General features: G+C 45.7%; 2 protein-coding genes across 2 annotated transcripts; both read left to right on the forward strand.

Annotated features, from left to right (window-relative positions):
* Positions 1–4: 4 nt before the first annotated feature.
* On the forward strand, positions 5–80,232 carry LOC311115177 (rho guanine nucleotide exchange factor TIAM1-like; the record flags this gene model as incomplete). The annotated part of the gene is made up of 18 exons (XM_084190383.1): positions 5–25; positions 963–1,067; positions 1,439–1,520; positions 2,166–2,252; positions 3,692–3,904; positions 12,377–12,477; positions 62,743–62,943; positions 66,932–67,000; positions 67,734–67,859; positions 68,689–68,797; positions 70,792–70,971; positions 74,937–75,055; positions 75,317–75,425; positions 75,798–75,856; positions 76,879–76,987; positions 78,358–78,445; positions 79,283–79,455; positions 79,628–80,232. Coding segments are annotated over 18 exons (2,556 nt in total), but the record flags the coding sequence as incomplete, so codon positions are not given.
* A 32,381-nt stretch (positions 80,233–112,613) lies between these two features.
* Positions 112,614–130,010, forward strand: LOC311115169 (uncharacterized protein; the record flags this gene model as incomplete). The annotated part of the gene is made up of 4 exons (XM_084190372.1): positions 112,614–113,350; positions 121,533–121,738; positions 128,042–128,286; positions 128,967–130,010. The coding sequence occupies 4 exons, from the start codon at positions 112,614–112,616 to the stop codon at positions 130,008–130,010; spliced, it is 2,232 nt and encodes a 743-aa protein (XP_084046498.1).
* Between the last annotated feature and the right edge of the window lie 14,169 nt (positions 130,011–144,179).

Genomic DNA, 144,179 nt, shown 5'->3' on the forward strand with positions numbered 1-144,179 from the left:
GGACGCACTGGAGATCATCTGCAAGGTAACTACCGCCTTAACCAACCTACACGTACACACGCTGGAGATCATCTGCAAGGTAACTACCACCTTAACCAACCTACACGTACACACGCTGGAGATCATCTGCAAGGTAACTACCACCTTAACCAACCTACACGTACACACGCTGGAGATCATCTGCAAGGTAACTACCACCTTAACCAACCTACACGTACACACGCTGGAGATCATCTGCAAGGTAACTACCACCTTAACCAACCTACACGTACACACGCTGGAGATCATCTGCAAGGTAACTACCGCCTTAACCAACCTACAGTACTTACAGCAAAACTGTTCTGAAATGAAATGGCCATATTTTCACTAATAGGTTGTTATTATTAAAGATGGTTTAAAATGTGTAAAGCTTCAACACAGTTTTCAGTAAGTGTTTATCAACTTGTTTGATGACAGACACACTGAAATGTGAAATACTCTCTTGATTCTTCTAATGCCCTCAGTGAGGCTGCGTCCCCATTCTGTTGATATTTCTAATGCCCTCTGTGAGGCTGCGTCCCCATTCTGTTGATATTTCTAATGCCCTCAGTGAGGCTGCGTCCCCATTCTGTTGATATATCTAATGCCCTCAGTGAGGCTGCGTCCCCATTCTGTTGATATTTCTAATGCCCTCTGTGAGGCTGCGTCCCCATTCACTTGCACACTATCAGTCATGGATCTAACAACGTTGGAAGCTCCCTCTAGCCAATGATTACACCAATCCATAAAGTGTTCAAGTGCACACTTTGTGAAAAGGTTGGAGAATTGAGATGCAGCCCGACCCTGTACCAATCCTCTTTCTGACCTCTCTTCTAAACTCCTCACTCTGAATCTTGACTAAACTGTGTTTGTGTGTGTGTGTGTGTGTGTGTGTGTGTGTGTGTGTGTGTGTGTGTGTGTGTGTCCTCTACTTAACTCCACAGGCCCACCAGCTGGATCCCACCAAACATTACATCCGCCTCAAGTTCCTCCTGGAGAACCGAGTCCAGTTCTACATCCCTAAGCCTGAAGAGCACCTGTGTGACTTGGTATGTTTCTGATTTTCTCCTCACAGATTATCTCCTGTCACAGTCTTAGCATCCCACTGAGATCACACACACACACACACACACACACACACACACACACACACACACACACACACACACACACACACACACACACACACACACACACACACACACACACACACACACACACACACACACACACCAGCGTATAAATGAATTAGACTCACTCCTCGTCGTATTCCATTCCTGCTCTTTGTGTAATAAGACATTCATGTTCCTTCCATCTCTCTCCATCTCTCCTCTTTCTCTTGATCTCTCTTTCTCTCTCCATCTCTCCTTTTCTCTCTCCTTTTCTCTCTCTCTCTCTCGCTCTCTCCATCTCTCCACAGCTTTATAAAGAGATAGAGCTGGGCTCCAAAATAACTAAAGTCATCCAGTTCGACAGGGATGAATCCTGTATGATTGGTTACGGTAAGGATGAATCCTGTATGATTGGTTAGGGTTAGGCACCCTATTCCCTATATAGTGCACTACTTTTGACCAGAGCCCTTTGGGACCTGGTTAAAAGTAGTACACTTCACTATAAAGACAATGGGGTGGCATTTGGGACGCAGACAATGTCATATATATCCACATTCACAGATCATTTGACTTGCTAAGAATGCAATTCTGAAGCCACTCCACTTTTAATTACTATCATGTTGTAGTATACAGAGTGCATATTTCCACCAGTGTGTGTTGAGAGAATACTTCCACTAGCGGTTGTGTTGTGATGTATCCTGTTATTGACTTCTAGTCACATCTCAGATTACCTGTATTTCTTAGACTGATCCCTGTCAGGGCAGAGAAAATAAATCCCAGGTGATTTAGTGATGTGCTTTCAATAATGAAATGTCTCTCTCTCTCTCTCTCTCTCTCTCTCTCTCTCTCTCTCTCTCTCTCTCTCTCTCTCTCTCTCTCTCTCTCTCTCTCTCTCTCTCTCTCTCTCTCTCCCCTCCCTCTCTCCCCTCTCTCCCCCCTCCCTCCCTCTCTCCCCTCCCTCCCCTCCCCTCCCGCCCTCCCTCCCTCCCTCTCTCCCCTCCCTCTCTCCCTCCCTCCCTCCCGCCTCTCCTCCAGGGTTCTCTATCTCAGTGGTGGAGGAGGATTCGGTGCAGCAGCTCTACATAACCGATGTGAAGGCGGGAGGATTAGCCTTCGCTAGAGGTTCATTACCACACATCCATCAAATCAGTTTCCATCTACACTCCCATCTATCTGTATCTGAGAATATAATAGACACAGAACAGAGACAAGACAGAGAGGGCAGGGAGTGGGAAGATATCATACGATTAGTTTCATCATCAGCCATCTCAATACAATCTCCACTGAAAAGTACAATCACATAATTACTGCAGTTGATGAGACATTCATAAAACTGTGTGTGTGTTAGGGGAATACTCTCTCCAGTGTTAATGTTGAGGAGGTCAATATGGGGGGTTGTGAAGGATTTATTTTTAGAAATGAAATGCATGAATGCTGCATATTAATGCCTCATTTGATAAGGGTTTAGGGGACTAAAGAAAACAGCCATCCAACTGATTAGCATAACAATCCTCAGGGCTACATGGCTGAATATGACAACACACTGATAAGTGTTTTGATGGACATGTTTATAATTTGAAGAGACAGCCTTGAAAATGTTCATCTTGTCTTAGTGTCATAAATAATCCTTGGTTCCTGCCTGTGCTTGGTAAAGATATGAGGGGGGGGGGAGGCGACATGACCTCCACCTTAGGACCATCTGGCAGAACGCCCAGAATATGTTCTATAAGTTAAGCGCGCTGATAGTAAAGAATGATTCATTTAAGATTGACTTTGAGTGTCCCTGTGTAGAATTTCCATGACCGTGTCTTTGTCCCAAACTGCACCCTATTCCCTACGTAGTGCACTACTTTTGACCTGAGCCCATAGGGCCCTATATAGGGAATAGGGTGCCATTTGGGACACAAGCACAGTCATATCTCTGTAGAATGTATCAGTGTGGCGGTGTGCCGATAAGGATCCATACGGCAGATTAGATCTTGCAGCAAGCCATAGAGGATACATACGGCAGATTAGAGTTTGCAGCAAGCCATAGAGGATCCATACGGCAGATTAGAGCTTGCAGCAAGCCATAGAGGATACATACGGCAGATTAGAGCTTGCAGCAAGCCATAGAGGATACCTACTGCAGATTAGAGCTTGCAGCAAGCCATAGAGGATACATACTGCAGATTAGAGTTTGCAGCAAGCCATAGAGGATACATACGGCAGATTAGAGCTTGCAGCAAGCCATAGAGGATACATACTGCAGATTAGAGCTTGCAGCAAGCCATAGAGGATACATACTGCAGATTAGAGTTTGCAGCAAGCCATAGAGGATACATACGGCAGATTAGAGTTTGCAGCAAGCCATAGAGGATACATACGGCAGATTAGATCTTGCAGCAAGCCATAGAGGACAGCTGTGGTTCCTCAGTGGATGACATTTCTCAGGCCACATAGAAAGAAAAGTGGGTCAGGCCTGTGGAGGGAGGGAGTTTGTTTAGTTTTGTTCAGCTCATACAATACATCTCAGATGAGCATGTATGAACTCACTCTAATATACTATGTTGGTCCTCCAGGTCTGAATGCGGGCGATGAGATCTTGCAGCTGAATGGGAAGGACTCGTGCAGTCTGAACTTCTCAGATATGAAGGAGGCGTTCTCCCAGGCCTCTCTGTCCCTGACCGTCAACACTCTGCCCTCTACGGACCGACGCCAGATCTGTTACCTGCCCCCCCGACGCTCTGACGCACAGGATGACCTCTATACTGACATGTTCTCTATGAGCCAGGGTGAGTTACAGTAGACCTCTATACTGACATGTTCTCTATGATCCAGGGTGAGTTACAGTAGACCTCTATACTGACATGTTCTCTATGAGCCAGGGTGAGTTACAGTAGACCTCTATACTGACATGTTCTCTATGAGCCAGGGTGAGTTACAGTAGACCTCTATACTGACATGTTCTCTATGAGCCAGGGTGAGTTACAGTAGACCTCTATACTGACATGTTCTCTATGAGCCAGGGTGAGTTACAGTAGACCTCTATACTGACATGTTCTCTATGAGCCAGGGTGAGTTACAGGAGACCTCTATACTGACATGTTCTCTATGAGCCAGGGTGAGTTACAGTAGACCTCTATACTGACATGTTCTCTATGAGCCAGGGTGAGTTACAGTAGACCTCTATACTGACATGTTCTCTATGAGCCAGGGTGAGTTACAGTAGACCTCTATACTGACATGTTCTCTATGAGCCAGGGTGAGTTACAGTAGACCTCTATACTGACATGTTCTCTATGAGCCAGGGTGAGTTACAGTAGACCTCTATACTGACATGTTCTCTATGAGCCAGGGTGAGTTACAGTAGACCTCTATACTGACATGTTCTCTATGAGCCAGGGTGAGTTACAGTAGACCTCTATACTGACATGTTCTCTGAGCCAGGGTGAGTTACAGTAGACCTCTATACTGACATGTTCTCTATGAGCCAGGGTGAGTTACAGTAGACCTCTATACTGACATGTTCTCTCTGAGCCAGGGTGAGTTACAGTAGACCTCTATACTGACATGTTCTCTATGAGCCAGGGTGAGTTACAGTAGACCTCTATACTGACATGTTCTCTATGAGCCAGGGTGAGTTACAGTAGACCTCTATACTGACATGTTCTCTATGAGCCAGGGTGAGTTACAGTAGACCTCTATACTGACATGTTCTCTATGAGCCAGGGTGAGTTACAGTAGACCTCTATACTGACATGTTCTCTATGAGCCAGGGTGAGTTACAGTAGACCTCTATACTGACATGTTCTCTATGAGCCAGGGTGAGTTACAGTAGACCTCTATACTGACATGTTCTCAATGAACCAGGGTGAGTTACAGAAGACCTCTATACTGACATGTTCTCTATGAGCCAGGGTGAGTTACAGTAGACCTCTATACTGACATGTTCTCTATGATCCAGGGTGAGTTACAGTAGACCTCTATACTGACATGTTCTCTATGATCCAGGGTGAGTTACAGTAGACCTCTATACTGACATGTTCTCTATGAGCCAGGGTGAGTTACAGTAGACCTCTATACTGACATGTTCTCTATGAGCCAGGGTGAGTTACAGTAGACCTCTATACTGACATGTTCTCTATGAGCCAGGGTGAGTTACAGTAGACCTCTATACTGACATGTTCTCTGAGCCAGGGTGAGTTACAGTAGACCTCTATACTGACATGTTCTCTATGAGCCAGGGTGAGTTACAGTAGACCTCTATACTGACATGTTCTCTATGAGCCAGGGTGAGTTACAGTAGACCTCTATACTGACATGTTCTCTATGAGCCAGGGTGAGTTTCAGTAGACCTCTATACTGACATGTTCTCTATGAGCCAGGGTGAGTTACAGTAGACCTCTATACTGACATGTTCTCTATGAGCCAGGGTGAGTTACAGTAGACCTCTATACTGACATGTTCTCTATGAGCCAGGGTGAGTTACAGTAGACCTCTATACTGACATGTTCTCTATGAGCCAGGGTGAGTTACAGTAGACCTCTATACTGACATGTTCTCTATGAGCCAGGGTGAGTTACAGTAGACCTCTATACTGACATGTTCTCTATGAGCCAGGGTGAGTTTCAGTAGACCTCTATACTGACATGTTCTCTATGAGCCAGGGTGAGTTACAGTAGACCTCTATACTGACATGTTCTCTATGAGCCAGGGTGAGTTACAGTAGACCTCTATACTGACATGTTCTCTATGAGCCAGGGTGAGTTACAGTAGACCTCTATACTGACATGTTCTCTATGAGCCAGGGTGAGTTACAGTAGACCTCTATACTGACATGTTCTCTATGAGCCAGGGTGAGTTACAGTAGACCTCTATACTGACATGTTCTCTATGAGCCAGGGTGAGTTACAGTAGACCTCTATACTGACATGTTCTCTATGAGCCAGGGTGAGTTACAGTAGACCTCTATACTGACATGTTCTCTATGAGCCAGGGTGAGTTACAGTAGACCTCTATACTGACATGTTCTCTGAGCCAGGGTGAGTTACAGTAGACCTCTATACTGACATGTTCTCTATGAGCCAGGGTGAGTTACAGTAGACCTCTATACTGACATGTTCTCTGAGCCAGGGTGAGTTACAGTAGACCTCTATACTGACATGTTCTCTATGATCCAGGGTGAGTTACAGTAGACCTCTATACTGACATGTTCTCTATGAGCCAGGGTGAGTTACAGTAGACCTCTATACTGACATGTTCTCTGAGCCAGGGTGAGTTACAGTAGACCTCTATACTGACATGTTCTCTGAGCCAGGGTGAGTTACAGTAGACCTCTATACTGACATGTTCTCTATGAGCCAGGGTGAGTTACAGTAGACCTCTATACTGACATGTTCTCTATGAGCCAGGGTGAGTTACAGTAGACCTCTATACTGACATGTTCTCTGAGCCAGGGTGAGTTACAGTAGACCTCTATACTGACATGTTCTCTATGAGCCAGGGTGAGTTACAGTAGACCTCTATACTGACATGTTCTCTATGAGCCAGGGTGAGTTACAGTAGACCTCTATACTGACATGTTCTCTATGAGCCAGGGTGAGTTACAGTAGACATCTATACTGACATGTTCTCTATGAGCCAGGGTGAGTTACAGTAGACCTCTATACTGACATGTTCTCTATGAGCCAGGGTGAGTTACAGTAGACCTCTATACTGACATGTTCTCTGAGCCAGGGTGAGTTACAGTAGACCTCTATACTGACATGTTCTCTATGATCCAGGGTGAGTTACAGTAGACCTCTATACTGACATGTTCTCTATGAGCCAGGGTGAGTTACAGTAGACCTCTATACTGACATGTTCTCTGAGCCAGGGTGAGTTACAGTAGACCTCTATACTGACATGTTCTCTATGAGCCAGGGTGAGTTACAGTAGACCTCTATACTGACATGTTCTCTATGAGCCAGGGTGAGTTACAGTAGACCTCTATACTGACATGTTCTCTATGAGCCAGGGTGAGTTACAGTAGACCTCTATACTGACATGTTCTCTATGAGCCAGGGTGAGTTACAGTAGACCTCTATACTGACATGTTCTCTATGAGCCAGGGTGAGTTACAGTAGACCTCTATACTGACATGTTCTCTATGAGCCAGGGTGAGTTACAGTAGACCTCTATACTGACATGTTCTCTATGAGCCAGGGTGAGTTACAGTAGACCTCTATACTGACATGTTCTCTATGAGCCAGGGTGAGTTACAGTAGACCTCTATACTGACATGTTCTCTATGAGCCAGGGTGAGTTACAGTAGACCTCTATACTGACATGTTCTCTCTGAGCCAGGGTGAGTTACAGTAGACCTCTATACTGACATGTTCTCTATGAGCCAGGGTGAGTTACAGTAGACCTCTATACTGACATGTTCTCTATGAGCCAGGGTGAGTTACAGTAGACCTCTATACTGACATGTTCTCTATGATCCAGGGTGAGTTACAGTAGACCTCTATACTGACATGTTCTCTATGAGCCAGGGTGAGTTACAGTAGACCTCTATACTGACATGTTCTCTGAGCCAGGGTGAGTTACAGTAGACCTCTATACTGACATGTTCTCTATGATCCAGGGTGAGTTACAGTAGACCTCTATACTGACATGTTCTCTATGAGCCAGGGTGAGTTACAGTAGACCTCTATACTGACATGTTCTCTATGAGCCAGGGTGAGTTACAGTAGACCTCTATACTGACATGTTCTCTATGAGCCAGGGTGAGTTACAGTAGACCTCTATACTGACATGTTCTCTATGAGCCAGGGTGAGTTACAGTAGACCTCTATACTGACATGTTCTCTATGAGCCAGGGTGAGTTACAGTAGACCTCTATACTAACATGTTCTCTATGAGCCAGGGTGAGTTACAGTAGACCTCTATACTGACATGTTCTCTATGAGCCAGGGTGAGTTACAGTAGACCTCTATACTGACATGTTCTCTATGAGCCAGGGTGAGTTACAGTAGACCTCTATACTGACATGTTCTCTATGAGCCAGGGTGAGTTACAGTAGACCTCTATACTGACATGTTCTCTATGAGCCAGGGTGAGTTACAGTAGACCTCTATACTAACATGTTCTCTATGAGCCAGGGTGAGTTACAGTAGACCTCTATACTGACATGTTCTCTATGAGCCAGGGTGAGTTACAGTAGACCTCTATACTGACATGTTCTCTATGAGCCAGGGTGAGTTACAGTAGACCTCTATACTGACATGTTCTCTATGAGCCAGGGTGAGTTACAGTAGACCTCTATACTGACATGTTCTCTATGAGCCAGGGTGAGTTACAGTAGACCTCTATACTGACATGTTCTCTGAGCCAGGGTGAGTTACAGTAGACCTCTATACTGACATGTTCTCTATGAGCCAGGGTGAGTTACAGGAGACCTCTATACTGACATGTTCTCTATGAGCCAGGGTGAGTTACAGTAGACCTCTATACTGACATGTTCTCAATGAGCCAGGATAAGTAGGGGCTAGGCCTGCGTCCCAAATGGCACCCTATTCACTATATAGTGCACTACTTTGACCAACCCAAGACCTATGGGCCCTAGTCAACAGTACTGCACTAAATAGGAAACATTTGGGAACCTGGTGATATTATTATGTTAGAAGGACAGCTGGTCACCATGGTCTGTCTGATAATAGGGTGGTTTTATTACGCTAGAAGGACAGCTGGTCACCATGGTCTGTCTGATAATAGGGTCGTTTTATTACGCTAGAAGGACAGCTGGTCACCATGGTCTGTCTGATAATAGGGTGGTTTTATTACGCTAGAAGGACAGCTGGTCACCATGGTCTGTCTGATAACAGGGTGGTTTTATTACGCTAGAAGGACAGCTGGTCACCATGGTCTGTCTGATAATAGGGTGGTTTTATTACGCTAGAAGGACAGCTGGTCACCATGGTCTGTCTAATAATAGGGTGGTTTTATTACGCTAGAAGGACAGCTGGTCACCATGGTCTGTCTGATAATAGGGTGGTTTTATTACGCTAGAAGGACAGCTGGTCACCATGGTCTGTCTGATAATAGGGTGGTTTTATTATGCTAGAAGGACAGCTGGTCACCATGGTCTGTCTGATAATAGGGTGGTTTTATTACGCTAGAAGGACAGCTGGTCACCATGGTCTGTCTGATAATAGGGTGGTTTTATTACGCTAGAAGGACAGCTGGTCACCATGGTCTGTCTGATAATAGGGTGGTTTTATTACGCTAGAAGGACAGCTGGTCACCATGGTCTGTCTGATAATAGGGTGGTTTTATTATGCTAGAAGGACAGCTGGTCACCATGGTCTGTCTGATAATAGGGTGGTTTTATTACGCTAGAAGGACAGCTGGTCACCATGGTCTGTCTGATAATAGGGTGGTTTTATTACGCTAGAAGGACAGCTGGTCACCATGGTCTGTCTGATAATAGGGTGATTTTATTACGCTAGAAGGACAGCTGGTCACCATGGTCTGTCTGATAATAGGGTGGTTTTATTACGCTAGAAGGACAGCTGGTCACCAGGGTCTGTCTGATAATAGGGTGGTTTTATTATGCTAGAAGGACAGCTGGTCACCATGGTCTGTCTAATAATAGTGTTGTTTTATTATGCTAGAAGGACAGCTGGTCACCATGGTCTGTCTGATAATAGGTTTGTTTTATTACGCTAGAAGGACAGCTGGTCACCATGGTCTGTCTGATAATAGGGTGGTTTTATTACGCTAGAAGGACAGCTGGTCACCATGGTCTGTCTGATAATAGGGTGGTTTTATTACGCTAGAAGGACAGCTGGTCACCATGGTCTGTCTGATAATAGGGTGGTTTTATTACGCTAGAAGGACAGCTGGTCACCATGGTCTGTCTGATAATAGGGTGGTTTTATTATGCTAGAAGGACAGCTGGTCACCATGGTCTGTCTGATAATAGGGTGGTTTTATTATGCTAGAAGGACAGCTGGTCACCATGGTCTGTCTAATAATAGTGTTGTTTTATTATGCTAGAAGGACAGCTGGTCACCATGGTCTGTCTGATAATAGGTTTGTTTTATTACGCTAGAAGGACAGCTGGTCACCATGGTCTGTCTGATAATAGGGTGGTTTTATTACGCTAGAAGGACAGCTGGTCACCATGGTCTGTCTGATAATAGGGTGGTTTTATTACGCTAGAAGGACAGCTGGTCACCATGGTCTGTCTGATAATAGGGTGGTTTTATTACGCTAGAAGGACAGCTGGTCACAATGGTCTGTCTGATAATAGGGTGGTTTTATTACGCTAGAAGGACAGCTGGTCACCATGGTCTGTCTGATAATAGGGTGGTTTTATTACGCTAGAAGGACAGCTGGTCACCATGGTCTGTCTGATAATAGGGTGGTTTTATTACGCTAGAAGGACAGCTGGTCACCATGGTCTGTCTGATAATAGGGTGGTTTTATTACGCTAGAAGGACAGCTGGTCACCATGGTCTGTCTGATAATAGGGTGGTTTTATTACGCTAGAAGGACAGCTGGTCACCATGGTCTGTCTGATAATAGGGTGGTTTTATTACGCTAGAAGGACAGCTGGTCACCATGGTCTGTCTGATAATAGGGTGGTTTTATTACGCTAGAAGGACAGCTGGTCACCAGGGTCTGTCTATAATAGGGTGGTTTTATTATGCTAGAAGGACAGCTGGTCACCATGGTCTGTCTAATAATAGTGTTGTTTTATTATGCTAGAAGGACAGCTGGTCACCATGGTCTGTCTGATAATAGGTTGGTTTTATTACGCTAGAAGGACAGCTGGTCACCATGTTCTGTCTGATAATAGGGTGGTTTTATTACGCTAGAAGGACAGCTGGTCACCATGGTCTGTCTGATAATAGGGTGGTTTTATTACGCTAGAAGGACAGCTGGTCACCATGGTCTGTCTGATAATAGGGTGGTTTTATTACGCTAGAAGGACAGCTGGTCACCATGGTCTGTCTGATAATAGTGTGGTTTTATTATGCTAGAAGGACAGCTGGTCACCATGGTCTGTCTAATAATAGTGTTGTTTTATTATGCTAGAAGGACAGCTGGTCACCATGGTCTGTCTGATAATAGGTTGGTTTTATTACGCTAGAAGGACAGCTGGTCACCATGTTCTGTCTGATAATAGGGTGGTTTTATTACGCTAGAAGGACAGCTGGTCACCATGGTCTGTCTGATAATAGGGTGGTTTTATTACGCTAGAAGGACAGCTGGTCACCATGGTCTGTCTGATAATAGGGTGGTTTTATTATGCTAGAAGGACAGCTGGTCACCATGGTCTGTCTGATAATAGGGTGGTTTTATTACGCTAGAAGGACAGCTGGTCACCATGGTCTGTCTGATAATAGGGTGGTTTTATTATGCTAGAAGGACAGCTGGTCACCATGGTCTGTCTGATAATAGGGTGATTTTATTACGCTAGAAGGACAGCTGGTCACCATGGTCTGTCTGATAATAGGGTGGTTTTATTATGCTAGAAGGACAGCTGGTCACCATGGTCTGTCTGATAATAGGGTGGTTTTATTACGCTAGAAGGACAGCTGGTCACAATGGTCTGTCTGATAATAGGGTGGTTTTATTACGCTAGAAGGACAGCTGGTCACCATGGTCTGTCTGATAATAGGGTCGTTTTATTACGCTAGAAGGACAGCTGGTCACCATGGTCTGTCTGATAATAGGGTGGTTTTATTATGCTAGAAGGACAGCTGGTCACAATGGTCTGTCTGATAATAGGGTGGTTTTATTACGCTAAAAGGACAGCTGGTCACCATGGTCTGTCTGATAATAGGGTGGTTTTATTACGCTAGAAGGACAGCTGGTCACCATGGTCTGTCTGATAATAGGGTGGTTTTATTACGCTAGAAGGACAGCTGGTCACCATGGTCTGTCTGATAATAGGGTGATTTTATTACGCTAGAAGGACAGCTGGTCACCATGGTCTGTCTGATAATAGGGTGGTTTTATTACGCTAGAAAGACAGCTGGTCACCATGGTCTGTCTGATAATAGGGTCGTTTTATTACGCTAGAAGGACAGCTGGTCACCATGGTCTGTCTGATAATAGGGTGGTTTTATTACGCTAGAAGGACAGCTGGTCACCATGGTCTGTCTGATAACAGGGTGGTTTTATTACGCTAGAAGGACAGCTGGTCACCATGGTCTGTCTATGTTGTTTATGTTTGTATTGTTGATGTATTGTTAATATTCTTCATGTTCCAGAGGAAATTCTGGATGACGGGGTCGGTCTGGTGCTGGACAGTTCTGGAGACAGCCTGGATGACGACTTTGAGATGTTCAGCGAGGCAGACCAATGCAGAAAGGTAAGGGTCTCATCTCATTCCTATTGAACGTTTTATTCAAGCAGGGAAGTCCCATTGAGACCAACGTCTCTATTCCATGGGAGTCCTGCATCACATGAATGCAGTAAATACAAAGTGCATAATAATGAACCGGTGATACAAGCATTTAGTTGATGTGAGTATGTTGACACTGTGGTTCACTGGACGTTGTTCTAGGAGGTCAGCACCAGTGGTTCATCTCTGTGGGTCACTGGACGTTGTTCTAGGAGGTCTCTAGCAGTGGTAAATCTCTGTGGATGTGGGTTGCTTTTTGAGTAGAGTTGATTGGACTCCTTTCATGAATGTCATCTGTAGTGTTGTCTCTTTGGGAACTCTCTCTTTGTCCCTTGCATCCTCCCTTCCATCCTCCCTTCCAGCTTTGTGATATTAAAAACAGAATAATCAGGTGATGTCCCCTCTCTGCACCATATTCTGCACCGTCTGTAATCAGGCGATGTCCCCCTGCACCATATTATGCACCGTCTGTAATCAGGCAATGTCCCCTCTCTGCACCATATTCTGCACCGTCTGTAATCAGGCGATATCCCCTCTCTCTGCACCATATTCTGCACCGTCTGTAATCAAGCGACGTCCCCTCTCTGCACCATATTCGGAATTGTCTGTAATCAGACGACGTCCCCTCTCTTCACCATATTCTGCACCGTCTGTAATCAGACGACGTCCCCTCTCTTCACCATATTCTGCACTGTCTGTAATCAGGCGATGTCCCCTCTCTGCACCATATTCTGCACCATCTGTAATCAGGCGACGTCCCCTCTCTGCACCATATTCTGCACCGTCTGTAATCAAGCGACGTCCCCTCTCTGCACCATATTCGGAATTGTCTGTAATCAGACGACGTCCCCTCTCTTCACCATATTCTGAACTGTCTGTAATCAGGCGATGTCCCCTCTCTGCACCATATTCTGAACTGTCTGTAATCAGGCAACGTCCCCTCTCTGCACCATATTCTGAACTGTCTGTAATCAGGCAACGTCCCCTCTCTGCACCATATTCTGAACTGTCTGTAATCAGGCGATGTCCCCTCTCTGCACCATATTCTGCACCGTCTGTAATCAGGTGATGTCACCTCTCTGCACCATATTCTGAACAGTCTGTAATCAGGCGACGTCCACTCTCTACACCATATTCTGCACCGTCTGTAATCAGGCGACGTCCCCTTCTGCACCATATTCTGCACCGTCTGTAATCAGGCGACGTCCCCTCTCTGTACCATATTCTGCACCGTCTGTAATCAGGCGACGTCCCCTTTCTGCACCAAATTCTGCACCGTCTGTAATCAGGCGACGTCCCCTTTCTGCACCAAATTCTGCACCGTCTGTAATCAGGCGACGTTCCCTTTCTGCACCATATTCTGCACCGTCTGTTATCAGGCGACGTCCCCTTTCTGCACCAAATTCTGCACCATCTGTAATCAGGCGACGTCCCCTTTCTGCACCAAATTCTGCACCGTCTGTAATCAGGCGACGTTCCCTTTCTGCACCATATTCTGCACCGTCTGTTATCAGGCGACGTCCCCTTTCTGCACCAAATTCTGCACCGTCTGTAATCAGGCGACGTCCCCTTTCTGCACCAAATTCTGCACCGTCTGTAATCAGGCGACGTCCCATCTCTGTACCTTATTCTGCACCATCTGTAATCAGGCGACGTCCCCTTTCTGCACCAAATTCTGCACCGTCTGTAATCAGGCGACATCCCCTCTCCACCAAATTCTGAACTGTCTGTAATCAGGCGACGTCTACTCTCTACACCATATTCTGCACCGTCTGTAATCAGGCGACGTCCCCTCTCTGCACCATATTCTGCACCGTCTGTAATCAGACGACGTCCCCTCTCTGTACCATATTCTGCACCGTCTGTAATCAGGCGACGTCCCCTTTCTGCACCAAATTCTGCACCGTCTGTAATCAGGCGACGTCCCCTTTCTGCACCAAATTCTGCACCATCTGTAATCAGGCGACGTCCCCTTTCTGCACCAAATTCTGCACCGTCTGTAATCAGGCGACGTTCCCTTTCTGCACCATATTCTGCACCGTCTGTTATCAGGCGACGTCCCCTTTCTGCACCAAATTCTGCACCGTCTGTAATCAGGCGAAGTCCCCTTTCTGCACCAAATTCTGCACCGTCTGTAATCAGGCGACGTCCCATCTCTGTACCTTATTCTGCACCATCTGTAATCAGGCGACGTCCCCTTTCTGCACCAAATTCTGCACCGTCTGTAATCAGGCGACATCCCCTCTCCACCATATTCTGAACTGTCTGTAATCAGGCGACGTCTACTCTCTACACCATATTCTGCACCGTCTGTAATCAGGCGACGTCCCCTCTCTGCACCATATTCTGCACCGTCTGTAATCAGGCGACGTCCCCTCTCTGTACCATATTCTGCATCGTCTGTAATCAGGCGACGTCCCCTTTCTGCACCAAATTCTGCACCGTCTGTAATCAGGCGACGTCCCCTTTCTGCACCAAATTCTGCACCGTCTGTAATCAGGCGACGTTCCCTTTCTGCACCATATTCTGCACCGTCTGTTATCAGGCGACGTCACCTCTCTGCACCATATTCTGCACCGTCTGTAATCAGGCAACGTCCCCTCTCTGCACCATATTCTGCACCATCTGTAATCAGGCGACGTCCCCTTTCTGCACCAAATTCTGCACCGTCTGTAATCAGGCCACGTCCCCTTTCTGCACCAAATTCTGCACCGCCTGTAATCAGGAGACGTTCGACGTCCCCTTTCTGCACCAAATTCTGCACCGTCTGTAATCAGGCGACGTCCCCTCTCTGCACCATATTCTGCACCGTCTGTAATCAGGCGATGTCCCCTTTCTGCACCATATTCTGCACCGTCTGTAATCAGGCGACGTCCCCTCTCTGCACCATATTCTGCACCGTCTAATCAGGCGACGTCCCCTCTCTGTACCTTATTCTGCACCATCTGTAATCAGGCGACGTCCCCTTTCTGCACCAAATTCTGCACCATCTGTAATCAGGCGACGTCCCCTTTCTGCACCAAATTCTGCACCGTCTGTAATCAGGCGACGTTCCCTTTCTGCACCATATTCTGCACCGTCTGTTATCAGGCGACGTCCCCTTTCTGCACCAAATTCTGCACCGTCTGTAATCAGGCGACGTCCCCTTTCTGCACCAAATTCTGCACCGTCTGTAATCAGGCGACGTCCCATCTCTGTACCTTATTCTGCACCATCTGTAATCAGGCGAAGTCCCCTTTCTGCACCAAATTCTGCACCATCTGTAATCAGGCGACGTCCCCTTTCTGCACCAAATTCTGCACCGTCTGTAATCAGGCGACGTCCCCTCTCTGCACCATATTCTGCACCGTCTGTAATCAGGCGACGTCCCCTTTCTGCACCATATTCTGCACCGTCTGTAATCAGGCGACGTCCCCTCTCTGCACCATATTCTGCACTGTCTGTAATCAGGCGACGTCCCCTCTCTGTACCTTATTCTGCACCATCTGTAATCAGGCGACGTCCCCTTTCTGCACCAAATTCTGCACCGTCTGTAATCAGGCGACGTCCCCTCTCTGCACCATATTCTGCACCGTCTGTAATCAGGCGACTTCCCCTCTCTGTACCTTATTCTGCACCATCTGTAATCAGGCGACGTCCCCTTTCTGCACCAAATTCTGCACCGTCTGTAATCAGGCGACGTCCCCTTTCTGCACCAAATTCTGCACCGTCTGTAATCAGGTGACGTTCCCTTTCTGCACCATATTCTGCACCGTCTGTTATCAGGCGACGTCCCCTTTCTGCACCAAATTCTGCACCGTCTGTAATCAGGCGACGTCCCCTTTCTGCACCAAATTCTGCACCGTCTGTAATCAGGCGACGTCCCCTCTCTGTACCTTATTCTGCACCATCTGTAATCAGGCGACGTCCCCTTTCTGCACCAAATTCTGCACCGTCTGTAATCAGGCGACGTCCCCTTTCTGCACCAAATTCTGCACCGTCTGTAATCAGGCGACGTTCCCTTTCTGCACCATATTCTGCACCGTCTGTTATCAGGCGACGTTCCCTTTCTGCACCAAATTCTGCACCGTCTGTAATCAGGCGACGTCCCCTCTCTGCACCATGTTCTGCATCGTCTGCCACCAGCTCATTGACTCTTGGCTGGAGAATAGAGTAATACAGACATACAGTTTCTTCTTGCCACTCCTAAATAAATGTGCATGATTCAGACTCTCGTTCGTGACCCAATTTTTCCTTTATCTGCGATTGCCAGTTTTACATATGATGCAGAAAGTCCTTACAGAGAATTGGAGCCATTTCAAAGCTTTGAAAATAAATACATCTCCATCATCACATCTAGTTACTTTAGCTGCTCAACACCTTTGTTAATATGTCAGCTTTGGCTACATAGTTGGATGAATCCTCTGTGGACCAGGCATGCTACAGCCAAGGGAATGGAGGAATGGGATGGAGGAATGGGATGGAGGGGAGGAATGGGATGGAGGGGAGGGATGGAGGAATGGGATGGAGGAATGGGATGGAGGGGAGGGATGGAGGAATGGGATGGAGGAATGGGCTTCTGTTTGAAGGGAAGGGCAGAGCAGAGGGAGAGAAATTGGTGACCCTTTGATTAGGCCTGTCTGTATTCTAATTGCTTGATTATAATTATGAATGGTGATTAAGATCGTTTAATGGAGGCGGTGTTCGTTATACTTGTTATAAACTCAGGAGAATAACTCCCTCATAAATTAACAGACTGAATAAACTCATCAGGGTGAACTAACCAAGCCTGCATGCCATAGAATAGCAGGGCTGTGTCCCAAATATCACCCGATTCCCTACATAGTGTACTGGGCTCAGGTCAAAAGTACTGCGCCATATAGGGAATAGGGTGCCATTTGGGACTTTACCCAGGAGTAGCTGCATAGCATAAAATGGCAGGGGCAGTTTACACAGAAACATATGGATACAGGCTAGGCTAGATCATTAGAATGCAGAAGAAGTGGTATGTAGCTACATTTAGGTTCCACCTGAAAGTCTAGTGTCTAACTGACACCTGCTGTAGTTCATACTTCCTCTCATTGGTCAGTATTTTCACTGCATCTCTCTGTCTCTGTGTCTCTGTGTCTCTGTCTCTGTCTGTCTCTCTCTCTCTCTCTCTCTCTCTCTCTCTCTCAAATCTAATTTTATTGGTCACATACACGTGTTTAGCAGATGTAGTGAAATGCTTGTGTTTCTAGCTCCAACAGTGCAGTATATCTAACAAGTAATATCTAAGAATTTCACAACATATACCCAATGACCCAGTGATTTCTAATCTAAGTATATAGGCAGCAGCCTCTAATGTGTTAGTGAAGGCTATTTAACAGTCTGATGGCCTTGAGATAGAAGCTGTTTTTCAGTCTCTCGGTCCCAGCTTTGAAGCACCCGTACTGACCTCGCCTTCTGGATGATAGCGGGGTGAACAGGCAGTGGCTCGGGTGGTTGATGTCCTGGAGGGCTGGTAGTTTGTCCCCGGTGATGCGTTGGGCAGATCGCACCACCCTCTGGAGAGCCCTGCGGTTGCGGGCGGTGCAGTTGCCGTACCAGGCGGTTATACAGCCCGACAAGATGCTCTCAATTGTGCATCTGTGAAAGTTTGTGAGGGTTTTAGGTGCCAAGCCAAATGTCTTCAGCCTCCTGAGGTTGAAGAGGCGCTGTTGCGCCTTCTTCACCACATTGTCTGTGGGTGGACCATTTTAGTTTGTCAGTGATGTGTACGCCGAGGAACTTGAAGCTTTCCACCTTCTCCACTGCGGTCCCGTCGATGTGGATAGGGGCATGCTCCCTCTGCTGTTTCCTGAAGTCCACGATCAGCTCCTTCGTTTTGTAGACGTTGAGTGAGAGGTTATTTCCCTGGCACTACACTCCCAGAGCCCTCACCTGCTCCCTGAATCTGTTTCGTCATTGTTGGTAATCAAGCCTACTACCGTTGTGTCGTCTGCAAACTTGATGATTTAGTTGGAGGGGTGCTTGGCCACGCAGTGAACAAGGGAGTACAGGAGGGGGCTGAGCACGCACCCTTGTGGGGCCCCAGTGTTGAGGATCAGCGAAGTAGAGGTGTTGTTTCCTACCTTCACCACCTGGGGGCAGCCCATCAGGAAGTCCAGGACCCAGTTTCACAGGGCGGGGTTCAGACCCAGGGCCTCGAGTTTAATGATGAGCTTGGCGGATACTATGGTGTTGAATGCTGAGCTATAGTCAATGAACAGCATTCTTACATAGGGCAGTGTGCAGTACTGTGGAATGCAGAGTTTGGTTTTCGCCAGGCATTACTGGAACCATGTCGTCCAAAAAGTTATACTTTTGAATCATCTGTCCATAGAACATTCTTCCAAGAGTCTTGATGATCATCCAGGTGTTTTTTGGCAAACTTGAGTCAAATTTTTGGACGAGATGGGTCCCATTATGCCTGGCGAAAACCAAACACTGCATTTCACAGTAAGAACATCATACCAAAGGTCAAGCATGGTGGTGGTGGTGTGATGGTTTGGGGATGCTTTGCTGCCTCAGGACCTGGACGACTTGCATTAATAGAAGGAACCATGAATTCTGCTCTGTATCAGAGAATTCTACAGGAGAATGTCAGACCATCCGTCTGTGAGCTGAAGCTGAAGCGCAGCTGGGTCATGCAGCAAGACAATGATCCAAAACACACAATCAAGTCTACATGAAAATTGCAAAAAAAGCAACAAATTGTAAGTTTTGGAATGGCCTAGTCAAAGTCCAGACCTAATCCCAATTGAGATGTTCTGGCAGGACTTGAAACGAGCAGTTCATGCTTGAAAATCCACACGTCACTGAGTTAAAGCAGTTCTGCATGGAAGAGTGGGCCAAAATTCCTCCACAGCGACGTGAGAGACTGATCAACAACTACAGGAAGCATTTGGTTGGAGTCATTGCAGCTAAAGGTGGCACAACCAGTTATTGAGCGTAAGGGGGCAATTACTTTTTCACACAGGGGAATTGGGTGTTTCATAACTTTGTTTATGAAATAAATATGTAATTGTTGTGTTATTTGTTCACTTATGTTCCCTTTATCTAATATTAGGTTTTGGTTGAAGATCTGATAACATTCATTGTCACAAATATGCAAAAGTAGAGAAAATTAGAAAGGGGGCAAATACTTTTTCATAGCACTGTACATACAGAATAATACGAAATGCTATGAGATCAGGTTGCAGCAGTGTGCAGTCAAAAGAAAACGAAATGCTTGCTAAATTGGTTAACTACTTGATTAAATGAGTCTGTTTTCAACAAATCAACTGGTTTTTAGACTATTTTAACCAAGCAAGAGAAATAAACTTGCAATCACTACTGAGTGAATGAACAAAATTGAAAGGAACGCTTCCAGACATTTAAAATCATCAGTTGAAGTCAAGGCGTTAAGAACATGATTCATAGTGTAAGTGTTGGAGTTCCCACCTGTGGATCAGAACATTGCCAGAACATTGCCAGAACATTGCCCCCAAGCCATAAGACTCCTGAACAGCTAATCATGGCTACCCGGACTATTTGCACTGCCCCCCCACCCCACCTTTTTACGCTGCTGCTACTCTGTTAATTATTTATGCATAGTCACTTTAACTCTACCCACATGTACATATTACCTCAACTACCTCAACTAGCCGGTGCCCCCGCACATTGACTATGCAACGGTACCCCCCTGTATATATAGCCTCCCTACTGTCACTTTATTTTACTTCTGCTCTTTATTTCTCAACACTTTTTTTGTTGTTGTTTTATTTTACTTTTTTATAAAAAAATGTATGCACTGTTGGTTAAGGGCTGTAAGTAAGCATTTCACTGTAATGTCTGCACCTGTTGTATTCGGCGCATGTGGCCAATAACGTTTGATTCTTTATTATTATTTGATTATTATTTGATTTGATTGCGGGTTCACCTCCTGGAGGAGATATTTTGACCATTGTTTCGTTTGATCGTTTTGTCCCTCCCTCCACACACACATACTTATTGTAATGTATTAGTTGGCTCTTAAAAGAGCCTTTGGGTTCATGGAGTGGCAGCCAAGTGACACTGAGTGTTGACAGTTTGAGGTACCGCGAAGGAAAGATAGTCATGACGTGCGTTGACATGTTGCAATTGATGGTGGAATAACCAATCACGATGAGGCATCGCCAGCTGTGAACTCTTCAGACGACCAACAGTGAATCAAATGTTGCAAAGGTAAAACGTTTGATATCATTTTCGCCTGGCACAATCAATTTGACTACATTACATTTTTGTCTAATATGTTGGCATCCGTAACCTTCTCTTTTTATTTACCAATGTAGTAATGTGATATAGGCGTTTTGCACTGAATCATACATTATTGTGGTCCTCTGTAGCTCAGCTGGTAGAGCACGGCGCTTGTAACGCCAGGGTAGTGGGTTCGATCCCCGGGACCACCCATACACAAAAAATGTATGCACACATGACTGTAAGTCGCTTTGGATAAAAGCGTCTGCTAAATGGCATATTATTATATTATATTATAATGGATTCATATAATATTACTGTTTATATCCACACAGTCATCACTTCCGTTAAACAGCTCTAAATCGCTTTGGCACAGTAGGCATCAAGTTACTTGCCGATAATGTTGCATAAAACGTTTGAAAAGTCTATTATTTTTTCCGTTGCCCACTTATAGGCATGACCAGTTTAGGCATCTTTTTTAACAACGTGATATTCTGCTTGAAATAACATGAGGTAGGTTAATGAAATAATCGGAAGAGAAACATGTGATTATTTATTAGCCTAGTGATTATAAGTATTTAGGCATATATATCATGTGAACTAGGCCTTGTGAAATCATTGTCAAAAGCGCAAGAGGCACTGTTGTGTGTAGGTCTAGATTATTTATGGGTGGATCATATAGAAATATCAAAACATTCTTTCAACTCCAAAGCAGTTGCCTGTCTATGGTGCAGGAACCACTGACTCACTGCCTTTTTCTATTATCAACACACCTGCTGGTAACTCTTAACTGGGTAGGACAGCTCATGAGGTGTCCTAAATATCTGTCTACCGGGTGGGACTATTGTGGCTAAAGAGGCGTCATGCGTAGCTTTTATTTTTACCCAAAAGAGTAGGAGTAAAATGTCTATTCTCAGCACTTACGACCAATTGTCTACCAATCCAGGCTCTGTCGTAGCCGGCCGTGACCGGGAGACCCATGGGGCGGCGCACAATTGGCCCAGCGTCGTCCAGGGTAGGGGAGGGAATGGCAGGCAGGGATGTTGGTAGAGCATGGCGTTTGCAACGCCAGGGTTGTGGGTTCGATTCCCGCAGGGGGCCAGTATGAAAAAAATATATATATATATGTATGCACTCACTAACTGTAAGTCGCTCTGGATAAGAGCGTCTGCTAAATTACTAAAATGTAAATGTAATGGAACTCTGAGACGCTTTGTGGATACGGGCCAAGCGCTCAGACTCTCAAGGAAGAGGTCGTTGCCCTCATCCGTGAGATGCACGACATCCCTACGGTACTGCCCAGGGACACAGTGCTTTATGGCAGAGTGGTGGATTGTGGGCATGCGCCTGTCACGGAGAAATTCAAACACCAGCTGCTTGACAGAACGCCGGGCCATCTCTATGGGCTTTCTGATGTCCTCCTCCCACTGGGCCATCTCTATGGGCTTGTTGATGTCCTCGTCCCACTGGGCCATCTCTATGGGCTTGTTGATGTCCTCGTCCCACTGGGCCATCTCTATGGGCTTGTTGATGTCCTCGTCCCACTGGGCCATCTCTATGGGCTTGTTGATGTCCTCGTCCCACTGGGCCATCTCTATGGGCTTGTTGATGTCCTCGTCCCACTGGGCCATCTCTATGGGCTTGTTGATGTCCTCGTCCCACTGGGCCATCTCTATGGGCTTGTTGATGTCCTCGTCCCACTGGGCCATCTCAATGGGCTTGTTGATGTCCTCGTCCCACTGGGCCATCTCTATGGGCTTGTTGATGTCCTCATCCCACTGGGCCATCTCTATGGGCTTGTTGATGTCCTCGTCCCACTGGGCCATCTCTATGGGCCTGTTGATGTCCTCGTCCCACTGGGCCATCTCTATGGGCTTGTTGATGTCCTCGTCCCACTGGGCCATCTCTATGGGCTTGTTGATGTCCTCATCCCACTGGAACGTCCAACTCCTCCACTGTGTGATGTCAGAGTAGGCCACCGTTGTCCCGGGGAACATTCTGATGACAACCTCCAAATCAGCTCTCATGTGACGCACCAGGGCTGTCCCCAAGTCGTTTCCACCGAGGTGGATGACTATGATATATTCACGATCACACCTCACCTTGGCGAGAGATAATATTTCAGAACCCTTCCATTGAGAACAGCTCACACTCCTGTAGTCATCCAGCCAGCTACATTGTGTAATCTCACCTGTAGTCATCTAGCCAGCTACGTTGTGTAATCTCTCCTGTAGTCATCTAGCCAGCTACGTTGTGTAATCTCTCCTGTAGTCATCTAGCCAGCTACGTTGTGTAATCTCTCCTGTAGTCATCTAGCCAGCTACGTTGTGTAATCTCTCCTGTAGTCATCTAGCCAGCTACATTGTGTAATCTCTCCTGTAGTCATCTAGCCAGCTACATTGTGTAATCTCTCCTGTAGTCATCTAGCCAGCTACATTGTGTAATCTCACCTGTAGTCATCTAGCCAGCTACATTGTGTAATCTCTCCTGTAGTCATCTAGCCAGCTACGTTGTGTAATCTCTCCTGTAGTCATCTAGCCAGCTACGTTGTGTAATCTCTCCTGTAGTCATCTAGCCAGCTACGTTGTGTAATCTCTCCTGTAGTCATCTAGCCAGCTACGTTGTGTAATCTCTCCTGTAGTCATCTAGCCAGCTACGTTGTGTAATCTCTCCTGTAGTCATCTAGCCAGCTACGTTGTGTAATCTCTCCTGTAGTCATCTAGCCAGCTACGTTGTGTAATCTCTCCTGTAGTCATCTAGCCAGCTACATTGTGTAAACACTCCTGTAGTCATCTAGCCAGCTACATTGTGTAAACACTCCTGTAGTCATCTAGCCAGCTACATTGTGTAATCTCTCCTGTAGTCATCTAGCCAGCTACGTTGTGTAATCTCTCCTGTAGTCATCTAGCCAGCTACGTTGTGTAATCTCTCCTGTAGCCAGCTACATTGTGTAATCTCTCCTGTAGTCATCTAGCCAGCTACATTGTGTAAACACTCCTGTAGTCATCTAGCCAGCTACATTGTGTAAACACTCCTTTAGTCATCTAGCCAGCTACATTGTGTAATCTCTCCTGTAGTCATCTAGCCAGCTACGTTGTGTAATCTCTCCTGTAGTCATCTAGCCAGCTACATTGTGTAATCTATCCTGTAGTCATCTAGCCAGCTACATTGTGTAGTCTCTCCTGTAGTCATCTAGCCAGCTACATTGTGTAATCTCTCCTGTAGTCATCTAGCCAGCTACATTGTGTAATCTCTCCTGTAGTCATCTAGCCAGCTACGTTGTGTAATCTCTCCTGTAGTCATCTAGCCAGCTACGTTGTGTAATCTCTCCTGTAGTCATCTAGCCAGCTACGTTGTGTAATCTCTCCTGTAGTCATCTAGCCAGCTACGTTGTGTAATCTCTCCTGTAGTCATCTAGCCAGCTACGTTGTGTAATCTCTCCTGTAGTCATCTAGCCAGCTACGTTGTGTAATCTCTCCTGTAGTCATCTAGCCAGCTACATTGTGTAAACACTCCTGTAGTCATCTAGCCAGCTACATTGTGTAAACACTCCTGTAGTCATCTAGCCAGCTACATTGTGTAATCTCTCCTGTAGTCATCTAGCCAGCTACGTTGTGTAATCTCTCCTGTAGTCATCTAGCCAGCTACGTTGTGTAATCTCTCCTGTAGTCATCTAGCCATATACATTGTGTAGTCTCTCCCGTAGTCAGTTCTTGTGCTGACGTTGCTTCCAGAGGCAGTTTGGAACTCGGTAGTGAGTGTTGCAACCGAGGACAGACAGTTTTTGACGTGCCGACTTGTTGGAAAGGTGGCATCCTATGACGGTGCCACGTTGAAAGTCACTGAGCACTTCATTAATGTCACGATCGTCAAAAGGAGCGGACCAATGCGCAGCGTTGCGAGTGAACATGATGACTTTATTTAATAAAGTGCAACACGAGAAAACAAAACAAAAGACGATACGTGAAGTCCAAAAGTTACAAATACTGAATACGGAACATGGAACAAAAACCCACAAACACAAGGTGAAAACACACAGATTAAATATGGCTCCCAATCAGAGATAACGAGCCGACAGCTGACACTCGTTACCTCCGATTGGGAGTCACACGACCAAATAAGGAAAACACATGACTAACAAGAACAACCAAAACCAAACACACCCAAACCCAACATAACCAAACCAAACCCAACAAAACAAATACACCCTGGCTCAACTACAAGTCCCGGAGCCAGAGTGTGACAGTACCCCCCCCTAAAGGCGCGGACTGCGACCGCGCCTCAACTAGGGCTAACCAAGGGAGGGCTGGGTGGGCATACCTCTTCGGCGGTGGTTCAGGCTCTGGTCGTGATCCCCACCCCACCATAGTCACTACCCGCTTTCGTAGCCTCCTCCAACTGACCACCCTCCAAATTAACCCCACCGGATTAAGGGGCAGCACCGGACTAAGAGGCAGCACCGGACTAAGGGGCAGCACCGGACTAAGGGGCAGCACCTGACTGACTGGCGGATCCTGGCTGGCTGGCGGATCCTGGCTGGCTGGCGGATCCTGGCTGGACGGCTCTGGCGGATCCCGGCTGGCTGGCGGATCCCGGCTGGACGGCTCTGGCGGATCCCGGCTGGACGGCTCTGGCGGATCCCGGCTGGACGGCTCTGGCGGATCCCGGCTGGACGGCTCTGGCGGATCCCGGCTGGACGGCTCTGGCGGATCCCGGCTGGACGGCTCTGGCGGATCCCGGCTGGACGGCTCATGGCTGGCTGACGGATCTGGCTGCTCATGGCTGGCTGACGGATCTGGCTGCTCATGGCTGGCTGACGGATCTGGCTGCTCATGGCTGGCTGACGGATCTGGCTGCTCATGGCTGGCTGACGGATCTGGCTGCTCATGGCTGGCTGACGGATCTGGCTGCTCATAGCTGGCTGACGGATCTGGCTGCTCATGGCTGGCTGACGGATCTGGCTGCTCCTGGCTGGCTGACGGATCTGGCTGCTCATGGCTGGCTGACGGATCTGGCTGCTCATGGCTGGCTGACGGATCTGGCTGATCCTGTCTGGCGGAAGGCTCTGGCTGATCCTGTCTGGCGGAAGGCTCTGGCTGATCCTGTCTGGCGGAAGGCTCTGGCTGATCCTGTCTGGCGGAAGGCTCTGGCTGATCCCGTCTGGCGGAAGGCTCTGGCTGCTCCCGTCTGGCGGAAGGCTCTGGCTGATCCGGTCTGGCGGAAGGCTCTGGCTGCTCCTGTCTGGCGGAAGGCTCTGGCTGATCCTGTCTGGCGGAAGGCTCTGGCTGATCCTGTCTGGCGGAAGGCTCTGGCTGATCCTGTCTGGCGGAAGGCTCTGACTGATCCTGTCTGGCGGAAGGCTCTGGCTGATCCTGTCTGGCGGAGAGCTCTAGCGGCTCCGGTCTGGCGGACGGCTCTGAAGGCTCATGGCAGACGGGCGGCTTTGCAGGCTCAGTACAGACGGGCAGTTCAGACGGCGTTGGGCAGACGGACAGTTCAGACGGCGTTGGGCAGACGGGCAGTTCAGACGGCGTTGGGCAGACGGGCAGTTCAGGCGCCGTTGGGCAGACGGGCAGTTCAGACGGCGTTGGGCAGACGGGCAGTTCAGGCGCCGTTGGGCAGACGGGCAGTTCAGGCGCCGTTGGGCAGACGGGCAGTTCAGACGGCGTTGGGCAGACGGGCAGTTCAGACGGCGTTGGGCAGACGGACAGTTCAGGCCCCGTTGGGCAGACGGCAGACTCTGGCCGTCTGAGGCGCACCGTAGGCCTGGTGCGTGGTGCCGGAACTGGAGGTACCGGGCTGAGGACACGCATCTCAGGGCTAGTGCGGGGAGAAGCAACAGGGCATGCTTGGCCCTGGGGACGCACCGTAGGCCTGATGCGTGGTGCCGGAACTGGAGGTACCGGGCTGAGGACACGCATCTCAGGGCTAGTGCGGGAAGCAGCAACAGGGCATGCTGGACCCTGGGGACGCACCGTAGGCCTGATGCGTGGTGCCGGAACTGGAGGTACCGGGCTGAGGACACGCATCTCAGGGCTAGTGCGGAGAGAAGCAACAGGGCATGCTGGACCCTGGGGACGCACCGTAGGCCTGATGCGTGGTGCCGGAACTGGAGGTACCGGGCTGAAGACACGCATCTCAGGGCTAGTGCGGGGAGCAGCAACAGGCCGGGCTGGGCTGGCGACGCACACCGTAGGCTTCGTACGTGGCGCAGGAACAGGCCGGGCTGGGCTGGCGACGCACACCGTAGGGTTAGTGCGTGAAGCAGGAACAGGCCGGGCTGGGCTGGCGACGCACACCGTAGGTTCTGTGCGTGGAGCAGGAACAGGCCGGGCTGGGCTGGCAACGCACACGGTAGGTTCTGTGCGTGGAGCAGGAACAGGCCGGGCTGGGCTGGCGACGCACACCGTAGGTTCTGTGCGTGGAGCAGGAACAGGCCGGGCTGGTCTGGCGACGCACCCCGTAGGTTCTGTGCGTGGAGCAGGAACAGGCCGGGCTGGGCTGGCGACGCACACCGTGGGCTTGATGCGTGGAGTAGGAACAGGCCGGTCCGTACTGGGAACACACACCACTGGCCTTAACTGGGGATCAGGAACGGGCCGGACCGGACTGGTAACACACATCAGTCTCTCACGCCGTGCCGCAACAACTTCCCTTCCCCTACTCGCCAATGGCTCCCGTAATCCGATAGCCTTCTCTCCACGTCTCCCTGTGGCCGCCTCCTGCTGCCCAGCTGCCCAAGCCATGTGCCCCCCCCAAAAAATTTATTGGGGTTGCCTCTCGTCCACGGGCTTCCAGCCTCGCCTCCGTGCTGCCTCCTCATACCACCTCCTCTCGGCTTTGGCTGCCTCCAGCTCTTCACGAGGGCGGCGATATTCTCCCGGTTGTGCCCAAGGACCCTTTCCATCCAATATCTCCTCCCATGTCCATGAATCCTTGACAGGTGGATACTGTTGCCGCTTGACACGCCGCTTGGTCCTTTGATGGTGGGTTTTTCTGTCACGATCGTCAAAAGGAGCGGACCAATGCGCAGCGTTGCGAGTGAACATGATGACTTTATTTAATAAAGTGCAACACGAGAAAACAAAACAAAAGACGATACGTGAAGTCCAAAAGTTACAAATACTGAATACGGAACATGGAACAAAAACCCACAAACACAAGGTGAAAACACACAGATTAAATATGGCTCCCAATCAGAGATAACGAGCCGACAGCTGACACTCGTTACCTCCGATTGGGAGTCACACGACCAAATAAGGAAAACACATGACTAACAAGAACAACCAAAACCAAACACACCCAAACCCAACATAACCAAACCAAACCCAACAAAACAAATACACCCTGGCTCAACTACAAGTCCCGGAGCCAGAGTGTGACAATTAAGGCTATTCTACTGCCAATGTTTGTCTATGGAGATTGCATAGCTGTGTGCTCGATTTTATACACCTCTCTGCAACGGGTGTGGCTGAAATAGCCGAATCCACTAATTTGAAGGGCTGTCCACATACTTTCGTATTTATAGTGTAGTTTGAATTACAACAGCAACATAGCTACCGTAGTAGGTCAAAGCTGTGTGCTGGAAAACCTTGCTAGAGCATGGGTGGAGGAGGCGTTGTGGTGCTCATGTGAATTTCCTTTATTTTTCCGCTTTAGACCAACGCCTATTCTCACTTAAAACATCGTTTTTTTGTTTTTAATGTACCTTCCTGTTTGGTTGCCTAGTCTGCTATCACAGTTGGATCCCACGGGTGCCGTTTGGGACGGGCCTTACATGTTTGGGACGGGCCTTACCTGATTGAGACGGGCCTTACGTGTTTGAGACGGGCCTTACATGTTTGGGACGGGCCTTACCTGTTTGGGACGGGCCTTACATGACATACAGCCATTGAGAATCATAATTTCACATACAGGTATTTTACGTGTCAGTACTTCACCTCTCTTGGACCATCATTTCACATACAGGTATTTTACGTGTCGGTCCTTCACCTCATGGGAAAATCAAAAGAAATCAGCCAAGACCTCCGATAATTTTTTTTGGGGACCTCCACAATTCTGGTTCATCTTTGGGAGCAATTTCCAAATGCCTGAAGGTACCACGTTCATCTGTACGCAAGTATAAACACCATGGGACCACGCAGCCGTCATACCGCTCAGGAAGGAGACGTGTTCTGTCTCCTAGAGATGAACGTACTTTGTTGCGAAAAGTGCAAATCAATCCCAGACAATGTTAACATATGTTTCCCATGCCAATAAAGCCCTTCAATTGAAATTGAAATTGAATTGAGAGAGCAACAATGTAGGAGAGAGGGAGAGAGAGAGAGAGACACAGAGTTGGAGAGAGAGAGAGCCACAGAGTTGGGGAGAGAGAGAGAGAGAGAGAGAGAGAGAGAGAGAGAGAGAGAGAGAGAGAGAGAGAGAGAGAGAGAGAGAGAGAGAGAGAGAGAGAGAGAGAGACAGAGAGAGAGAGAGAGAGAGACATTGTAGGGGAGGGAGAGAGAGAGAGAGAGAGAGACATTGTAGGGGAGAGAGAGAGAGAGAGAGAGAGAGAGAGAGAGAGAGAGAGAGAGAGAGACATTGTAGGGGAGGGAGAGAGAGAGAGAGAGAGAGACATTGTAGGAGAGAGAGAGAGAGAGAGAGAGAGAGAGAGAGAGAGAGAGAGAGAGAGAGAGAGAGAGAGAGAGAGTGTTAGAGAGCCACACACAGCGTTGGAGAGATAGAGAGGGACTGCTCTGCTCTGCTTAATGTTGGACTCTTCTCTTCTTCCGCTGACTGAGGCTTTGACTGACTGACGGTCCTCTCCTACGCTTTGGAATCTTTGGCTGTCCGTCCGTCCGTCTGACTGTGCTCTCTGCCTCTCCTTCTGTCTGTCCGTCTGTCTGTCCGCCTGCCTTCCCATGTCTGCCCTGAAGAGGAGCAAGCGCTCCTCAGAGTCCATCTATGACATGCTGCATCTGGTGAGCTGCTCTCTAAAATAACTACTACTCTTTACTCTTTGGTTTTCTTCACTGTGGTTTGTCATCTCTGTCATTTTGTTAGTTCATACCGTCAACTGTCATTTTCTTGTTGGTTGCGCTATGCCATGTACTACGCTGTGAGAGACTGTTGTGGCTTGCTAACGTAGAATAACTGAAGGCTACCTGGTGTGGTGAGGGTGTGTGTGTTTCCTGATGCTTTTAATCACTGCATCCCAAATGGCACCCTATCCCCTGGATAGTGCACTATGGGCCCTGGTCTAAAGTAGTGCACGTTTGGGACGCACGCCTTCTCTAGGCTGCTAGGAAACATTACAGGAAGCTGTGAGTCAGCGCTGTCAGCTAGCAACGCTCTCCAATCTGTCACCACAGTCCCTAAGCGCTGCCAGCTAGCAACGCTCTCCAATCTGTCATACTGTCCTTCTATAAGCTGAAGCTGTGACTCTCCTCAGCGCTGTCAGCTACCAAAGCTCTCCAATCTGTCATACAGTCCTTCTGTGAAGTTTTTAGTTATACAGTTTGAAGTCGGAAGTTTACGTACACTTAGGTTGGAGTCATTAAAACTAGTTTTTCAACCACTCCACAAATTTCTTGTTAACAAACTATAGTTTTGGCAAGTCGGTAATTTTTCCAACAATTGTTTACAGACAGATTATTTCACTTATAATTCACTGTATCACAATTCCAGTGGGTCAGAAGTTTACATACACTAAGTTGACTGTGCCTTTAAACAGCTTGGAAAATTCCAGAAAATTATGTCATGACTTTAGAAGCTTCTGATAGGCTAATTGACATAATTTGAGTCAATAGGAGGTGTACCTGTGAATGTATTTCAAGGCCTACCTTCAAACTCGGTGCCTCTTTGCTTGACATCATGGGAAAATCAAAAGAAATCAGCCAAGACCTCTGAAAAAAAATGTGTAGACCTCCACAAGTCTGGTTCATCCTTGGGAGCAATTTCCAAACGCCTGAAGGTACCGCGTTAATCTGTACAAACAATAGTATGCAAGTATAAACACCATGGGACCACGCAGCCGCCATACCGCTCAGGAAGGAGACGTGTTCTGTCTCCTAGAGATGAACGTACTTTGGTGCGAGAAGTGCAAATCAATCCCATAACAACAGCAAAGGACCTTGTGAAGATGCTGGAAGAAACAGGTACAAAGTATCTATATCCACATTAAAACGAGTCCTATATCGACATAACCTGAAAGGCCGCTCAGCAAGGAAGAAGCCACTGCTCCAAAACCGCCATAAAAAAAGACAGATTACGGTTTGCAACTGCACATGGGGACAAAGATCGTACTTTTTGGAGAAATGTCCTCTGGTCTGATTAAACAAAAATAGAACTGTTTGGCCATAATGACCATCGTTATGTTTGGAGGAAAAAGGGGAGACTTGCAAGCCGAAGAACATCATCCCAAGGCCTGACAAACAGCGCCGGAAGAAGATGGCTGCCGTTTTACAGCCCTCTAACCAATTGTACTATTATGTGTGTTTTTCCGCGTTATTTGTAATTTATTTTGTACATAATGTTTCTGCCATCGTCTCTTATAACCAAAGAGAGCTTCTGGATATCAGGACAGCGATTACTCACCTCGCATTGGACGAATATTTTTTCTTCAACGAGGCGTTCGCGAAGGATATCATACAGACACCCGACAAGGCCCAGATCCCCGTCATTCGCGTGAGGAAGAGACGGAGATATCGCGGACGCAGATCCGGGTGCCTCGTAAGGATCCGACGGCGAGCGAGTAAACTGCCTCTCCCATCAATCCTATTAGCCAACGTTCAATCTTTTGAGAATAAAATTGACGATTTAAGATTACGGTTATCCTACCAACGGGACATTAAAAACTGTAATATCTTATGTTTCACGGAGTCGTGGCTGAACGACAACAATGATAACATTCAGCTAGCGGGCTATACGCTACATCGACAGGACAGAACTGCAGACTCTGGTAAGACAAGGGGTGGCGGTCTCTGTATATTTGTAAACAACAGCTGGTGCACAAAATCAAATACCAAGGAAGTCTCGAGGTTTTGCTCGCCTGAGGTAGAGTATCTTATGATAAGCTGTAGACCACACTATTTACCAAGAGAGTTTTCATCTATATTTTTCATAGCTGTCTATTTACCACCACAAACCAATGCTGGCATTAAGATTGCACTGAATGAGTTGTACAAGGCCATTAATCAACAGGAAAACGCTCATCCAGATGCAGCGCTCCTAGTAGCCGGGGACTTTAATGCAGGGAAACTTAAATCCGTTCTACCTAATTTCTACCAGCATGTTAAATGTGCAACCAGAGGGAAAAAAACTCTAGACCACCTTTACTCCACACACAGAGACGCATACAAAGCTCTCCCTCGCCCTCCATTTGGCAAATCTGACCATAACTCTATCCTCCTGATTCCTGCTTATAAGCAAAAACTGAAGCAGGAAGCACCAGTGATTCGGTTAATAAAAAAGTGGTCAGATGACGCAGATGCTAAGCTACAGGACTGTTTTGCTAGCACAGACTGGAACATGTTCCGGGATTCTTCAGACAGCATTGAGGAGTACACCACATCAGTCACTGGCTTCATCAATAAGTGCATCGATGATGTCGTCCCCACAGTGACCGTACGTACATACCCCAACCAGAAGCCATGGATTACAGGAAACATCCGCACTGAGCTAAAGGGTAGAGCTGCCGCTTTCAAGGAACGGGACTCTAACCCGGACGCTTATAAGAAATCCCGCTATGACCTCCGACGAACCATCAAACAGGCAAAGAGTCAATACAGGTCTAAGATTGAATCATACTACACTGGCTCTGACGCTCGTCGGATGTGGCAGGGCTTGAAAACTATTACAGACTACAAAGGGAAGCACAGCCGCGAGCTGCCCAGTGACACAAGCCTACCAGACGAGCTAAACCACTTCTATGCTCGCTTCGAGGCAAGCAACACTGAAGCATGCATGAGAGCACCAGCTGTTCCGGACGACTATGTGATCACGCTCTCCGTAGCCGATGTGAGTAAGACTTTTAAGCAGGTCAACATTCACAAGGCCGCAGGGCCAGACGGATTACCAGGACGTGTACTCCGAGCATGTGCTGACCAACTGGCAAGTGTCTTCACTGACATTTTCAACATGTCCCTGACTGAGTCTGTAATACCAACATGTTTCAAGCAGACCACCATAGTCCCCGTGCCCAAGAACTCTAAGATAACCTGCCTAAATGACTACCGACCCGTAGCACTGACGTCTGTAGCCATGAAGTGCTTTGAAAGACTGGTCATGGCTCACATCAACAGCATAATCCCAGAAACCCTAGACCCACTCCAATTTGCATACCGCCCCAACAGATCCACAGATGATGCAATCTCTATCGCACTCCACACTGCCCTTTCCCACCTGGACAAGAGGAACACCTACGTGAGAATGCTATTCATTGACTACAGCTCAGCATTCAACACCATAGTGCCCTCTAAGCTCATCACTAAGCTAAGGATCCTGGGACTAAACACCTCCCTCTGCAACTGGATCCTGGACTTCCTGACGGGCCGCCCCCAGGTGGTAAGGGTAGGTAACAACACATCTGCCACACTGATCCTCAACACGGGGGCCCCTCAGGGGTGCGTGCTCAGTCCCCTCCTGTACTCTCTGTTCACCCATGACTGCATGGCCAGGCACGACTCCAACACCATCATTAAGTTTGCCGACGACACAACAGTGGTAGGCCTGATCACCGACAACGATGAGACAGCCTATAGGGAGGAGGTCAGAGATCTGGCCGTGTGGTGCCAGGACAACAACCTCTCCCTCAACGTGACCAAGACAAAGGAGATGATTGTGGACTACAGGAAAAAAAAGAGGACTGAGCACGCCCCCATTCTCATCGACGGGGCTGTAGTGGAACAGGTTGAGAGCTTCAAGTTCCTTGGTGTCCACATCACCAACGAACTATCATGGTCCAAACACACCAAGACAGTCGTGAAGAGGGCACGACAAAGCCTATTCCCCCTCAGGAGACTAAAAAGATTTGGCATGGGTCCTCAGATCCTCAAAAAATTCTACAGCTGCACCATCGAGAGCATCCTGACTGGTTGCATCACCGCCTGGTATGGCAACTGCTTGGCCTCTGACCGCAAGGCACTACAGAGGGTAGTGCGTACGGCCCAGTACATCACTGGGGCAAAGCTCCCTGCCATCCAGGACCTCTATACCAGGCGGTGTCAGAGGAAGGCCCTCAAAATTGTCAAAGACTCCAGCCACCCTAGTCATAGACTGTTCTCTCTGCTACCGCACGGCAAGCGGTACCGGAGTGCCAAGTCTAGGTCCAAAAGACTTCTCAACAGCTTCTACCCCCAAGCCATAAGACTCCTGAACAGCTAATCATGGCTACCCGGACTATTTGCACTGCCCCCCCACCCCATCCTTTTTACGCTGCTGCTACTCTGTTAAGTATTTATGCATAGTCACTTTAACTCTACCCACATGTACATATTACCTCAACTACCTCAACTAGCCGGTGCCCCCGCACATTGACTCTGCAACGGTACCCCCCTGTATATATAGCCTCCCTACTGTCACTTTATTTTACTGTATATATAGCCTCCTTACTGTCACTTTATTTTACTTCTGCTCTTTTTTTCTCAACACTTTTTTGTTGTTGTTGTTTTATTCTTACTTTTTTTGTTTAAAATAAATGCACTGTTGGTTAAGGGCTGTAAGTAAGCATTTCACTGCAATGTCTGCACCTGTTGTATTCGGCGCATGTGACCAATAAAATTTGATTTGATTTGATTTGATCCCAACCGTGAAGCACGGGGGTGGCAGCATAATGCTGTGGGGGTGCTTTGCTGCAGGAGGGACTGATGCACTTCACAAAATAGATGGCATCATGAGGAAGGACAATTATGTGGATATATTGAAGCAACATCTCAAGACATCAGTCAGGAAGTTAAAGCTTGTTCGCAAATGGGTCTTCCAAATGGACAATGACCCCAAGCATACTTCCAAAGTTGTGGCAAAAAGGCTTAAGGACAACAAAGTCAAGGTATTGGAGTGGCCATCACAAAGCCCTGACCTCAATCTTATAGAACATTTGTGGGCAGAACTAAAAAAGCGTGTGTGAGCAAGGAGGCCTTCAAACCTGACCCAATTACACCAGGAATGGGCCAAAATTCATCCAACTTATTGTGGGAAGCTTGTGGAAGGCTACCTGAAACGTTTGACCCATGTTAAACAATTTAAAGGCAATGCTACCAAATACTAATTGAGTGTATGTAAACTTCTGACCCACATGGAATGTGATGAAAGAAATAAAAGCTGAAATAAATCATTCTCTCTACTATTTTTCTGAAATTTCACATTCTTAAAATAAAGTGGTGATCCTAACTGACCTAAGACAGGGAATTTACTAGGATTAAATGTCAGGAATTGTGAAAAACTGAGTTTAAATGGATTTGGCTAAGGCGTATGTAAACTTCCGACTTCAACTGTACACTTCTTTTTTGCTAAGATTTTATTTGACCTTTTATCAACAATACAAAACATCCACATACAAACGACAACATCACACAAACATCCACATCGCCCCTGCCCAGGCCCGCTAGCACACACCCCCATCTACATCTCCAGCGCCAGCATCACTTTACGCCACATGGCCTCAAACTGCACCATTTTGTTTCTCTCCGTAGTCCATGCACTTTACATTTTTAGATAATGAAGAATTTGACCTTTCCATTGCGTTAATGATGGAGGATTGGTTGATTTCCAGTTTTTAAGTACACGTATTTTGAAGATGATTGATAGAAAAGTATCTTCCAAATCATCGGGTGTCTCACTGCACCCTCATATGATGTGTCTTGAAATATGCAGACAGACGGATTAAAAGTACATTTACATAGTAATACTTCTGACAGCGAGTCTTTCTAACTACGCCCATAACGTTTGGACTTTATAACATTCCCAGAAGGCATGAATTATTGAGTCATTAGTAGTTTTACACTTCAGACATGACTCTGCCATTGTGCTGTAGAATTTGTGAATGTCGTCTCTTGTTTAATACATTCTGTACATTGGTTTATGCTGTATTAAGCGTACATTTTAGTTAACTGTAATTTAGTTAGGTATGTTCCAACACTCCCTCCATCTTGTGCCAATATCAGTTATTTTTAAGTCTTTGTTTAATAGTTTATATATTTTTTCTAAGAGATTGTCAGTTGGATCAGCTCTCTGCAAGGTTTTCTATATCTCACCTATCATATGAATATCTTTTTCTGACTCAAATAGGATTCCCTCAAGATTGCGCTGATGTCCAAAAGATTTCAAATAATAATTCAGTAATATAAAACTTTTTAAGTAGGATGTATTATTGAAAGTATCTACGTTGGTCAATTTATCGATGAATTCTGAAAAGCTATCTTAGGATTGTCCCATAAGGTAGTGTTTTTAGGGAGTGATATTGGTTCTTGTAGAATGTTTCATTGTCTTCCATATTGTTATAGTGTTCTTAACTAGGAAGTTATTAATGTTGTTAGCTTTATCTTTTGAAAATAAACACATACAAATATTCTGGGGATGAGCATATTATTTACTTCTGTACCCTGCACCAGGACAAGGCTAGGACAGACTGTAGGTTAAGTTTCCAAAAAGCTTTTGACTGACTGTGTCGGCCAGTGATTGGCACTATCCTTGGTGATCTAACATTGGTGCTGTGCTAGCCTATGGTGTAGGGGAGGTCTTTGGCTTGGCACTGAAATCTCCGTCCTGTACTGTTCCTGGATCTGTTTGTGCTGTCCTGCCAACTTGTCACTCATAATGTCACTCACAAAGAACTCTGCTTCTAGTCTGATCCTGGATCTGTTTGTGCTGTCCTGCCAACTCCTTATCACTCATTGTCACAAGGAGTTGGCAGGACAGTACAAACCGGAGCCACATATTTCTAAATACATGGCTCTGGTACAAACCATAGAAATATAATGAATAGAACGTCCTTGGAATCTCTAACCCTGACAATTTGACTGGTATGCTCATGGGTACGCTCGCAATGGCTGCCTGGGATTTTGATGCAATAATTTCCATGGTAATGTAGAATGTTCATTCAAATGATGACCAAAGGTATGTGGATACCCCTTCAAATTAGAGAATTTGGCTATTTCTGACACACCCGTTGATGACAGGTGTATAAAATCGAGCACACAGCCATGCAATCTCCATAGCCAAACATTGGCAGTAGAATGGCCCAAACTGAAGAGCTCAGTGACTATCAACGTGGCACCGTCATAGGATGCCACCTTTCCAACAAGTCAGTTTGTCAAATTTCTGCCCTGCTAGAACTGCCCCGGTACTGTTAAGTCGTGCTTTGCGCTTATGGGTACACTCGCAATTGCCGCCAGTCCACCCATTATTCCATAATTGACTTGAATGGGGATGGCTGTTCTCTTCATTCTATTTCTATGGTACAAACAGATCTGGGATCAAGCTAGTAGTAGTGGCGGTATTGACTAGTAGTGGTGGAGGTATTGACTAGTAGTGGTGGAGGTATTGACTAGTAGTGGTGGAGGTCTTGGCTAGTGGTGGTGGAGGTCTTGGCTAGTGGTGGTGGAGGTATTGACTAGTAGTGGTGGAGGTATTGACTAGTAGTGGTGGAGATATTGGCTAGTAGTGGTGGAGGTATTGGCTAGTAGTGGTGGAGGTATTGGCTAGTAGTGGTGGAGGTATTGACTAGTAGTGGTGGAGGTCTTGGCTAGTAGTGGTAGAGGTATTGGCTAGTAGTGGTGGAGGTATTGACTAGTAGTGGTGGAGGTATTGACTAGTAGTGGTGGAGGTATTGGCTAGTAGTGGTGGAGGTATTGACTAGTAGTGGTGGAGGTATTGACTAGTAGTGGTGGAGGTATTGACTAGTAGTGGTGGAGGTATTGGCTAGTAGTGGTGGAGGTATTGGTTAGTAGTGGTGGAGGTCCTTACACAATGAAGTTGGGAGGACATACATGGGAGGACATTCATTTTAATAACCAAACTCTCCCATGAAGGGTAGCCTAACATAAAGTGGGGACCATCTACTCAAATCTGTATTTTTTCCCAATATTACATTGGAATTCTCCTTAATCATAAGATGAAAACTGGGTCGAATCTGAATGCCAGGTATGTAAATCCCTTATTTTCTAGTGTGAGCAATCAAACAGGCAAAGCATCAATACAGGACTAAGATCAAATGCTACTACGCCGGCTCTGACGCTCGTCGGATGTGGCAGGGCTTGCAAACTATCACACATTACAAAGGGATACCCAGCCGTGAGCTGCCCAATGACACAAGCCTACCAGATGAGCTAAATGCCTTCTATGCTCACTTCGAGGCAAGCAACACTGAACCATGCATGAGAGCACCAGCAGTTCCGGACGACTGTGTGATCTCGCTCTCCGTAATCGATGTGAGTAAGACCTTTAAACAGGTTAACATTCACAAGGCCGTGGGGACAGACGGATTACCAGGACGCGTACTCAAAGCATACGCTGGCAGGTGGTTTGACTCTGGCAGGTGGATTTTCTACCTCTCCCTGACCCAGTATGTAATACCTACATGTTTCAAGCAGACCACCATAGTCCCTGTGCCCAAGGACTCTAAGGTAACCTGTTAAATGACTACCGACCGGTAGCACTCACATCTGTAGCCATGAAATGCTTTGAAAGGCTGGTCATGGTTCACATCAACACCATCATCCCAGACACTCTGGACCCACTTGAAGCACTTGTTACTTACAGTGAGGGAAAAAAGTATTTGATCCCCTGCTGATTTTGTACTTTTGCCCACTGACAAAGACATGATCAGTCTATAATTTTAATGGTAGGTTTATTTGAACAGTGAGAGACAGAATAACAACAACAAAAATCAGAAAAACGCATGTCAAAAATGTTATAAATTGATTTGCATTTTAATGAGGGAAATAAGTATTTGACCCTTCTGCAAAACATGACTTAGTACTTGGTGGCAAAACCCTTGTTGGCAATCACAGAGGTCAGACGTTTCTTGTAGTTGGTCACCAGGTTTTCTCACATCTCAGGAGGGATTCTTCTCCAAGTCATTAAGGTTTCGAGGCTGACGTTTGGCAACTCGAACCTTCAGCTCCCTCCACAGATTATCTATGGGATTAAGGTCTGGAGACTGGCTAGGCCACTCCAGGACCTTAATGTGCTTCTTCTTGAGCCACTCCTTTGTTGCCTTGGCCGTGTGTTTTGGGTCATTGTCATGCTGAAATACCCATCCACGACCCATTTTCAATGCCCTGGCTGAGGGAAGGAGGTTCTCACCCAAGATTTGACGGTACATGGCCCCGTCCATCGTCCCTTTGATGCGGTGAAGTTGTCCTGTCCCCTTAGCAGAAAAACACTCCAAAGCATAATGTTTCCACCAACATGTTTGACGGTGGGGATGGTGTTCTTGGGGTCATAGGCAGCATTCCTCCTCCTCCAAACACGACGAGTTGAGTTGATGCCAAAGAGCTCGATTTTGGTCTCATCTGACCACAACACTTTCACCCAGTTCTCCTCTGAATCATTCAGATGTTAATTGGCAAACTTCAGACGGGCCTGTATATGTGCTTTCTTGAGCAGGGGGACCTTGCGGGCGCTGCAGGATTTCAGTCCTTCACGGCGTAGTGTGTTACCAATTGTTTTCTTGGTGACTATGGTCCCAGCTGCCTTGAGATCATTGACAAGATCCTCCCGTGTAGTTCTGGGCTGATTCCTCACCGTTCTCATGATCATTGCAACTCCACGAGGTGAGATCTTGCATGGAGCCCCAGGCCGAGGGAGATTGACAGTTATTTTGTGTTTCTTCCATTTGCGAATAATCGCACCAACTGTTGTCACCTTCTCACCAAGCTGCTTGGCGATGGTCTTGTAGCCCATTCCAGCCTTGTGTAGGTCTACAATCTTGTCCCTGACATCCTTGGAGAGCTCTTTGGTCTTGGCCATGGTGGAGAGTTTGGAATCTGATTGATTGATTGATTGCTTCTGTGGACAGGTGTCTTTTATACAGGTAACAAACTGAGATTAGGAGCACTCCCTTTAAGAGTGTGCTCCTAATCTCAGCTCGTTACCTGTATAAAAGACACCTGGGAGCCAGAAATCTTTCTGATTGAGACGGGGTCAAATACTTATTTCCCCTCATTAAAATGCCAATCAATTTATAACATTTTTGACATGCGTTTGTCTGGATTCTTTTTTTGTTATTCTGTATCTCACTGTTCAAATAACCCTACCATTAAAATTATAGACTGATCATTTCTTTGTCAGTGGGCAAACGTACAAAATCAGCAGGGGATCAAATATTTTTTCCCTCACTGTATAGTACTGCTGTGCACAATAATAAACCACATTCAAGAGTTTGACCAGTCTAGGTAAATAATCAGACCAGGACAAGTAGAGTGTAGAGTGTAAAAGATAATGCCGGGTTGTATTAAAATAGGAATAAGGTAATATGATCACTTAATATACAACGCGCGCAAGTTAGTACAGTTACCATAGAAAAACTGTTGCTACAGTTACCATAGAAAAACTGTTGCTACAGTTACCATAGAAAAACTGTTGTTACAGTTACCATAGAAAAACTGTTAGTACAGTTACCATAGGAAAAACTGTTGCTACAGTTACCATAGAAAAACTGTTGCTACAGTTACCATAGAAAAACTGTTAGTACAGTTACCATAGGAAAAACTGTTGCTCCAGTTACCATAGAAAGACTGTTGTTCCAGTTACCATAGAAAAACTGTTGCTACAGTTACCATAGAAAGACTGTTGCTCCAGTTACCATAGAAAAACTGTTGCTCCAGTTACCATAGAAAAACTGTTGCTCCAGTTACCATAGAAAGACTGTTGTTCCAGTTACCATAGAAAAACTGTTGCTACAGTTACCATAGAAAGACTGTTGTTCCAGTTACCATAGGAAAAACTGTTGCTCCAGTTACCATAGAAAGACTGTTGCTCCAGTTACCATATAAAAACTGTTGCTCCAGTTACCATAGAAAAACTGTTGCTCCAGTTACCATAGAAAAACTGTTGCTCCAGTTACCATAGGAAAAACTGTTGCTCCAGTTACCATAGAAAGACTGTTGCTCCAGTTACCATAGAAAGACTGTTGCTCCAGTTACCATAGAAAGACTGTTGTTCCAGTTACCATAGGAAAAACTGTTGCTCCAGTTACCATAGAAAGACTGTTGCTCCAGTTACCATAGAAAAACTGTTGCTCCAGTTACCATAGAAAGACTGTTGCTCCAGTTACCATAGGAAAAACTGTTGCTCCAGTTACCATAGAAAAACTGTTGCTCCAGTTACCATAGAAAGACTGTTGCTCCAGTTACCATAGAAAAACTGTTGCTCCAGTTACCATAGAAAGACTGTTGTTCCAGTTACCATAGAAAAACTGTTGCTACAGTTACCATAGAAAGACTGTTGTTCCAGTTACCATAGGAAAAACTGTTGCTACAGTTACCATAGAAAGACTGTTGCTCCAGTTACCATAGAAAAACTGTTGCTCCAGTTACCATAGAAAGACTGTTGCTCCAGTTACCATAGAAAGACTGTTGCTCCAGTTACCATAGAAAAACTGTTGCTCCAGTTACCATAGAAAAACTGTTGCTCCAGTTACCATAGAAAGACTGTTGCTCCAGTTACCATAGAAAGACTGTTAGTACAGTTACCATAGAAAAAACTGTTGCTCCAGTTACCATAGAAAGACTGTTGCTCCAGTTACCATAGAAAGACTGTTGCTCCAGTTACCATAGAAAAACTGTTAGTACAGTTACCATAGGAAAAACTGTTGCTCCAGTTACCATAGAAAGACTGTTGCTCCAGTTACCATAGAAAAACTGTTAGTACAGTTACCATAGGAAAAACTGTTGCTCCAGTTACCATAGAAAGACTGTTGCTCCAGTTACCATAGAAAAACTGTTAGTACAGTTACCATAGGAAAAACTGTTGCTCCAGTTACCATAGAAAGACTGTTGTTCCAGTTACCATAGAAAAACTGTTGCTACAGTTACCATAGAAAAACTGTTGCTCCAGTTACCATAGAAAAACTGTTGCTACAGTTACCATAGAAAAACTGTTAGTACAGTTACCATAGGAAAAACTGTTGCTCCAGTTACCATAGAAAGACTGTTAGTACAGTTACCATAGAAAAACTGTTGCTCCAGTTACCATAGAAAAACTGTTGCTCCAGTTACCATATAAAAACTGTTGCTCCAGTTACCATAGAAAAACTGTAATAACCATATAATCACAATGGATAAGTAACAACCTGATAGTAATCTGGTTATGTACAAGAACCTTTAGGCAGTCAATAGTATTTGTAGGTAATTATCATCTAACTGGGTAATTATCATCTAACTGGGTAATTATCATCTAACTGGGTAATTATCATCTAACTGGGTAATTATCATCACCCTTTAAATCTAAACCTGATAGAAATACAATGTACTAATACACTTTGAGTATATAAAATCAGTTTCAGAAATGTATCAAAAAATCTATAGTTCAATACAATCAATTCACCCATTCAATAATACAATAATCCCACAACATCAATAAATAACCCACAGTGTAACCAAAGTGAGTGCAATAGAAATGTCCAGCCTATACTGAAAGGAGCAGAGCAGTGAGTGTGAATTGTGAAAAGTTTCCTCCTACTACACCGGTGCAGCAAATGAAGGGCTCAATGTCCTTCCAAGGAAAAAACGGTTGAGGTCCGTTTTCTCGGGCGGCTTGCCATCCTTGGTTGGAACAGAGAATCTAATCCTCACAAAAAAACCTGACCTGTTGCGCAAACAAGGCCAAAAGAATACACTGAGCAACAAGAGTTCAAGTATAATGAGTAACATTCATTCAATTCACTTTGGTACAAAATAAACATTATTTTAACATTAAGTCAAATAAATCAAATGGCTTTTCTAACCATTTTTTCAATGCTACGTGTACTCCAAGACCTTCATGGGGTCACAGCTAGGAGAATAAAAAAATATCCAACAACGTGGCATAAACAGACTTCTTCACCGAGTGCATTAACTAAGGGCTAAAAGAGCAGTAAAACAAACAAATGCATCTAGTGCAACTTAAATAAATCCTCAAAACATGAGGGGGAAAATAATACAGTTCACATTCAAGAGCTATTTTACAGTTCAAATAATTAGAAATTGCAATTAGCTTTAATGGATAGCAAGTAGTAATGCTCAATGTTAAGTGAATGGAGCGGTTAGCATTCTAACTAGCTTAGCTGATAACAGAGCTAGCACATTTAGTTAGCCAAAGTCTAGGGCTCACAAACTCACCGAAATCTTGCTCAAAACTATCTCTCAAACTGGAAAGGCAGCTTCAGATGAAGTAGCAAGTTGTAGTGGTTCAGTTTATCCCAAATATTCAACATTATAACTATTTTCAAGCACTTTTCTCTGGTGGAATCTTCATTCATCAGCGGCCTAGAATCTTCTGGTCGTCAGCGGGGAGATTCAAGCGGGCAAATTGGGGGGCGGAACCAAAAGTGTGCTACTTGGCGACTGATTGGCTAGAAGTCATGTGTCACTAATGCAGCGCCAAACACTTGATTTGTACACTGATTCTCACAGGGCATTGTCTATAGCAGTGCTGCATTCAAAACCAACGTTTCACAATCTTCTTTTTGAAATTACAGTGAGTCTTCTAGCTCTAGTGACCCACTTTCACCTGGACTCCCTGGACCCACTCCAGTTCACATGCCGCCACAACAGATCCACAGATGACGCATTCTCTATTGCACGCTACACTGCCCTTTCCCACCTGGACAATAGGAACACCTATGTGAGAATGCTGTTCATTGACTACAGCTCAGCGTTAAACACCATAGTCCCCTCCAAGTTAATCACTAAGCACAGGACCCTGGAACTGAACTCCTCCCTCTGCAACTGGATCCTGGACTTCCTGACGGGCCTTCCCCAGGTGGTAAGGGTAGGTAACAACACATCTGTCACGCTGATCCTCAACACGGGGGCCCCTCAGGGGTGCATGCTCAGTCCCCTCCTGTACTCCCTGTTCACCCACGACTGCGTGGCCGCTCACGACTCCAACACCATCGTTACGTTTGCTGACGACACGACGGTGGTATGCCTGATTAGCGACAACGATGAGACCGCCTATTGAGAGGAGGTCAGTGACCTGGCAGTATGGTGCCAGGATAACAACCTCTCCCACAACAACAGCAGGACAAAATAACCTATCTTGGACTACAGGAAACGGAGGGCCGAGCATGCCCCCATCCACATCGACAGGGCTGTAGTGCAGCGGGAAGAGAGCTTCAAGTTCCTCTGTCCACATCACTAAGGAATTAACAGGGTCCACACACACCAACACAGTCGTGAAGAAGGCACGACAACGCCTCTTCGGCATGGGCCCTCAGATCCTCAAAAGATTCTACAGCTGCACCATTGAGAGCATCTTGACTGGCTGCTTCACCGCTTGGTATGGCAACTGCTTGGCATCTGACTGCAAGGCGCTACAGAGGGTAGTGCGTACGGCCCAGTACTTCACTGGGGCCAAGCTTCCTGCCATCCAGGACCTCTATACCAGGCGGTGTTAGAGGAAGGCCCTAAAAATTGTCAAAGACTCCAGACACCCTAGTCATAGACTGTTCTCTCTGCTACCGCACGGCAAGCGGTAGCGGTGCACCAAGTGTGGAACCAACAGGACCCTGAACACCTTCTACCCCCAAGCCATAAGACTGCTAAATAGTTAACCAAATAACTACCCGGACTATCTGCATTGACCCGTTCTTTACAAACAGTTTTGACTCATCACATACGCTGCTGCTACTGTTTATTATCTATCCTGTTACCTAGTCACTTTATCCCTACCTATATGTACATATCTACCTCAACTACCTCGTACCCCCTGCACGTCGACTCAGTACTGGTACCGTGTGTATACAGCCAAGTAATCGTTACTCATTGTGGATTTATTTCTTGTGTTATTATTTTTCTATATTTTCCTCTCTGCATTGTTGGGATGTGCCTGTAAGTAAGTAAGTAAGTAAGCATTTCACTCTTAGTCTACAAGTTTCAAGTTTTAATGTCACATGCACAAGTACAGCGAAATGCCTTTCTTGCAAGCTCTAAACCCAACAATGCAGTAATCAATAACGGTGTAATACGGTGTAATTGTCTCCTGAGTGGCGCAGTGGTCTAAGGCACCGCATCGCAGTACTAACTGTGCCACTAGAGATCCTGGTTCGAATCCAGGCTCTGTCGCAGCCGGCCGCGACCGGGAGACTCATGGGCGGCGCACAATTGGCCCAGCGTCGTCCAGGGTAGGGGAGGGAATGGCCGGCAGGGATGTAGCTCAGTTGATAGAGCATGGCGTTTGCAACGCCAGGGTTGTGGGTTCGATTCCCACGGGGGGCCAGTATAAAAAATACAAAAAATAAAAATTGTATTCACTAACTGTAAGTCGCTCTGGATAAGAGCGTCTGCTAAATGACTAAAATGTAATGTAAATGTAATACTAGAAATAGAAAAAGGAACAAAAACACAGGAGAAATAATAAGAAGAAGAAGAACAGGGTAAAATACAGGAGAAATAACAAGAAGAAGAAGAACAGGGTGAAATACAGGAGAAATAAGAAGAAGAAGAACAGGGTGAAATACAGGAGAAATAATAATAATAAGAAGAACAGGGTGAAATACAGGAGAAATAATAAGAAGAAGAAGAACAGGGTGAAATACAGGAGAAATAATAATAAGAAGAAGAACAGGGGTCAAATACACCTGTTGTTTACGAAGCAACAAATACTATTTGATTTGATAGTTAAAGATGGTAATGTGACTTGTTTAGAGGCAGTAAGATTTTTTTGAATGTAATGTCAGTAATCTATAAGATGTTAGATTGTGACCTGGATCTCTTGATCGCACTACTCTGCAGAAGAGGAGTTGATTGAGTTCAGTGGATAGATTAGCATGGCGTCATTATGTTTATCTACATCAGAGGGCTCTTTCCCAGTCTCTCTCTTCTTCGCTGGTAAATTAGGCCCTGTGTTAGACTAGCGTCCTGTCCAGGAGGTGTCCTTACACATCAAAGCTGCCTCACACTACAGAAACAGGAGATAGGCTCCTGCCCTATGGGCTGTTCTGGCTCGGACAATGCTTTCTTTACAGCGCCTTCAGAAAGTATTCATACCCGTTGACTTATTCCACATATTGTTGTGTTACAGCCTGAATTCAAAATGTCTTACCCATTTACACACAATACCCCATAATGACAATGTGAAAACATGTTTTTAGAAATTGTTGCAAATGTATTGAAAAGGAAATACAGAAACATTTCATTTACATAAGTATTCACACCCCTGAGTCAATTCATGTTAGAATCACCTTTGGCAGTGATTACAGCAGTGAATCTTTCTCTAAGACCTTTGCACACCTGGATTGTACAATATACTTTTTAAAATTCTTCAAGCGTTGTCAAGTTGGTTGTTGATCATTGCTAGACAGCCATTTTCAAGTCTTGCCATAGATTTTCAAGCCAATTTAAGTCAAAACTGTAACTAGGCCACTCAGGAACATTCCATGTCATCTTGGTAAGCAACTCCAGTGTATATTTGGACTTGTGTTTTAGGTTATTGTCCTGCTGAAAAGGTGAATGAGTCTGCCAGTGTTTGGTAGAAAACAGACTGAACCAGGTTTTCCTCTAGGATTTTGCCTGTGCTTAGCTCCATTACGTTTATTTTTTATCCTGAAAAACTCACCAGTCCTTGCCGATGACAAGCATACCCATAACATGATGCAGCCACCACCATGCTTGAAAATATGAAGAGTGGTACTCAGTGATGTGTTGGATTTGCCCCAAACATGACGCTTTGTATTCAGGACATAAAGTTAATTTCTTTGCCACATTTCTAGCAGTTTTACTTATTGCGAACACGATGCATGTTTTGGAATATTTGTATTCTGTACAGGCTTCCTTCTTTTCACTCTGTCATTTAGGTTAGCATTGTGGAGTAACTAGAATGTTGTTGATCCATCCTCAGTTTTCTCCTGTTATAGCCATTAAAAGCTGTAACTGTTTTAAAGTCACTATTGGCCTCATGGTGAAATCCCTGAGCGGTTTCCTTCCTCTCCGGCAACTGACATCCAAAGTGTAATTAATAACTTCACCATTGCAAAGGGATATTCAATGTCTGCTTTTTTTTATTTTTACCAATCTACCAATAGGTGCCGTTCTTTACGAGGTATTGGAAAACCTCCCTGGTCTTTGTGGTTGAATCTGTGTTTGAAATTCACTGCTCGACAGAGGGACCTTAAAAGATAATTGTGTGTGTGGGTTACAGAGATGAAGTAGTCACTCAAAAATCATGTTAAACACTTATTGCACACAGAGTCCATGCAACTTATTAAGCACATTTTTACTCCTGAATTTATTTAGGGTTGCCATAACAAAGGGGTTGAATTCTTATTGACTCAAGACATTTCAGCTTTTCATTTTTTATTAATTTGTAAAAATCTGTAAACATAATTCCACTTTGACATTTTAGGATATTGTGTGTAGGCCAGTGACACAAAATCTAAATGTAATCCATTTTAAATTCGGGCTGTAACACAACAAACTGTGGAAAAGGTCAAGGGGTGTGAATACTTCCTGAAGGCACTGTGTTACGTTTGTTTACATCAGAGGGCTCTCCCATGTCTCTTCACTGGCAAATTAAAAATGTCAGCTTTTCTGTTCTTTTCTAAGAGTCCTACTCCGCCAGCACCTCGCCTACTCAGGATTGTGTTTTCCATTCTCCAAATGAGGCATTTCATCCATATCTGAACACAGACACAGCTACAGGTAGTAGGAAAGAAACCATTGATAGAAGACATGTATTGTGGTTCTACTTCTTTCTCTATGTGTAGGATGGGCAGAGTTGGTCTTTGGATCTTTCAAGCAGCTCTTCAATACAAGACAGTGAGTCTCACTCTGAATAGGGCTTAAGGAAACTGTTGCTTAGCCAAATGGCACCCTATTCTCTATTAAGTACACTACTTTTAACCTGAGCCCTATGGGATACCCCTGTACGGAAAAGGGAGCCATTTGGGATGCAGCCTCAGTGTGTTGTATGTCACTGCTGCAGGAGAACATCATGTTAGTGGTCCTCTGTAGCTCAGCTGGTAGAGCACGGCGCTTGTAACGCCAAGGTAGTGGGTTCGATCCCCGGGACCACCCATACACAAAAATGTATGCACGCATGACTGTATGTCGCTTTGGATAAAAGCGTCTGCTAAATGGCATATTATTATTATTTATTACTTTTTTTAAATAAAACACGAAAGCATTAGGTGAGATGTGAGAGGTGGCACTGGGGATTATCCGTCTCTTCAGCTTTGGAGAAAAGAGAGGTGCCACTGGGGATTATCCATCTCCTCTTCAGCGTTAGAGGAGAGCGGTGCCACTGGGTATTATCAAATCAGATTGTATTGGTCACATACACATATTTAGCAGATGTTATTGTGGGTGTAGCGAAATGCTTGTGTTCCTAGCTCCAACAGTGCAGTAGTATCTAACAATTCACAACAATACACACAAATCTAAAAGTAAAATAATGGAATTAAGAAATATATAAATATTAGGACGAGCTATGTTGGAGTGGCATTGACTAAAATACAGTAGAATAGAATACAGTATATACATATGAAATGAGTAAAGCAGTATGTAAACATTATTAAAGTGACTAGTGTTTCATTATTAAAGTGACCAGTGATTCCATGTCTATGTATATAGGGCAGCAGCCTCTAAGGTGCAAGGTTGAGTAACTGGGTGGTAGCCGGTTCCTCCCTGTAGGCTGTCTCGTCATTGTTGTTAATCAGGCCTACTACTGTTGTGTCGTCTGAAAACTTGGTTCAGTTGGAGGCGTGCGTGGCCACACAGTAATGGGTGAACAGGGATTACAGGAGGGGGCTGAGCTGTTGGAGGATCAGCGAAGTGGAGCTGTTGTTTCTTACCTTCACCACCTGGGGTGGCCCGTCAGGAAGTCCAGGACCCAGGAAGGGAGGAGCAAAATGGAGTCGTGATTTGATTTGCCGAAGGGAGGGCGGTGGAGGGCCTTGTAGGCATCACAATCACACCATGAGTAGTTAATCATGAAACATACACCACCACCTTTCTTCTTCCTGGAGAGTTCTTTGTTGTACTGAGAACCCAGCTGGATGAATGGCCGGGGACAGTATATCCGGAGAGAGCCATGATTCCGGGAAACAGAGTATGTTACAGTCCCTGATGTCTCTCTGGAAGGAGATCCTCGCCCTGAGCTCGTGGTCAAAACATGTTTTGACCATGACAGTTTACAATACAGGGTTACTCTAAGCAGGTTAGTCACCTCAAATTGCTCAATTTCCACATTATTCATTACAAGATTTAGTTGAAGTCCAGGGTTTAGTGAATGATTTGTCCCAAATACAATGCTTTTAGTTTTTGAAATATTTAGGACTAACTTATTCCTTGCCACCCATTCTGAAACTAACTGCAGCTCTTTAAGTGTTAGTGTTACAGTGAATTCACTCGCTGTAGTAGCTGACGTGTATAGTGTTGAGTCATCCGCATACTTAAACACACTGGTTTTACTCAAAGCAAGTGGCATGTCGTTAGTAAAGATTGAAAAATGTAAGGGGCCCTGGGGAATTCCTGATTCTACCTGGATTACTGAATGTTGGAGAGGCTTCCATTAAAGAACACCCTCTGTGTTCTGTTAGACAGGAAACTCTTTATCCACAATATAGCAGGGGGTGTAAAGCCATAACACATACATTTTTCTAGTAGTAGACCATGATCGATAATGTCAAAAGCCGCTCTGAAGTCTAACAAAACAGCTCCCACAATCTTTTTATCATCAATTTCTCTCAGCCAATCATCAGTCATTTTTGTGTAAGTGCTGTGCTTGTTGAATGTCCTTCCCTATAAGCTTGCTGAAAGTCTTTTGTCAATTTGTTTACTGTAAAATAGCATTGTATCTGGTCAAATACAATTTTTTCCAAATGTTTACTAAGGGTTGGTAACAGGCTGATTGGTTGGCTATTTGAGCCAGTAAAGGGGGCTTTCCTATTCTCAGGTAGCTGAATGACCCTCCAGACCTGAGGGAACACACTTTCTAGTAGGCTTAAATTGAAGATATGGCAAATAGGAGTGGCAATATCGTCCGCTATTATCCTCAGTATCCTCAGTAATTTTCCATCCAAGTTGTCAGACCCCGGTGGCTTGTCATTGTTGATAGACAACAATATTTTTTTCACGTCTTCCACACTCACTTGACGGAATTCAGAATAAAATAGTTTGTCTTTCATAATTTGAGCAGTTATATTTGGATGTGTAGTGTCGCCGTTTGTTGCTGGCATGTCATGCCTAAGTTTGCTAATCTTGCCAGTGGGTTTTGTGATGATTTGATGAATAATGGAGCTGAGTTTGCCTTTTATCCCTACATTTAATTGAAGGTGCTCCAAAGCTTTTTACTATCATTCTTTATATCATTTATCTTTGTTTCATAGTGTAGTTTCTTCTTTTTATTCATTTTAGTCACATGTGTTCTCCTAGATATGGATACTGCTTTAAAGCAAATTTCTGCAGCATTAATAATGATGTGATCAATACATGTTGATGGTTTCATTCCTGTGCTGTTTATAATTACCATGGTAGGTTGACTGAATAACTGAACCAGGTTGCAGGTACTGGTTACAGTTTGAAGCTTTTTCTTGAGTGGGCAGCTTGATGAAAGCAAGTCAATATTAAAATCACCCAGAAAATACACCTTTCTGTTGATACATTACCAAGCATTTCACCCATATTATCCAGATACTGACTGTTAGCGCTTGGTGGTCTATAGCAGCTTCCCACAAGAATGGGCTTTAGGTGAGGCAGATGAACCTGTAGCCATATTACTAACATGAGATCCTCTCTAAGCTTTACATTAATTTGGTTCTGAATATAAACATCAACACCTCCACCATTGGCATTTCTGTCTTTTCTGTAGATGTTATAACCCTGTATTGCTACCACTGTATCATCAAAGGTATTGTTTAAGTGAGTTTCAGAGATAGTCAGATTATGAATGTCATCTGTTATTAGCAAGTTATTAATTTCATGACCTTGTTTCTTAAACTACATACTGTATGTTAATGCGGGCTATTTCTAGCACTTTTCTGGGATGCTTGTTTGTTTTCATTGCTTTACTGGGTAAGCTTAGCAGAAGTAGACATGCTCATCTTATTTATGTTTGAGTTGATAGTGCAGGGTGAGCTGCACACGGTGGACTTCCTTCTCCTACCGCCTCAGTGCTAACAGTATAACTCTGGTTCATAGGCACATGATTACTGCATAGAATAGCTGTAGGATCAACAGAGGAATTCAGGGCAGCAAGAGGGACATAAATTAAGGTTCTTTATGTGCTCTCTGATACAAAAAATTAATAAAATAAAAATTGGTCATTTAGCAGACGCTCTTATCCAGAGCGACTTACAGGAGCAAATTAGGGTTAAGTGCCTTGCTCAAGGGCACATCGACAGATTTTTCACCTAGTCGGCTCGGGGATTAGAACTAGCGACCTTTCGGTTACTGGCACAACGCTCTTAACCACTAAGCTACAACAGCTCTCCCAACTGCGTCCCAAATGGCACCCTATTCCCTACATAGTGCACTACTTTTTACTATGTCCAATAGGGAATAGGATGCTATTTGTGACACAGCCATGGTCTACAACAGCTATTCTGTCATGGGTTTGTCAGCACGCTGAGTCATGGACAAATTAAGGATAGGCATTTAAAATTATTTCAGTATTCGAATAATAATATGATTTTCGGTTATCCGGGTAGTTGAAATACATGTGTTTTAAATAACCTTTTTTTTTGGGGGGGGGGAACTTCGTGCAACTCGAGACAGCCGGTGCGCTGCGCTCTGACAGTCTGTTTGTGGCACGTCGGGAGAGAGAGAGAGAGGGAGAGAAGGTAGCCAAACTGACTCGCGCTAGTTAGAGAAACTTGTTGCTGTTATCGATCATACCATCTGGTAATGCCTGTATTGTCTGCATCAAGTTGTTGTAAAGAGGCTAGCTAGCTACATCAGCCAGCTAAGTTAGCCAGCTAGCTAGCTAAAGTAGCAAGGCTAATTGAGGCTGTTTTGCTGCGCTCCCTGTCCAACGTCTACAACAACTCCATTCATATGAAACAACTGCCAACCTGTTGGTTGATCATTGTAGCCTACTCCTTCTCATTTAGCCAACTTAATTCCGACATTTTTATTTCACTTCATTTGCTACAGCGTTGCTGTGATTAACTGACAATAACAACAAGCTACACCTGTGAAACTGCTGTTTTTATTCAAATGTAAAATGTAATGTCCTTGTAGCCTATGTAGCAATGTCACATAGATCATTTAATGACATTTTAGCCTATTTTCTTCCTCAAACATGAATGTCAATTTGGATATTCAAATAACCGTGCTCATCCCTGAGAGAAATTATAAAACCTGATCCTTTGTGGTAGCTATGAGATGTGAATAGGCCCTTAAGAATTACAAGTATAACTGCTAATATCTCCCCTAACAGTTTAGCAAAATAGTTTTGCAGACAGAAAGACAATTTAAATCTCTAATTCTTCTTAGATTGTTTGGCATATGGATTTAATTTGATTTGTGCTACCTCAGCTGTGTTGGCTTCAAATAAAATCTAATCAAATTGTATTTGTCACATGCGCCGAATACAACAGGTGTAGACCTTACAGTGAAATGCTTACTTACAAGCACTTAACCAACAATGCAGTTTTAAGACGAATAAGTGTTAAGTAAAAAATAGATAAGTAAAAAATATAAATAAAATAATGAAAGAGCAGCAGTAAAATAACAGTAGCGAGGCTATATACAGGGGGTACCGGTACAGAGTCAATGTGTGGGGGTACAGGTTAGTTGTGGTAATTGAGGTAATATGTACATGTAGGTAGAGTTAAAGTGACTATGCATAGATCAAAAACAGAGAGTGGCAGCAGCGTAAAAGGAGGGGGGGGGGACAACGCAAATAGTCCGGGTAGCCATTTGATTAGATGTTCAGGAGTCTTATGGCTTGGGGGTAGAAGCTGTTAAGAAGCCTTTTCTTAACCTAGACTTGGCGCTCCGGTACCGCTTGCCGTGCTGTAGCAGAGAGAACAGTCTATGACTAGGGTGGCTGGAGTCTTTGACAATTTTTAGGGCCTACCTCTGACACCGCCTGGTATAGAGGTCCTGGATGGCAGGAAGCTTAGCCCCAGTGATGTACTGGGCCATACGCACTACCCTCTGTAGTGCCTTTGTAACCGGTGTGAAATGGCTAGCTAGTTAGCGGTGCGCACAAGTAACATTTCAATCGGTGACGTCACTCGCTCTGAGACCTTGAAGTAGTTGTTTCCCTTGCTCTGCAAGGGCCGCGGCTTCTGTGGAGCGACAGGTAACGGTGCTTCGAGGGTGACTGTTGTCGATGTGTGCAGAGGGTCCCTGGTTCAAGCCCAGGTAGGAGCGAGGAGAGGGACGGAAGCAACACTGTTACACCTTGCGGTTGGAGGCCGAGCAGTTGCCATACCAGGCAGTAATGCAACCAGTCAGGATGCTCTCGATGGTGCAACTGTATAACTTTTTGAGGATCTGAGGACCCATGCCAAATCTTTTCAGTCTCCTGAGGGGGAATGGGCTTTGTCGTGCCCTCTTCATTACTGTCTTGGTGTGTTTGGACCATGATAGTTTGTTGGTGATGTGGACACCAAGGAACTTGAAGATCTCAACCTGCTCCACTACAGCCCCGTCGATAAGAATGGGGGCGTGCTCAGTCCTCTTTTTCCTGTAGTCCACAATCATCTCCTTTGTCTTGATCACGTTGAGGGAGAGGTTGTTATCCTGGCACCACATGGCCAGGTCTCTGACCTCCTCCCTATAGGCTGTCTCATCGTTGTCGGTAATCAGGCCTACCACTGTTGTGTCGTCGGCAAACTTAATGATGGTGTTGGAGTCGTGCTTGGCCAGGCAGTCATGGAGGGGACTGAGCACGCACCCCTGAGGTGTCCCTCAGCGTGGCAGATGTGTTGTTACCTACCCTTACCACCTGGGGGCGGCCCGTCAAGAAGTCCAGGATCCAGTTGCAGAGGGAGGTGTTTAGTCCCAGGGTCCTTAGCTTAGTGATGAGCTTTGAGGGCACTATGGTGTTGAACGCTGAGCTGTAGTCAATGAACATCATTCTCACGTAGGTGTTCCTTTTGTCCAGGTGGGAAAGGGCAGTGTGGAGTGCAATAGAGATTGTATCATCTGTGGATCTGTTGGGGCGGTATGCAAATTGGAGTGGGTCTAGGGTTTCTGGGATAATGGTGTTGATGTGAGCCATGACCAGCCTTTCAAAGCACTTCATGGCTACAGATGTGAGTGCTACGGGTCGGTAGTCATTTAGGCAGGTTACCTTAGTGTCCTTGGGCACTTAGCAGACGCTTTTATCCAAAGCGACTTACAGTCATGCGTGCATACATTTTTTTTGTGTATGAAACAACTTGACCACTATGGTGGTCTGCTTGAAACATGTTGGTATTACAGACTCAGTCAGGGACAGGTTGAAAATGTCAGTGAAGACACTTTCAAGTTGCTCAGCGCATGCTTGGCTTGACATTAATTCCATGCCATATCAATCGTACCACATGAGTATAATTATTTAAGTCTGTTCCTGTAACAACAGTGCAATATCTCCAATGCTTTTCTCTCTTTCACACCAGTCTATAGACCGGTTAGCTGACAACAGCACGCTTCAATGGGGCAGAAGCCCAGCTAACAACAAACATTCCCACTACTTTGGAGAGCCTTTCCTTAAGTCTCATTAGGTCATTAACTCATGTTTTCATAGGACTGTTCCCGTGATGTGCAAGGAATGTTTCCAAGAGACCATTCCCTTATTGTCAAATAGTACTTACCCAGAACATGGTTACCATGTTCTCAGAATTTAAAGATTTTAATGTACTAGACACGTTTCATGGGAACGTTGCAAAAACATTGTGTCCAGTTTTCTGTGGGTCAGGAGAATATTCCATCAACATCCCACCAAACATAAACAGAACATGGTTGCAATGTTCTCAGAACATAAGATAGTAATGTTTCTAGACAGGTTTCATGGGAACGTTGCAAAATGATACTCCTGATGAATCACTATGCTCAATTTTATTGATAGTTGTATAGTTGTCTAATGTTGGTGGGGCATATTCACCTTTTTTTAATGGTACTCCTGAATCACTATTTTCAATAAAGTTGTTTCAGATCTTCACAAGTGCCTAGGGAGGAGGGTTTCTTCTGGACAGGGCCTAACTATACTGACCCAATAAGCACATACCCTAGAGATATCCCTTATTGGGACAGTGGTTAGGGTGTTCGTCATTGGTGCTGGTGGCCTGGGTTCGAGACCCGCTAGGGGAGTCACCCAACTGTCACATTCTTAGCAATATTTGTTAATGTCATTTTTTGACAACAGTTACAACACACTTATCTGATATAATTAAAATGAGTTTCAGATTTGGAATCTGTAGGATGGTAAACAACTACTTCAAGGTCTCAGAGCGAGTGACGTCACCGATTTGAAATGCTACTAGTGCGCACCGCTAACTAGCTAGCCATTTCACACCGGTTACAAAGGCACTACAGAGGGTAGTGCGTACGGGCCCAGTACTTCACTGGGGCCAAGCTTCCTGCCATCCAGGACCTCTATACCAGGCGGTGTCAGGGGTAGGCCCTAAAAATTGTCAAAGACTCCAGCCACCCTAGTCATAGACTGTTCTCTCTGCTACCGCACGGCAAGCGGTACCGGAGCGCCTTGAGTACAAATTATGATCACATTTCCACTACCTCTCATAAATTATTAGTATTTATTAATTATATATAGCTGAACATCTCGCCATGGTCTTTTTGAAATCCAAATCACATACTATGTATATAATTAATTTAAACGTTCCAAAATGGATGTAGTAGCTGAAGATTGCCCTTTAACATATTGCAATTTCTGTGATTTGTCCCAAGTGATTCTGTTGCAATTTGTCTGTTTTCTTTTTTTTGGAGTTGGAACTCTGTGTTTTGGTGTAATTGGCATCACCATTTTACATTTTAGTCATTTAGCAGACGCTCTTATCCAGAGCGACTTACAGGAGCAATTAGGGTTAAGTGCCTTGCTCAAGGGCACATCGACAGATTTTTCACCTAGTCGGCTCGGGGATTAGAACCAGCGACCTTTCGGTTACTGGCACAACGCTCTTACCCACTAAGCTACCTGCCGTTGCTTAAATGTCAAATGTGAGAAAGTACAGACATGCTACTCTAAATATACAGATTTTCTGAGAATTTGGCCGCCATGTTCTGAGTACGTTTTCCATCAGAAGCAGCACTACCACCTGGGCCATGTTTCAGAAACAACTTAGGAATGTTCCGGAGAGAAATGCAATGACGAGAGCTGATGTTACTCCTAATCAGAGACACGTTCTACGTGTTCTACGTGTTCTATGTGGATTTCAAAAAGATGATAGCTGAGCATCTCAAAGAGAACTCTCTATCTATCTATCTATCTATCTATCTATCTATCTATCTATCTATCTATCTATCTATCTATCTATCTATCTATCTATCTATCTATCTATCTATCTATCTATCTATCTATCTATCTATCTATCTATCTATCTATCTATCTATCTATCCATCTATATATATATATATATATATATATACATAGTTAGGACCTGTCCAGAAGAAACCCTAACCCTTTCTCCCTAGGCACTTGTGTAGATCTGAAACAACTTGATAGGTATAAGCAACAGGATGAATGCACTTTGAAGTTAATCTTGAAGTTAATCTAGTGATTCAGTAGTATGATTAAAACAGGTTAACATGCCCCACCAACAGTATCATTTAAAACAGGTTGACATGGTCCATCAACATTAGAAAACTATACAGAAAGACATCAATGATGAGAGAATAGTTAAATTAACTGAAACTGACACAGACATGGTGGCGTATCAGGAATATCTGAATGCCGTTAATCACGAGGTTGTGAGTTCAAATCCCAGGTGAGGACATGTTGATTAATAATTACTGTAAAAATGAACATGCACAATGTAATAATGTATGTCAAAGTGTGTCAAATATGTCAGTAGAAAACACTATGTTAAAAGCTCTGTGTATGAGTGAGTATCCCTAACATTGCCAAAAGACAAAGAGCTGTGACTGGATCAGGGGTTCACCAATCAGGGCCTTGATGGGCTTGGCAACAGTAACAAGGCGTGATGTGGATCAGTGGGTCACCAATCATGGCCTTGATGGGCTTGGCAACAGTAACAAGGCGTGATGTGGATCAGTGGTTCACCAATCAGGGCCTTGATGGGCTTGGCAACAGTAACAAGGCGTGATGTGGATCAGTGGTTCACCAATCAGGGCCTTGATGGGCTTGGCAACAGTAACAAGGCGTGATGTGGATCAGTGGTTCACCAATCAGGGCCTTGATGGGCTTGGTAACTGTAACATGGCGTGATATGTAATATGTTATTTTTTTGGTGGGGGGGTTAGCTAGCAACGATGACAATAAGCTGCCATGTGGGGATTTGTAGATGGCTCGTTTCAGCTGGTTTTATCTGGTTCTTGATACCATGTCTTGTTTTGAGGTGTTTTGACTGATGTCACGACTTTGTCTAAAATTCGATAGCTATCTTACCAACTGTAATGATGTATTTGAGAGACAACAAGTGGTCATTGTGCAAATGAATTTATATTTTCTATAAACATCGGAGACAAAATATAGTTGACATGTTGTCAACAATCTAAGCCAGCCCCGTCTGTTTTGTTGCTTAACAAACAACCCGTCTATTTCTGCCCTAGAGAGTATCAATACATCAGCCATCAGTAGGAGGGAAACACAAGGGGAAGAGAGAGAGAGAGATCAATACATCAGCCGTCAGTAGGAGGGAAACACAAGGGGAGAGAGAGGATCAATACATCAGCCATCAGAAGGAGGGAAACACAGGGGGAGAGAGAGATCAATACATCAGCCATCAGTAGGAGGGAAACACAAGGGGAGAGAGAGATCAATACACCAGCCATCAGTAGGAGGGAAACACAAGGGGAGAGAGAGGATCAATACATCAGCCATCAGTAGGAAGGAAACACAAGGGGAGAGAGAGAGAGAGATCAATACATCAGCCATCAGTAGGAGGGAAACACAAGGGGAGAGAGAGAGAGAGAGATCAATACATCAGCCGTCAGTAGGAGGGAAACACAAGGGGAGAGAGAGGATCAATACATCAGCCATCAGAAGGAGGGAAACACAAGGGGAAGAGAGAGAGAGAGATCAATACATCAGCCATCAGTAGGAGGGAAACACAAGGGGAGAGAGAGAGAGAGAGATCAATACATCAGCCGTCAGTAGGAGGGAAACACAAGGGGAAGAGAGAGAGAGAGATCAATACATCAGCCGTCAGTAGGAGGGAAACACAAGGGGAGAGAGAGGATCAATACATCAGCCATCAGAAGGAGGGAAACACAAGGGGAAGAGAGAGAGAGAGATCAATACATCAGCCATCAGTAGGAGGGAAACACAAGGGGAGAGAGAGAGAGAGAGATCAATACATCAGCCGTCAGTAGGAGGGAAACACAAGGGGAAGAGAGAGAGAGAGATCAATACATCAGCCGTCAGTAGGAGGAAAATACAAGGGGAAGAGAGAGGATCAATACATCAGCCATCAGTAGGAGGGAAACACAAGGGGAAGAGAGAGGATCAATACATCAGCCATCAGTATTGGAAAACACAAGGGGAAGAGAGAGAGAGAGATCAATACATCAGCCATCAGTAGGAGGGAAACACAAGGGGAAGAGAGAGGATCAATACATCAGCCATCAGTAGGAGGAAAACACAAGGGGAAGAGAGAGAGAGGATCAATACATCAGCCATCAGTAGGAGGAAAACACAAGGGGAAGAGAGAGAGAGGATCAATACATCAGCCATCAGTAGGAGGGAAACACAAGGGGAAGAGAGAGAGAGGATCAATACATCAGCCATCAGTAGGAGGGAAACACAAGGGGAAGAGAGAGGATCAATACATCAGCCATCAGTAGGAGGGAAACACAAGAGGAAGAGAGAGAGAGAGAGATCAATACATCAGCCATCAGTAGGAGGAAAACACAAGGGGAGGGAGAGGATCAATACATCAGCCATCAGTAGGAGGGAAACACAAGGGGAAGAGAGAGGATCAATACATCAGCCATCAGTAGGAGGGAAACACAAGAGGAAGAGAGAGAGAGAGATCAATACATCAGATATCAGTAGGAGGGAAACACAAGGGGAGAGAGAGAGAGAGAGATCAATACATCAGCCGTCAGTAGGAGGAAAACACAAGGGGAAGAGAGAGAGAGAGATCAATACATCAGCCATCAGTAGGAGGAAAACACAAGGGGAAGAGAGAGAGAGAGATCAATACATCAGCCATCAGTAGGAGGAAAACACAAGGGGAAGAGAGAGAGAGAGATCAATACATCAGCCATCAGTAGGAGGAAAACACAAGGGAAGAGAGAGAGAGAGAGATCAATACATCAGCCATCAGTAGGAGTGAAACACAAGGGGAAGAGAGAGAGAGAGAGATCAATACATCAGCCATCAGTAGGAGGAAAACACAAGGGGAAGAGAGAGAGAGAGATCAATACATCAGCCATCAGTAGGAGTGAAACACAAGGGGAAGAGAGAGAGAGAGATCAATACATCAGTAGGAGGGAAGCACAAGGGGAAAAGAGAGAGAGAGATCAATCAGCCATCAGTAGGAGGGAAGCACAAGGGGGAGAGAGAGATCAATACATCAGCCATCAGTAAGAGGAAAACACAAGGGGAAGAGAGAGAGAGAGAGAGAGAGAGATCAAGAGAGACGTAGATGGAGAGTGACTGTTATGACCAAAATAGACAGAATGAGTTCAATGATTTTTTTAGCGCTCCCTCTCCTCTTCTCCATCCTCTCCCTCTCCTCTCCCCTCTCCTCCTCTCCTCTCCTCTCCTCTCCTCTCCTCTCCTCTCCTCTCCTCTCCTCTCCTCTCCTCTCCTCTCCTCTCCTCTCCTCTCCTCTCCTCTCCTCCTCCTCTCCTCTCCTCTCCTCTCCTCCATCCTGCCTCTCCTCTCCCCTCCCCTCCCCTCCCCTCCCCCCCCTCCCCTCCCCCCTCCCCTCCTATCCTCTCCTCTCCTTCCTCCCCTCCTCTCTGCGTAGTTACTAATTGCCAGTGGAACTGAAGGAAAGTGACACCCGTACCTACGTTCCTTCCTCCTGCCTGCCTTGGAGAGACTGATCAGGGGGTAGAGACAGACAGAGGAGGGTAAGGGAGAGAGAGAGAGAGAGAGTGTGGTGAACAGAAACAGAGAGAGAGGGGGAGAGACAGATCAAGCAGGAGGTGGCGGCTGATGTAAACAGATTCTTCTGTCCTCTTTATCTGTTCTTCTGATTACACCTCCATCCCTCCCTCCATCGCCTGCCTGCAGGACTGAGGTACAAGCAGACTTACTCTGTTTTTTCTCTCGCTCTCTCTCTCTCTCTCTCTCTGTCTCTGTCTCTGTCTCTGTCTCTGTCTCTGTCTCTGTCTCTGTCTCTCTCTCTCTCTCTCTCTCTCTCTCTCTGTTTCGGTCTCTCTCTCTCTCTCTCTCTCTCTCTCTCTCTCTCTCTCTCTCTCTCTCTCTCTCAATTCTCAATTAAATTTAAGGGGCTTTATTGTCATGGGAAACATATATTTACATTGCCAAAGCAAGTGAAATAAACAATAAACAAAAGTGAGAAGAAACCAATTTAGAACTAACTATTAGAAATTGACAGGAAACATTGCACTCAAAAAGGTTGAAAAAGGTAGACATTTCAAGTGTTATATTATCAGCTATGTACAGTGTTTTAGCAATGTGCAAACAGTTGTAGTACGAATAGTGGGGAATATAAATGAACAGATAAATATTGGTGGAATTTACAATGTTGTTTGTGCTCCAGTGGTTGCCCTTTTCTCATGGCAACTGGCCACAAATCTTGCTGCTGTGATTGCGTATTGTGGTATTTCGCCTAACAGATATGGGAGTTTATCGATGTTGGATTTGTTTTGAAATTCTTTGTGATCTGTGGGAAATATTTTTGGGTTGGTTCTTTCCATTTTGTCAAATAGTTATCTTTTTGCTTTCCCATAGTTTGGTTGGGTGTGATTGTGTTGCTGTCCTGGGGTCTGTGGGGTCTGTTTTGTGTTTGTGAACAGAGCCCCAGGACCAGCTGGCTGAGGGGACTATTCTCTAGGTTCATCTCTCTAAGGGCTTTATGGTGGAATGTGTGGGCATCACTTCCTTTTAGGTGGTTGTAGAATGTAAGTTATTTTCTGGATTTTGATAACTAGCGGGAATAGTCCTAATTCTGCTCTGCATGCATTGTTTGGGGTTTTCCGTTGTACACAAAGGATATTTTTGCAGAATTCTGCATGCAGACTCTCACTTGGGTGTTTGTCCCTTTTGTGTATTATTGGTTGATGGGTGGACCCCAGACCTCACAACCATAGAGGGCAATGGGTTCGATAACTGATTGAAGTATTTTTTACTAGATCCTAATTGGGATGTTGAGTTTTATGTTCCTTTTGATGGCATAGAAGGCTCTTCTTGCCTTGACTCTTAGATCGTTCACAGCCTTTTGGAAGTTACATGTGGTGTTGATGTTTAGGCCGAGGTAGGTATATTATTTGTGTGATCTAAGGCAACAGTGTTTAGATATAATTTGTTTTTGTCCTGGCAACTAGATCTTTTTTGGAACGCCATTATTTTTGTCTTACTAAGATTTACTATCAGGGCCCAGGTCTGACAGAATCTGTGCAGAAGATCTAGGTGCTGCTGTAGGCCCTCCTTGGTTGGGGACAGAAGCATCAGCAAATCATCAGCAAACATTTCCGAGTCTAGTAGGGTGAGGCCGGGTTCTGCAGCCTGTTCTAGTGCCCTCGCCCTACTAGACTGATGAAGAGTTGAAATGTTGAAGAGGGTGGGCCTTAAGCTGCATCCCTGTCTCACCCCATGGCCCTGAGGAAAGAAATATGTGTGTGTGTTGCCAATTTTAAATTATCTCTCCCTCTCTCTCTCTCCCCCCTCCCCTTTCTCTCTCCTCTCACCTCCCTCTCTCCTCTCGATCCCTCTCTCTATCTACCTTTCTCCGCCATCCCTCTCTCACCCCTCTCTCTCTCCCTCTGTCCTCTCCATCCCTCCCTCTCTCTCTCTCTCTCCCTCTCTCCTCTCCATACCTCTCTCTCTCTCTCTCTCTCTCTCTCTCTCTCTCTCTCTCTCTCTCTCTCTACCTCTTCTCTCCATCCCTCCCTCTCTCTCTCTCTCTTTCTCTCTCATATCTCTCCCTCTTTCTTCTTTCTTCTCTCTCTCTCTCTCTCTCTCTCTCTCTCTCTCTCTCTCTCTCTCTCTCTCTCTCTCTCTCTCTCTCTCTCTCTCTCTCTCTCTCTCTCTCTCCCTCTCTCTCGCTCTCTCTCTCTCTCCCCTTCTCTCTCGCTCTCTCTCTCTCTCTCCCCCTTCTCTTCGCTCTCTCTCTCTCCCACCCTCTATCTCTCTCCATCTCTCTCCTCTCATCTGTCTCTCGGTCTCTCGTCCCCTCTCCCTCTCTCCCCCTCTGTCTCTCACCCTCTCTCCCTCCTTTTCTCGCTCCTCTCATCCCTCTCTCGCTCCTCTCATCCCTCTCTCTCCTCTCCTCTCTCCATCCACCATCCATCCATCCATCCATCTCTCTCGCTCTCTCTCTACCTCTCTCTACCTCTCTCTCCCTTTCACCTCGCCATCATCCATCCATCCCCCTCTCTCTCATACCTCTCCCTCTCTCTCCCTCCTCCTCTCCCTCTCTCCCCCCTCTGTCTCCACCCCTCTCTGTGTCTCTCTCTACCCCACTCTCTCTCTCTACCTCTCCCTCTTTCTCCCTCTCTCCTCTCCTTTCCATCCCTCTCTCTCTCGCTCTCTCTCTCTTCCTTCCTCTCTCTCGCTCTCTATCTGTAGAGTACAGAGCAGGTCGCAGCATTCTGCCGCAGTCTCCATGACATGAATCCGTCTGAGTGTGCCACAACCTCCTCGTCCCCCAGCTTGGACTCGCCCTTCCGTCCCCCTGCCACCGGCACCGCCAGCCGCCAGCTCTCCGACGCCGACAAGCTACGCAAAGTAATCTGTGAGCTGGTGGAGACGGAACGCACCTATGTCAAAGTCAGTACTACCGTAGTATAATATAATGTATAATATAATACTATCTCTGCTGTGGGTGTGTGTGGTGTTTGTTGGGGGGGGGGGGGGGGGTTTGTGGGAGGTGTCATAACTGGGTTATAGAATATAGAAAAGCAATACATATTATTGTATTATAACTGGGTTACAAAGAAGCTCTGAGATATCAAATACATAATTTAACCTCAATACATATGTAATCTGATCTAACTAGAAACAGAGATCTCAATACATACAGTACCAGTCAAAAGTTTGGACACACCTACTCATTCCAGGGTTTTTCTTTATTTTTACATTGTAGAATAATAGTGAAGACATTAAAACTATGAAATAACACATATGGAATCATGTAGTAACCAAAAGAGTGTTAAACAAATCAAAATATAGTTTTTAGATTCTTCAAAGTAGCCACCCTTTGCCTTGATGACAGCTTTGCACACTCTTGGCATTCTCTCAACCAGCTTCACCTGGAATGTAATCTGACCTAATTAGAAACAGAGATCTCAATACATATGTATTCTGACCTAATTAGAAACAGAGATCTCGATACATACAGTGCGTTTGGAAAGTATTCAGATCCCTTCCCTTTTTCCACATTTTGTTACGTTACAGCCTTATTCTAAAATTGATTAATTGATTTTTTCCCTCATCAATCTACACACAATACCCCATAATGACTAAAGGAAGACAGGTTTTTAGAAATGTTTGCTAATTTAGTAAAAACAAAAAACAGATACTTATTTATATAAGTATTCAGACCCTTTGCTATGAGACTCTAAGGAATTGTCCGTAGAGCTCCAATACAGGATTGTGTCGAGGCACAGATCTGGGGAAGGGTACCAAAACATTTCTGCAGCATTGAATGTCCCCAAGAACATTCTTAAATGGAAGAATTTTGGAACCACCAAGACTCTTCTTAGAGCTGACCGCCCGGCCAAACTGAGCAATTGGGGGGAGAAGGGGCCTTGGTCAGGGAGGTGACTAAGTGTCATGAATCCCGCTTCCTGAGTCGGTTTCTGCCTGAGTTGCCTGTTTTCTGTCCTGGAGTCTTTTTTCCTGAGTTTCCTGAACGCACCCTGTCTGGTTGCCGGGCGACGAAGCAAGGCGGGGAGATCTCTCCATTAGCCGCACCTGCATCTCATCAGCTATCTGCACACCTGGTTCTGATCATCACCTCTCCACTTCATAAGCTCTGACCTGACATCCATTCCCTGCCGGATCGTTAGCCATGAACATTACTCTCCCGGAATATTCACTCCACCTCTGCCTGATCGTCTGTTGCTTCAGAAACATCCTTGGATCTGCCCATTCACTCCCATCAACTCACCTCCACTGCCAGCTCCGTCACCTGGATTGTCCTGCTTCCCACATTTAAGTCTTTAAATAAATACTCACCTTCATTCAACTCACCTTGTCCTGGTCTGCTTCTGGGTTCCGCTTTACAGAATCGTGACACTAAGAACCCGATGGTCACTCTGACAGAGCTCCAGAGTTCCTCTGTGGAGATGGGAGAAACCTTCCAGAACGACAACCATCTCTGCAGCACTCCACCAATCAGGCCTTTATGGTAGAGTGGCCAGACGGAAGCCACTCCTCATTAAAAGGCACATGACAGCCCGCTTGGAATTTGCCAAAAGGCACCTAAAGGACTCTCAGACCATGAGAAACAAGATTCGCTGGTCTGATGAAACCAAGACAGAACACTTTGGCCTGAATACCAAGCGTGGTGGTGGCAGTATCATGCTGTGGGGATGTTTTTCAGCGGCAGGGACTGGTAGACTAGTCAGGATTGAGGGAAAGATGAACGGAGCAATGTACAGAGAGATCCTTGATGAAAACCTGCTCCAGAGCGCTCAGGACCTCAGACTGGGATGAAGGTTCACCTTCCCACAGGACAACGACCCTAAGCACACAGCCAAGACAATGCAGGAGTGGCTTCGGGACAAGTCTCTGAATGTCCTTGAGTGGCCCAGCCAGAGCCCGGACTTGAACCCGATCGAACATCTCTGGAGAGACCTGAAAATAGCTGTGCAGCGACGCTCCCCATCCAACCTGACAGCGCTTGAGAGGAAATACAAGTATGCCAAGCTTGTAGCGTCATACCCAAGAAGACTCGAGGCTGTAATCACTGCCAAAGGTGCTTCAACAAAGTACTGAGTAAAGGGTCTGAATACTTATGTAAATGTGATATTTCAGTAATTTTTTAAAAATAAATTTGCAAACATTTCTAAAAACCAGTTTTTGCTTTGTCATTATGGGGTATTGTGTGTAGATTGATGAAGGGGAAAAAACGATTTAACGAATTTAATTTAATTCGTAACAAAATGTGGAAAATGTCAAGGGGTTTGAATACTTTCCGAATGCACTGTATGTAATCTGATCAAACTAGAAACAGAGATATCAATACATATGTAATCTGATCTAACTAGAAACAGTGATCTCAATACATACACTATATATACAAAAGTATGTGTACACCCCTTCAAATTTGTGGATTCGCCTTTCATCCGCACAGCCATGCAATCTCCATAGACAAACATTGGCAGTAGAATGGCCTTACTGAAGAGCTCAGTGACATTCAACGTGGCAACGTCAGAGGATGCCACCTTTCCAACAAGTCAGTTCATCAAATTTCTGCTCTGCTAGAGCTGCCCTGGTCAACTGTAAGTGCTGTTATTGTGAAGTTGAAACATCTAGGAGCAACAAAGTCTCAGCCGCAAAGTGGTAGGCCACACAAGCGCACAGAACGGGACCGCTGAAGCGTGTAGCGCATAAAAATCGTCTGTCCTCGGTTGCAACACTCACTACCGAGTTCCAAACTGCCTCTGGAAGCAACCTCAGCATGAAATGAGTTTCCATGGCCGAGCAGCCGCACACAAGCCTAAGATCACCATGTGCAATGCCAAGCGTCGGCTGGAGTGGTGTAAAGATTGCCGCCATTGGACTCTGGAGCAGTTGAAACGCGTTCTCTGGAGTGATGAATCACGCTTCACCATCTGGCAGTCCGACGGACAAATCTGGGTTTGGCGGATGCCAGGAGAACGCTACCTGCTCCATTGCATAGTGCTAACTGTAAAGTTTGGTGGAGGAGGAATAATGGTCTGGGGCTGTTTTTCATGGTTCGGGCTAGGCCGCTTAGTTCCAGTGAAAGGAAATCTTAACACTACAGCATACAATGACATTCTAGACGATTCTGTGCTTTCGACTTTGTGGCAACAGTTTGGGGAAGGCCCCTTTACTGTTTCAGCATGACAATGCCCCCGTGCACAAAGCGAGGTCCATACAGAAATGGTTTGTTGAGATCGGTGTGGAAGAACTTGACTGGCCTACACAGAGCCCTGACCTCAACCCCATCTAACAACTTTGGGATGAATTGGAACGCTTGACTGCGAGCCAGGCCTAATCGCCCAACATCAGTGCCCGACCTCACTAATGCTCTTGTGGCTGAATGGAAGCAAGTCCCCCGCAGCAATGTTCCAACATCTAGTGGAAAGCCTTCCCAGAAGAGTGGAGGCTGTTATAGCAGCAAAGGGGGGACCAACTCTGTATTAATGCCCATGATTTTGGAATGAGATGTTGGACGAGCAGGTGTCCACATACATTTGGTCATGGAGTGTATGTAATCTGATCTAACTAGAAACAGAGACACTTTAACAAACCCAGTCAGTGTGAGACCTACACAATAAAGGACCTATATATTTACATGTGATTAGGAACTGTATTATTTGCCAGTTGATGTGTAGTACAGCTTGATGACTTTAATGACTTGTGACCTGAGATGTGGCCAGAGTCTTTTCTATTCTCCCTCTCCATGTGTGTACATATCCATGAGGTGACATCCAGTGGTCGGTGTGTGTGCGACCGTATGTGTGTTTTTGTGCGTGCATGTGTCTCCACCCCATCCCCAATCAATGGGTGTTTGAGCGTGCGTCCAGCACCCTAATCAAGCCTAAAATCACTCTTTGTCTTGCAGGATCTTAATTGTCTCATTGGGAGGTACTTGACCCCCCTGCAGAAGGAGACCTGCCTCACTCAGGACGAGGTATGACACACACAGTGGGAGAGATACTGGAGCTGCCTTGTAAATGTCTCTGGTGCTAACACTTTTTTTTTTGTAGAATGGCTGTTGCGTAACCATGTACAGGCTGTGCTGTGTGTAGGAGGAAGAGAGAGAGAGGAAGAGAGAGAGGAAGAGAGAGAGAGAGAGAGAGAGGAAGAGAGAGAGAGGAAGAGAGAGAGGGAGAGAGAGAGGAAGAGAGAGAGAGGAAGAGAGAGAGAGGGAGAGAGAGAGGGAGAGAGAGAGGAAGAGAGAGAGAGGAAGAGAGAGAGAGGGAGAGAGAGAGAGGGAGAGAGAGAGGAAGAGAGAGAGAGAGAGAGAGAGACAGAGAGAGACAGAGAGAGAGAGAGAGAGAGAGAGAGAGAGAGGGAGAGAGAGAGGAAGAGAGAGAGAGAGAGAGAGAGAGAGAGAGAGATAGGAGGAGGAGGTTTAAAGAGGGAACAGAAAGGGATAAATATAAGGCTGAGACTGTGATGTTGATGGAACAGATGGTTCTATTGCTTTAATAGGATCGCCTCACTTCAACACCCTCACTGCTGCTTCCCAAATGGCACCCTATCTCCTATCAAGTGCACTACATTTGACCAGGGCTCATAAGGCTCTCATCAAAAGTAGTGCACTATATAGAATGTAGAATATGTAATAGGGCACTTGAGTTGTAATTTGTTGATATATTGTGAAATAATATATTTCCCTCCTTCCTTTTGTGTGGCTCCAGCTGGACATTCTGATTGGGAACCTGCCGGAGATGGTGCAGTTCCAGGTGGAATTCCTGAAGACTCTAGAAGACGGGACCAGATTGGTTCCAGACCTGGAGAAGCTGGAGAGAGTGGACCAATTCAAGGTACAAAATAACACCCAGCCTGGTACCAAATAACAGCCTGCCTGGAACCAATGAACACCCAACCTGGTACCAAATAACACCCAGCCTGGTACCAAATAACACCCAGCCTAGTACCAAATAACACCTAGCCTGGTACCAAATAACACCCAGCCTGGAACCAAATAACACCCAGCCTGGTACCAAATAACACCCAGCCTGGTACCAAATAACAGCCTGCCTGGAACCAATTAACACCCAACCTGGTACCAAATAACACCCAGCCTGGTACCAAATAACACCCAGCCTGGAACCAAATAACACCCAGCCTGGAACCAAATAACACCCAGCCTGGAACCAAATAACACCTAGCCTGGTACCAAATAACACCCAGCCTAGTACCAAATAACACCTAGCCTGGTACCAAATAACACCCAGCCTGGTACCAAATAACACCCAGCCTGGTACCAAATAACACCCAGCCTGGAACCAAATAACACCCAGCCTGGAACCAAATAACACCCAGCCTGGTACCAAATAACACCTAGCCTGGTCCCAAATAACACCCAGCCTGGAACCAAATAACACCCAGCCTGGAACCAAATAACACCCAGCCTGGAACCAAATAACACCCAGCCTGGTACCAAATAACACCCAGCCTGGTACCAAATAACACCCAGCCTGGAACCAAATAACACCCAGCCTGGAACCAAATAACACCCAGCCTGGAACCAAATAACACCCAGCCTGGAACGAGGACTTCAATTGACTGTCGAACCTACATCTGACATTTTAACTGGCCGCCGCAACCAAAACACATTGTGTAACCACGACTCTCTCCTCTCCTTCTCAGAAAATCCTCTTCTCTCTAGGAGGTTCCTTCCTGTACTATGCAGACCGTTTTAAGATCTACAGTGCGTTCTGCGCCAGTCACACTAAAGTCCCCAAGGTGCTCGTAAAGGGTGAGTTAAACACAGTTAGTGTGTGTGTGCTTGTGTGTGTGCTTGTGTGTGTGTGTGTGTGTGTGTGTGTGTGTGTGTGTGTGCTTGTGTGTGTGTGTGTGTGTGCTTGTGTGTGTGTGCTTGTGTGCTTGTGTGTGTGTGCTTGTGTGTGTGTGTGTGTGTGCTTGTGTGTGTCCAAGCTGCTCATAAAGGGTGTGTATATCACAGTTAAAACCTGAAGCATTCCTCCCTGGCACCTCTGGTGTTTCCACTGACCCGACCTGCTCCACCCTGCACTACAGAGATGGGCTGCCCCACATGATACAGAAATATCTCATTTACATAGGTATTCACAGCCCTGAGTCAAAACATGTTAAAATCACCTTTGGCAGCGATTACAGCTGTGTCTTTCTGGGTAAGTCTCTAAGAGCTTTCCACACCTGGATTGTACAATATAAGCCCATTATTATTTAAAAAATTCTTCAAGCTCTGTCAAATTGGTTGTTGATCATTGCTAGACAACCATTTTCAAGTCTTGCCATAGATTTTCAAGCAGATTTAATTAAGTCCAAACTGTAAGTCGGCCACTCAGGAACATTCACTATTTTCTTGGTAAGCAACGCCAGTATAGATTTGGCCTTGTGTTTTAGGTTATTGTCCTGCTGAAAGGTGAATTCATCTCCCAGTGTCTGTTGTAAAGCGTACTGAACCAGGTTTTCCTCTAGGATTTTGCCTGTGCTTAGCTCCATTCTGTTAATTTTTTATCCTGGAAAACTCCCCAGTTCTTAACGATTACAAGCATACCCATAACATGATGCAGCCACCACTATGCTTGAAAATATGGAGAGTGGTACTTAGTAATGTGTTGTATTGGATTTGCCCCAAAACATAACACCTTGTATTCCTGACAAAAAGTTAATTACTTTGCCACATTTTTTGCTGTGTTACTTTAATACCTTGTTGCAAACAGGATACATGTTTTGGAGTATTTTTATTCTGTACAGGCTTCCTTCTTTTCACTCTGTCAATTAGGTTAGTATTGTGGAGTAACTACAATGTTGTTGATCCATCCTCAGTTTTCTCCTATCACAGCCATTCAACTCTTAACTGTTTTAAAGTCACCATTTGCCTCATGGTGAAATCCATGAGCGGTTTCCTCCCTCTCAGTGTTGAATGACCTCTTCGTAGCTACAACGGAATGTGTTTCTTAGGACAGTGTTGAATGACCTCTTCATAGCTACAACGGAATGTGTTTCTTAGGACAGTGTTGAATGACCTCTTCATAGCTACAACGGAATGTGTTTCTTAGGACAGTGTTGAATGACCTCTTCGTAGCTACAACAGAATGTGTTTCTTAGGACAGTGTTGAATGACCTCTTCGTAGCTACAACGGAATGTGTTTCTTAGGACAGTGTTGAATGACCTCTTCATAGCTACAACGGAATGTGTTTCTTAGGACAGTGTTAAATGACCTCTTCGTAGCTACAACAGAATGTGTTTCTTAGAACAGTGTTGAATGACCTCTTCATAGCTACAACAGAATGTGTTTCTTAGGACAGTGTTGCTCAACTCTGGTCCTTGACTACCCCCAAACTCTACCTCACACATTATTATTGGAACCCCGGACATACACACCTTATTTAACTATTCAAGGGCCAGATGATTTTCTAAAGATCACTTATTAGGAGCCGCAAACATACTTTGGGTCCAGTTCCTGTGCATAGGAGGAAGAGGAATTGATTGTAAATCCATTAAAAAATAGAGTGATGTTTCGGTCGTAGACCTTTATCAGACAAAGGTTTGGCTGTATATGACACTCCCCTTTACTCTGCTTCCAGCTAAGACAGAAGACAAAGGGTTGTTCTTTAATTACCTTTTATTAACAGATCACATGGTAGCAGCAGACGGTCGAGGGGCTTCTTTATGTTGGATCTTATTTAATAGTCCAGCTCTTCTGAAACGTTTTGGAGGTTATGTGTGTAAAACCTTCTCTCCTCCCATCTCATTGCGTCTAGCTAAGACCGATGCAGACTTCAAGGCGTTTCTGGAAGAGAGGAACCCTAAACAGCAACACTCCTCAACCCTGGAGTCCTACCTGATCAAACCCATCCAGAGAGTCCTGAAGTACCCACTTCTACTGAGGGAGCTGTACTCACTGACTGACCCTGAGAGTGAAGAGCACTATCACCTGAATGGTAAGGAGGGAGGGGGGAGGAGGGAGGAGGGAGGAGGGAGGGGGGAGGGGGGAGGAGGGAGGAGGGAGGGGGGAGGGGGGAGGAGGGAGGAGGGAGGGGGGAGGGAGCTGTACTCACTGACTGATCCTGACAGTGAAGAACACTATCACCTGAATGGTAAGGAGGGAGGGGGGAGGGGGGAGGAGGGAGGAGGGAGGGGGGAGGAGGGAGGAGGGAGGGGGGAGGGGGGAGGAGGGAGGGGGGAGGGAGCTGTACTCACTGACTGATCCTGACAGTGAAGAACACTATCACCTGAATGGGGAGGAGGGAGGGGGGAGGGGGGAGGAGGGAGGGGTATGTATATGTATGTGTATGTGTATATACAGTGGGGAGAACAAGTATTTGATACAGTGCCGATTTTGCAGGTTTTCCTACTTACAAAGCATGTAGAGGTCTGTAATTTTTTATCATAGGTACACTTCAACTGTGAGAGACGGAATCTAAAACAAAAATCCAGAAAATCACATTGTATGATTTTTAAGTAATTAATTTGCATTTTATTGCATGACATAAGTATTTGATCACCTACCAACCAGTAAGAATTCCGGCTCTCACAGACCTGTTAGTTTTTCTTTAAGAAGCCCTCCTGTTCTCCACTCATTACCTGTATTAACTGCACCTGTTTGAACTCATTACCTGTATAAAAGACACCTGTCCACACACTCAATCAAACAGACTCCAACCTCTCCACAATGGCCAAGACCAGAGAGCTGTGTAAGGACATCAGGGATAAAATTGTAGACCTGCACAAGGCTGGGATGGGCTACAGGACAATCGGCAAGCAGCTTGGTGAGAAGGCAACAACTGTTGGTGCAATTATTAGAAAATGGAAGAAGTTCAAGATGACGGTCAATCAACCTCGGTCTGGGGCTCCATGCAAGATCTCACCTCGTGGGGCATCAATGATCATGAGGAAGGTGAGGGATCAGCCCAGAACTACACGGCAGGACCTGGTCAATGACCTGAAGAGAGCAGGGACCACAGTCTCAAAGAAAACCATTAGTAACACACTACGGCGTCATGGATTAAAATCCTGCAGCGCATGCAAGGTACCCCTGCTCAAGCCAGCGCATGTCCAGGCCCGTCTGAAGTTTGCCAATGACCATCTGGATGATCCAGAGGAGGAATGGGAGAAGGTCATGTGGTCTGATGAGACAAAAATAGAGCTTTTTGGTCTAAACTCCACTCGCCGTGTTTGGAGGAAGAAGAAGGATGAGTACAACCCCAAGAACACCATCCCAACCGTGAAGCATGGAGGTGGAAACATCATTCTTTGGGGATGCTTTTCTGCAAAGGGGACAGGACGACTGCACCATATTGAGGGGAGGATGGATGGGGCCATGTATCGCGAGATCTTGGCCAACAACCTCCTTCCCTCAGTAAGAGCATTGAAGATGGGTCGTGGCTAGGTCTTCCAGCATGACAACGACCCGAAACACACAGCCAGGGCAACTAAGGAGTGGCTCCGTAAGAAGCATCTCAAGGTCCTGGAGTGGCCTAGCCAGTCTCCAGACCTGAACCCAATAGAAAATCTTTGGAGAGAGCTGAAAGTCCGTATTGCCCAGCGACAGCCCCGAAACCTGAAGGATCTGGAGAAGGTCTGTATGGAGGAGTGGGCCAAAATCCCTGCTCCAGTGTGTGCAAACCTGGTCAAGACCTACAGGAAACGTATGATCTCTGTAATTGCAAACAAAGGTTTCTGTACCAAATATTAAGTTCTGCTTTTCTGATGTATCAAATACTTATGTCATGCAATAAAATGTAAATTAATTACTTAAAAATCATACAATGTGATTTTCTGGATTTTTGTTTTAGATTCCATCTCTCACAGTTGAAGTGTACCTATGATAAAAATTACAGACCTCTACATGCTTTGTAAGTAGGAAAACCTGAAAAATCGGCAGTGTGTCAAATACTTGTTCTCCCCACTGTATGTGTGTATGTATGTGTATGTATGTGTATGTGTATATACAGTGGGGAGAACAAGATTTGATCACATTGTATGATTTTTAAGTAATTCATTTGCATTTTATTGCATGACATAATTATTTGATACATCAGAAAAGCAGAACTTAATATTTGGTACAGAAACCTTTGTTTGCAATTACAGAGATCATACGTTTCCTGTAGGTCTTGACCAGGTTTGCACACACTGCAGCAGGGATTTTGGCCCACTCCTCCATACAGACCTTCTCCAGATCCCTCAGGTTTCGGGGCTGTCGCTGGGCAAGTGTCCAAACACGGCGAGTGGAGTTTAGATCAAAAAGCTCTATATTTGTCTAATCAGACCACATGACCTTCTCCCATTCCTCCTCTGGATCATCCAGATGGTCATTGGCAAACTTCAGACGGGCCTGGACATGCGCTGGCTTGAGCAGGGTGACCTTGCGTGCGCTGCAGGATTTTAATCCATGACGGCATAGTGTGTTACTAATGGTTTTCTTTGAGACTGTGGTCCCAGCTCTCTTCAGGTCATTGACCAGGTCCTGCCATGTAGTTCTGGGCTGATCCCTCACCTTCCTCATGATCATTGATGCCCCACGAGGTGAGATCTTGCATGGAGCCCCAGACCGAGGGTGATTGACCGTCATCTTGAACTTCTTCCATTTTCTAATAATTGCGCCAACAGTTGTTGCCTTCTCACCAAGCTGCTTGCCTATTGTCCTGTAGCCCATCCTAGCCTTGTGCAGGTCTACAATTGTATCCCTGATGTCCGTACACAGCTCTCTGGTCTTGGCCATTGTGGAGAGGTTGGAGTCTGTTTGATTGAGTGTGTGGATGTCTTTTATACAGGTAACGAGTTCAAACAGGTGCAGTTAATACAGGTAATGAGTGGAGAACAGGAGGGCTTCTTAAAGAAAAACTAACAGGTCTGTGAGAGCCGGAATTCTTACTGGTTCGTAGGTGATCAAATACTTATGTCATGCAATAAAATGCAAATTAATTACTTAAAAATCATACAATGTGATTTTCTGGATTTTTGATTTTGATTCCGTCTCTCACAGTTGAAGTGTACCTATGATAAAAATTACAGACCTCTACATGCTTTGTAAGTAGGAAAACCTGCAAAATCGGCAGTGTATCAAATACTTGTTCTCCCCACTGTATATATATATATATATATATATATATATATATATATATATATATATATATATATATATATATATATGAAAAACATAGGGGATTGGAAGTGATGCAGACAATTACATTGATGGAAGTTACAATCTATCTGCAATATTAAGCTGATCTACCCCCCCCCCCCCCCTAAAAAAAAAACAAAAAAATGGAGGGAGGGAGGGAGGGGGTGGGGTATATGTGACAATAAAACATATATTTTGTGTGAATGGGATTAGGGTTATTAGGGTTATTAGGGTTATTAGGGTTGTTAGGGTTATTAGGGTTGTTAGGGTTATTAGGGTTGTTAGGGTTATTAGGGTTGTTAGGGTTATTAGGGTTATTAGGGTTGTTAGGGTTATTAGGGTTATTAGGGTTGTTAGGGTTGTTAGGGTTGTTAGGGTTATTAGGGTTATTAGGGTTATTAGGGTTGTTAGGGTTGTTAGGGTTGTTAGGGTCATTAGGGTTATTAGGGTTGTTAGGGTTATTAGGGTTGTTAGGGTTGTTAGGGTTGTTAGGGTTATTAGGGTTATTAGGGTTATTAGGGTTGTTAGGGTTGTTAGGGTTGTTAGGGTTATTAGGGTTATTAGGGTTGTTAGGGTTATTAGGGTTATTAGGGTTGTTAGGGTTATTAGGGTTGTTAGGGTTGTTAGGGTTGTTAGGGTTATTAGGGTTATTAGGGTTGTTAGGGTTATTAGGGTTATTAGGGTTGTTAGGGTTATTAGGGTTGTTAGGGTTGTTAGGGTTGTTAGGGTTGTTAGGGTTAGTATAATAATGATCCTCTTCTCTTCTCTCTGCATCCTGTCCAGTTGCTATGAAGGCCATGAACAAGGTGGCCAGTCACATCAATGAGATGCAGAAGATCCACGAGGAGTTTGGGTTGGTGTTTGACCAGCTCATAGCGGAACAGAGTGGAGACAAGAAAGAGGTGCGGTTGTTGTTGGAAGTCTCCTCATGTTCTCCAGGTGTGTCTGTGGTGTCCAGTGGCTGTGTGGCTCAAATTACACCCCAACACCCAACACACTGTACTTCTTTAGAAAATTGCCATGGCTCTGGTCTAAGGAAGTGCACTATATAAGGGAATAAGGGGTGTCGTTTGAGAATTTCTCAGAGTATGTTGAGGGATTGCATTGCTGTAACATTAGTGTGTTGTAACATGGGTGTAACATGGTTGTGTTGTGTGTTCTAGGTTGCTGATCTGTCGATGGGTGACTTGCTGCTACACACCAGCGTAGCCTGGATCAACCCTCCCTCCTCCCTGGGCAAATGGAAGAAAGACCCCCAACTGGCTGCATTCAGTACGTTAAGGACAAGACGTAGTGTGCATCCGATATGGCCTTCTCAGAACCATGCAGATAATGTGGTTCTAGTTGTCTAGAACAGGACAAAGCTACTTAGAACCTTCTCTAGATCCCTCTTAAACTGGCTGTCTGTTACATAAGGATACATGTACCACTCTGTCTAATGACAGACGTAGTGTCCCAAATGGCACCCTTATTCCATATATAGTGCACTACTTTTGACCACAGCCCATTTGGGACTGAGCGCAAGCCTGCTCACTCAATTAACATAATACTATATTATGGTAGCTTATTCATGTATTTGAGAAAGTATTACTCAAACACTGAAATCTTTCTGCTAACCCTTTCATCACCCTCTTCATGGTTCAGTCTTCAGAACAGCCGTGGTGTTTGTGTGTAAGGATGGCTCCAAGCAGAAGAAGAAAATGGTGAGTTCCATCTCTTAATACAACCCACGTTCAACCATGGTTTCTGTAAATCCTACCAGTCTTAATACAACCCACGTTCAACCATGGTTTCTGTGAATCCTACCAGTCTTAATACAACCCACGTTCAACCATGGTTTCTGTGAATCCTACCAGTCTTAATACAACCCACGTTCAACCATGATTTCTGTGAATCCTACCAGTCTTAATACAACCCACGTTCAACCATGGTTTCTGTGAATCCTACCAGTGATATTCCATTCCCATCAAGTGGTTCTAATATATTTGGTTTTGTTGAAGCACCACTTCCATGACTAGTCCAGTGGGTCAGTGGTACCTTCCATGACTAGTCCGGTGGGACAGTGGTACCTTCCATAACTAGTCCAGTGGGACAGTGGTACCTTCCATAACTAGTCCAGTGGGACAGTGGTACCTTCCATAACTAGTCCAGTGGGACAGTGGTACCTTCCATGACTAGTCCAGTGGGTCAGTGGTACCTTCCATAACTAGTCCAGTGGGACAGTGGTACCTTCCATAACTAGTCCTGCGGGTCAGTGGTACCTTCCATAACTAGTCCAGTGGGACAGTGGTACCTTCCATAACTAGTCCAGTGGGACAGTGGTACCTTCCATAACTAGTCCAGTGGGACAGTGGTACCTTCCATAACTAGTCCAGTGGGACAGTGGTACCTTCCATAACTAGTCCAGTGGGACAGTGGTACCTTCCATAACTAGTCCAGTGGGACAGTGGTACCTTCCATAACTAGTCCTGCGGGTCAGTGGTACCAGCTGATGTATTTTAAAACGCATATCACACAGCCATCTAAACCAACCTGCAGCTCACATGACACAAATGTACTAAAATTGTCACACCCCTGTAACTTATAAACTTAGAAAGGCTTTATAGAGCATTCATAAAGTCTTCATAAGCACTACATAGATGCTTTGGCAATCATTTATGCGTCTGTTTGGGTGCGTAGCTGTCTGTTTGGGTTCGTATCTAAGGTCTATCTGTGTGTCTCTCAGGGTGGCTCCCATCGAGTGTCGTCAGTCTCGTCTGAAGACAAGGACCCATTCCGCTTCCGTCACATGATCTCCACAGACACCCTCCAAGTCCGAGCCCTCAATAACCAAGGTACAGTTCAATATAGAGCCCTCAATAACCAAGGCACAGTTCAATATAGAGCCCTCAATAACCAAGGTACAGTTCAATATAGAGCCCTCAATAACCAAGGTACAGTTCAATATAGAGCCCTCAATAACCAAGGTACAGTTCAATATAGAGCCCTCAATAACCAAGGTACAGTTTAATATAGAGCCCTCAATAACCAAGGTACAGTTCAATATAGAGCCCTCAATAACCAAGGTACAGTTCAATATAGAGCCCTCAATAACCAAGGTACAATTTAATATAGAGCCCTCAATAACCAAGGTAGAGTTCAATATTGAGTCCTCAATAACCAAGGTACAGTTCAATATAGAGCCCTCAATAACCAAGGTACAGTTCAATATAGAGCCTTCAATAACCAAGGTACAGTTCAATATAGAGCCCTCAACAACCAAGGTACAGTACAGTTCAATATAGAGCCCTCAATAACCAAGGTACAGTTTAATATAGAGCCCTCAATAACCAAGGTACAGTTCAATATAGAGCCCTCAATAACCAAGGTACAGTACAGTTCAATATAGAGCCCTCAATAACCAAGGTACAGTTTAATATAGAGCCCTCAATAACCAAGGTAGAGTTCAATATAGAGCCCTCAATAACCAAGGTACAATTCAGTGTAATATAGAGCCCTCAATAACCAAGGCACAGTTCAATATAGAGCCCTCAATAACCAAGGTAGAGTTCAATATAGAGCCCTCAATAACCAAGGTACAATTCAGTGTAATATAGAGCCCTCAATAACCAAGACACAGTTCAATATAGAGCCCTCAATAACCAAGGTACAGTTCAATATAGAGCCCTCAATAACCAAGGTACAGTTCAATATAGAGCCCTCAATAACCAAGGTACAGTTTAATATAGAGCCCTCAATAACCAAGGTACAGTTCAATATAGAGCCCTCAATAACCAAGGTACAGTACAGTTCAATATAGAGCCCTCAATAACCAATGCACAGTTTAATATAGAGCCCTCAATAACCAAGGTACAGTTCAATATAGAGCCCTCAATAACCAAGGTACAGTTCAATATAGAGCCCTCAATAACCAAGGTACAGTACACTCAACCATGCTGATGAATCCTGTTACAGTTTATTAATGCATTATTTGAGTCATTTGGCACACACTTAAGACTCAACCATTCCTGTATTGACTTTGTAATGTTATTCTCTGTCTGAATAGACATTATGTTCTTTGTAATGTTATTCTCTTTCTGAATAGACATGATGTTCTTTGTAATGTTCTTCTCTGACACGATGGAGTGAGATAAAGATAGTCAGTGACTACAAATGACTTGTTCTGTTCTGTACGTGAGGTCATAACTCTGTGTGTTCCATGCAGACGGAGAGGGCTCTGCCGTGTGTGAGATCGTCCACGTCAAGTCCGAGTCAGAAGGACGGCCGGAGAGGACATTCCACCTGTGCTGCAGGTGAGCCTCCTCATCCAACTGATGGCATGTCCGTCAGTCCTGACCGAAGGCAACAATGACGTTAAGTCACTGATTTATTTTGGAAACACCCTCAATAGCTTTTAATCGTTTTCATTTTAAATATATTTTCTTCATATTTAATTTATTAATATAGCTCCTTTCCAGATGCCGAAAGCGCTATTAGAAGGGAAACTCCTTGATGCTGATTAATGCTGTGGCTGTAGGCCTATATATGTCTTAACGATCTGAGAATGTTTTAATTATCCTACCAATTAAATAAATCAAATAAAATCAAATGTTATTTGTCACATGCGCAGATAAGAGCGTCTGCTAAATGACAAAAAATACAAAAAATAAAAAAATATGTGCGGGGGTACAGGTTAGTTAAGGTAATTTGTACATGTAGGTGGGGGGGGGGGGGGGGGTCAATGTAAATAGTCTGGGTGGCCATTTGCGTAATTGTTCAGCTGTCTTATGGCTTGGGGGTAGAAGCTGTTAAGAAGCCTTTTGGACCTAGACTTGGCGCTCCGGTACCGTTTGCCGTGCGGTAGCAGAGAGAACAGTCTATGACTTGGGTGACTGGAGTCTTTGACAATTCTTTGGGCCTTCATCTGACACCGCCTGGTATATAGGTCCTGGATGGCAGGAAGCTTGGCCCCAGTGATGTACTGGGCCATACGCACTACCCTCTGTAGTGCCTTACGGTCAGATGCCGAGCAGTTGCCATACCAGGCGGTGATGCAACCGGTCAAGATGCTCTCGATGGTGCAGCTGTAGAACTTTTTGAGGATCTCGGGACCCATGCCAAATCTTTTTTCAAATCTCTCTCTCGTCCAGTTCTGTGGACAGTAAGAAGGACTTCCTGAAGGCAGTCCACTCCATCCTAAGAGATAAGCAACGACGTCAACTGATGAAGACAGAGTCTCTACCTCCCAACCAGCAGTATGTCCCCTTCGGAGGCAAACGCCTCTGTGCCCTGAAGGGAGCCAGACCTGCCATGAACAGAACAGGTGGGGTGAGATGGGGGGCGTGTGTGTGCTTGTGTGATTAAAGCAGGTAAACGCTAACAACTAGCTTACGCTGTGTATATGTTATATCTCATCTATTGTTGTTGAAGCAAGGTTGTTATCTAATCAATTCATCCCACTGGAACCATGATGTCTGTTTCTCTTCCCTCTGCAGTGTCAGACCCGGCGCGGACCCTGGGCCGGAGGAAGCTGGTGCGGAACCGTTTCACCATCGACACAGACATTGTCTTCGACGGCGAGCCAGACCAGGAGTCCCCACTGTCCCCTGAAGAGCCTGAGGGACAGGGACAAAGGGAAGGACAGGGAAAGGAACAGGGGGAGGTGCAGGCTACAGACTTGGGGGAGGTGCAGGCAGGGGATACAGACCGCTGGGTGGAGGAGCAGTTTGACCTGGAATGCTACGAGGAGGAGCAGGCGGCGCAGAAGGAGACGCAGGTGGAAGGAGGAGGTGACGTTAAAGAAACAGACATCCTTAGTGATGATGATGATTTCTGCCAGTCTGTCAGAGGACGCTCCAACACAGACCTAGAGGGGCCTGTAGGGGGCCTGTCCCTGGGAGAGGAAGGCCAAGAGGGGGGCCATAAACACCACCAGCCCCAGGGAGCCACGGGGACCACCACCCCAGGGATGAGACTTTCCCACCTGGGGAAGCAGTGTGTCCTGGCTGGGATGAGCGTGGATGACCAGCGGGCTGAGGACATCTGGGTACGCAGGGAGAACTGTCCCCTGGACGTTGATGCTGTGACACAACAGAGCTAGACTAGAAGACCAGCAGACAGTTACATACAGTGTGTCTCACCACTCAGACAGAGAGCTTTACATGAGTTACAAATGGCACCCTTTTCCCTATTTAGTGCACTTCTTTTGACCAGGGCCCATAGGGAGCATACCATAGCGGAGCGCCAAGTAGTGCACTATATAGGGAATAGGGTGCCAATTGGGACGCAAACATGAGCTTCAAGACGAGACGATCAGTGAACTTTCAATCAATCAATCCACACCCATCAAGAACACATGTGCATAGACATGCATGGCACAGCTACTTCAAGCTACTACATCGCCTCCTTGTCAGTGTGCTTGAATGCATTGTTTTGTACAGTGTACAGATAGACTGGTGAACCTCAAACCGAAGCCCTCTAATGGGAGCAATACTGGAATACAGGGAGAGGAGGGATCTTATCCAATAAACCAATCATACGGCGACATGGAGGGGGTCTAATCCAATCATATGGTGACGTGGAGGCCAAGCTGTGAAAGACTGACTGAGTGGCTGGTTGACTGGCTGGCTCACTGTCTGATGGTACAATCATGGACCCTAATCAATACTGTTGCTTGGCATGGTTTGATTCCTGGGGTACTATAGGTTCCTGATTATTGTTGCCAAATGTGGGTATTTGTTGTGAACACATGAAACGCAACATTATCACTATAACTACTACCTGAAGGAGGGAAACGAGGTACAACATACTTCGGTTGAAGGATCTACAATCGCGCCTGACAAGGCCAATGAAATCCTTGCCTTGCTGGAAGCTGCGCCTTCCACAGGTGATAAGCGTGAGGCTCGGATTCATTCCTTCAATTTAATACCGCTCTTCACCGAGGCCAGGAACGGGCGGTGCGGGCCAAACAGGTGTTGTACCTCGTTTCCCTCCTTCAGGGAACAGTAGTTATAGTCATAACGTTATGTTCCCTTTCAGTCAATCAACTTCGGTACAACATACTATGGGGAAATATAATCCCGCCCCAAACCGACCCTAACTGATACTAAATGACCAGACCACCCAGACCTGACCCCGCCAGGTGCAGCAGACCACCCAGACCTGACCCCGCCAGGTGCAGCAGACCACCCAGAACTGACCCCGCCAGGTGCAGCAGACCACCCAGAACTGACCCCAGTCTGGGTACTGCGCACACGGCGCGCTGCCTAGTGACTTTCCCCCGTCCCAGCTGTAAGCACACTGTGTGATATCCAATCGATAAAACCTCACTAAAGTGTGTGGTGATGCCCAACTCATCGCAGCACAAATATCTCCTACAGTCAATCCTTTAAACAACTCCCAAGACACTGCCAGACCCCTGGTGGAGTGGGCGCGTACACCGCTAGGTAGCCCTTGCCCCTTGCTGCTATACGCCAGGGAGATGGACTCCACAATCCAGTGGGAGAGACGCTGCTTAGATTAGCAAAACAGACAAAAAGCTGGTCACATAACCGGATATTCCAGGCCCGTTCAATATACGTGCGTAAAGTTCGTACCGGACACAGGGCATGTAACCTCCATTGCTCTTCAGAAGCAAAGGGAGGAGGTGAAAAGGGAAATAGCTCAAAAGCTAACGACATGTAGGACATAGCCATGACTTTTGGGGCAAAGGGTGCATTTGGATGCAACATCACCTTAGAGTCGCCCGGGGTGAACTGAGTACAGGAAGGAAAACGCGCAGAGATCCCCAACACGTTTCAGCCGAGGCCAAAGCCATGAGCAGGGAGGTTTTTGTAGGAGAGGATCTTTTCAGATCCACCGACTCCAGAGGCTCAAAGGGGGCTACACACAGCGCCTCCAAAACCAGCGCCAAATCCCATGTGGTCGCAATAGATTTAGAGACCGGTCTGAGACGTCGTACAACCTACCAGGAACCGCACCACCAGAAGGTGAGTCCCGGTGAGGCTTCGTCAATCCCCACATGGCTGAGATAGCAGACTTTTAAAGTAGAGAATGCTCCTGTAGGAATATAAGGATGTCCCTCACAGAGCACTGAAAAGGAACAAGTCCTTTATCTTGCCACCAGCGCTCAAACGCTTGGCACTTATACGCATACAGCCCTCTCGTGGACGGAGAAGCCCTTACAGACTGAATGGTAGCAATAACATTTGATGGAAAACTCCTAGCCATCAGATTGGCCCCGTCGGGAGCCAGGCCCATAGGAACCAAATATCCTGCCAAATGATAGTTTCTACAGGTCCCCGCCTAAAAGGCGAATGATTTCCACGAACCAAGGCTGCCTGGGCCAACAGGGAGCCACAATAATTAATGGTAAGCTCTCCTTGTGCACCTTCTCCAGTGTGGGCTGAATCAGAACCACTGGCGGAAATGCGGAAAGGAGGGTCCGAGGCCACCGGTGTGACAGAGCGTCCGTTCCCAACAGACAAACTCTGGTCCCTCATCGAGAAAAATAGACGACACTGCGCATTTTCTCGCTATGCGTAAAGCTGTACGGTCGGCCCTGCTGAACCTCTTCCATATCTGGGCAACAACCTAGGGGAGTAGTCTCCACTCCTGAGGAAGAGGGCTCCCCTGGATAGCAGATCCGCACCCGAGTTGAGGCAACCAGGAACATGCACTGCCCGAAGTGAGAGAAAATGCGCATTGCTCCACAGCAACAGTGAGTGAGCCAAGGTGAGGAGGGGGAAGGGACCGAGTCACCCCGTCTGTTGATGTATGCGCCTGAGTACACTGTCAGAAGTTCCAGGAAAGCCTCTTTGAAAAGATGCTAGGTGAGAGGGACAAGCCGAACGGGTGTACCAAAAACTCATAGGCTATTTCCTCGTAATGTAATCTCAGGAACTTTCTGTGACTCGGGTACATGGGCACATGAAAGTACGCATCCTTAAGATCGATGGTGGTGAACCAATGGCCGGGACACACGGACTGTAACAGCCGCTGGTTTGTGAGCATGTTGAATTTGTGAACTAGACACACATGTCTAGAATGGGGCGTAAACCCCCGTCCCTTTTTGGAACCGGGAAATACCGTCTGTACCAGCCGTCCTGGGCTTTGGACAGAGGAACCCCTCGTATTGCCTGTTTCTGGAGCAGGGAGGATATTTAATCCCTTAATACTTAATACTGGTGCTGAAGCCGGGGGAACAGTCGAAGTGATGATGCTGCAAAAACGTGGGGGGGGGGGGAGAAATCGGTGCATCGAAGTACATCTGTCTGTCCCTCTCCAGCAACCAAAGATGACACTGTGCCACCACAGTCGCTGCCATGCTTTTCCCGAGCGCCAGCCAGAACGGTACACCGGGACATGCGTAGAATGAAGTCGGCTGTAACACAGATCTCATCCAGGAGCTCTGCGTGGGGCTGTCCTGCGGTTAAAGCCATGCCCAGCTCCACCAGCAACTCGGTCTGGTAGACCTGCAGCATAGTGACAGATAACAGGGATCAGCCGCCCCCACTGGAAGCCGAAAAGCACCAGTATTTGTTCAGTATTCACGCCCTTGTTTGCCAATGGGGCTAGGTAGCCAGCTAACTTGCCATCCCCACCCCCTCTATCCCTTCCAGATCCATGAAGGGGGCACAGCCATGCAGCATCTTTTTTTTATTTTTATGTACCCTTATTTTACCAGGTCAGTTGACTGAGAACACATTCTAATTTACAGCAACGACCTGGGGAATAGTTACAGGGGAGAGGAGGGGGACGAAAGAGCCAATTGGAAGCTGGGGATGATTAGGTGCCCATGATGGTATGAGGGCCAGACTGGGCATTTAGCCAGGACACTGGCTTAGCTGATTGTGGGTTGGACCAGGTTGTTGTCAATTCTTCTATGAAATCCAGAAACAGGGGGTAGGTAGGCGCTTGACTGTGACAGCCACAGGGGTCAGGTACTTCCCACCGAACCTTGATGACTTCTGCCGCTGGGGTTGAACACGGCCACTTTACCTCCAAATGCATAGCCGCCTTGCGGCACAGTTCTATTAACGATGCGTTGGATACTAGGTTTTCCGCTGCTGCTCCCGTAGCGTGAGGAGGTGGCTGTCCCAGGAACAAAGTCCTCTTCGTCACCCAAGATACCCCCGGAGCAGTCAAGAGACACCAAGTCGTCATCTGAACCTGGGCCCTGTATGTAAACAGCCGTCTCACTATGCCCCTGTTATTATACTAGTTCCACACCCAGTCTCGCTCCGCTTCCTGCACCTCAGTCTCAGGTGATATATCGGCATCCGGGAAAGGAAAGTCGCCATTGGTAACGCCAAGCTTCCTCAAGAATGCTACATGTCTTTCCAGGGAGTTCGCCCGCAGTACGTGGCAATGCGCACACTGATTGGTTCGCGCGAGGGCCACCTGGGCATGTTCCAAGCCGAGACAAACTACGCAGAAATTATCTTTCAGAGAAATACTTTAACCGTATGACTGAGGGTATGATCTTCACCCCGAACCTGGCATAGCCATCGTCGTTTCAGTGGCTTTCTTAGCCATTTTACTCATTGTGCTAGCAAATTGAAGAAAGCTCATTGTTCGTGAATAGGAAGCTTTTGTGAAAAACATTCAAACTTCAGCACACAACGTCCAGGGGGTCTACCACTAAGGGACAGTTTAGCTGGCGCAACTTAAGAAAGTCTCGTTTTCCAATTGTTTGTTTTAGTAGCGTGAATCGTTCCTGTTCACACCGAGGTGAAGAGAGGAATAACTGAAGGAATGAATCCGAGCCTCTAAGCTTATCACCTGTGGAAGGCGGAGCTTCCAGTGAGGCGCGGATTGTGTTGGCCTTGTCAGGCGTGATTGTAGATCCTTCAACTGAAGTCGCGAGAGTGCGACTCCCCATAGTATGTTGAACTGAAGTTGACTGACTGAAAGGGAACCTTGCCTTTGTTATCATAGTATATTATTTGAATCCTTCAAGAGATCAAGGTTTGAGGACTAGTCAAGTCTTCATTTTTATTCTATCAACACAGATACTTTCTGGAGCAGTTTACTTTCTTGGTTTTGTATATCATTTTGTTACCTCCTGTTTTGCAAACCGAAACCAGGCTAGCTTTTTAGTCGTCTTACAACTATTTTGTTTGTTCTCTGATGACATATAATAGCAGAATGATGTTTTATTACCACTGTTTTCACTGAGGCTAAGGGATTTCAATGGTCTTTTAAGTTAACAAAATCCTATTTTACTTGAATTGTCATATTATTCTTTTCGAATGTTTTTTGTTGTTGTTGTTGTTTTTTGTCAACCATGTTCCTTTACTGCTCTTCTGTCCACCAGTTCTGATTACTGCTCTTCTGTCCACCAGTTCTGATTACTGCTCTTCTGTCCACCAGTTCTGATTACTGCTCTTCTGTCCACCAGTTCTGATTACTGCTCTTCTGTCCACCAGTTCTGATTACTGCTCTTCTGTCCACCAGTTCTGATTACTTCCCTTCTGTCCACCAGTTCTGATTACTGCTCTTCTGTCCACCAGTTCTGATTACTGCTCTTCTGTCCACCAGTTCTGATTACTGCTCTTCTGTCCACCAGTTCTGATTACTGCTCTTCTGTCCACCAGTTCTGATTACTGCTCTTCTGTCCACCAGTTCTGATTACTGCTCTTCTGTCCACCAGTTCTGATTACTGCTCTTCTGTCCACCAGTTCTGATTACTTCCCTTCTGTCCACCAGTTCTGATTACTGCTCTTCTGTCCACCAGTTCTGATTACTGCTCTTCTGTCCACCAGTTCTGATTACTGCTCTTCTGTCCACCAGTTCTGATTACTTCCCTTCTGTCCACCAGTTCTGATTACTGCTCTTCTGTCCACCAGTTCTGATTACTGCTCTTCTGTCCACCAGTTCTGATTACTTCCCTTCTGTCCACCAGTTCTGATTACTTCCCTTCTGTCCACCAGTTCTGATTACGGCTCTTCTGTCCACCAGTTCTGATTACTGCTCTTCTGTCCACCAGTTCTGATTACTTCCCTTCTGTCCACCAGTTCTGATTACTGCTCTTCTGTCCACCAGTTCTGATTACTGCTCTTCTGTCCACCAGTTCTGATTACTTCCCTTCTGTCCACCAGTTCTGATTACTTCCCTTCTGTCCACCAGTTCTGATTACGGCTCTTCTGTCCACCAGTTCTGATTACTTCCCTTCTGTCCACCAGTTCTGATTACTGCTCTTCTGTCCACCAGTTCTGATTACTGCTCTTCTGTCCACCAGTTCTGATTACTTCCCTTCTGTCCACCAGTTCTGATTACTGCTCTTCTGTCCACCAGTTCTGATTACTGCTCTTCTGTCCACCAGTTCTGATTACTGCTCTTCTGTCCACCAGTTCTGATTACTTCCCTTCTGTCCACCAGTTCTGATTACTGCTCTTCTGTCCACCAGTTCTGATTACTGCTCTTCTGTCCACCAGTTCTGATTACTGCTCTTCTGTCCACCAGTTCTGATTACTTCCCTTCTGTCCACCAGTTCTGATTACTTCCCTTCTGTCCACCAGTTCTGATTACTGCTCTTCTGTCCACCAGTTCTGATTACTGCTCTTCTGTCCACCAGTTCTGATTACTTCCCTTCTGTCCACCAGTTCTGATTACTGCTCTTCTGTCCACCAGTTCTGATTACTGCTCTTCTGTCCACCAGTTCTGATTACTGCTCTTCTGTCCACCAGTTCTGATTACTTCCCTTCTGTCCACCAGTTCTGATTACGGCTCTTCTGTCCACCAGTTCTGATTACTTCCCTTCTGTCCACCAGTTCTGATTACTGCTCTTCTGTCCACCAGTTCTGATTACTGCTCTTCTGTCCACCAGTTCTGATTACTTCCCTTCTGTCCACCAGTTCTGATTACTTCCCTTCTGTCCACCAGTTCTGATTACTGCTTTTCTGTCCACCAGTTCTGATTACTGCTCTTCTGTCCACCAGTTCTGATTACTGCTCTTCTGTCCACCAGTTCTGATTACTGCTCTTCTGTCCACCAGTTCTGATTACGGCTCTTCTGTCCACCAGTTCTGATTACTTCCCTTCTGTCCACCAGTTCTGATTACTGCTCTTCTGTCCACCAGTTCTGATTACTGCTCTTCTGTCCACCAGTTCTGATTACGGCTCTTCTGTCCACCAGTTCTGATTACTTCCCTTCTGTCCACCAGTTCTGATTACTTCCCTTCTGTCCACCAGTTCTGATTACTGCTCTTCTGTCCACCAGTTCTGATTACTGCTCTTCTGTCCACCAGTTCTGATTACTGCATTCTCTGTCACCTTTATTATTACTAACACTTCATGCACATTCTTGCTGTGGAGAACTTGCACATGCATTCAACAGTCTTTTTCTGTTAAGAAATGAAATCTTGTTGTTCACTGTTGTTCACCACCAATAATGCATTTTCAAAGCCATGATTTTATTTATTCGTTTAGTGAATTGGTGTTCATGATGATATTTGCCACCACAACCGACACAAAAAAATTACTTTCTCAAATAAATTCCAAACTTGCTGGATGCAATCAAGATGGCAAATATGTCTAAACTAGTGGAACATTTAAAAAGAAATCCTATAATAATAATAATAGTACTTGTGAAACAACCCATTGTGCTACTAAGACTGCATTTGTATTACTCTGTATGTAAATATGACAATGTATTGATATATCAAATAAATTGGTTTCCTACTTATCATCTACAGTTGTTTTCAGTCATGTTTTGGTTCAACCTCAGCCTCTAGTGGTGTCTTTGGACTGTGAAAGTTTGTAGAGAACCGTTTTGTCGAGAGACAGAGAAAAATTGAAAATTTCTGGCCAATATGCCCAGACATGTCTGGGGAAAATTGCTAATTCTGAGAAAATTCAGAGATAATTTTTCCTCTAGGTGATCAGGAAAGAGAGAGAAGACCGTTTCAGAACAGCAGGTGAAAAGCAGAACAGGTGAAAACTCTGACTTTCAAGACCTCAGAGCAGCCTGAAGTCAGACAAGCACAGTCAACGAGGGATGAGAAGAGAGATCGATGGGAGCCAGAGAAAGAGGTGAGAGGAGGTCTGCTGCAAAGGGCCATTCTGAACAAGAGGCCAACCTGTCTCATTGAGAAGCTTCCAAACTGTAGCAGCATGACTGTCCTGCTTACAGCCAGGAGGATAAAGAAAGAACAGATCTCTGGAGGGGAAAGACTGAGGGGAGGAAAGAAGGAAAAGGGTTGAGAGGAGGAGAGGGACAGAGAGGAGGAGAGGGACAGAGAGGGGGACAGGAACAGAGAGGGGGACAGGGACAGAGAGGAGGAGAGGAGGAGGAGAGGGACAGAGAGGAGGAGAGGGACAGAGAGGAGGAGAGGGACAGAGGGACAGAGAGGAGGAGAGGGAAAGAGGAGGAGAGGGACAGAGGAGGAGAGGGACAGAGAGGAGGAGAGGGACAGAGGAGGAGAGGGAAAGAGGAGGAGAGGGACAGAGGAGGAGAGGGACAGAGAGGAGGAGAGGGACAGAAGAGGAGAGGGACAGAGAGGAAGATAGGGACAGAGAGGAGGATAGGGACAGAGAGGAGGATAGGGACAGAGAGGAGGAGAGGGACAGAGAGGGGGAGAGGAACAGAGAGGGGGAGAGGGACAGAGCGGAGGACAGGGACAGAGAGAAGGAGAGGGACAGAGCGGAGGACAGGGACAGAGAGGAGGAGGACAAGGACAGAGAGAAGGAGAGGGACAGAGAGGAGGAGGAGAGGGACAGAGGAGGAGAGGGACAGAGAGGAGGAGGAGAGGAGGAGAGGGACAGAGAGGAGGAGAGGGACAGAGAGGAGGACAGGGACAGAGAGGAGGTGAGGAGGACAGGAATAGAGAGGAGGGGGAGAGGGACAGAGAGGAGGAGGAGAGGAGGAGAGGGACAGAGAGGAGGAGTGGGACAGAGAGGTGGACAGGGACAGAGAGGAGGAGAGGAGGAGGAGAGGGACAGAGAGGAGGGAGGTGTACTGCAGTGTATTTGCTTGGCACTTGTCATGAAAACAAGGAGCAGTCGTGGTTTCCCCTCCCGACCCCATCCCTCCCCGACCCCATCCCATCCCTCCCCGACCCCATCCCTCCCCGATCCCATCCCTCCCCGACCCCATCCCTCCCCGACCCCATCCCTCCCCGACCCCATCCCTCCCCGATCCCATCCCTCCCCGACCCCATCCCTCCCCGATCCCATCCCTCCCTGTCAGTCTGCTCTGGTCTGTAATGACTAATGGGACAGATCAGGCTATGTCCTGCAAGAGATGAATGTACTGGTGTTTTCCTTGGACAAAAACATCTGCCATTAAACCCAACCTATACCTGTCCTATGAAGTGCACTTAATAGGGAATAGGGTGCCAATTGGGACACAGCCCTTATGTTGGCTGAAGATGTCTCTGACAGTCACCCTGGCTGGCTTGCATTAGCACCCTGTCACACTCTCTCACACACACACACACACACACACACACACACACACACTTGGGCAGGCGCTCACACAATCACACCCTGTCACTCACCTAACTAACATGGCTTAGTGGAGTCTGGAACCATCTCTCGCTCTGATCTCTGGAACAGTGGTGATTGACAGTGACAGGGTGTGTGTGCGTGTGTGTCCACTCCACACAGCCAGTATGTCCACACTGAGTGCAGTGGAATAGATGAGAGAGTAGAGGGGGGGGAAACAGGGCTCCTGCAGTGCTACAAATCTCCAAACGGGCATTATAGAGTGTTGTTGAAGCCTGTTACGGGTCAGTCCCTCCTGCTGATGGAATCCATCAGAGGCTGAGTGAAGAAACGCTTAATGAGACGTGACTGGAGGAGAGGAGAGACAATCTGATTTCTGCGAGACTATAATTTATATAGTTTCCGTCCCAAATGGCACCCTTTTTTCTCTATTAAGGACACTAGATTTGTCCAGGTCCCAGAGTACTGCATTGTGTAGTAGTGTACTATGTTTAGGGTATAGAGGGAATGGGAGGATGTGAAGGGATTCATTTATCTTATTAAAGTCCTCCTGTAGCTCAGTTGGTAGAGCATGGCGCTTGCAACGCCAGGGTTGTGGGTTCGATTCCCACGGGGGGCCAGTATGAAAAATATATGCACTCATTTAACTGTAAGTCGCTCTGGATAAGAGCGTCTGCTAAATGACTAAAATGTTACAGACAGGAGACTAGTTTTAAGGCTACTTTTAAAGGGGGCTACTATAAAAGATTAGGGGGAAACTGGGTTTCACTGAAAACAATTATTGATGAAAATAGTTATTTTATAGTTATTTTTATTATTGTTAACTTAATCTTGGGAATAATCTCGGAGACAAAGGGCATGTTTATAGGGTGTGTATAACGTTTGGTTCCACAACTTGTAATATCATTCACAAACAGAAGGTGGTGCTCAGTGTCCAGTTTCAGGTGTCTGTCAAACGTCTTTCCACCTGAAACCTCTGTACAGTATTTGATCTTAGACCTGTCTTTCCACCTGAAACCTCTGCACAGTATTTGATCTTAGACCTGTCTTTCCACCTGAAACCTCTGCACAGTATTTGATCTTAGACCTGTCTTTCCACCTGAAACCTCTGCACAGTATTTGATCTTAGACCTGTCTTTCCACCTGAAACCTCTGCACAGTATTTGATCTTAGACCTGTCTTTCCACCTGAAACCTCTGCACAGTATTTGATCTTAGACCTGTCTTTCCACCTGAAACCTCTGCACAGTATTTGATCTTAGACCTGTCTTTCCACCTGAAACCTCTGCACAGTATTTGATCTTAGACCTGTCTTTCCACCTGAAACCTCTGCACAGTATTTGATCTTAGACCTGTCTTTCCACCTGAAACCTCTGCACAGTATTTGATCTTAGACCTGTCTTTCCACCTGAAACCTCTGTACAGTATTTGATCTTAGACCTGTCTTTCCACCTGAAACCTCTGCACAGTATTTGATCTTAGACCTGTCTTTCCACCTGAAACCTCTGTACAGTATTTGATCTTAGACCTGTCTTTCCACCTGAAACCTCTGTACAGTATTTGATCTTAGACCTGTCTTTCCACCTGAAACCTCTGTACAGTATTTGATCTTAGACCTGTCTTTCCACCTGAAACCTCTGCACAGTATTTGATCTTAGACCTGTCTTTCCACCTGAAACCTCTGCACAGTATTTGATCTTAGACCTGTCTTTCCACCTGAAACCTCTGCACAGTATTTGATTTTAGACCTTATCCAAAGTACCTAACTAATTTCTGCTCTGATATAATCCTTGTTTAGACCTCGTAGCTGTCTATTTACCGCCACAAACCAATGCTGGCTCTAAGACCGCACTCAACAAGCTGAATAGGGCCATCAGCAAACAGGAAAACGCTCATGCAGAGGCAGCGCTCCTAGTGGCCGGGGACTTTAATGCAGGGAAACTTAAATCCGTTCTGCCTAATTTCTACCAGCATGTTAAATGTGCAACCAGAGGGAAAAAAACACTCTAGACCACCTCTACTCCACACACAGAGACGCGTACAAAGCTCTCCCTCGCCCTCCATTTGGCAAATCTGACCATAATTATATCCTCCTGATTCCTGCTTAGAAGCAAAAACTAAAGCAGGAAGTACCAGTGACTCGCTCAATACAGAAGTGGTCAGATGACGCAGATGCTAAGCTACAGGACTGTTTTGCTAGCACAGACTGGAATATGTTCCGGGATTCTTCCGATAGCATTGAGGAGTACACCACATCAGTCACTGGCTTCATCAATAAGTGCATCGATGATATCGTCCCCACAGTGACTGTACGTACATACCCCAACCAGAAGCCATGAACTAAAGGGTAGAGCTGCTGCTTTCAAGGAGCGGGACTCTAACCCGGACGCTTATAAGAAATCCTGCTATGCCCTCTGACGAACCATCAAACAGGCAAAGCGTCAATACAGGACTAAGATTGAATCATACTACCCCGGCTACGATGCTTGTCGGATGTGGCAGGGCTTGCAAACTGTTAAGGACTACAAAGAGAAGCACAGCCGCGAGCTGCCCAGTGACACAAGCCTACCAGACGAGCTAAACCACTTCTATGCTCGCTTTGAGGCAAGCAACACTGAAGCATGCATGAGAGCACCAGCTGTTCCGGATGACTATGTGATCACGCTCTCCGTAGCTGATGTGAGTAAGACCTTTAAACAGGTCAACATTCACAAGGCCGCAGGTCCAGACGGATTACCAGGACGTGTACTCCGAGCATGCGCTGAGCAACTTGCAAGTGTCTTCACTGACATTTTCAACCTGTCCCTGACTGAGTATGTAATACCAACATGTTTCAAGCAGACCACCATAGTCTCTGTGCCCAAGAACACTAAAGTAACCTGCCTAAATGACTACCAACCCGTAGCACTCACGTCTGTAGCCATGAAGTGCTTTGAAAGGCTGGTAATGGCTCACATCAACACCATTATCCCAGAAACCCTAGACCCACTCCAATTTACAGATCCACAGATGATGCAATCTCTATTGCGCTCCACACTGCCCTTTCCCACCTGGACAAAAGGAACACCTATGTGAGAATGCTATTTATTGACTACAGTTCAGCGTTCAACAACATAGTGCCCTCAAATCTCATCACTAAGCTAAGGACCCTGGGACTAAACACCTCCCTCTGCAACTGGATCCTGGACTTCCTGACGGGCCGCCCCCAGGTGGTAAGGGTAGGTAACAACACATCTGCCACGCTGATCCTCAACACAGGGGCCCCTCAGGGGTGCGTGCTCAGTCCCCTCCTGTACTCCCTGTTCACCCATGACAGCATGGCCAAGCCCGCCCCCATTCTCATCGACAGGGTTGTAGTGGAGCAGGTTGAGAGCTTCAAGTTCCTTGGTGTCCACATCACCAATAAGCTGTCATGGTCCAAACACACCAAGACAGTCGTGAAGAGGGCACTACAAAGCCTATTCTCCCTCAGGAGACTGAAAATATTTGGCATGGGTCCTCAGATCCTCAAAAGGTTCTACAGCTGCACCATCCTGACTGGTTGCATCACCGCCTGGTATGGCAACTGCTCGGCCTCCGACCGCGAGGCACTACAGAGGGTAGTGCGCACTGTAAGGTCTACCCCTGTTGTATTAGGCGCATGTGACAAATAACATTTGATTTGATTTGATCCAAAGCACCTAACTCATTTCTGCTCTGGTATAATCCTGGTTTAGACCTCATCCTGTCTAAAGCTCCACCCACGATGACACATACGCCTCTCAAGATATTTCAAACCTTAGAAAGGTCACATCCTTTCAAAGTTTTCGTTGTAAGATGCTGGTAGATTTTCAGATCAGTTTCCATTAAGTGTTGAAAGTTGACAGAAGTAAATAAATACCTGTTTTTTTTTACACTATCTCCAGAAAGGTTCCTTTCTAGAACGTCGGTCAATGAAAGAGATGGTGAAATATGATAATCTTATTGTGTCCTAAAAGATCCCATTGTGTTGTCAAAAGAACAACAAGCTGGACAGTATTCCTTTGTATACAGTGGGGGAAAAAAGTATTTAGTCAGCCACCAATTGTGCAAGTTCTCCCACTTAAAAAGATGAGAGAGGCCTGTAATTTTCATCATAGGTACACGTCAACTATGACAGACAAAATGAGATTTTTTTTCTCCAGAAAATCACATTGTAGGATTTTTAATGAATTTATTTGCAAATTATGGTGGAAAATAAGTATTTGGTCAATAACAAAAGTTTCTCAATACTTTGTTATATACCCTTTGTTGGCAATGACACAGGTCAAATGTTTTCTGTAAGTCTTCAAAAGGTTTTCACACACTGTTGCTGGCATCTCCTGAGTGGCGCAGTGGTCGAAGGCCACTAGAGATCCTGGTTCGAATCCAGGCTCTGTCGCAGCCGGCCGCGACCGGGAGACTCATGGGCGGTGCACAATTGGCCCAGCGTCGTCCAGGGTAGGGGAGGGAATGGCCGGCAGGGATGTAGCTCAGTTGATAGAGCATGGCGTTTGCAACGCCAGGGTTGTGGGTTCGATTCCCACGGGGGGCCAGTATAAAAAAAAATGTATTCACTAACTGTAAGTCGCTCTGGATAAGAGCGTCTGCTAAATGACTAAAATGTAAATGTAATGTAAAATGTATTTTGGCCCATTCCTCCATGCAGATCTCCTCTAGAGCAGTGATGTTTTGGGGCTGTCGCTGGGCAACACGGACTTTCAACTCCCTCCAAAGATTTTCTATGGGGTTGAGATCTGGAGACTGGCTAGGCCACTCCAGGACCTTGAAATGCTTCTTACGAAGCCACTCCTTCGTTGCCAGGGCGGTGTTTTTGGGATCATTGTCATGCTGAAAGACCCAGCCACGTTTCATCTTCAATGCCCTTGCTGATGGAAGGAGGTTTTCACTCAAAATCTCACGACACATGGCCCCATTCATTCTTTCCTTTACACGGATCAGTCGTCCTGGTCCCTTTGCAGAAAAACAGCCCCAAAGCATGATGTTTCCACCCCCATGCTTCACAGTAGGTATGGTGTTCTTTGGATGCAACTCAGCATTCTTTGTCCTCCAAACACGACGAGTTGAGTTTTTACCAAAAAGTTCTATTTTGGTTTCATCTGACCATATGACATTCTCCCAATCCTCTTCTGGATCATCCAAATGCACTCTAGCAAACTTCAGACGGGCCTGGACATGTACTGGCTTAAGCAGTGGGACACGTCTGGCACTGCAGGATTTGAGTCCCTGGCGGCGTAGTGTGTTACTGATGGTAGGCTTTGTTACTTTGGTCCCAGCTCTCTGCAGGTCATTCACTAGGTCCCCCCAGATCGAGGGAGATTATCAGTGGTCTTGTATGTCTTCCATTTCCTAATAATTGCTCCCACAGTTGATTTCTTCAAACCAAGCTGCTTACCTATTGCAGATTCAGTCTTCCCAGCCTGGTGCAGGTCTACAATTTTGTTTCTGGTGTCCTTTGACAGCTCTTTGGGTCTTGGCCATAGTGGAGTTTGGAGTGTGACTGTTTGAGGTTGTGGACAGGTGTCTTTTATACTGATAACAAGTTCAAACAGGTGCCATTAATACAGGTAACGAGTGGAGGACAGAGGAGCCTCTTAAAGAAGAAGTTACAGGTCTGTGAGAGCCAGAAATCTTGCTTGTTTGTAGGTGACCAAATACTTATTTTCCACCATAATTTGCAAATAAATTCATTAAAAATCCTACAATGTGATTTTCTGGATTTTTTTCTTCTCAATTTGTCTGTCATAGTTGACGTGTACCTATGATGAAAATTACAGGCCTCTCTCATCTTTTTAAGTGGGAGAACTTGCACAATTGGTGGCTGACTAAATACTTTTTTTCCCCACTGTAGTTAGTTATACACAATAGCGTTTATGATACCATTAATGTGTGTAGCGCTCATGTTTAATTTAGTTGTTCTGGCAGTTTCAGTCAGCCAGGCTATTCTCTCAGGAAGAGAGTGGGGTGTGATCCCCTCTGGTCATGGCAGTTTGAGTCAGCCAGGCTGTTCTCTCAGGAAGAGAGTGGGGTGTGATCACCTCTGGTCATGGCAGTTTGAGTCAGCCAGGCTGTTCTCTCAGGAAGAGAGTGGGGTGTGATCACCTCTGGTCATGGCAGTTTGAGTCAGCCAGGCTGTTCTCTCAGGAAGAGAGTGGGGTGTGATCACCTCTGGTCATGGCAGTTTGAGTCAGCCAGGCTGTTCTCTCAGGAAGAGAGTGGGGTGTGATCACCTCTGGTCATGGCAGTTTGAGTCAGCCAGGCTGTTCTCTCAGGAAGAGAGTGGGGTGTGATCACCTCTGGTCATGGCAGGAAGAGAGTGGGGTGTGATCACCTTTGAAAGCCAGGCTGTTCTCTCAGGAAGAGAGTGGGGTGTGATTACCTTTGAAAGCCAGGTGAGGGTGTCAGACCGACCCAACTGGTCCTACTGGTTTTCAGTTTCTGTTCCTGTTTTCTCTCCCACTCCTCCCCCCCTCTCCGCCCTCAGCTCCTCCCCCCTCTCCGCCCTCAGCTCCTCCCCCCTCCCCGCCCCCAGCTCCTCCCCCCTCCCCGCTCCCAGCCCTATGTGGCTGGCTCAGTTGGTAGAGTATGGCGCTTGCAACGCTAGGGTTGTGGGTTCAATTCCCGGGGGGGGGGGGGGGCAAGTACGAAAATGTATGCACTCACTAGTGTAAGTCGCTCTGGATAAGAGCGTCTGCTAAATGAGGAGGAAGAGAGTTTGTGAATCCCTCTGGCTTTCCTCAACACTCTAAGCACTACAGTTTAATCAGCTGATATAAAACAATGTCTAAATAGGCCTATATTTTCTGAATTTGTCAGATTACAGTTTGATTTAAAAATCTATCTTCATTAAGTGGTCATAATATACGGTCAAATGTCTATCTGTAGTCTATGTCCATCGTTAGAGATCTGAAGTGGGCAGCTAGCTGGGTCATTCCTACAATGTAGTGCCTTTTCTGTCACTTCTTATTTAGTGTAAAATCTGGATTACAAAAGGCTTTAAATAAGGTCAGGTGTCCTTTACCTTAACACAAAAATATGGACACTTCTTTTTCAGTGCTCTTTTTGCCATGTCCCCGGGTGTTATTCATCAACTTCCACGAGAAACATGTCATTATTTTATAGTCCTAGTTAAATTCCCTATCATCAATAACGTTTTTTTTTCATGATTATTGTATCCGTGTGTCCCTGATATCACTGTCCACCCTGTTAGTTTATTGTAATTCTCCTTTAAGAAAACAACCCCTTTATAAACACTATTTTTCCAAGTTTCATTTACTTAGTCTGTATGTCCCACTCATACATTTCCACCCTGTTAGGCAAAATTATAGAGAAAATTTCCAAATATTAAAATATAAGTTAGAATCCTGTTCAAGTGTTAACCATTATGCTAGCTCAATCTTGCTCACTCACAGAGCTATGGCTAATTTAGGCCGTGAATGTCAACCCTGTTAGGTTCCACCCTGTTAGGATTATGCACCTAACAGGCTGGAAAATGCACCTAGAAAGATGTAGTGCCTGAGCTTAACCAAAATGTTTTTCTGAATGTCAAATGTCCTTTTTCCTGATAGAATACTTTATTTGATTTTTTTTAATATACACTTTTTTTCCCCCAAAACGTTATGAGGTCCAAAAGGAACCGCATTGTAGGAATGACCCAGCTATTAGGCTGGCAGCAGCAGCAGTGCTGAGTACTGTTAACCTGCCTGGTCTTAGAGGGATCCGTTTCAATGTAACACCAGCTCTAAGGTATAGCCACACCTACAGTGCATTCGGGAAATTGGATGGATGGGGAGCGTCGCTGTACAGCTATTTTCAAGTCTCCAGAGATGTTCAATCAGGTTCAAGTCCGGGCTCTGGCTGTGCCACTCAAGGACATTCAGAGACTTGTCCCGAAGCCACTCCTGCGTTGTCTTGGCTGTGTGCTTAGGGTTGTTGTCCTGTTGGAAGGTGAACCTTCACCCCAGTGTGAGGTCCTGAGCGATCTGTAGCAGATTTTCATGAAGGATCTCTCTGTACTTTGCTCTGTTCATCTTTCCCTTGATTCTGACTAGTCTCCCAGTCCCTGCCGCTGAAAAACATTCCTACAGCATGATGCTGCCACCACCATGCTTCACCGTAGGGATGGTGCCAGTTTTCCTCCAGACGTGACGCTTGGCATTCAGGCCAAAGAGTTCAATCTTGATTTCATCAGATCAGAGAATTGTCTTTCTCATGGTCTGAGAGTATTCTGGACATAGCTCATCCTATATAACTACTGCTGTACATACTGTATTCTGGACATAGCTCATATGGCTTTTCCTTTGCAACTCTGCCTAGAAGGTCAGCATCCCGGAGTCGCCTCTTCACTGTTGACGTTGAGACTGGTGTTTTGCGGGTACTATTTAATGAAGCTGCCAGTTGAGGACCTGTGAGGCGTCTGTTTCTCAAACTAGACACTCTAATGTATTTGTCCTCTTGCTCAGTTGTGCACCGGGGCCTCCCACTCCTCTTTCTATTCTGGTTAGAGCCAGTTTGCGCTGTTCTGTGAAGGGAGTAGTACACAGCGTTCCTGAGCATTTGGGAAGATTATTTTTATTGTAAACTTTTACTTTAATCTTCTAGTTAGAATAACTAGATTTAATCATTGTTTGTTTTGTTCTTTGAGTCATACTATTAGGTTTCTGCTTCATTACGGTAGCAATCTGCTTGATCACTCTTGATACATTCACTGAATAATACACTAACTCATTCCTTAAACTCTCAAACCACTGAGTCATTGTACGTGTGAAATCTGTTTTTAATGGCTTTCAAATCACTTGTCCTTCATTTATCTGATGTCATAAAGCACCTGAAGCAGAAGGGTTTTATTGAATCGTTAGCATTCTTTCTGGGGTGTATAACCTCGTCATCTGGCTCCTCCTCCTCTCATTTAGTTCAGTTCAGAGGTGAGAGAGAGGAGAGCTCGGACACACGCCAGTCCTCGGTTGGTTCTCTAACCAACAGCCATGCAGCATGGACCGGTCCTACATGGGCCACTGCCACTGCTTACAGTGTCTACGGGAAGCCACCTCAGTCCTATGTGGACCCGGCCTACAGTGCCTTGCAAAAGTATTCATGCCCCTTGGCGTTTTTCCTATTTTGTTGCATTACAACTTGTAATTTAAATTGATTTTTATTTGGATTTCATGTAATGGACATACACAAAATAGTCCAAATTGGTGAAGTGAAATGGAAAAAATTACTGTATTCACCCCCTTTGCTATGAAGCCCCTAAATAAGATCTGGTGCAACCAATTACCTTCAGAAGTCACATAATTAGTTAATTAAAGTCCACCTGTGTCACGTTCGTTCAAGGACGGGTCAGACCAAGGCACAGCGTGATATGCGTACATGTTTATTAACTTATCAACACAACGACAAAACAACAAACGAAACGTGAAGTCCAAGGTAGAACACACAACATACCTTACACGGAACAAGATCCCACAACTACACAGTGCCAATAGACTGCCTAAGTATGACAACGGGCGACAGCTGCCTCTGATTGGGAACCACACCGGCCAACATAGATCCACACATACTAGATTTACAACATAGAATAAACACAACACAGAATATACACACCCTGACTCAACATATACGAGTCCCCTGAGTCAGGGCGTGACAGTACCCCCCCCAAAGGTACGAACTCCGACCGCACAACCTTCACTTAACAGGGTAGGGGCCGGGTGGGCATTCCGCCTCAGAGGCGGATCCGGCTCCGGGCGAGACGACCTCTTTCTCTCCGCCTCCCTGTTGCGCCCCTGGTCCAGTCTGGACCTCGGCGCACTGCTTCCCCTCTCCTTCCTCCCACGATACGCCAGGCCCTGTCTGGACCCTGGTGTGGGAGACCCCGAACCTGGAGAGGAGCTGACGTTATGGTCTGGACTGGAGCCGCTGACCGGAGCTGGACTGGGCACCGGTGGAGCGGACTGCTCTGGCTCCGGAGTGGAGCCGCTGACCGGAGCTGGACTGGACCCCGGTGGAGCGGACTCCTCTGGCTCCGGAGTGGAGCCGCTGACCGGAGCTGGACTGGACCCGGTGGAGCGGACTGCTCTGGCTCCGGAGTGGAGCAGCTGACCGGAGCTGGATCAGGCACCGGTGGAGCGGACTGCTCTGGCTCCGGAGTGGAGCCGCTGACCGGAGCTGGATTGGACCCCGGTGGAGCGGACTCCTCTGGCTCCGGAGTGGAGCCGCTGACCGGAGCTGGACTGGACCCCGGTGGAGCGGACTGCTCTGGCTCCGGAGTGGAGCCGCTGACCGGAGCTGGACTGGACCCCGGTGGAGCGGACTCCTCTGGCTCCGGAGTGGAGCCGCTGACCGGAGCTGGACTAGACCCCGGTGGAGCGGACTGCTCTGGCTCCGGAGTGGAGCAGCTGACCAGAGCTGGATCAGGCACCGGTGGAGCGGACTGCTCTGGCTCCGGAGTGGAGCCGCTGACCGGAGCTGGACTGGACCCCGGTGGAGCGGACTGCTCTGGCTCCGGAGTGGAGCCGCTGACCGGTGCCGGACCAGGCACCGGTGGAACGGGCAGGGCCGTGCCGGACTGGACACAGGCCGGGCTGACTTGCGACGCGCACCACTGGTTTGGTGCGAGGAGCAGGCCGGGCCAGACTGGCGACGCGCACCACTGGCTTGGTGCGAGGAGCAGGAACAGGCCGGGCCGGACTGGCGACGCGCACCACTGGCTTGGTGCGAGGAGCAGGAACAGGCCATACCGGACTGGGAACACGCACCACTAGCTTGGTGCGAGGAGCAGGAACGGGCCGGGCCGGACTGGGAACACGCACCACTGGCTTGGTGCGAGCAGCAGGAACGGGCTGGACCGGACTGGTGACACGCACCACTGACTTGGTGCGAGGAGTAGGACTGTGTCCCTTTATTAACCCCCCCTCCTTCTGCTGCCTAACCAGCTCCTCTCTCCGTGCCTCCACTATTTCCTTCTCCCTTTGAGCCTCCTGTAGCGCCTCCCTATGACCGGATAACTCCTGCTCCCGCCTCCTCTCCTAACCTGCAGATCTGCCCTTCCACGGACTCCTGCTGCCTCGTCGTCCACCCCGTGTGCCCCCCCCAAACATTTTCTTGGGGTTGCCTCTCGGGTCTCCGTCGTCGGCACTGTTTGTGCCGTTTCTCCTCTCCTACCTGGGCATCTACCTTCATCGCCTCCCAATAACGGACGGCCTCCTCCTCTGTAATTCTGTCACGTTCGGTCAAGGACGGGTCAGACCAAGGCGCAGCGTGATATGCGTACATGTTTATTAACTTATCAACACAACGACAAAACAACAAACGAAACGTGAAGTCCAAGGTAGAACACACAACATACCTTACACGGAACAAGATCCCACAACTACACAGTGCCAATAGACTGCCTAAGTATGACAACGAGCGACAGCTGCCTCTGATTGGGAACCACACCGGCCAACATAGATCCACACATACTAGATGGACAACATAGAATAAACACAACACAGAATATACACACCCTGACTCAACATATACGAGTCCCCTGAGTCAGGGCGTGACAACCTGTGTGAAATCTAAGTGTCACATGATCTGTCACATGATCTCAGTATATATACACCTGTTCTGAAAGACCCCAGAGTCTGCAACACCACTAAGCAAGGGGCACGACCAAGCACCACCATGAAGACCAAGGAGCTCTCCAAACAGGTCAGGGACAAAGTTGTGGAGAAGTACAGATCAGGGTTGGGTTATAATAAATATCTGAAACTTTGAACATCCCACGGAGCACCATTAAATCCATTATAAAAAAATTGAAAGAATATGGCACCACAACAAACCTGCCAAGAGAGGGCCGCCCACCAAAACTCACAGACCAGGCAAGGAAGGCATTAATCAGAGAGGCAACAAAGAGACCAAAGATAACCCTGAAGGAGCTGCAAAGCTCCACAGCGGAGAATGGAGTATCTGTCCATAGGACCACTTTAAGCCATACACTCCACAGAGCTGGGCTTTACTGAAGAGTGGCAAGAAAAAAGCCATTGCTTAAAGAAAAAAATAAGCAAACACATTTGGTGTTCGCCAAAAGGAATGTGGGAGACTCCCCAAACATATGGAAGGAGGTACTCTGGTCAGATGAGATGAAAATTTAGCTTTTTGGCCATCAAGGAAAACGCTATGTCTGGCACAAACTCAACACCTCTCATCACCCCGAGAACACCATCCCCACAGTGAAGCATGGTGGTGGCAGCATCATGCTGTGGGGATGATTTTCATCGGCAGGGACTGGGAAACTGGTCAGAAATAAAGGAATGATGGATGGCGCTAAATACAGGGAAATTCTTGAGGGAAACCTGTTTCAGTCTTCCAGAGATTTGAGACTGGGACAGAGGTTCACCTTCCAGCAGGACAATGACCCTAAGCATACTGCTAAAGCAACACTTGAGTGGTTTAAGGGGAAACATTTAAATTTCTTGGAATGGCCTAGTCAAAGCCCAGACTTCAATCCAATTGAGAATCTGTGGTATGACTTAAAGATTGCTGTACACCAGCGGAACCCATCCAACTTGAAGGAGCTGGAGTAGTTTTGCCTTGAAGAATGGGCAAAAATCCCAGTGGCTAGATGTGCCAAGCTTATAGAGACATACCCCAAGAGACTTGCAGCTGTAATTGCTGCAAAAGGTGGCTCTACAAAGTATTGACTTTGGGGGGGGGGGGTGAATTGTTATGCACGCTCAAGTTTTCTTCTTTTTTTTTCTTGTTTGTTTCACAAGAAAAAATATTTTGCATCTTCAAAGTGGTAAGCATGTTGTGTAAATCAAATGATACAAACCCCTAAATTTTTTTATTTTAATTCCAGGTTGTAAGGCAACAAAATAGGAAAAATGCCAAGGGGGGTGAATACTTTCGCAAGCCACTGTATGATGAGAAAGCAGCCAAGTCGTACATGGGCTCGCCCACACAACGCCATACACATGGTCTGCGGTTGTGAAGCCAGTTGGACGTACTGCCAAATTCTCTAAAATGACATTGGCTTATGGTAGAGAAATTAACATTCAATTATCTGGCAACAGCTCTGGTGGACATTCCTGAAGTCAACATGCCAATTGCACGCTCCCTCAAAACTTGAGACATCCGTGGTATTGTGTTGTGGGACAAAGCTGCACATTTTAGAGTGGCCTTTTATTGTCCCTAGCACAAGGTGCACCTGTGTAATGATCATAATGTTTAATCAGCTTCTTGATATGCCACACCTGTCATGTGGATGGATTATCTTGGCAAAGGAGAAATGCTCACTAACAGTGATGTGAACATATTTGTGCACAAAATTTTAGATAGATACGCTTTTTGTGCATATGAAAAATTTCTGGGATCTTTCAGCTCATGAAACATGGGACCAACACTTTACATGTTGCATTTATATTTTTGTTCAGTGTAAATCTTTTGAAGATTTGAAAATGAGGAGGAAATACTTGTTACCATTACTACAGGTTTATCTCTGATCATCCTGACTAAGAACCAGTCATTACTACAGGTTTATCTCTGATCATCATGATGTCAGAGAATGGTTTATTCTCAACCAGTTCCTGTCCTCTCTCGTGGAGTATTGGTTTTAGAATAATGGGTTTAGAATTTTGTGTTTAGAAGGTTGGGTATCTTTTGTTTTCAGTGGAAATGTACCTGAACGCAACAGGCCAAACCAGTCTGGTCCTGACTAACTCACACACACACACACACACACACACACACACACACACACACACACACACACACACACCATGATGCAAATCTATCTAGCCAGATAGTATCATGTCAGGGAAGACAGAAAGGAATGACTACAGAGCTCACAACTCCTGAGGCAACAGATGCAGACAGAACACACTGCTGCTACTCTGTTAAGTATTTATGCATAGTCACTTTAACTCTACCCACATGTACATATTACTTCAACTACCTCAACTAGCCGGTGCCCCCGCACGTTGACTCTGCACCGGTAACCCCCTGTATATATAGCCTCCCTACTGTTATTTTATTTTACTTCTGCTCTTTTTTTCTCAACACTATTTTTGTTGTTGTTTTATTTTACCTTTTTATTAAAAAAATAAATGCACTGTTGGTTAAGGGCTGTAAGTAAGCATTTGCACCTGTTGTATTCGGCGCATGTGGCCAATAACGTTTGATTTGATTTGATTTGATACCCACAACCAGAGTACAGAGGTAGGAGTAGAGGAAGAGGAAGCTGGGGTAATAGATGTGTAATTCAGGAAGTTAATTGAAACTTAATTCATGAATTGTATTCAAATACAAACTGTGTAGTTGTAAACTTTTCAAATCTGAGGTGCTGAAGTGTTTTGTTTTGGGTCAGCAGACTCCTCCCCTAAAACTCTATCAGTCAATAAGATCAGTCGTTTTCCCAGAATCCCTTGTAAAACAGGATCCAGTCAGGAGATTAAACTGAGCCCTGTGAATAGACGGTGTGTGTCAGCCAGCCAGCTATACACACACACACAGACATACACACACGCACATACACACAATCACAGACATACACACACGCACATACACACACACACACACATATACACACACACCTCAAGATGGCTCCGTACTGGATGGCCTCCATTTCAATCTCTGACCCAACTTTGCTATTTTATTATTATTTTTGTTGTTTATTTTTACTTTATTGTCACAAAATATATCCGCTATTATTTCTTACAACCGACAAGAACTCTTGAACATCAGATCGGCAGTTACTCAGTTACCCAATTCCGGCTTCTACTTCGACTCATCTGTCCTTGTCACGGTTTCGATTACTACCGGAGATTTATCCGGGGTTTTGGACAGGTGGCAGCTCCCATAACGTCTCTTCTGAAGGGGGGTCCGGCGCGCTTGCAGTGGTCTGCTGAGGCGGACAGGGTGCTGGCGCATCCGGACCCCGCTTTACCATTTCAGGTAGAGGTGGACGCGTCAGAGGCCGGTATTGAGGCCGTACTATCGCAACGGTCCGGCACGCCACCTAAACTCCGCCCCTGTGCTTTTTACTCCAAGAAGCTCAGCCCAGCGGAGCGAAATTATGACGTAGGGGACAGGGAGCTGTTAGCCATGGTACAGGCCCTAAAGGTGTGGAGGCATTGGCTTGAGGGGGCTCAACACCCTTTTCTCATTTTGATTGACCACCGTAACCTGGAGTACATCCGGGCAGCTAGGAGATTGAACCCTCGTCAGGCTCGGTGGAACATGTTTCTAGCCCGGTTCGTATTTAAAATCACGTACATCCCTGGGTCCCAGAACGGTAAGGCAGACGCTCTGTCCCGGCGGTATGACACAGAGGAGAGGTCCATTGAGCCTGAGTCATGTCTGGTGGGACCGGTAGTGTGGGAGGTCAATACGGAAATCGAGCGGGCGTTGCGTACCGACCCTAGTCCTCCACAGTGTCCTGTGGGTCGGACGTACGTTCCGCTCGAGGTTCGGGATCGACTGATTTATTGGGCTCACACGTCCCCCTCCTCTGGACATCCAGGTATTGGCCGGACAGTGCACTGCCTTAGCGCTAGGTACTGGTGGCCAACGTTAGCCAGGGATGTGAGGGTTTATGTCTCCTCCTGCTCAGTGTGCGCCCAGTGTAAGGCGCCTAGACACCTGCCCAGGGGGAAGTTACAACCCCTGCCCGTTCCACAACGACCCTGGTCTCACCTCTCGGTGGATTTCGTTACAGACCTTCCCCCTCTCAGGGGAATACCACTATACTGGTCGTTGTGGATCGGTTCTCTAAGGCCTGTCGTCTCCTCCCAATGCCGGGTCTCCCTACTGCCCTACAGACCGCTGAGGCACTATTCACCCACGTCTTTCGGCACTACGGGGTACCTGAGGATATAGTGTCTGATCGAGGTCCCCAGTTCACCTCCAGAGTCTGGAGGGCGTTCATGGAGCGCTTGGGGGTCTCGGTGAGCCTTACCTCGGGGTACCACCCGGAGAGCAATGGGCAGGTAGAACGAGTGAACCAGGATGTGGGTAGGTTTCTGAGATCGTATTGCCAGGGCCGGCCGGAGGAGTGGGCGAGGTATATCCCCTGGGCAGAGATGGCACAGAACTCTCTCCGCCACTCCTCCACCAACCTAACCCCTTTCCAATGTGTGTTAGGGTACCAGCCGGTTCTGGCACCATGGCATCAGAGCCAGATCGAGGCCCCTGCGGTGGATGAGTGGGTGCGCCGCTCGGAGGAGACGTGGAACGCTGCACACGTCCATCTGCAGCGGGCCATCCGTCGACAAAAGGCGAGCGCCGATCTCCACCGCAGTGAGGGTCCGGTGTACGCACCTGGAGATCGAGTCTGGCTCTCGACCAGAAACCTGCCCCTCCGCCTGCCCTGCCGGAAGCTGGGTCGGCGGTTTGTGGGGCCTTTTAAAGTCCTGAGGAGACTGAACGAGGTGTGTTACAGGTTACAACTGCCTATTGATTATCACGTTAACCCCTCATTCCATGTGTCTCTTCTCAGGCCGGTGGTAGCTGGTCCACTCCAGGACTGTGAGATTGGAGAGACTCCTCCGCCCCCACTGGACATCGAGGGGGCTCCGGCGTACACAGTTCGGTCCATCTTGGATTCGAGACGTCGGATGGGGGGTCTCCAATATCTCGTGGAGTGGGAGGGGTACGGCCCGGAGGAACGGTGCTGGGTGCCGAGGAGGGACATCTTAGACCCGTCTCTCCTGACTGAGTTCCACCGTGGTCATCCCACGCGCCCTGCTCCGCGTCCTCCTGGTCGTCCCCGAGGCCGGGGTCGGCGCACGGCTGGAGCCGCGCGTCAAGGGGGGGGTACTGTCACGGTTTCGGCCGAGGCTGCTCCTCCTCCTTGCTCGGGCAGGCTTCGGCGGTCGTCGTCCCCGGAGTACTAGCTGCCACCGTTGTATGTTATCGATGTTTGTTTGGTTTTGTCTTCTTTGTACAGTGGGGAGAACAAGTATTTGATACACTGCCAATTTTGCAGGTTTTCCTACTTACAAAGCATGTAGAGGTCTGTAATTTTTATCATAGGTACACTTGAACTGTGAGAGACGGAATCTAAAACAAAAATTCAGAAAATCACATTGTATGATTTTTAAGTAATTCATTTGCATTTTATTGCATGACATAAGTATTTGATACATCAGAAAAGCAGAACTTAATATTTGGTACAGAAACCTTTGTTTGCAATTACAGAGATCATACGTTTCCTGTAGGTCTTGACCAGGTTTGCACACACTGCAGCAAGGATTTTGGCCCACTCCTCCATACAGACCTTCTCTAGATCCTTCAGGTTTCGAGGCTGTCACTGAGCAATACAGACTTTCAGCTCCCTCCAAAGATTTTCTATTGGGTTCAGGTCTGGAGACTGGATAGGCCACTCCAGGACCTTGAGATGCTTCTTACGGAGCCACTCCTTAGTTGCCCTGGATGTGTGTTTCGGGTCGTTGTCATGCTGGAAGACCCAGCCACGACCCATCTTCAATGCTCTTACTGAGGGAAGTAGGTTGTTGGCCAAGATCTCGCGATACATGGCCCCATCCATCCTCCCCTCAATACGGTGCAGTCGTCCTGTCCCCTTTGCAGAAAAGCATCCCCAAAGAATGATGTTTCCACCTCCATGCTTCACGGTTGGGATGGTGTTCTTGGGGTTGTACTCATCCTTCTTCTTCCTCCAAACATGGCGAGTGGAGTTTAGACCAAAAAGCTCTATTTTTGTCTCATCAGACCATATGACCTTCTCCCATTCCTCCTCTGGATCATCCAGATGGTCATTGGAAAACTTCAGACGGGCCTGGACATGCGCTGGCTTGAGCAGGGGGACCTTGCGTGCGCTGCAGGATTTTAATCCATGACGGTGTGGTGCGTTACTAATGGTTTTCTTTGAGACTGTGGTCCCAGCTCTCTTCAGGTCATTGACCAGGTCCTGCCGTGTAGTTCTGGGCTGATCCCTCACCTTCGTCATGATCATTGATGCCCCACGAGGTGAGATCTTGCATGGAGCCCCAAACCGAGGGTGATTGACCGTCATCTTGAACTTCTTCCATTTTCTAATAATTGCGCCAACAGTTGTTGCCTTCTCACCAAGCTGCTTGCCTATTGTCCTGTAGCCCATCCCAGCCTTGTGCAGGTCTACAATTTTATCCCTGATGTCCTTACACAGCTCTCTGGTTTTGGCCATTGTGGAGAGGTTGGAGTCTGTTTGATTGAGTGTGTGGACAGGTGTCTTTTATACAGGTAACGAGTTCAAACAGGTGCAGTTAATACAGGTAATGAGTGGAGAACAGGAGGGCTTCTTAAAGAAAAACTAACAGGTCTGTGAGAGCCGGAATTCTTACTGGTTGGTAGGTGATCAAATACTTATGTCATGCAATAAAATGCAAATGTATTACTTAAAAATCATACAATGTGATTTTCTGGATTTTTGTTTTAGATTCCGTCTCTCACAGTTGAAGTGTACCTATGATAAAAATTACAGACCTCTACATGCTTTGTAAGTAGGAAAACCTGCAAAATCGGCAGTGTATCAAATACTTGTTCTCCCCACTGTACACCTGTTTCCTTTTAGTGTTAATTATGTCTCCTATAAGTTTCTCGTTTTGTTAGTTGTGTGTTGTGTGTAATTGTTCCGCCTGTCTTTTGGTGCTGCTCGTTTTTGCTATTTGTATGTTCAGGACAGTCGCACTGTATTTCGTGCGCTATAGTATTTAGGTGTTTTACGCACTGCTGCGTAATCATTCGCCTCCTGATTAGTTGAGGCCCAGTGTTATTATTTTTTCGTTTAGTAAAGTCTGTGTCCTGCGTTTGACTCCTACACCACATCCACATCAGCCGTTCTGACAGTCCTGGGCTCTCTATAATTCTAACCCAATGTTCCGGCTACCCAAGAGGATAAGCCGGTGTTACAGAGGCAAGAGAAGGGGGATCCTGGTGAAATTAAGGCGAAGGGAAAACCGGCCACCTCTTCCCTCCATTCTCCTGGCTAATGTACTGTCACTTGATAATAAGATGGATGACCTCTGATCGCGGATTTGCTACCAAAGGGACTCTCGGAACTGCAATATTGTCTTTGCTTTTCAGAAACATGGCTCTCGGACAAGATACCCCCCCACGGCTATCCAACTCGATGGATTCTCCATTCACCGGGCGGACAGGACAGTGGAGTCGGGGAAACCGAGGGGGGGAGGGGTTTGCCTCTTCACCAACTCCAACTGGTGTGCTAATTCCAGCGCGGTGGAAGTGTCTACCCACTGCTCACCCGTCTTGGAATACCTGATGGTCAAATGCAGACCCTTCTACCTCCCGAGGGAGTTTTCAGCTGTTATCGTGACTGCTGTAGACATTCCACCACAAGACAATAAATAGAACAAGCTGGTACTTAACGAACTGTACGAGGCTATAAACAAGCAGGAAAACTTAACGAACTGTACGAGGCTATAAACAAGCAGGAAACCTTAACGAACTGTACGAGGCTATAAACAAGCAGGAAACCTTAACGAACTGTACGAGGCTATAAACATCCAGAGGCTGCTTTTTTGGTTGCCTGTGATTTTAATTCTGCGTCATTAAGTCACGTGACGCCCAACTTCCATCAACACGTCTCCAATCAATCTTCTACCCACAAGCCCCTCCCTCAAAGCAGATCATGACTCCGTACTGTAACAGGAAGTACCCGTGACTCTCTCCGTTGAGAAATGGTCACCAATGGACTGCTTTGCTAGCGCTGATGGGAATATGTTTCGAGACTCCGCTGATAACACCGACGAGCTAACCACCTCCGTCACCGGCTTCGTTAGGAAAAGCATCGGCGACGTTGTCCCCACGGTGATGGTTTGCTGCTTCCCCAATAAAAAGCCCTGGGTTAACACCGAAGTTGGCGCTAAACTAAAGAGCAGAGCTACCACACAGAGAGCTATCGTAGACAACCCTGATGCTACGGCCGAAGACAGGATCAAGTACAAGAAGTCCCGCTATGACCTCTGCAGAGTCATCAAATGGGCAAAAGGACAATATAGGAATCAGGTGGAATCATATTACACAGGCTCCAACGCCCGCCGGGGGCTACAGTCCATTACGAAGTCGCAAAGAAGGTGCGACAGTGCCTCTTCTCCCGCTCAGGAGGTCTGAAAAAGTTTGGCATGGGCCCTCAAATCCTCAAAAAGTTCTACAGCTGTACCACTGAGAGCATATTGACCGGCTGCATCACTGCTTGGTATGGCAACAGCACCGCCCTCTATCGCATGGCGCTACAGAGGGTGGTGCGGACAGACCAGAACCTCACTGGGGCCGAGCTCCATGTCATCCAGGACCTCTGTATCAGGCGGTGTGAAATGAAGGCCTGGAGAATCGTCAAAGACTCCAACCACCCAAGCCATGGACTATTTTCTCTGCTGCCGCACGGCAGGCGGTACCGGTGCATCACGTCTGACACCAACAGGCTCTAGAACAGCTTCTACCCCCAAGACATAAGACTGATAAATAGACAAAATAATAAACAAAATAGCTACACAGACGATCTGAGTTATACCTTGTATCTTCGTATTGGTGGGGGTGTATAAGGACACACTCACAAGGCCCTACACACTCACACACACTGTCACTCCAACACACACTCACTCACACATAATATACACACCCGCGCACCCACTCACATACAAGCTGATGCTACTCTGTTTATCGTATATATATTCTGTTGCCTAGTAACCTTACCCCTATACATATCTACCTCCATCACTCCAGTATCCCTGTCCCCTTACCCCTATACATATCTACCTCCATCACTCCAGTATCCCTGTCTCCTTACCCCTATACATATCTACCTCCATCACTCCAGTATCCCTGTCCCCTTACCCCTATACATATCTACCTCCATCACTCCAGTATCCCTGTCCCCTTACCCCTATACATATCTACCTCCATCACTCCAGTATCCCTGTTCCCTTACCCCTATACATATCTACCTCCATCACTCCAGTATCCCTGTCCCCTTACCCCTATACATATCTACCTCCATCACTCCAGTATCCCTGTCCCCTTACCCCTATACATATCTACCTCCATCACTCCAGTATCCCTGTCCCCTTACCCCTATACATATCTACCTCCATCACTCCACTATCCCTGTCCCCTTACCCCTATACATATCTACCTCCATCACTCCAGTATCCCTGTCTCCTTACCCCTATACATATCTACCTCCATCACTCCAGTATCCCTGTCTCCTTACCCCTATACATATCTACCTCCATCACTCCAGTATCCCTGTCTCCTTAGCCCTATACATATCTACCTCCATCACTCCAGTATCCCTGTCCCCTTACCCCTATACATATCTACCTCCATCACTCCAGTATCCCTGTCCCCTTACCCCTATACATATCTACCTCCATCACTCCAGTATCCCTGTCCCCTTACCCCTATACATATCTACCTCCATCACTCCAGTATCCCTGTCCCCTTACCCCTATACATATCTACCTCCATCACTCCAGTATCCCTGTCTCCTTACCCCTATACATATCTACCTCCATCACTCCAGTATCCCTGTCTCCTTACCCCTATACATATCTACCTCCATCACTCCAGTATCCCTGTCTCCTTACCCCTATACATATCTACCTCCATCACTCCAGTATCCCTGTCCCCTTACCCCTATACATATCTACCTCCATCACTCCAGTATCCCTGTCCCCTTACCCCTATACATATCTACCTCCATCACTCCAGTATCCCTGTCTCCTTAACCTATACATATCTACCTCCATCACTCCAGTATCCCTGTCCCCTTACCCCTATACATATCTACCTCCATCACTCCAGTATCCCTGTCTCCTTACCCCTATACATATCTACCTCCATCACTCCAGTATCCCTGTCTCCTTACCCCTATACATATCTACCTCCATCACTCCAGTATCCCTGTCTCCTTACCCCTATACATATCTACCTCCATCACTCCAGTATCCCTGTCCCCTTACCCCTATACATATCTACCTCCATCACTCCAGTATCCCTGCACATGTTACTATGGCATTGGATCTGACTTTTTAAATATTTCCTGTAAATAGTATACTAACTTACTTTGTATATTTCATATTCTTGTTTCTGGTGTGTTTTTTTTCTAGTAATACGTTGTTATTGATTATTGCATTGTTGAGTTTTGAGTTTGCAAGAAAGGCATTTCACTGTACTTGTGCATGTGACATTAAAACTTGAAACGCGCACACACACACACACACACACACACACACACACACACACACACACACACACACACACACACACACACCTCTTTCTCCTCCTATAGCTTCCAGACCTGCTGTTACAATAAAACAACACCTCCTGTAACCAGGGATTCTGTCTCCTAGCAACAGACCAAGTCCCCTCCCATTCACCTGTCCTGACCAGGGGAAGAGAGAGAGGGAGGAGGCTTTACCGGGGGCCTACCTCTCACCAGTACGCCTTTCACCTATCAGCTCCTCTCATCTTCCAAAGGGATGCAAAACCTCTCCGGAGAGGAAGGAGGGAAGCAGCTGCTCACTGTAGTCAGATCCTACTGCGACTTCCCTCAGCCTGTGGACTAGGTGGGTTAGTTAGATCCTACTGCGACTTCCCTCAGCCTGTGGACTAGGTGGGTTAGTTAGATCCTACTGCGACTCCCCTCAGCCTGTGGACTAGGTGGGTTAGTTAGATCCTACTGCGACTCCCCTTAGCCTGTGGACTAGGTGGGTTAGTTAGATCCTACTGCGACTTCCCTCAGCCTGTGGACTAGGTGGGTTAGTTAGATCCTACTGCGACTTCCCTCAGCCTGTGGACTAGGTGGGTTAGTTAGATCCTACTGCGACTCCCCTCAGCCTGTGGACTAGGTGGGTTAGTTAGATCCTACTGCGACTTCCCTCAGCCTGTGGACTAGGTGGGTTAGTTAGATCCTACTGCGACTCCCCTCAGCCTGTGGACTAGGTGGGTTAGTTAGATCCTACTGCTACTCCCCTGTGGACTATTAGGTCTAGGTGGGTTGGGAAGGACAGGGTGAGACTATGGCCAACTCAGCTCTGGAGATCGTTGGCTTGTTGCTGTCTCTCATCGGTCTGATCGGGACTGCTGCCAGCACGGGGATGCCCATGTGGCGCGTGACGGCCTTCATCGGAGAGAACATCATCGTCTTCGAGACGCGCTACGAGGGTCTGTGGATGAACTGCTTCAGACAGGCCAACATCAGGATGCAGTGTAAGGTGTACGACTCCCTCCTGGCTCTGCCTCCAGACCTGCAGGCGGCCAGGGGTCTGATGTGCTGTGCCTTGGCCCTGGGAGGGGTAGGGCTGCTCATCTCTCTCCTGGGGTTACAGTGCACCGCCTGCATCCAGGACAACGACCGGGCCAAACGCACGGTGCTCATCATCGCCGGCAGCATGATCCTCGGGGCCTGCGTCTGCGTCATCATCCCAGTCTCCTGGACGGGTCACGCCATCATCCGTGACTTCTACAACCCCCTGCTGATCGATGCCCAGCGCAGGGAGCTGGGAGAGGCTCTCTACATCGGATGGGTCTCCTCTGCCTTCCTCTTCGCCGGCGGCTGCATGTTCTGCTGCTGTAACATCAAAGAGGATAGAAGGCCAGACAGGTATATGTACTCCAGGAACAGCCCTAGTCAATACACGTCTTACCCCCCTCAGCCACCGTACCAGCCACAGCCTCAACAACTACTGCAGCCCCAGTCTCTAGAGAGGCAGCCGTCCAATCACAGCTACCCCGGCTCCAACCACTACCCCTCCAGGTACCCCTCGGTACGCAGCGCTGAGGCTTACCTCTGAACGTTGAGACTAAGGGAGGGAAAGGGACTGGGTGTGAGGAACTGCAACGGACCTGACTGAGATGTGTTCTTATGGGTTTGAAAGAAGCATTTCATTTGTTTAAAAAAAATTACATTTCAGCTTGAGTAAGATACTAAATGACTTAACTGTGACAAAGAGAGAATTTGGAGGAACACTTAATCGTAAAAAATTATCAAGATGCATTTCAGTTGAGAAAAAAACGTGTCTATTGGATTTGTTTGTAAGAAAGCTGTTTAAATATATTAAATACACTTATAGTCGATGAACTGTGAACTCAGGAGAGGACTTTGAGTGACCCTTAATCCAAATAATTATCCTTTGTTTCAAGTTTTTATATGCTCATATTGTACTTTGTATTGGTGGGGTGCATAAGGACACGTTTTTATAATGACGTCCCTTAAGATGATTTGTGTTAATATATAAATATAATATAAATATTACACACCTTGGTGTTGATGTTGTGGTGTGCGCTGTGCAGTGAATTTAGGTAATTACACATAATAGCATAATATACACATGTAGCTTTTATCATTTTACGTCCCAAATGGCACCCTATTCCCTATATAGTACACTACTTTTGATCAGGGCCCATAGGATTCTGGTCAAAAGTATTGCACTATATTGGGAATAGGGTGCCATTGCTTTTTAAAATGATAAAAGCTACATGTTATGTAACACCTACTGTAACTAAGGGGATATTACAGTGAGGGAAAATAGTATTTGATCCCCTGCTGATTTTGTACGTTTGCCCACTGAAAAAGACATGATCAGTCTATAATTTTAATGTAGGTTTATTTGAACAGTGAGAGACAGAATAACAACAACAAAATCCAGAAAAACGCATGTCAAAAATGTTATAAATTGATTTGCATTTTAATGAGGGAAATAAGTATTTGACCCCTCTGCAAAACATGACTTAGTACTTGGTGGCAAAACCCTTGTTGGCAATCACAGAGGACAGACGTTTCTTGTAGTTGGCCACCAGGTTTGCACACATCTCAGGAGGGATTTTGTCCCACTCCTCTTTGCAGATCTTCTCCAAGTCATTAAGGTTTCGAGGCTGACGTTTGGTAACTCGAACCTTCAGCTCCCTCCACATATTTTCTATGGGATTAAGGTCTGGAGACTGGCTAGGCCACTCCAGGACCTTAATGTGCTTCTTCTTGAGCCTCTCCTTTGTTGCCTTGGTCGTGTGTTTTGGGTCATTGTCATGCTGGAATACCCTCCACGACCCATTTTCAATGCACTGGCTGAGGGAAGGAGGTTCTCACCCAAGATTTGACAGTACATGGCCCCGTCCATCGTCCCTTTGATGCTGTGAAGTTGTCCTGTCCCCTTAGCAGAAAAACACCCCCAAAGCATAATGTTTCCACCTCCATGTTTGACGGTGGGGATGGTGTTCTTGGGGTCATAGGCAGCATTTCTCCTCCTCCAAACACGGCGAGTTGAGTTGATGCCAAAGAGCTCGATCATTGCAACTCCACAAGGTGAGATCTTGCATGGAGCCCCAGGCCGAGGGAGATTGACAAGTCTTTTGTGTTTCATCCATTTGTGAATAATCGCACCAACTGTTGTCACCTTCTCACCAAGCTGCTTGGCGATGGTCTTGTAGCCCATTCAAGCCTTGTGTAGGTCTACAATATTGTCCCTGACATCCTTGGAGAGCTTTTTGGTCTTGGCCATGGTGGAGAGTTTGGAATCTGTTTGATTGATTGCTTCTGTGGACAGGTGTCTTTTATACAGGTAACAAGCTGAGATTAGGAGCACTCCCTTTAAGAGTGTGCTCCTAATCTCAGCTTGTTACCTGTACAAAAGACGTCTGGGAGCCAGAAATCTTTCTGATTGAGAGGGGGTCAAATACTTATTTCCCTCATTAAAATGCAAATCAATTTATAAAAATTTTTGTCATCCGTTTTTCTTGATTTTTTTGTTGTTATTCTGTCTCTCACTGTTCAAATAAACCTACATTAAAATTATAGACTGATCATTTCTTTGTCAGTGGGCAAACGTACAAAATCAGCAGGGGATCAAATACTTTTTTCCCCTCACTGTATATGTAATAACCTAAATTCACTGCACAGAGCACACAACAACATCAACACCAATATATATATTCACACAAATAATCTTAAGGGACGTGATAGAATAATTATTCATGACTAATTATTACACCCTGAAATTGTGTGAAATGTGTTAGAATGTGTGAGTGTAGGACCAGTAAAGATGATGACATTGTGTTACTATTTAGCAATGTGAGTAAGAGTTAGGCCAGACAACAAAGGACAAGGAGAACTGTCTCCAGGCAACTGAGAAACCAAGGTAACTGAGGAATTTAGGGAGGAGAGAAACTGTTAGGCTTGGAAAAGAGTATGAAATATGGTGCAGGATATTATGAGGACGGCGATAACTAAGGAATGCAGCCTATGATAAGAACGTGTGTGTGTGTGTGTGTGTGTATGTGTGTGTGTGTGTGTGTGTGTGTGTGACCTGATGTTCAGGAGGAGAGCAGAGGAAAACATGAGCTAAACCCAGGTACAGTGGAAAAATACAGCCGCCTACAGAGGGGTGGGATTATTGTATGACGTGTGTGTATAAAAGATGGACTCTGAAATTGTGATAACAGAATTCTCAATGAATAAAGATCCCTGACTATTGCAACTGGGAGCTCTGTCCGTTTCTTGATCCAAAAGCCTTACAACCTTTTGGGAGACGCACAGAGACACTGAAATAGTTAGTTAATAAATTATCTTAACAGGACGTCATTATAAAAACGTGTCCTTATGCACCCCACCAATACAAAGTACAATATGAGCATATAGAAACTTGAAACAAAGGATAGTTATTTGGATTAAGGGTCACTCAAAGTCCTCTCCTGAGTTCACTGTAACTAAGGGGATATTATGTGTAATTACCTGAATTCACTGCAAAAAAAAATCTTATTTTCACCCCTAAAGTATCTGTTTGGACAAAAGCATCTCCCGTTGTAAGATATGTAGCTGACTGTGTGCTGTAAATAGACATATGCTGTTGTGTTTTGAAGAGGAGCAGCACAGAGCTGGTTTTGTTCCATTGGCCACCATCATTACACTATTCTCTGGGGCCTTTGTTGACATTCTAACTCCATTGGCCACCATCATTCGACTACTCCCTGGGTCCTGTGTACCTTGGGAGGTACCTGAAACACCACTAGGGTGGAACAGAGCACGTGACTTCAAAACAAAACAGAGCAGAACAGAAACAACTAGAATGGGGTCAGGATTTGCAAGTCACTTTGGATAAAGTAAACAAAGTAATCTTAAGTCAAAAGTTGTTTAATTTCAATTAAAATTGAGATTAGTCTTTCAGCTTCTGGAATATAAACAGGCTTTTGCTGAATTATTATTATTGATGTTTCATCATGTATATAAAAGGGAATACCCTTCTGAAGCAATTTAAGACTTTTGTTTGATTTACACATTGCCGATTTAAATGAGACAATGATAACCTCATGTAGTCCTCCTGTCTTATTATTACAATAGAGAGACTGGTGGAACATAAGAACAGATGTGTTGTGTTGAAACCTTTCTTCGCAGCTTTCTGTTTCACTGTGAAGTGAAAACTACAGAGTGGTGGTGAGATAAATAGCCTGTAGTCTCCCTAACAACGTTCCAGCCTGTAGTCTCCCTAACAACGTTCCAGCCTGTAGTCTCCCTAACAACGTTCCAGCCTGTAGTCTCCCTAACAACGTTCCAGCCTGTAGTCTCCCTAACAACATTCCAGCCTGTAGTCTCCCTAACAACGTTCCAGCCTGTAGTCTCCCTAACAACGTTCCAGCCTGTAGTCTCCCTAACAACGTTCCAGCCTGTAGTCTCCCTAACAACGTTCCAGCCTGTAGTCTCCCTAACAACGTTCCAGCCTGTAGTCTCCCTAACAACGTTCCAGCCTGTAGTCTCCCTAACAACGTTCCAGCCTGTAGTCTCCCTAACAACGTTCCAGCCTGTAGTCTCCCTAACAACGTTCCAGCCTGTAGTCTCCCTAACAACGTTCCAGCATAGCTACAGGAAACTGTTCAGCTGCCACAGATAAAGGGGAAGGGGGTTAGTTAACAGTATATTTGGCTCTGCTAAAGCTCTGCAAATATGGTTGAATGCCCCCCAAAAAAAAACGGTTGTGCAAACATTTTTGTGCAGACAAACTCTGCACAAAACCGCATCTGTCGAATCACAGCTGTTGTGTGAAATGTTTTGTGTGAACTGAAGCCATTTTGTCCTTGTGGTCTCATAATACCATCGGTATGTCTGCAGTACAAGTGACGGCAGGCGCAATATGTTGAAATCGCTCTGCCAATACCTGGCACCTCCACTTCTAATCAGCCTCGTATGCTGCTTTTGTAACCAAGTGGGAGGTGAAATTGACCAGTTATGAAGTCGTAAATACCAGTTGGATGCTTTCACGTTGTTTGAACTCGTTGAGAAACGCTGAATGGCTAATGGGCAAAAGACTGTGTAAACTACAAGTACAGCTATCAGGCTTGTAAACGAACTATAGTGTTCAAAAACACGTATTAATAGATTGCTTTTTATAATGAATTTTTCTGTCGCATTTAACTGCCGAAAAATCTGTTATCGAGGTCATTTCCTTAGGAAGTGATGTCAGAGGTCACCATGTGGGAGAAGTGGGTGCTCAGGAGGATAGAGGAGTTTCCTACTAGTAATTACCAGTTGGAGGGCCGTTCAAGTGGGTTTTTCCCAATCCTATGTGGTAAATTCCCATTTCCCACTCAGCATTAAAAGGCTATCTGGAATGCACCAAGAAATAGGGGTAGATAGAGGGTCCCCTTCTTCACATCTCAACCATAATGGCTTCTACAGCATGGGCAGCACCATAATGGCTTCTACAGCATGGGCAGCACCATAATGGCTTCTACAGCATGGGCAGCACCATAATGGCTTCTACAGCATGGGCAGCACCATTGAGGGCTTCTACAGCATGGGCAGCACCATAATGGCTTCTACAGCATGGGCAGCACCATAATGGCTTCTACAGCATGGGCAGCACCATTGAGGGCTTCTACAGCATGGGCAGCACCATAATGGCTTCTACAGCATGGGCAGCACCATTGAGGGCTGTCTTCATTTGAAAGTTTTCTTCTACTGCTGAGTCATTGGCCTCCCGAGTGGCGCAGTGGTCTAAGGCGCTGCATCGCAGTGCTAGCTGTGCCACTAGAGATCCTGGTTCGAATCCAGGCTCTGTCGTAGCCGGCCGTGACCGGGAGACCCATGGGGCGGCGCATAATTGGCCCTGCGTCGTCCAGGGTAGGGGAGGGAATGGCCGGCAGGGATGTAGCTCAGTTGGTAGAGCATGATAGAGTTGTGGGTTCAATTCCCACGGGGGACCAGTATGAAAAATAAAATTATGTATGCACTCACTAACTGTAAGTCGCTCTGGATAAGAGCGTCTGCTAGATGACTAAAATGTAAACAAACAAGGGCTGTTGATGGTTAACTGTGTCTGTTAGCTCCCGAAATAAATGTTACCCATCATCGGTTATAGGTTAATTTGCATAAAGAAATGGAATTAAATAGTCAAATATGTATTTCTGTTAGTTCGCTATGTGTCTCCACAGTGTTATCTGTCACCCAGCATACACGGCCTAGTTAGAGCGGAATGTCGCGCAGCGAGAGCTCGCGGAGTGAAACATGTGTTCTTATACTGTAAACCCAGTCATTGTGAAAACAGAGTTTTGATGGCCGCTATTAAAAAGAGGAGGATCCTAGCTTTCCCACTGCTCCTATCTTTATTTCTCAAATCCTAATATTAAGCAAACTGCACCGCCTTACAAACTGGAGTAGCCTAGCTGACGTGGCTAAATAAAGAACCAAGTCCTTCATTCGCCATTCAAGTGCCTACAGTAGGCTACCAGACAGACAGAAGAGAAGGTCTGTTGTAACGTTGTTACTCGAATGGCGAATGAAGGACGTGGTTCAATACAGTAGTTACAGCCGTTAGAATCTTTAAGGAGATTTTAGAACATCATCATGTCGCCATGCCTCCCGAGTGGCGCAGTGGTCTAAGGCACTGCATTGCGGTGCTAGCTGTGCCACTAGAGATCCTGGTTCCGTCGTAGCCGGCCGTGACCGGGAGACCCATGGGGCGGCGCACAATTGGCCCAGCGTCGTCCAGGGTAGGGGAGGGAATGGCCGGCAGCGAGGTAGCTCAGGATGGAGCTCAGTTGGTAGAGCATGGCGTTTACAACGCCAGGGTTGTGGGTTCGATTCCCACGGGGGGCCAGTATGAAAAATATAATTAATGTATGCACTCACTAACTGTAAGTCGTCTGCTAAATGACTAAAATGTAAATGTAAGGCCTATTGTAACGTTGTCGCACGAATGGCGAATGAAGGACGTGGTTCAATACAGTAGTTACCTGCTCAACAATATAAAGTAGATGCTTTTTCCATTTGGAACCGGTAGGTTCGCTTGACCTTATTCATGGTTTCCGTGTAAAGGTGGTGGAATTATGTCAAGGTCAGAATACAGTGTATCTGTAGACACACCTCCGCCACACCTTCATTTATTCAATCTCCACCCAAAAGGAATAACAGCAGGTGAATAGCATGCTTAAGTTGAGGGTCAGAATACGTGTAGAGAGAAAAGTGCATAAAAATGGAATTACGTTGCATTTATGCAGCTTAACTCAGGTCTGAATTGGGGCCTAAAAGTCTAAGTTAGGGGGTTCTACTAATCTACATATGGAATTGTTTTAAGATGATCATACCAAAGATAATTTAGATATTTGATTTAGAATTTTAGGAACCATTTAGGAATAAAAAATATATATTTCATGAAACATTGAATTTGGCCTTACTGCTATTAGCCCATAGAAACGCATTGAATAACAGATGCATACAGGGGAAAAACAGATAGTGAAAAATCAAAATCAAAAGGAAGTTTGTTGTGAAGTGCCTGTCCTATATCTGAGAGATACTGTATAAGAAAGATCAGGATAAAAATGTTTTTACCCATATTTAACCCCTTTTTATAAGCACTAAACTACCTCCATATACACTTCCATAAAACATGTTTCAACTATAGTACCGGGCTACCTTCAGACAGGTCTTGTGAGGCTTGTGGCTGTCCTAGAGCAAAACAACCGACATGTTCGTGAGAGTCTCACCTTTCCACAGAGGGGTCATATTAGTATGTAACCCAAACTGTTCGGACGCTACAGACAGAAATTGGCAGATCGGCGGTATCGACTTCAGACGAGTCCCGTGACGCTTGTGGGGGTCGTAGAGCAAAACGGAGAACACCATCGTGTTCGTGAGAGTCTCATCTTTCCATAGCAGTTTGTAGGCCAAGCCGTTCAGACGCTACGTACGTTTTCATGAGAATACCATATTTCAGGATGTCTCCTGGTCTGACAAATATCGCTCTGCCACCTTCCACCGCAGATGCAGAAGGCTGACATCGGCAGATGCGATGGACTGAGACCAATGAAGTATATAAACCCTGTATTGCTGATGCTGTGTATTGGCCATTGAGAGGCTTTGAAGCCACCGGTCGGCCATATTGGCATTCCCCAGAAGGAGCAGTCCTCCATATGAATGAATGGAATTCTACAGTATTTCAATAATATGTGTTAAGGACAAAATTACATGGATTTAAGTATTTTGTTGTTGTTGTAGTGGGGACAGTAACATTAGTACTCTCTAGAAAATATACTTTAACTCAAATATTTTGATATTTTTTCATTTTTTATTTAGCTCACATAATACAATTTTAAAAGCATGCATTAAGGTGCCTGTAATAGAATAAACGTGTCAAAAACGAATGTAGATATTAATAAATGCATTTACATGCATTTTACATTTGAGGAGTGCCAAGATGGCTGCGCGGTGGCTTCAATACAGCGCCCCATGTCAGTCATCCAGGGTTTATCTTCAATACAGCGCCCCCTGTCAGTCATTCAGGGTTTATCTTCAATACAGCGCCCCCTGTCAGTCATTCAGGGTTTATACACACCATTGATTGAGACACATCCCATGCAACAAAAAAAAACACATCGCTAGCTTAAACAGACAGATTTTTATGGGAATTTTGGTATTATGCCGTGCTCTCTGGATCCGAGCGCTGTCCCTTCAGCTGTTGTGGTCTGCACGCAGCTGGCGTCTCAGCAGACCTCTTCTCAGATGAGTTCTGTGGCTCTGGGCTCGCAATCAGCTTCGAGACACGGCAGAGGCCGGATCATTCCGGCTATTGTGATGGGGAGTTCGATGGGGAGGCATGTATCTGTACCTGGGGCAAAGACTTTGTGTCTTCCTGGGCTCAAAAGTTCAGGATATCACCAGGTTGCTTCCCGAGGCTGATACTGTCATGGTTCATGTGGGGTCAAATGACATTATATGAAGGGAAGCTCAGAACAGCTGAAGATGGATTTTAAAGAACTGATTGGGTCACTACTACTCCGCCCTCCCTAAATCATGGCATTGAACGGTTCAGCAGACTTTTAGTCCTCCACAACTGGCTGTGAGACTATTGCAGCTCTGTGGGTGTAACATTTATTTAACATTTTGATACCTTCTGGAAACAAAGCTCGTATTATAATGAGGATGGGATCCACCCAAATCATTTGTGTTCCTGGATCCTTTCACAGGATTATAAGGCTGTGTTGAGACAATAACTTATCGATGACCCAAGACCAACTAATTTAACCCCTACCATTGTGTCGCTGAGTTGTCATAATGCTTCAGCAAATGTACATTATCCTAGGGGCGTTGGAAGACACAATGTAAGTAACCTAATTGATGTTCCTCTTACTGCCCTGAATTCCTCTGCTGATCCTACAGCTATTGTATGCAGTAATCATATGCCTATGAACCAGAGTAATACTGTTAGCACTGAGGTGGTGTGCCCTAGTAGGAGGTCCACTGTGTGCAGCTCACCCTGCACTAACATAAACAACTCGATCATGTCTACCTCTGCTAAGCTTCCCAGTAAAGCAAGAAAAACAATCAAGCATCCCAGAAAAGTGTTAAAAAATAGCTCACGTTAACATATGTAGCTTAAGAAACAAGGTTCATGAAATCAATAATTTGCTAGTAACAGATGAATTTCATATTCTAACAATCTCTGAAACTCACTTAGATAATAACTTTGATGATACAGTGGTAGCAATACAAGGTTATAACATCTACAGAAAAGACACAAATGCCAATGGTGGAGGTGTTGCTGTTTATATTCAGAACCACATTCCTGTAAAGCTTAGAGAGGATCTCATGTTAAATACTGTTGAAGTAATATGGTTACAGGTTCATCTGCCTCACCTAAAGCCCATTCTGGTGGGAAGCTGCTATAGACCACCAAGTGCTAACAGTCAGTATCTGGATAACATGTGTGAAATGCTTGATATGTGAGATCAATAGAGAGGTATATTTTCTGGGTGATTTAAATATTGACTGGCTTTCATCAGGCTGCCCACTGAAGAGAAAGATTCAAGCTGTAACTAGTGCCTGCAACCTGGTTCAGGTTATTAATCAATCTACCAGGGTAGTTACAAACAGCACAGGAATGAAATCATCATGTATTGATCACATCTTTACTAATGCTGCAGAAATTTGAAAGCAGCATCCAAATCCATTGGATGTAGTGATCACAACATAGTAGCCATATCTAGGAAAACCAAAGTTCCAAAGGCTGGGCCTAATATTGTGTATAAGAGGTCATACAATAAGTTTAGTAGCGATTCCTATGTTGTTGATGTAAAGAATATTTGTTGGTCCGTGGTGTGTAATGAGGAGCAAACAGACACTGCACTTGACACATTTCTGAAATTGCTTATCCCAGGTACTAATAAGCTTGCACCTATTAAGAAAATGACTGTAAAAAATGTTAAATCCCTGTGGATTGATGAGGAATTGACAAACTGTATGGTTGCGAGGGATGAGGCAAAATAAATGGCAAATAGGACTTTCAGCACGCTTTAGGGAAGGACATTCAACAAGCACAGCACTTACACAAATGACTGATGATTGGCTGAGAGAAATTGATGATAAAAAGACTGTGGAGGCTGTTTTGTTAGACTTCAGTGTGGCTTTTGACATTATCAATCATAGTCTGTTGCTGGAAAAACGTATGTGTTATGGCTTTACACCCCCTGCTATATTGTGGATAAAGAGTTACCTGTCTAACAGAATACAGAGGGTGTTCTTTAATGGAAGCCTCTCCAACAGAATCCAGGTAGAATCAGGAATTCCCCAGGGCAGCTGTCTAGGCCCTTTACTTTTTTCAATCTTTACTAACGACATGCCACTGGCTTTGAGTAAAGCCAGTGTGTCTGTGTATGCGGATGACTCAACACTATACACGTCAGCTACCACAGCGACTGAAATGACAGCAACACTTAACAAAGAGCTGCAGTTAGTTTCAGAATGGGTGGCAAGGAATGTTAGTCCTAAATATTTCAAAAACTAAAAGCATTGTATTTGGGACAAATCATTCACTAAACCCAAACCTCAACTAAATCTTGTAATGAATAATGTGGAAATTGAGCAAGTTGAGGTGACTAAACTGCTTGGAGTAACCCTGTATTGTAAACTGTCATGGTTAAAACATATTGAAACAACAGTAGCTAAGATGGGGAGAAGTCTGTCCATAATAAAGCGCATCTCTACCTTCTTAACAGCACTATCAACAAGGCAGGTCCTACAGGCTCTAGTTTTGTCGCTCCTGGATTACTGCTCAGTTGTGTGGTCAGGTGCCACAAAGAGGGACTTAAGAAAATTGCAATTGGCTCAGAACAGGGCAGCACGGCTGGCCCTTGGATGTACACAGAGAGCTAACATTAACAATATGCATGTCAATCTCTCCTGGCTCAAAGAGGAGGAGAGATTGACTTCATCACTACTTGTATTTGTGAGAGGTACTGACAAGCTGAATGCACCGAGCAGTCTGTTTAAACTACTAGCACACAGCTCGGACACCCATGCATACCCCACAAGACATGCCACCAGAGGTCTCTTCACAGTCCCCAAGTCCAGAACAGATTATGGGAGGCGCACAGTACCTCATAGAGCCATGACTACATGGAACTCTATTCCACAACAAGTAACTCATGCAAGCAGTAAAATTAGATTTAGAAAACAGATAAAAAATACACCTTATGGAACAGCGGGGACTGTGAAGCAACACAAACATAGACACAGACACATGCATACAAACACACGATAACATACGCACTATACACACACGTACACATGGATTTTGTGTTGTAGATATGTGGTAGTGGAGTAGGGGCCTGAGGGCACACACTTAATATGTTGTGAAATCTGTTGTGAATGTATTGTAATGTTTTAAAGATTGTATAAACTGCCTTAATTTTGCTGGACCCCGGGAAGAGTAGCTGCTGCCTTGGCAGGAACTAATGGGGATCCATAATAAACCCCAGGAAGAGTAGCTGCTGCCATGGCAGGAACTATAATAATAAATAATAAATAATATGCCATTTAGCAGACGCTTTTATCCAAAGCGACTTACAGTCATGCGTGCATACATTTTTGTGTATGGGTGGTCCCGGGGATCGAACCCACTACCTTGGCGTTGCAAGCGCCGTGCTCTACCAGCTGAGCTACAGAGGACCAACTAATGGGGATCCATAATAAACCCCAGGAAGAGTAGCTGCTGCCTTGGCGGGAAGTAATGGGGATCCATAATAAACCCCAGGAAGAGTAGCTGCTGCCTTGGCAGGAACTAATGGGGATCCATAATAAACCCCAGGAAGAGTAGCTGCTGCCTTGGCAGGAACTGATGGGGATCCATAATAAACCCCAGGAAGAGTAGCTGCTGCCTTGGCTGGAACTAACGGGGATCCATAATAAACCCCAGGAAGAGTAGCTGCTGCCTTGGCAGGAACTAATGGGGATCCATAATAAACCCCAGGAAGAGTAGCTGCTGCCTTGGCAGGAACTAATGGGGATCCATAATAAACCCCAGGAAGAGTAGCTGCTGCCTTGGCAGGAACTAATGGGGATCCATAATAAACCCCAGGAAGAGTAGCTGCTGCCTTGGCAGGAACTAATGGGGATCCATAATAAACCCCAGGAAGAGTAGCTGCTGCCTTGGCAGGAACTAATGGGGATCCATAATAAACCCCAGGAAGAGTAGCTGCTGCCTTGGCAGGAACTAACGGGGATCCATAATAAATACAAATACAAAACACACAGCAAGCGGTACCCTTTTTGCACTAACTCGGTTCAAATCCATCAAATCAAATTTGTCACATGCTTCGTAAACAACAGGTGTAGAATAACAGTGAAATGTTTACTTACCAACAATGCAGAGAGAAAAAAAGAATAACACAATAAATAAATACACAATGAGTAACTATAACTTGGCTATATACACGGGGTACCAGTACCGAGTCGATGTTGACTCATCACAGACGCTGCTGCTACTGTTTATTATCTATCCTGTTGCCTAGTCACTTTAGCCCTACCTATATGTACATATCTACCTCAACTACCTCGTACCCCCTGCACGTCGACTCAGTACTGGTACCGTGTGTATACAGCCAAGTAATCGTTACTCATTGTGGATTTATTTATCCTGTTTGTTTTGTTCTTCTCTGCATTGTTGAGCAGGAAGCATTTCACTGTTAGTCTACACCTGTTGTTAATGAAGCATGTGATAAATACATTGATTTGAACGCTGAGAAAGGTGGCTCACATGAAACCACTGCATGAAACAGTTCCTCTCCTCCCTATGGTGGTGAGAGATGGAAGCTCCCTATGGTGGTGGTGAGATGGAAGCTCCCTATGGTGGTGAGAGATGGAAGCTCCCTATGGGGGTGGTGAGATGGAAGCTCCCTATGGTGGTGGTGAGATGGAGGCTCCCTATGGTAGTGAGAGATGGAAGCTCCCTATGGTGGTGAGATGGAAGCTCCCTATGGTAGTGAGATGGAAGCTCCCTCTGGTAGAGATGGAAGCTCCCTATGGTAGTGAGATGGAAGCTCCCTATGGTGGTGAGATGGAAGCTCCCTATGGTGGTGAGATGGAAGCTCCCTATGGTGGTGAGATGTAAGCTCCCTATGGTGGTGAGATGGAAGCTCCCTATGGTGGTGAGAGATGGAAGCTGCCTATGGTGGTGAGATGGAAGCTCCCTATGGTAGAGATGGAAGCTCCCTATGGTAGAGATGGAAGCTCCCTATGGTAGTGAGATGGAAGCTCCCTATGGTAGTGAGATGGAAGCTCCCTATGGTAGTGAGATGGAAGCTCCCTATGGTAGAGATGGAAGCTCCCTATGGTAGAGATGGAAGCTCCCTATGGTAGAGATGGAAGCTCCCTATGGTAGTGAGATGGAAGCTCCCTATGGTGGTGAGATGGAAGCTCCCTATGGTGGTGAGATGGAAGCTCCCTATGGTGGTGAGATAGAAGCTCCCTATGGTGGTGAGAGATGGAAGCTGCCTATGGTGGTGAGATGGAAGCTCCCTATGGTAGAGATGGAAGCTCGCTATTACATTTTACATTTTAGTCATTTAGCAGACGCTCTTATCCAGAGCGACTTACAGTTAGTGAGTGCATACATTATAATTTTTTTATACTGGACCCCCATGGGAAACGAACCCACAACCTTGGCGTTGCAAACGCCATGCTCTACCAACTGAGCCAAATCCCTGCCGGCCATTCCCTCCCCTACCCTGGACGACTCTGGGCCAATTGTGCGCCGCCCCATGGGTCCCTATGGTGGTGAGATGGAAGCTCCCTATGGTAGAGATGGAAGCTCAAGCTTGACGAAATATTTAGGTAAATAATGTAGGCTTTGTTAAATCAGACTACATTGGTTGTCTTTCATTAAATGTTGTGTGTAACCTTAATTTTTTCCTTTTTCTCTAAATCAGACAATGGTAACACAGCTATCTACTGTATTAAGCTCCAATGGAATAATGTGTAGTTGAGTGGATGTGTTGGCTATAAATAGACTATGAAAACATCAACAAGTGGGTGAACCAATGAACTACCGTACTAGCCAATGCACGCACGCACACGCACGCGCACACGCACGCACGCACGCACGCACGCACGCACGCACGCACACACACACACACACACACACACACACAGTCAACACAGGTCCTCCTTTGTACCCTGATCCTATAAGCCAACCAGGAGAGAGCAGAGTTTCTCTCCCATAACAGACAATACCTACCCAACACCCTGCTCTATTGTCTGTCTCATACTTCACCATCACACTGAGAACAGGACAGGTCATACTTCACCATCACACTGAGAACAGGACAGGTCATACTTCACCATCACACTGAGAACAGGACAGGTCATACTTCACCATCACACTGAGAACAGGACAGGTCACACTTCACCATCACACTGTGAACAGGACAGGTCACACTTCACCAATAAAACACTGAGAACAGGACAGGTCACCTCTCTGCCTAGGACACTACTCCAACCGTACAGGATTTTCGTTTGTTTTGGGACATTGTGAAGGGGACATGGACTCATCTCCAACTTAGACCATTTCTGAGGTCTGAAAACATCTGAGAAAAGTAGATTTTGGGAGCCAACTATCACTGTAAGGTTTCTTTGTCAGGAGGACTGATAATTAGTTTGGACCCTGATAATTAGTTTGGACCCTGACAGCGGACGACGTGATGGCCCAGGGCGTGTCTGAGATGGCGGCGCTGTGCGTGGGTCTGGTGGGTCTGATGGGGGCGGCCGCCGTCACCGGGATGCCCATGTGGAAGGTGACAGCCTTCATCGGAGAGAACATCATCGTCATGGAGACGCGCTGGGAGGGTCTGTGGATGAACTGCTACAGACAGGCCAACATCAGGATGCAGTGCAAGGTGTACGACTCTCTGCTGTTCCTCCCTCCAGACCTGCAGGTATGATTACTTTATGACTGCGTCCCAAAATGGCACCCTCTTCCCTATATAGTGCCAGTGTCACCCTCTTGGCCCCGGCCATTAGTAATACAGGGAATAGGGTGCCATTTGGGATGAACACTATGAAATCATGTCAATCATGAACACATTTGAACCCTATTTTGGTAAATGTTACTTTATGTATTGTAGCAAATATGGGCGGTAGCTCCTTCCAGGACTCAAACCCGGGTCCAGCAACTATCAACCTTAGCCGTTCCACCAAGAGACCCGAACCTCTTGAAGAGGTCGCCTCCCGAGTGGCGCAGTGGTCTAAGGCACTGCATCGCAGTGCTAGCTGTGCCACTAGAGATCCTGGTTCGAATCCAGGCTCTGTCGTAGCCGGCCGCGACCGGGAGACCCATGGGGCGGCGCACAATTGGCCCAGCGTCGTCTAGGGTAGGGGAGGGAATGGCCGGCAGGGATGTAGCTCAGTTGGTAGAGCATGGTTGTGGGTTCGATTCCCACGGGGGGGTATGAAAAAAACACACAAAAAAACAATTTTTATTTTTTTATTTTTTTTAATAGAAAATGTACGCACTCACTGTAAGTTGCTCTGGATAAGAGCGTCTGCTAAATGACTAAAATGTAAATGTAATGATGGGTTAATGTGCTACAGTATGTATTGGTCTTCTCTTCCACAGGCTGCCAGGGGCTTGATGTGCTGCTCTCTGGCCCTTTCAGGGCTGGGTCTGCTGGGGGCTCTTGCAGGGATGCGCTGTACCTCCTGCATCCAGGACAACGACCGCGCTAAGACCCTCATCCTCAGGGTGGCGGGAGGCATGCAGTTACTGGCCTCTATCTGTGTGTTCACCCCAGTCTCCTGGATGGCTCACACCATAATCCGTGACTTCTACAACCCCCTGCTGATCGACGCCCAGCGCAGGGAGCTGGGGGAGGCTCTCTACATCGGCTGGGTGACCGGAGCCGTCCTCTTCACCTCGGGGCTTCTTTTCCTCTGTCGCCGCGTCCCCTCCGCCTCGTTCGATATCTACCACCCAGCCAACAGGATCAACAAACCCACCCTGATGCGGTACCATCCCATCTCCAGTGTCCCTAGCATGAGGGCTAACCACCGGCCCGGTCTGAACCACCAACAAAGTTACGGCTTCGATGCATACCAACACCACCAAGCTCCAATTCTTCATAACTCGCCTCATGGACAACATGTCATGGACCCTTCTGCTGCCGTGGATGACCCTAGCTTGGTGGAGAACGTTGGGCCGTTGGTCTATCATCATGGCAGCGCTGACGGACACCATCCCTCCACCTCTAACAGCTCCAACTACGTCAGCAGCCTGTCCACTCCGGGTAACTCCCTATACATCAGTCAACAGACCAATCCATACTCCTACAGTCAACAGACCAATCCATACTCCATCAGTCAACAGACCAATCCATACTCCATCAGTCAACAGACCAATCCATACTCCATCAGTCAACAGACCAATCCATACTCCATCAGTCAACAGACCAATCCATACTCCATCAGTCAACAGACCAATCCATACTCCTACAGTCAACAGACCAATCCATACTCCTACAGTCATCCGGGAAGCCTGTCTGCTTCATACAACTCCAGTTTCCAAGCCGTACCTCAGAATCCTGTTTTCATCGGGTATAAGGGCTCCAGAGTTCAACCACTGCAGTCTCACCACAGTGGAAGCAGTGTTGGTGTGTACATCTGAATAGACTGCAAAGAGACCAGTCATCTTCTGATACTCACTTCACCTTAACCAATGCATTTCCTGTATATGGTTATTAGAATCACATAGTATCTTTTTTTTTTTTTTTTTTTTTTTTTTTTTGAAAAGTTAAATGTCTGTTTTGGTATTCTGGTAAAACTGTAATGTGTTCAGTGTATGAGACAGTTATAGCTGTGTAGAATCTGTTCTACGTTTTTGTTCTGTTACGTGATTATTCATGTACCATTTGGGTGTGTTTGTCTCCCACTGGTTTGATATAAGCAGCTTTCCTTTTGTCGCCTTAACCTTACTTGTCATGTGACCTCAGTAAATAGGAAGTTTGGTTTCTCCAATAAAGAACATCATGATTCTGCATACTGGAGAGCCACTTCAGTACGAAGTGATTTTCCTAGCAGGTTAGGAGAGCATTTTCGCTAACCCTTTTCATAAACTTAACCTCAGACTCCTAAACCTGCTGCGTTTATTCTCCTAACCTGCTGTGTTTATTCTCCTAACTTGCTGCGTAAGTTCTCCTAACCTGCTGCGTATGTTCTTCTAACCTGCTGCGTAAGTTCTCCTAACCTGCTGCGTAAGTTCTCCTAACCTGCTGCGTAAGTTCCCCTAACCTGCTGCGTAAGTTCTCCTAACCTGCTGCGTAAGTTCTCCTAACCTGCTGCGTATGTTCTCCTAACCTGCTGCGTAAGTTCTCCTAACCTGCTGCGTAAGTTCTCCTAACCTGCTGCGTAAGTTCTCCTAACCTGCTGCGTTTATTCTCCTAACCTGCTGTGTAAGTTCCCCTAACCTGCTGCGTTTATTCTCCTAACCTGCTGCGTATGTTCTTCTAACCTGCTGCGTAAGTTCTCCTAACCTGCTGCGTAAGTTCTCCTAACCTGCTGCGTAAGTTCTCCTAACCTGCTGCGTAAATTCTCCTAACCTGCTGCGTAAATTCTCCTAACCTGCTGCGTTTATTCTCCTAACCTGCTGCGTTTATTCTCCTAACCTGCTGTGTAAGTTCCCCTAACCTGCTGCATTTATTCTCCTAACCTGCTGCGTTTATTCTCCTAAACTTGCTGCGTTTATTCTCCTAACCTGCTGCGTTTATTCTCCTAACCTGCTGCGTTTATTCTCCTAACCTGCTGTGTAAGTTCTCCTAACCTGCTGCGTTTATTCTCCTAACCTGCTGTGTAAGTTCTCCTAACCTGCTGCGTTTATTCTCCTAACCTGCTGTGTAAGTTCTCCTAACCTGCTGCGTTTATTCTCCTAACCTGCTGTGTAAGTTCTCCTAACTTGCTACGAAAAAGTCAGTTCGGTATTGAAGTGTCGTGAAAAGTGTTTCTCTTCTGCATACCGCTATCTTAGCTATCTCCATCAAGTCTTATGCCTTTGATAGCATTGTTGGTAATAGCTTATTCTTTACTTACCTCATGTTGCCAATGGTTGTTTTGGTGAACTTTGAAACATTGATATCATTATTTTGGAGAGATTGGTGAAACTGCTAGCTTAGTATGACTCTAATGGTTTAGGGCAGGGGTGTCAAACGTCCGGCCCGCGGGCCGGATCAGGCCCGCAAACGGGTTTAATCCGGCCCGCGAGATGATTTTGTAGACCACATCTATGGCCTGCCATACCACACTGAGGTAAGATGGTTAAGCCGAGGTTTCTTTGATTTACGAGAAGAAATTGAACAGTTCATGGAAGAAAAGGGCAAACCAGTGTTAGAATTCCATTCCGCAGAATGGATGCAGGACCTTGCATTTATGGTGGATGTTACAGAGCACCTGAATAACTTGAACAAACAGCTGCAAGGGCGCAACAAAGTTGTCACGCAGTATTATGACAGCATACGTTCTTTCAAGTTGAAGCTGTCATTGTAATAATAATAATAATAATAATATGCCATTTAGCAGACGCTTTTATCCAAAGCGACTTACAGTCATGCGTGCATACATTTTTTTTGTGTATGGGTGGTCCCGGGGATTGTGGGAGACGCAACTTGCCGGTGGTGATGCAGCTCACTTCCCCTGTCTGAAAAATGTGTGCGCGACCCAACATGTGGCAGACATGAAGCGGTTCAAAGATAAAATAACGGGACTGTTACGGGAGTTTGAGCAACGCTTTCAGATTTTTGGTGAACTGGAGAAAGACTTCAACGTTTTTTGCTCGCCAATCACCGTGAATCCCTCTGATCTGCCCGTCAGCATCCAACTTGAAATAATAGACTTGCAGTGTGACTCGGATTTGAAGGGCAAATTTGCTGCAGCTGGCTTGGACACATTTAATCAGAATCTCTTGCCAGGTTACCCCAACATGACAGCCCTCGCTGCAAAACTGTTGTGCATGTTTGGAACCACATATCTTTGTGAGCAAGTTTTCTCTGTAATGAGCATAAATAAAACAAAGCTGCGCTCAAGGCTCACGCACAAGCACTTGAATCACATCCTGAAGTTGGCTGCCACTCAGGATGTGACGCCTGATATTGATGCGCTGGTGAAAGCTAAAAGATGCCAGGTATCAGGAGTCAAATAAACTATGCAACCCCACTTAAAGTGCTACATGAGACACCCTGATATAGTTCTGTGATCTGTGATATACTTCTGTGAATCACTGAGGCATTGTGTGTTTGTGTGTTCTTTGTCCTCAGAACTTTCAAATAACTTGAGGTGTTTTATGATTAATAGTGATGTTGTGCTTTTGGACACACTGTCCTCAGGCTCCAGCTTTATGTTTATACGTTTTTATGTTGATGTGCTATTGTTTTTAATTGATTTTATTTTATTTGTATATTTAACCTATTCTTGACTCTGTGGTTCTTGCACTTGTTTGGGGAACAGGATTTCATTCTTTTTATCTACATTTCTGCCTGAGAAATGACCCCCTGATATAGTTCTGTGATCTGTGAAACAGTTCTGTTAATCACTGAGGCATTGTGTGTTTGTGTTCTTTTTCTTTAGAATTTTCAAATAAACTTGACGTGTTTTATGATTAATAGTGATGTTGTGCTTGTACTATTTTGGACACACTGTCCTCAGGCTCCAGCTTTATGTTGTATGTTGATCATATTAAAACAAAGAAAACAATCTGAAGTTGTTGTTTTTAAGTTATATATACCATGATTTTTCCGGTCCGGCCCACTTGGGAAAAGATTTTACTCCATGTGGCCCCTGAGCTAAAATGAGTTTGACACCCCTGGTTTAGGGCATGTAAAAGGACCCATGAGCACCAACATGTCAAATGAAATCTAAGAGTCTATATTTTTGAGAAATTAAGACTGAAAATGAAGAAACTCTCTCTCTCTCTCTCTCTCTCTCTCTCTCTCTCTCTCTCTCTCTCTCTCTCTCTCTCTCTCTCTCTCTCTCTCTCTCTCTCTCTCTCTCTCTCTCTCTCTCTCTCTCTCTCTCTCTCTCTCTCTCTCTCTCTCTCTCTCTCTCTCTCTCTCTCTCTCTCTCTCTCTCTCTCTCTCTCTCTCGTCCCGGCTCTTACTGACACCTACCCTCTTTCCATTTACTGTAACTGAGTACCGGATGTCCATGGTCGTTGAAAAGTAGTTGAAATTTCATATGTCCGCCCTGGCCGGACCAAATCAGAACCAATCATAGACGGTAGAGTAGAGAACAGAACAGTAAAGTCAAGAAAAGTAGAGTACTGTATATGTAGAGTAGTGTATAATGTACTGTATTGTACTGTACTCTATTGTACTGAACATATCTACTTTACTGTACTCTACTGTAATGACCAAACTTGTGAAACATAGACATCTATGATTGGTTCAGATTTGGTCTGGTCCGAACCAAACAAATGTGGTATGTTTGGGGGCGGAACTCAATTATAGCCAGTGTGTAGAACAATACCCAAATAAGCAAAAGAAGGATATTGGATATTTCTACCTTTGTGTACCTATTCAGGATAGGTCACCATGAAGAGAATGATATTCATATCCATGGACCCAGTGGTGTAAAGTACTTATGTAAAAATACCAGTAAGTAGTTTTTTTTGGTATCTGTACTTTACTATTTATGTTTTTGACAACTTTTACTTTTACTTCACTACATTCCTACACAAAATAATGTACTTTTTACTCCATACATTTTCCCTGACACCCAAAATACTCATTACATTTTGAATGCTTAGCAGGACAGAAAATGGTCCAATTCATGCACTTATCAAGAGAACATCCCTGGTCATCCCTACTGCCTGATCTGGCAGACTCACTAAACACAAATGCTTCATTTGTAAATTATGTCTGAGTGTTGGAGTGTGCCCCTGGCTATTCGTACATTTAAAAAACAAGAAAATCGTACCATCTGGTTTGCTTAATTATTTATTTTTGCTTAATTATTTAAACCAAATACTTTTAGACGTTTACTTAAGTAGTATTTTACTGGGTGACTTTTCCTTTTACTTGAGTCATTTTCTATTAAGGTATCTTTACTTTTACTCAAGTTTGACAATTGGGTACTTTTTCCACCAGTGTCCATGATGTAATTCCGTTACCATAATTCCGTTACCAGATGTAAATCTACTTCACCTACTGTAGTTCAATAACCCAAATAAATGTTTTCTAACTCAAGGTGTCATGGCACACCCGATTCTTTCTGCAGACATCTTTGAATCTTAATTCGGAGCAGATATTTAACAAGAGTTTTTGGAAAAAATGGTTGCATAAAAAACAGAGACCAAACTTTGCATCTGCAGTTCTTCCAGTTCCAATTTGTGACATTTGCTGTGTAAATGGTTCAAAATAGCCTTTGTGCATAGAGCTGTATGGTTTGTTAAACTTTGAAATCAATGGGTTTCTGTTTTGGAATACTGTACATTTTAAAAGTGAAAAATCTGAGCGTAATTCCGTTACTGTGGAATTACACCTTTACATCTTAGCTACACAAACGACCTGGGACCTTTTTTGTTTTCTCATGTCAGACCAAGAAAACCCATTGAGCTCTTTCGGTTCTATTAGTCAGAAGATGTATTACGTCTGTGCCGTTACAAACTGTTCTCCATTAGTAATGATACCTTGTCATTGCCATTCTGTTGTATTTTTACGCCATGCAGAAGTTTGAAGGCAATTTTACTGAGGGTTGTCTTCTTGTCCCAGTTTCACCTTTTCTCAGTCAAATAAACCTGAGGACAAACGGATATCCTGTCTCCAGAGTCTTGATGAGGAGCGGGCGTTTATCTGCCTGTCAAATTATACACAGCTACGTCTAAGAGGGACAGAACAGTTGTTTTGTAAATACGTATGATAGACACTGTCAGCTGTTGTTAATGTAAACAGAGGTGACATTGTGATTGCGTTCCAAATGGCACCCTTTTCCCTATATAGTGCACCACTCTTTGACGGGCTCTGGTCAAAACGAAGCGCACCATGTAGGGAACAGGGTGCCATTTGGGACGAAACACCGGGTTTGTTTGACCAAAAACACATAAAAACCCACCATAGACCTGCCCTGAGAGAAAACACACCATGTCAGCTGATTAAAACACTATGTATGTCACCTACCTACAGTGAGGGAAAAAAAGTATTTGATCCCCTGCTGATTTTGTACGTTTGCCCACTGACAAAGACATGAGCAGTCTATAATTTTAATGGTAGGTTTATTTGAACAGTGAGAGACAGAATAACAACAACAAAATCCAGAAAAACGCATGTCAAAAATGTTATAAATTGATTTGCATTTTAATGAGGGAAATAAGTATTTGACCCCTCTGCAAAACATGACTTAGTACTTGGTGGCAAAACCCTTGTTGGCAATCACAGAGGTCAGACGTTTCTTGTAGTTGGCCACCAGGTTTGCACACATCTCAGGAGGGATTTTGTCCCACTCCTCTTTGCAGATATTCTCCAAGTCATTAAGGTTTCGAGCCTGACGTTTGGCAACTCGAACCTTCAGCTCCCTCCACAGATTTTCTGTGGTATTAAGGTCTGGAGACTGGCTAGGCCACTCCAGGACCTTAATGTGCTTCTTCTTGAGCCACTCCTTTGTTGCCTTGGCCGTGTGTTTTGGGTCGAATACCCATCCACGACCCATTTTCAATGCCCTGGCTGAGGGAAGGAGGTTCTCACCCAAGATTTGACGGTACATGGCCCCGTCCATTGTCCCTTTGATGCGGTGAAGTTGTCCTGTCCCCTTAGCAGAAAAACACCCCCAAAGCATAATGTTTCCACCTCCTTGTTTGACGGTGGGGATGGTTAGGCAGCATTCCTCCTCCTCCAAACACGGCGAGTTGAGTTGATGCCAAAGAGCTCGATTTTGGTCTCATCTGACCACAACACTTTCACCCAGTTCTCCTCTGAATCATTCAGATGTTCATTGGCAAACTTCAGACGGGCCTGTATATGTGCTTTCTTGAGCAGGGGGACCTTGCGGGCGCTGCAGGATTTCAGTCCTTCATGGCGTAGTGTGTTACCAATTATTTTCTTGGTGACTATGGTCCCAGCTGCCTTGAGATCATTGACAAGATCCTCCCGTGTAGTTCTGGGCTGATTCCTAACTGTTCTCATGATCATTGCAACTCCACGAGGTGAGATCTTGCATGGAGCCCCAGGGCGAGGGAGATTGACAGTCCTTTTGTGTGACAGTATAGAGACAGTGTAGAGACCGAGACAGTGTAATATTAGTGACAGTGTAGAGACAGAGACAGTGTAATGTTAGTGACAGTGTAGAGACAGAGACAGTGTAGAGACAGAGACAGTGTAATGTTAGTGACAGTGTAGAGACAGAGACAGTGTAATGTTAGTGACAGTATAGAGACAGTGTAATGTTAGTGACAGTATAGAGACAGAGGCAGTGTAATGTTAGTGACAGTGTAGAGACAGAGACAGTGTAATGTTAGTGACAGTGTAGAAACAGAGACAGTGTAATGTTAGTGACAGTGTAGAGACAGAGACAGTGTAATGTTAGTGACAGTGTAGAGACAGAGACAGTGTAATGTTAGTGACAGTGTAGAGACAGAGACAGTGTAATGTTAGTGACAGTGTAGAGACAGAGACAGTGTAAAGTTAGTGACAGTGTAGAGACATAGAGACAGTGTAATGTTAGTGACAGTATAGAGACAGAGACAGTGTAGAGACAGAGACAGTGTAATGTTAGTGACAGTGTAGAGACACTGTAATGTTAGTGACAGTATAGAGACAGAGACAGTGTAATGTTAGTGACAGTATAGAGACAGAGACAGTGTAATGTTAATGACAGTGTAGAGACACTGTAATGTTAGTGACAGTATAGAGACAGAGACAGTGTAGAGACAGAGACAGTGTAATGTTAGTGACAGTATAGAGACAGAGACAGTGTAATGTTAGTGACAGTATAGAGACAGAGACAGTGTAATGTTAATGACAGTGTAGAGACACTGTAATGTTAGTGACAGTATAGAGACAGAGACAGTGTAGAGACAGAGACAGTGTAATGTTAGTGACAGTATAGAGACAGAGACAGTGTAATGTTAGTGACAGTATAGAGACAGAGACACTGTAATGTTAGTGACAGTATAGAGACAGAGACAGTGTAATGTTAGTGACAGTGTAGAGACAGAGACAGTATAATGTTAGTGACAGTGTAGAAACAGAGACAGTGTAATGTTAGTGACAGTGTAGAGACAGAGACAGTGTAATGTTAATGACAGTGTAGAGACAGTGTAATGTTAGTGACAGTGTAGAGACAGAGACAGTGTAGAGACAGAGACAGTGTAATGTTAGTGACAGTATAGAGACAGAGACAGTGTAATGTTAGTGACAGTATAGAGACAGAGACACTGTAATGTTAGTGACAGTATAGAGACAGAGACAGTGTAATGTTAGTGACAGTGTAGAGACAGAGACAGTATAATGTTAGTGACAGTGTAGAGACAGAGACAGTATAATGTTAGTGACAGTGTAGAGACAGAGACACTGTAATGTTAGTGACAGTATAGAGACAGAGACAGTGTAATGTTAGTGACAGTGTAGAGACAGAGACAGTATAATGTTAGTGACAGTATAGAGACAGAGACAGTGTAATGTTAGTGACAGTGTAGAGACAGAGACAGTATAATGTTAGTGACAGTATAGAGACAGAGACAGTGTAATGTTAGTGACAGTGTAGAAACAGAGACAGTGTAATGTTAGTGACAGTGTAGAGACAGAGACAGTATAATGTTAGTGACAGTGTAGAGACAGAGACAGTGTAATGTTAGTGACAGTATAGAGACAGAGACAGTGTAGAGACAGAGACAGTGTAATGTTAGTGACAGTGTAGAAACAGAGACAGTGTAATGTTAGTGACAGTGTAGAGACAGTATAATGTTAGTGACAGTGTAGAGACAGAGACAGTGTAATGTTAGTGACAGTGTAGAGACAGAGACAGTGTAGAGACAGAGACAGTGTAATGTTAGTGACAGTGTAGAGACAGAGGCAGTGTAATGTTAGTGACAGTATAGAGACAGAGACAGTGTAATGTTAGTGACAGTGTAGAGACAGAGACAGTATAATGTTAGTGACAGTATAGAGACAGAGACAGTGTAATGTTAGTGACAGTGTAGAAACAGAGACAGTGTAATGTTAGTGACAGTGTAGAGACAGAGACAGTATAATGTTAGTGACAGTGTAGAGACAGAGACAGTGTAATGTTAGTGACAGTATAGAGACAGAGACAGTGTAGAGACAGAGACAGTGTAATGTTAGTGACAGTGTAGAAACAGAGACAGTGTAATGTTAGTGACAGTGTAGAGACAGTATAATGTTAGTGACAGTGTAGAGACAGAGACAGTGTAATGTTAGTGACAGTGTAGAGACAGAGACAGTGTAGAGACAGAGACAGTGTAATGTTAGTGACAGTGTAGAGACAGAGACAGTGTAATGTTAGTGACAGTGTAGAAACAGAGACAGTGTAATGTTAGTGACAGTGTAGAGACAGAGACAGTGTAGAGACAGAGACAGTGTAATGTTAGTGACAGTGTAGAGACAGAGACAGTGTAATGTTAGTGACAGTGTAGAGACAGAGACAGTGTAATGTTAGTGACAGTGTAGAGACAGAGACAGTGTAAAGTTAGTGACAGTGTAGAGACATAGAGACAGTGTAATGTTAGTGACAGTATAGAGACAGAGACAGTGTAGAGACAGAGACAGTGTAATGTTAGTGACAGTGTAGAGACACTGTAATGTTAGTGACAGTATAGAGACAGAGACAGTGTAGAGACAGAGACAGTGTAATGTTAGTGACAGTATAGAGACAGAGACAGTGTAATGTTAGTGACAGTATAGAGACAGAGACAGTGTAATGTTAATGACAGTGTAGAGACACTGTAATGTTAGTGACAGTATAGAGACAGAGACAGTGTAGAGACAGAGACAGTGTAATGTTAGTGACAGTATAGAGACAGAGACAGTGTAATGTTAGTGACAGTATAGAGACAGAGACACTGTAATGTTAGTGACAGTGTAGAGACAGAGAGACAGTGTAATGTTAGTGACAGTGTAGAGACAGTGTAATGTTAGTGACAGTGTAGAGACAGAGAGACAGTGTAATGTTAGTGACAGTGTAGAGACAGAGACAGTGTAATGTTAATGACAGTGTAGAGACACTGTAATGTTAGTGACAGTATAGAGACAGTGTAATGTTAGTGACAGTGTAGAGACAGAGACAGTGTAATGTTAGTGACAGTATAGAGACAGTGTAATGTTAGTGACAGTGTAGAGACAGAGACAGTGTAATGTTAATGACAGTGTAGAGACACTGTAATGTTAGTGACAGTGTAGAGACAGAGACACTGTAATGTTAGTGACAGTATAGAGACAGAGACAGTGTAATGTTAATGACAGTGTAGAGACACTGTAATGTTAGTGACAGTGTAGAGACAGAGACACTGTAATGTTAGTGACAGTATAGAGACAGAGACAGTATAGAGACAGAGACAGTGTAATGTTAGTGACAGTGTAGAGACAGAGACAGTGTAGAGACAGAGACAGTGTAATGTTAGTGACAGTATAGAGACAGAGACAGTGTAGAGACAGAGACAGTGTAATGTTAGTGACAGTATAGAGACAGAGACAGTGTAATGTTAGTGACAGTGTAGAGACAGAGACAGTGTAATGTTAGTGACAGTATAGAGACAGAGACAGTGTAGAGACAGAGACAGTATAATGTTAGTGACAGTGTAGAGACAGAGACAGTGTAATGTTAGTGACAGTGTAGAGACAGAGACAGTGTAATGTTAGTGACAGTATAGAGACAGAGACAGTGTAGAGACAGAGACAGTGTAATGTTAGTGACAGTGTAGAGACAGAGACAGTGTAATGTTAGTGACAGTGTAGAGACAGAGACAGTGTAATGTTAGTGACAGTGTAGAAACAGAGACCGTGTAATGTTAGTGACAGTGTAGAGACAGAGACAGTGTAATGTTAGTGACAGTGTAGAGACAGAGACAGTGTAATGTTAGTGACAGTGTAGAAACAGAGACCGTGTAATGTTAGTGACAGTGTAGAGACAGAGACAGTGTAATGTTAGTGACAGTGTAGAGACAGAGACAGTGTAATGTTAGTGACAGTGTAGAAACAGAGACCGTGTAATGTTAGTGACAGTGTAGAGACAGAGACAGTGTAATGTTAGTGACAGTGTAGAGACAGAGACAGTGTAATGTTAGTGACAGTATAGAGACAGTGTAATGTTAGTGACAGTGTAGAGATAGAGACAGTGTAATGTTAGTGACAGTGTAGAGACAGAGACAGTGTAATGTTAGTGACAGTGTTATGTTAGTGACAGTATAGAGACAGTGTAATGTTAGAGACAGAGACAGTGTAATTATAGAGACAGAGACAGTGTAATGGTAGTGACAGTATAGAGACAGAGACAGTGTAATGTTAGTGACAGTATAGAGACAGAGACAGTGTAATGTTAGTGACAGTGTAGAGACAGAGACAGTGTAATGTTAGTGACAGTGTAGAGACAGAGACAGTGTAATGTTAGTGACAGTATAGAGACAGAGACAGTGTGTGTAGAGACAGAGGCAGTGTAATCTCAGTGTAATGTCTCCTTTACACCACTAGATGAGAGCAGAGAACATGATGAGTGATCCGTCCAGGGCCGTACTCATAAATCATCTCTGAGTAGGAGAGCTGATCTAGGACAAATGTTGCATATTCAGATCGTAATCAATACGATTATATGGACAGGTCCTAGATCATCTCTTCTACTCTGAGAAGCTTTGTGGATTCCTGCCCAGACCGTAGTGCCAGTGTCACCTTGTCAGTACTGAGGAAAACAGATGGTGCATCCCACATGGCACCATCTTCCCTATATAGAGCAGTACTGTGTGTGTACTTTTCCAGGGCCCTCGGGTCAAAAATAGTGTACTATATATAGGGAACAGGGACATGTTGACGCAGTTAACACAACGGACATGTTGACTCGGTTAACACAATGGACATATTCACTCGGTTAACACAACAGACATCTTGACGCGGTTAACACAACGGACATGTTGACGCGGTTAACACAACGGACATGTTGACGCGGTTAACACAACGGACACGTTGACGCGGTTAACACAACGGACACGTTGACGCGGTTAACACAACGGACACGTTGACTCGGTTAACACAACGGACACGTTGACGCGGTTAACACAACGGACACGTTGACTCGGTTAACACAACGGACACGTTGACGCGGTTAACACAACGGACACGTTGACGCGGTTAACACAACGGACATGAACTCAGTTTTGCGTATCTCAAACTGAGGTCAGAGGTTAGAGGTTACATCATCACATGACCTTTAGAAGACATCCAAAAAGATGAATCTTCATTTCCAATTTGATAAGAATGTGAACAATGTAGCCAATACTGTAATCCCATCTACCAGACGTCTCTCTCTCTCTCTCTGTCAAACCTATACAGTATTCATGAGGTAGCGATTAAGCCTGGTGATGACGTTACCTATATTGTAATTAAAAATCAAAATATTTTCAGAACTTATATTAACTTTAAGTCACACTTCAACTGCAATTAACAGGTAACTGCCAAAATAAAGGAAACGCGTGAGGAAATGAGGGATACAACGTATATTGGAAGCAGGTGCTTCCACACAGGTGTGGTTCCTAAGTTAATTAAGCAAGTAACATCCCATCGTGCTTAGGGTCGTGTATAGAAATGCTGGTCAGGCCATTATTTTACCTGCCATGGCTATGCCCCCATAGGATGACAATGCCTCTATCCACAGGGCACGAGTGGTCACTGAATGGTTTGATGAGCATGAAAACGATGTAAACCCATATGCCATGGCCGTCTCAGTCACCAGATCTCAACCCAATTGAGTCTATTGGGCACTAGCTCAAAAACCCACCATTAGCACGAATTTCATTAACAAGAAGTACAACAATACAAATCTTTTCCGAGATGTGAGACAATTAACTTGCTATATGTTGTATAGTATAGCTTTGGAATCGTGACATTATGTACTTTCGAGGAAGATAGGCACCTTTCTCGACGTGTACACTGAATTTAGCTTAACAACCGCGTCCCCTGTAGCTCAGTTGGTAGAGCATGGCGCTTGCAACGCCAGGGTTGTGGGTTCGTTTCTCCACGGGGGGCCAGTATGAAAAATGTATGCACTCACTAACTGTAAGTCGCTCTGGATAAGAGCGTCTGCTAAATGACTAAAATGTAAATCACAACGTGAACGCAATTGGTCGACAGTCTCCTGGGTGGCGCGTTATACATTCCTTCAATTATTGGATTCCTATCTCGTTTCTATAATATCTCTGGAAACGGAACCACACAATGCACCTTGGAATAAAGAGGCAGACAAATATGAAAAATGTGCTAGATCCTCCGTTTAATAAAAAATGTATCGTGGTAGAAATATCGCAAAAAATATGATCAATCGCTCCTTCGAGAGAAATCCTCCCGAGTTATGACATCGGCCAGTATTGAAATCTGACATGTATAATAGACGTTTTCGCGATCTAAAAGTCGTATTCCTATTAACTTCCAGTGTAAATTAGTGAGAGCGACTTTATCACGGTGCTATGTCATACCGCCGGATTTCTGCCTGCTTGAACGCCAATAACTCAGATACACATGAAAACATGAAATGACCCAGGGAATCAGTAGAACAACACTCAGAGATGCACAAAAACAATGTAACATTCAAAATGGGTGAACCTTTCCTTTAAACACTTCTCCAATCCTTGTTGAGATCTGATATTCTGCGCAGCGCAAGACAAGACGTAGGCCAATGTCATAGGCTTATCGTCAACCAATCACATTTCTGAAATCCTTTCGGGCTAAATTCCTGCTAAACATTGAGAGGACAGTTAGGCCTCACTACTTACAAAAACCTTGCTGCTGATGAAGAGCTACAAAATGAAATAAATAGCCGTATTAGTCTGAAAGATATAAGCTAATTTTGTCTAACTTGTGAAGCTCTCCAGTCTCCATGCTCATTAGTTGCTCATTCAAAATATTTGCCGCTACTTCACTCAATCCCATTTTAAAAGTCTCCCTTCCTAACTGTTTTACATTCCCTGAGACCAACCAGAAATGGTTCCTTGGCTACGTATTCCCAGATTTTCATAAAACAGCCACAAACAATCATAAACTCAGATGCTCAACAGTTGTTCCATCCCAGAGCCTAACTCAAGAAAGATCTTGATTTACGAATGCATATACAGTTGCAGCTGTTTGAGAAGGCATGCAAAATTGAGCAAAAACTGGCAAAATTTGGGAGATTTGATTAACCATTGTCAAGTCCTAGATGACGGAGATCAGATACACCCCATTCCCCTGAAACACACACAAGCATCTCTGTGCAGTCAGACCTTTGATTATTCTGTGCCACAATATGCCCCCTCTCTGAATGTCCGAATGTGACCCCCTCCCCATGGGTTACTGCAGCTAGTGTTGCCAGCACTGCCACTACCTGGGTGGGGGCACCCCACCGGAATCCCCACCGGCTAGGTACAAGGTCGTCAAGGTTCTCATTAGAAGCTTTGAGAATTTCCTTGTATATTATGCTCTCCCATCAGGGGGCTCTGGCTTTGTAGGACCAACCCTGCCAGGCAGGCTCAGAATCTTGAGGGGGCGGTGCTGCTCTAGTGGGTCTCTGACCGCATTCATCTTTCTGTTTTGGCTGGGTATAGGCTACTTACAGCAGGCCCATTAAACAGATAAGGCCTTCTCCTTAGTGTACGGGTCGCTCA

This window comes from Coregonus lavaretus (genome assembly GCF_964263955.1).
Source record: "Coregonus lavaretus genome assembly, contig: HAP1_SCAFFOLD_268, whole genome shotgun sequence".
Classification (NCBI taxonomy): domain Eukaryota; kingdom Metazoa; phylum Chordata; class Actinopteri; order Salmoniformes; family Salmonidae; genus Coregonus; species Coregonus lavaretus.